The sequence below is a fragment of the Macaca nemestrina genome, chromosome 18 (genome assembly GCF_043159975.1).
Source record: "Macaca nemestrina isolate mMacNem1 chromosome 18, mMacNem.hap1, whole genome shotgun sequence".
NCBI classification, from domain to species: Eukaryota; Metazoa; Chordata; class Mammalia; order Primates; family Cercopithecidae; genus Macaca; species Macaca nemestrina.
In genome coordinates, this window is record NC_092142.1 from 87,996,317 (window position 1) to 88,104,184 (window position 107,868).

General features: G+C 56.3%; 2 protein-coding genes across 10 annotated transcripts; both read left to right on the top strand.

Moving 5' to 3' along the window:
• Positions 1-32,194: 32,194 nt before the first annotated feature.
• LOC105488855 (acyl-CoA synthetase family member 3) lies at positions 32,195-103,650 on the top strand. Of its 9 annotated transcripts, none has more exons than XM_024795061.2 (13): positions 32,216-32,343; positions 40,276-40,980; positions 42,350-42,505; positions 53,040-53,194; positions 55,289-55,437; positions 61,763-61,875; positions 74,969-75,095; positions 86,884-87,018; positions 87,542-87,653; positions 95,411-97,156; positions 97,327-97,503; positions 98,590-100,938; positions 103,222-103,650. In XM_024795061.2, exons 2-10 carry the CDS (start codon positions 40,300-40,302, stop codon positions 95,526-95,528), a joined length of 1,746 nt encoding a protein of 581 aa, XP_024650829.1. In that variant the 5' UTR covers positions 32,216-32,343; positions 40,276-40,299; the 3' UTR covers positions 95,529-97,156; positions 97,327-97,503; positions 98,590-100,938; positions 103,222-103,650. The 9 variants fall into 9 exon arrangements, with proteins under 9 accessions (XP_011751627.1, XP_024650833.1, XP_024650829.1 ...); XM_071085115.1 differs by having other exon boundaries at positions 98,590-100,306; XM_024795062.2 differs by having other exon boundaries at positions 98,590-98,944; positions 99,494-103,650.
• On the top strand, positions 57,652-61,121 carry LOC139359952 (hornerin-like). Its single transcript, XM_071085159.1, has 3 exons — positions 57,652-57,747; positions 58,480-60,400; positions 60,652-61,121. The coding sequence occupies exons 1-2, from the start codon at positions 57,652-57,654 to the stop codon at positions 59,140-59,142; spliced, it is 759 nt and encodes a 252-aa protein (XP_070941260.1). The 3' UTR covers positions 59,143-60,400; positions 60,652-61,121.
• Positions 103,651-107,868: the final 4,218 nt, after the last annotated feature.

Below are 107,868 nucleotides of genomic sequence, written 5' to 3' on the forward strand. Positions count from 1 at the left end.
GGAGCTAACACCCTCCAGGGCTGACCCCGAGACTCAGCCCTGAGATGCTCTCAACACCCTGGATACCCCAGAGCCACAGATTGCATGGCTGGGGCTCCTGGGGCCACCCTGCTCCCCAGAAGAACCTGGTCGTCTTCCCCGTGCCCTGCAGCAGGAACACACGGCCAGTGCCAACCCCCAGGGCATGGCTGGGAGCTGCAGGAGTGAACAGGGGAGCTCCTGCCTGTGGCATCTGCCCTGTGGCATCTGCCCTGTGGCTGTCACTCCCCTCGCCTGCTCCCAGCCCGTGTCTGACAGGTCCCCACCCTGTGCCCTGCACCATCCCACCCTCGAGGCCACACCCCCTCTGTGCCACCCAGGCTGCTCCTGGTCACAGCTTGCATTTAGGCTGCAACCTCTGACCTCAGGCCTCCGGGTCTTCCTCTACATTGGGCGTTCCCAGGCCCCAGGCTGGAGGAGGTTCTGGAAGGTATGGCCTAGCCCCAGGAGTGGGGAGATAAGGGGCCTGGGCTGCTCAGCTGACCTTGCGGCCTCGCCCACCTGGAACCCGGCCGCTGCTGCCTCCCTGGGTTCACTCTGTTCCACCACACGGGCCTTCTTGCTGCCCCTGGAATGTTCCAGGAGCTCCTCCACTGAGGCCCCAGCTGTTCCCTCAGCCTGGAGGCTCCTCCTGCAGGTCCTGGAGGTGGCTCTGGCCCGCTGTGGCTACCCAGCAGGACCTAAGGTCTGAGGCCCACTGTGACCGCTGCTGGTGACATGTGATGTGAGGTGCAGGAGCCGGGAGAAGGGCAAGCAAAGCCCGCCTCCCTCTGAACCCTCCTCCCTGTTCTCAGCTCGTCTAGAAGAGGAGGGAAGGCTCAGCGCGCAGCCACCCGGCGGGAATCAGCACAGACCTGCCAAGCACCCGCAAAGCACTGACCTTTCCTTTAACCTCCCGCGTGCCTGGGTGCGTCCTGCTGAAACGAAACGACGTGCAGCAGACCAGTGGGGAAGGGCAGATGTGAACCCGGGACAGTGAACCACCAGCGTGTCCAGCTGTGGGGCCGGGACCACTTCAGGACGTGATCAGATCAAGGGCAGGCAGGAGGGCCGGCCCCGCAGCCACAGTCTGACCACAGAGCGACACCGTGAGCTGGAGTGACCACTGGGGAGGGACGGAACCTGGAACCATCAGGGCGCGCCTGGCTTCCCCCAACCCTGTGTGGGCAGCTGCTGGTGTTCTGCCAGCCCCCACCCGGGCTCCCCCAGGCTCTACCCATCACCCCGACAGACGGACTGAGTCAGGGGACTCCCAGCGAGTCAGCACCCTGCTGCCAGCAGGTCGCACACCTCATCCATCACAGGGGACCGCTGGCAGGGTCTCAGGAACCCCGACACCTTCTGAGGCCTCTTGCGGTCAGCACCTCCCCAGCCAGGGCCTCCAGTTCCTCGAGCAGGTGTCACCAGGCTGCTCCCCCTGGAAGAGAGGCATCTCCTGATGGCTGCAGAAGGGGCCCCTCTCCTGGGCTCACGGCTCTGTGAGCCTCCCTACCCAGGCTCCTGCAGGGCACCTGGCCTCCTGGAGCTGGGGGCAGAGGCTGAGCCTGTCCTGCAGCTCTTGCTGGCCCTGCACATGCAGAGATGTGCAGACAACAGGCTCAGCTTCGCACGTCCATACCTAAGCTTCCTGAGCAGGATGTGAGGGCTCAGTGAACCCCCAGATTAAAACATCAGAGGCCGGGCGCGGTGGCTCAAGCCTGTAATCCCAGCACTTTGGGAGGCCGAGACGGGCGGATCACGAGGTCAGGAGATCGAGACCATCCTGGCTAACACGGTGAAACCCCGTCTCTACTAAGAAATACAAAAAAAACTAGCCGGGCGAGGTGGCGGGCGCCTGTAGTCCCAGCTACTTGGGAGGCTGAGGCCGGAGAATGGCGTGAACCCGGGAGGCGGAGCTTGCAGTGAGCTGAGATCCGGCCACTGCACTCCAGCCTGGGCTACAGAGTGAGACTCCGTCTCAAAAAAAAAAAACAAAAAACAAACAAAAAAAAAACATCAGAGCCAGTGCCAGAGCCAAAGCCCCATCCCAGAGCAGGTTAAATGTCATGGTACAGCCATGTGCGGTGGCCAGGTCTGGGTGCCGGGCTGTGACGTTGTGTGCCTGCCTGGGTGTGTGCATGAGCACAGGTGGACTTCCAGTGTGTGCAGAGTCACATGCGGGTGTGCATCTGCCTGTGAATACATGGGAGAGCATGCCACCCGTGTGTGTGGGCCATCCACCAGGTGCATACACACCACGAGCCAGTGTGAGCGTGCAGGGCTGCGTGTGTGCCCAGGAGCCTCTGTGAATGTGCAGGAATGCAAGTGTGTCTAGGCGTGTGTGTCCACATGCACCTGTTTATGTGACTGTGCTGCACTAGGTGCTGGTGGGCGGGAACCCAAAACCTGCAACAGCCCTGCCTGGCAATGTTCGCCCATTTCTTTTTTTTTTTTTTTTTTTTTTGAGACGGAGTCTCGCTCTGTCGCCCAGGCTGGAGTGCAGTGGCGCGATCTTGGCTCACTGCAAGCTCCGCCTCCCGGGTTCCCGCCATTCTCCTGCCTCAGCCTCCCGAGTAGCTGGGACTACAGGCGCCCGCCACCTCGCCCGGCTAATTTTTTTGTATTTTTTTAGTAGAGACAGGGTTTCACCGTGTTAGCCAGGATGGTCTCGATCTCCTGACCTCGTGATCCACCCGTCTCGGCCTCCCAAAGTGCTGGGATTACAGGCTTGAGCCACCGCGCCCGGCCATGTTCGCCCATTTCTGTGGTGTAAACTCTCCCATCAACTTCAAGCTACGACGTGATGTCACTTAATTATGGTGTGATGTCACTGAATTATGATGTAATGTCACTCAATCATGGTGTGATGTCAATCATGGTGTGATGTCACTGAAATATGATGTGATGTCACTCAATCATGGTGTGATGTCACTGAATTACGATGTGATGTCACTCAATCATGGTGTGATGTCACTGAATTATGATGTAATGTCACTCAATCATGGCGTGATGTCACTCAATCATGGTGTGGTGTCACTGAATTATGATGTAATGTCACTTAATCATGGTGTGATGTCACTCAATCATGGTGTGATGTCACTGAATTGCGATGTGATGTCACTCAATCATGGTGTGATGTCACTGAATTATGATGCAATGTCACTCAATCATGGTGTGATGGCACTCAATCATGGTGTGATGTCACTGAATTATGATGCAATGTCACTCAATCATGGTGTGATGGCACTCAATCATGGTGTGATGTCACTGAATTATGATGCAATGTCACTCAATCATGGTGTGGTGTCACTGAATTATGATGTAATGTCACTTAATCATGGTGTGATGTCACTCAATCATGGTGTGATGTCACTGAATTGCGATGTGATGTCACTCAATCATGGTGTGATGTCACTGAATTATGATGCAATGTCACTCAATCATGGTGTGATGTCACTGAATTACGATGTGATGTCACTTGATTAAGATGTGATGTCACCCAATTATGATATAATGTCACTCACTTTGGAGCGGGGAAGAGGGGAGCCCTGTTGGCTCCACATCTGGTTTAGGCAGATCCAGCACCACTGGCCATGTGCACCTGCCTGCGCGTGTGTGTGACAGCATGAGTGTGATTATCTTTTTTTTTTTTTTTTTGAGACAGAGTCTCGCTCTGTCGCCCAGGCTGGAGTGCAGTGGCCGGATCTCAGCTCACTGCAAGCTCCGCCTCCCGGGTTTACACCATTCTCCTGCCTCAGCCTCCCAAGTAGCTGGGACTATAGGCGCCCGCCACCTCGCCCGGCTAGTTTTTTTGTTTGTTTGTTTGTTGTTTTTTGGTTTTTTTTTTTTAGACGCAGTCTCACTCTGTCGCCCAGGCTGGAGTGCAGTGGCCGGATCTCGGCTCACTGCAAGCTCTGCCTCCCAGGTTCATGCCATTCTCCTGCCTTAGCCTCCCAAGTAGCTGGGACTACAGGCGCCTGCCACCTCCCCCGGCTAGTTTTTTTGTTTGTTTGTTTGTTGTTTTTTGGTTTTTTTTTTTTTAGACGCAGTCTCACTCTGTCACCCAGGCTGGAGTGCAGTGGCCGGATCTCGGCACACTGCAAGCTCTGCCTCCCAGGTTCATGCCATTCTCCTGCCTCAGCCTCCCGAGTAGCTGGGACTACAGGCGCCTGCCACCTCCCCCGGCTAGTTTTTTTGTATTTTTAGTAGAGACAGGGTTTCACCGTGTTAGCCAGGATGGTCTCAATCTCCTGACCTCGTGATCCGCCCGTCTCGGCCTCCCAAAGTGCTGGGATTACAGGCGTGAGCCACCGTGCCTGGCCAAGTGTGATTGTCTTGCCTTGAGTCCCTGCATGGCTCTGCGTGTCACTGTGGGCCTGGTGTGTGCGTCTCTGTGTGTGCCACACTCAGAGCTGGTCCCCCTCAGCTCCGTTGAGCCTCAGTGTCAGCCCCCAGGTGAGCCCTGGGGACCAGCAAATGGGTTCCTCCTGCTGGGAACTACCTGGTCGCCCCGCCCTGCTCCTCTGCACAGCCATGGAGCCAGCATCACTGCAGAGCCAGGGTCCCACGGCCCGCCCTGCAGACCCTCCCGGTGGCTGACAGTTAAGATCAGAGGGAGGCAGGGAGGGCAGGCAGGTGGGTGAGGCAGGGCACCCAGGTCAGCCCCGATAGCCGGCCTCGTTGGCAGGCACCTTCCTATCTTCCGCCGGAAGCGGGCCAGGCTCAGCAAGAGAATTCTCGGGCAATCGTGGGGGCCTGGCTGCCTCAGCCCTTGGCTACACTGACAGCACTTTCCCAGCCATGCCCAATGATGCTGGGGGCAGCCATCTAGAGCCTCGGGTTTGCAGTGGCACCCCCGAACACCTTGGATTCTACCCCATGAGGACAGCCTGTGCCTCAGAGCGGCCACCATTCCTGCCTTAATTTGCTCAGGACCTGGGACCAACAGCAAGGTCAGGACGTCCTCACGGGCCTGTGGGGCCAGCCCGCCCTGGGTTGTCTGCTCTTGCTACCTCCCTGCAGGACTGGGATTGGCTGTCCCACCTCACGCAGGCCCAGGGGGCAGAAGTCCCTTGTCCAAGGTCGTGCACCAAGGCCTGGATTATCATCTCGGGTTCCCTCCACCAACCCCGGCTGTCCTCGAGGTCACCAGCCCCAGCGCCCACAGAGCACTCAGCAGTGCCAGCCCGAGAGAGAGTGGGCAAAGCCAGGTGGACGCTGGAGTCCCTGTCCTCCTTCCTGTCCTCCTCCTCCTCCCAAGTGAACGCGGGAGCCCCTGCCCTCCTCCCTGTCCTCCTTCTCCTAGGTGGACACGGGATCCCCTGTCCTCCTTCCTGTCGTCCTCCTCCCAGGTGGACATGGGAGCCCCTGTCCTCCTTCCTACCCTCCTCCCAGGTGGACTTGTGAGCCCCTGCCCTCCTCCCTGTCCTCCTCCTCCCAAGTGGACATGGGAGCCCCTGTCCTCCTTCCTACCCTCCTCCCAGGTGGACTTGTGAGCCCCTGCCCTCCTCCCTGTCCTCCTCCTCCCAAGTGGACACGGGAGCCCCTGTCCTTCCTGTCCTGCTCTCCTCTCCTTGAGACATCTGCAGGACAGGTGCAGGGTGGAGGGAGGGTGCCCGCCAGGCCACTTGCTCAGCCTTGAGCTGGGGTATGAGGAGGGCATTAATGACAGGCAGAGAGGCGTGTGCCCAGCAGGGCCCTGCTGAGTCAGGATGGGAGAAGAGGGGAGGGGCCGAGCTCCTTCCATCCTGGGACACCTCCCACCACCTCCTCCTGGACAGCTGCAGGACCTGGGCCTCTGGGAGCCTCCTTAGCGGGAGCCCAGGCCAGTCTGAGATGGTGCAGTCTGCGCTGGGCTCTCCTGCCCCACCAGCCCTTCCTGTCTGTCTCCTTCGCCAGGGCCTGGAGCCTCAAGCTTGGGCTCAGTGGCCATTGGCAACCCAAGCTGCCACCAAGCCCAAGCTGCTTCCAGTTCCACACACAGCAGAGGTGGCTCACGCCACAATTTCCCTGAACAGTGCAGACGCTGCTGTAAGGAAACACTGAGGGATCGAGAGCCGCTGGTTTCCTCCGCAGTTAACCAGCGAACCACTCGGTACAGGCAGCAGGAGGGTCCCCACTGCCAGGCGGGGGTGACAGGAGAGCCCAGTTAGCTTTAACCCTGGCTAACCACTGCCAGAGAGGTGCCAGGGCTGGGCTGGCCTGACTTGGGGGGTAGGGAGACTGTTGTGTCCGGCATCACCCCAGAGATGACCTGGACTGTCAAGGCTGTACACCGATGGGGGTAGCCCCTCCCTGCCCCTGGGACCCAGGCCTTTGGCAAAGGTGGCCAAACCTTGCCTCCAGCCTCAGCCTCCCTGGGCAGCTCGGCCTCCACAGCAGGAAGACCATGGGAGAGTGGCCGAGGGGGTGCTGTTAGGGTGGTGGCAGGATGGTGGATACAGGTCCCACCCTTGACCTTCTGCCCTTCGGTGGATGGATGAAGAAAGCTTGGCACACCCACGATGGAGTACTATGCAGCCCTCAAAAAGGAGCAACGCCATGGGCGAGCCTGGAGGATGTCACGCAAGTAAAATCAGCTGGGTGTGGAGACACACACTACCCATCTTACAAATGTGTGGAATCTAAAAATGCCAATCCCCCGTAGACGCTAAGAGTAAAGTGGTTGTTGCCTGGAGCTTGGGGTTAACCATTAGGATTGAGGAGATAAAAGAAAATAAATAAAATAAAATTTGTAAGGAAAGGCAAACAACCTAGAATACTTAAAACAATCACTGGGTGTGGTGGCTCACGCCTGTAATCCCAGCACTTTGGGAGGCTGAGGCAGGTGGATCACGAGGTCAGGAGATTGAGACCAGCCTGGCCAACAGAGTGAAACCCCATCTCTACTAAAAATACAAAAATTAGCCAAGCGTGGTGGTTGTGCCTGTAATCCCAGCTACTCGGGAGACTGAGGCAGGAGAATCACTTGAACCTGGGAGGCAGAGATTGTAGCGAGCCAAGATCGTGCCACCGCACTCCAGCCTGGGTGACAGAGCGGGACTCCACCTCAAACAAACGAACGAAACCAAATCCTGAAACAAGGGAGAAAAAAGTGGAGGCGTCACTCTAGCTGGCGTGGGTATTAAAGCCTCATCCATCGTGACAGAGTTGAGAAAGTGACGTGTGTGCAGCAGGGTAGACTCCCGAACCAACAGAACAGAACAGAAAACCCAGAAAGTGACCACCACAAACATGCCCACCTGATTTTTGACAAAGGCATACAAACAATTCAGTGGAGGAAGAGCAGCTTTTCAACAAATGGTGCTGGAAGAATCAGACATCTATCGGCCAAAAAAAAAAAAAAAAAAAGGAACTTTGACCTAAGTCTCATAACTTAAACAAAAATTAACTCAGAACGTACCCAGAGTAGGCAAACCCATAGGGACAGAAAGCAGATCTGAGGCTGCCGGGGGGAAATCCGTGTACGTTTTTGCTCTTGCCAGTGACACGTGTGCTCCCGTCATCTTAGGGCGACGATTGTTTGGTGTTGCTCTGTGTGTGCTGTTTTCTAACCCTTGGTAGGTGTGGCACATGTCACACCATTTTTCACTAGTAGCTAAAGAGAGATTCATCCTGTTTTAATTTTCTAGTACTTGCCTTATTTTTCTCTGACCACATGTGTGAGGAACCATGTCCCTGTGTGTGAGGACTTACGAGGAGCCTCTGCCTCCCCGTCACTGCCCTCCCAGGGATACTTATTTTTGTTGGCATGTGGAGAAAATGAAGACTCGTTACTGGGTGCAGTGGTGCACGGCTGTGGGACGGCAAGGCAGGAGGATTGCTTGAGCCCAGGAGTTTGAGACCAGCCTGGGCAATATGGTGAGACCCCATCTCTACTAAAAATACAAAAAAAATAGCCAGGCATGGTGGTGCACGTCAGTAGTCCCAGCAATGCGGGAGACTGAGGCGTGAGAATCACTGGAGCCCAGGAGGTAGAGGCTGCAGTGAGCCGAGATTGCACCACCGCATTCCAGCCTGGGCGACAGAGCGAGACCCTGTCTCAAAAAAAGAAAATGAAGACTCAGCTGATGGATTGATTTGGGTTTGCATATGAAGTTTTCTTTTGGAATTCTTGGTGGGATTTGCACCCTGTTCCTTAGCCATGTCACAGTGATTACTGGGATTTGGGATCTTAGCCTGGCCGTCACGCGGATTCTTTCCTGCTCCCTCCTGTGATTTAAGGAAAGGCTCAGGCGCCTTCCCATGGCCTTTTAGAACTCTGTATGCGTGCGTTCAAGCAACCCCAGCCGAGCCTCAGGCAGACACAGGCCTGGTCCGTGCAGGTTAAATCTACAGGATGAAATCCAAGCTCCACATCCATCCGCACACGTCCCCCTGTCCTGCACCTCAGCCCAGCAGGGCGGCCCCGCCACGGGCCTTGGGGTCTTTCCTTCTTCCTGGGGCTCTCCCCTCCTCCTGCAAATCCCCCTCCTCCTTCAGAAGCAGCCCCCAGGTGTGGACACAGCACGATGCCGAGGATGCCTCTGAGCGCCCACCTTCTTCCGAGACGGACGGGGCACGCAGTGGACACTGGAAGCATCTGAACTGGTGTGCAGCCCTGATTTCCCGTGGGCTCCACGCTTTCCCGTGGGCTCCGCCCTTTCCCGAAGGCTCGGAGCTTTCCCGCTGGGCTCCTTGCTTTCCTGTAGGCTCCACGCTTTCCCATGGGCTCCTCTCTTTCCCGGTGGGGTCCACGCTTTCCTGGTGGGCTCTGCCCTTTCCCGTAGGCTCCGAGCTTTCCCGCTGACTCCGTGCTTGCTCCCAGGACCAGTAGTCACCGTCCCTCCATGTGCTCACCTCCACCGGGCACTGGCTCCTGCCTGATTTATGATCTTCCCCGCCCTGGTCTCAGCTGCCCCAGGGGCGCTGGCCCCGTCTTCACTTCACACCCCCAAACGAAGTACAGGAGCCACCTGTGGAGAAGTTTTAAGAGGAGAAAAAATACCTTGACGTAAAATTATGAAGAAGTAAAATAGCAGCTGGGAGCAGCTCCCCAACCCAATCCCCGGCTTCCTCGGACCAGTGGCCAAGACCTGGCCACACGGGCCAGCAGCCTCTTGCCAGGGCCCTGGGCTAACAGCAGAGGCCACCTGCACCCAGGAAGTTTCGCAGAGATTTTCAAGGTCTGGCTACCGAAAGGGCGAAGGGATGCTGGGCTCTGGGGGAAACGCTGACCTCCAGCCTCACCCCACGGTGAGGAGTGTGAAGCTCCAGGGTGGGTGGGGAGATTCCTTGCAAAGGTGGCCCCGTCCCTGCACCCCTCACCCGTGCCCACACAGGGGCCCTGCTGCTCCCCCACAAGGAGTGGGAACCTTGCAGTTTTGTGGGAGAGATTGCGCACCAACTCCAGCTTAGGCCTTTAGGGGCTCGCCGGGGCTCTCCAAAGCTTCGATCGCCACGGAGATAGCCGGATCGGCAGAGCAGGGGGAGCCCGTGAGGGCACGGCTGGAGCGAGGCAGGGCAGGAGGTGGGGGGTGAAGCCCGGGGCCCAGGCTCGGCGGGGTGATGGGAATGAGGCAACCCGGCCCAAGGACCCCAAGCTGATGGAGACCCACGGACAAGGGGAGGTTGAGGAGCTGCGGGGTCTCCTAGTGGGGGTGGAGGTCTGGGACCACCCAGCCTCAAAGAGGCCGTGAGAATCATAGGAGTGTGTGAGACACCCCACAGTTAAGGGGCATGAAGGGGACCAGGCACGGTCTCAGAGCCCAGAGCACAGAGGGTGGGAAGGACGGGGTGTGGACAAGGATGGGGTCTGACAAGAGGAGGGTGACAAAGTGGGGCGGCCATGGTGGCAGGAAGGCTGCAGTGGGAGGGGAGGGAGTGAGGTCGGTGGGAGCTGGGGAGAGGGAGGGGCGGGAGGGCTTGGGGGGGCTCCTGAAGGTACTCATGGAGGCCTACAGAGAAGCCAAACAATGCTGGGTTTTGGGTGCCCCCACAGAAACACAGGCTCAAAAGGAAACGGGGAGCCCTGCTCTACCTGGGCCCCACCCTCAAGGGTGGCTGGATGAGTGTGTCTGGAGCTTAGGGTGGCGGTCACGCTCCAGGCCCATCGTGGGCGGGGGATGCTGGGCCCGGGAAAGCAGCTAGAGCCTGTGGTCACCTTTGACCCCTGCGGCCTGGCCGCTCCTGACAGCATGAGTTGATCTAAGGACAAAACCAGGACCCCTGGCTTGGAGGGACAGTCCCACATACCCTTGGCCCCAGGCTGGTGCACATGCCACCGGGGCCACCCCCACCTGCCCTCCACCACCGGCACCCTGCTCTCTACCCTCCCAGGCCAGTGCACGTGCCTCCTGGGCCAGCGCCCCCTTCCTCCCCTGGCACTTTACTTTCTAGCCTCGCTCTTCTTCCCATGTCTCCTGCTCTGGTCCTGGAGCCGGAAGTCAGGGCTCTGTGCAGATGAGCTCGGGGCAACCCAGGCCCTGCAAACCCTGCCAGGCTTCTGAGCAGCTGCTGACCTGCCCTGCTCCCCTGGAGCCTCACGCCTGCCTGGGGGGCAAGAAGCCTAAGTCCAGCCCCCTTCCACAGGGTCCCTTTAGCCTCTGGGGACACATGGGGGTGGGGTCCAGGTCCCCCGGCCCAAGGGCTGGAGATGCCAGGGGCTCTTCGATTGCAGGAAGGGAGCCCCAGCCAAGTAAGGGAAGGCCAAAGGGGCATGAGGAGGCTCGAGGGTGTCTGCCTGGTGCGGGGTCCCCACCCTGCTCCTCAGGCCGGGCTGTGCGCCCCCCTCTTCTGGACTCTGCCCACTGGGCTGCCCAAGGGCCTGGTGCACTCCGCCTTATCCAGCCTGCCAAGGCTGCCAAGACCCAACCCTGGTTGTGGGGCTGGAGCGTCCTTTGTACGGTGGCTCCGCCTCCTGCATCGTGGAGACGGAAGCCGTCTCCGAAGGCTTCCGCACTGGGGCCCTCTTTGCAGGGGAGTCTACTGGCCCTGACTTGTCTTGGGGTGCTGGAGTGTCCCGGGAGGCCCAAGCAAGAACAGGCTGAGAAAAGGGGGCACAGGTGGCCACGGTCCCAGGTGTGGTTCAGCCACGCCAGGCCAGAGAAGGAGAAAGGGAGACTGGGCGGGGAGGGCCCGGCCCCTGGGAGTTTCCCAGCCACTGGGGGCCCCGGAAACGTGGGCTGGCCTTCTGCTGAGCGCGTGACCATCCCCACCCTGGCCATCCGCTGGGCTGGCTGGGCCACATAACCCAGGAGCACTCATGGCTTCCAGGAAAAGAGGTTGTCCAAGAACCCCGACTCTGACCCAGGGGCATGGTTGGCTCAGGGAGTGACCTGTGGGGAGGGGCACAGAGGAGCCTCGCCGGGCCTCAGCCTGGGTCTTGCCTCTGGGCTGCCGGAGGTGGGGAGCCTCGGCCGTGTTCTTGGCTCCACACAGTCCCTGCCACACCAGATCAGCCCTGGCTTGGTTCTCCATGCCGCGTCCTGCAGGGGAGGGGTGGGGAATGGCCAATGGCTGGTGTTCAGGGTGCCCCGTGGGATGGCATGTCCCCTCGGCTATCAGGGAGTCCTGTTAGACTAGGCTTTTAACCAGGACCTGGGCAGGGGAGCATCACAGTGCTGAGGCCCAAGACTGCTGCCCACCGGCTGCCTGGGTTCCTCTCTGAATCTCGGTCTGCTCGTCAGCCAGGCGGGAACAGCTGCTCACTCCTGTTCCTTCCCTGTCAGGTGTGTGAGACGTGTCTCCTTTCTCTCCGCCAAGAGTGAACGCCCTTTGACAAGGCCTTGCGGTGGTTCGGGGAGAGACGTCCATGAGGCAAGTGTATCCTGCGAGCCTGGCCCATCACCCGACCTCTAGGCTTCACAAACTTCAGATCTGAGCAACACGCAGTTTTGACCCTGTGGCTCCCTCTCCAAGTGACTTCTCCGGGTCCCGCAGAGCAGGCCCAGCAGATCCCAGGCCAACCTGCGAGGACCCCGGCCTCCCACCCACAGGAGGGTTTTCCTGTGGTCCTAAGCGGCCTCCTTCCAGCACGGCAGGGAGACCTGGGCCTGCAGGGACTTGCCTGGAGAGCCCGGGGCCACCAGGGCCGTCCTGCGATGGACATAGCCTCAGGCCTGGCTCCAGCTTCTAGCAGAGCTCTGCCTCTCACCACCCACCATGGCCTGGAAGGCACATTCTGAGGCGTCGCTTGCTCTGCACATCATAACCCTGCTCTGTCTGGTGGCCCGAGGAGGGTGTCACAGACCAGGGACTGGTTTAGAGCTCCCGGGGGCCCAGTCCACCACCCACGGCGTGTGGCGAGGAGGCTCAGAGGGCTGCGCAGTGTCCTCCATTCTGGGGGTCTGTCCTTGGGGCTCAGCGGCACCCCAGGCCGTGAGAGCAGAGGCGCTGTCCCCAGCCATCCCCCGATGCCAGAAGCTGGGCCCTCGCCAGGCTCCTTGGACTCTGAGGGGCTCAGGCTGCCAGAGGCCGCCCTGCCCAGCTGCCCCGAACGGAAGTGTGCAGTGTGTGGGCGTTGGAACATTCCACCCACCATGCCTGCTGCCACCCACCCCGGGGACTGGGAAGTGAAATTTCTTGGTCTGTGCCGGGCGTGGCAGGTGAGGGCCGTGTGGGCACACCAGGCAAATTTCTCAAGGGTGGCATGGGAACCCGTCTTCTTCCAGGCGGTGGTGTCCAAGGTGGTGGTGGTGTCCAGGCACCTGGGGTGGGTGCTGACTGTCCACAGCAGAGGAGAGATGGGCTAGACCCCAGGGGGTGAGGGAGACCACCACCCTATCCACAGGCTGCCTGCCCACAGGGAGGAAGCGACTCTGCGGCCAATCAGAGGGAGCGTTGATTCTGCGGCCAATCAGAGGGAGCGTTGGGCCGGCCCAAGGGATGGGTTTCCACGTGGGCTTCTGCGTCTTTCCTCCCCCGAGGCCTCTCGGGGACGTGGCTGCTCTAGGTGGGGTCTGGTGACCAGGGCCCCTGTTCTCAGCCCTCAGCGAGTCTTCCCTCAGCACCCTGAGAGGCAGCTGTCCTTTTTACTAACCCCTCCTCTTTTCAGGAGAGGAAACTGAGGCCCAGAGGCAGGGCCAGCTGTGTCATCTGTAGGGCCCATAGAAAATGAAAATGTGCGGGCACGTGGTGGAGCGTCTGTCATCCCAGCACCTCAGGAGGCCGAGGCGGGAGGATCACGAGGTCAGAAGTTCAAGACCAGTCTGGGCAACATAGTGAAACCCCATCTCTAATAAAAATACAAAAATAAAAAGTAAAAATAGCCAGGCGTGGTGGAGCCTCTGTAATCCCAGCTACTCGGGAGGCGGAGGTGGGAGAATCGCTTGAGCCTGGGGGTCGGAGGTTGCAGTGAGCCAAGATCATGCCATTGCACTCCAGCCTGAGTGACACAGTGAGATCCTGTCTCAAACAAACAAAAAAAAGAAGACAATGAGAACGTGTGCCCTTCTTTAAGAAGTATTAAGCATTTCAGGATGGTGGCAGCAGAGCATTGGCTCAGCAGGGGCCCCGCACGCAGTTTCGGGAGGGTAGTGAGCACGCGTGGCTTGCAGGGAGAGGGAGAGCTGGGTCCAGAGGGGCCACAGTGGAGGCAAGAAGGGGATGGAGTGAGGGGGGCCCTGGATCCAAGAGCTTGGTGGCCTCCACTGCCTCGGTCTGTGGTCTGCACAAAGGGCTCAAGTCAGACGCGCCCAGGAATCTGGGTCAAACACAGTGACGGGTTTCCGTCCACGGGACTCGTCCAAACACATGACAGACCCCCAAGGGGATGGGAGGGGAGGTTACAGCGTTCGGTGTTCCCCAAACTGCCCGACATGGAACGCTGTTTTTCTTGGGACTTCTCCCAGGGCTGGCGGTCTGTGAAACGCACGTTGGGAAGGAGAGTTAAGGCCTCGGCCCCAGTGCAGCTGAGGGACTAAGCGCCATGGTGTCCTGACTGAGCAGCCGGGCAGGCCTTCCGGACACCGGTGCAAAGCAGCAGCCCCCGCCCTGTTCTCTCCGAGTGCTCCGGTCAGCCGCATTCAGCGTTGGGTGGTCCCTCCTGGTCCCTCTGATCCTGGCTGGACGGGCTGTGAGCCGTGTCCCTCCTGGTCCCTCTGATCCTGGCTGGACGGGCTGTGAGCTGTGTCCCTCCTGGTCCCTCTGATCCTGGCTGGACGGGCTGTGAGCCGTGTCCCTCCTGGTCCCTCTGATCCTGGCTGGAGGCTGTGAGCCACATCCCTCCTGGTCCCTCTGATCCTGGCTGGACGGGCCATGAGCCGTGTCCCTCCTGGTCCCCCGACCCTGGCTGGACGGGCGGAGAGCCAGTTTCCCCGTCAGCTGGAAGTTCCTCCGGAATTGCCTCTCCAGGCCTGCCTTTCGGGGAACCACTTGCATCTGGCTTCTGCCTCTGCAGGCGACTGTGGATTGCTGTCCCCGCCCACCTAAGCCCCTGTGTCGTTTTCTCTCGAGGTACTTGTCACTCAGGTGAGCAGGAAATGTTTGTGGAACTCACCATGAATCCGGGAGGGGAGGTGGTGGGGAGGCCAGGAGCGGGTGCCCTTCTCCCACTACATGCAGTGTGGACACAGACCTGCTGCCTCATCGCCACCTTCCAGAAACATTTGCAGAGCCATGTTATGTGGCTGCCCGAGTTCTGGACGGACACACCAGGAGCAGAGGCTGGCCCTTTCCCGATGAGTGCTTGCTGTGTGGCCCTGGGCAAGCTGCTAGACCTCTCTGAGCTTCAGTGTCCCCTTCTGTAGAGTGGAGGTAACACAGCCAGTGAGGACACGGAGAAATAGTGGCCCAGGGAGGCTCATTTACTGAGAATTGTTTCTAGTTTTTTGCAGTGGGGTCACCTGGTGAGTGTTGTGGCTAAAACAAGATGTCGGGAAGGTAAGAGCCACTTTTCCCAGGGGCTGGCTGGGCCAGACCTGTGACACCACAGCAGTGCCACACCCTGCAACCTCGCTGCCCAGTGGTACCCATCCCCGTGTGTGTCACGTCTGTGCACCAACTCACATGTCCTGTTCCCAGACTCTTGCTTGCAAAATGTATTGCCCAGAGCAGTCGGGCCCGGTGCCAGCAGCCCTGCCCCTAATCTACCTGCCTGGGGGGCCTGAGGGAGCCACCTCCTCCCCAGGGCTGGAGGCTGGACTTCAGCAGGGTGCACTGCAGCCCTTACCCCCTTTTCCCTGCTGTGCTGTCAGGACCCCTTCCCACAGGAGCCACTGGCCCAGGCTTTGGCTAGTCATGACAGTTCCCCAGTGCCAGGCACCACAGGAGGCCCTGAGAAGGGTCAGTGGCCCCTGTCTCAACTCAGCTCACTCAGGGGCCCTGGGAAGCTGGGGGAGGTTCTGGAGCCAATCTCCAGCCAGACCCATCCCAACAGCACGCATGCGGCTCCCCAGGGGCTCTGCCTCATGCGTGGAAGTGAAAATTGCTGATGGGGGACGCAAGTGGGTCCCACAAGAAGAGAGTCAGGAAGAGACACGGAGTCTGGCCACAGGTGGTTCTGGGCATTCTCCAAGCTCCTCCACTGACTGCTGTGAGGCCTTGGCAGAATCCTGCATTACCCAAGCCTGTTTCCCCGTCTGTAAAATAGGGATAAGAATACTTCCACCCCCCAGGTCCTTGAGGAGACAAAATGAGGTGACACTCTGTGCATGTTCCTGGCACAAAGAAGTGACTACCCACGTGCACTGTCATATCAGGGGCACAGGTTAGCCACGTTCATCCTCAAAGGTATCTGGGAGTGGAAGCATTGTTACCTCCACTCACAGAGGAGGTGAGGTACTGAGAGGTTCACTAGCCCACCTGAAGCCATGCAGCTAGTAGAGAAGGAGCCGGAAGTTCAACCGCAATGGTGATGGTGATGATGGTGGTGGTGAAGATGATGGTGATGGCGATGATGGTGATGGTGATGGTGACAGTGATTATGATGATGGCAATGATTATGGTGGTGATGGTGATAATGGTGATGATGATGGTGATGATGGTGATGAGGTGATGATGGTGATAATGATGGTGATGGTGATGGTGATGATGATGGTGATGATGGTGATGATGATGATGGTGGTGGTGATGATGGTGATGATGGTGGTAATGGTGATGATGATGATGGTGCTGATGATGATGGGGATGGTGATAGTGATTATGATGATGGCAATGATTATGGTGGTGATGGTGATGATGGTGATGATGATGGTGATGGTGATGGTGATGATGGTGGTGGTGAAGATGATGGTGATGGCGATGATGGTGATGGTGATGGTGACAGTGATTATGATGATGGCAATGATTATGGTGGTGATGGTGATAATGGTGATGATGATGGTGATAATGGTGATGATGATGGTGATGATGGTGATGAGGTGATGATGGTGATAATGATGGTGATGGTGATGATGATGGTGATGATGATGATGGTGGTGGTGATGATGGTGATGATGGTGGTAATGGTGATGATGATGATGATGGTGCTGATGATGATGGGGATGGTGATAGTGATTATGATGATGGCAATGATTATGGTGGTGATGGTGATGATGGTGATGATGATGGTGATGGTGATGATGGTGGTGGTGATGGTGATGATGGTGGTGATGATGATGATGGTGGTGATGATGGTGATGATGGTGGTGATGGTGGTGATGGTGGTGATGGTGATGATGGTGGTGATGGGGATGATGGGGATGATGGTGGGGATGGTGATGATGGTGGTGATGGTGATGATGGTGGTGGTGATGATGATGATGGTGATAATGGTGATGATGATGGTGGTGATGATGGTGGGGATGGTGATAGTGATTATGATGATGGCAATAATTATGGTGGTGATGGTGATGATGGTGGTGATGATGGTGATGATGATGGTGGTGGTGATAGTGATGATGGTGGTGATGATGATGATGATGGTGGTGGTGATGATGCTGATGATGGTGGTGATGGTGGTGATGGTGATGATGGTGGTGATGGGGATGATGGGGATGATGGGGATGATGGTGATGATGGTGGTGATGGTGATGATGGTGGTAATGGTGATGATGATGATGATGGTGATGATGATGATGATGGTGATAATGGTGGTGATGATGGTGAGGATGGTGATAGTGATTATGATGATGGCAATAATTATGGTGGTGATGGTGATGGTGGTGGTGGTGATAATGATGGCAATGATATGGTGATGATGATGGTGGTGATAGTGATGGTGATGATTGTGGTGGCATTGTTCTTGGCAGTTTATACATATGAACTCATTTAATTCTCACAATAAGCCAATGACCATGTCTATTTTGCGTGTGAGGACAGTGAAGCAGAGAGAGTAACTCGCTTAAGACCCCACAGCCAGTAAGTGGCAGAGCACGGACTTGGGGCTACACATTCTGGTTGGAGCCCGTGTCCAGAGCCCATGTCCAGAGCCCATGTCCACAGCCCATGTCCAGAGCCCATGTCCAGAGCCCATGTCCAGAGCTGCTTCACTGTCCTGTCCCATGAAGCCATGCTGCTTCACAAAGTATCTCATGAAATTGGGGGAAGAGGCTGAGTTCAGAGCACAGGGTGTGACCCCACTGGGAGGAGCTGGAATTGTAAAGGAGGTGCAGTGGACTGAATGTTTCTGTCCTCCCCAAATTCATATATTGAAATCTTTATCCCGGCTGGGTGCAGTGGCTCATGCCTGTAATCCCAGCACTTTGGGAGGCCGAGACGGGCGGATCATGAGGTCAGGAGATAGAGACCATCCTGGCTAACACGGTGAAACCCCGTCTCTAGTAAAAATACAAAAAATTAGCCAGGCATGGTGGTGGGTGCCTGTAGTCCCAGCTACTTGGGAGACTGAGGCAGGAGAATGGCATGAACCCAGAAGGCGGAGCTTCCAGTGAGCCGAGATCGCACCACTGTACTCCAGCCTGGGCGACAGAGCAAGACTGTGCCTCAAAAAAAAAAAAAAAAAAAAAAAAAAAGAAAGAGCCGGGCGCGGTGGCTCAAGCCTGTAATCCCAGCACTTTGGGAGGCCGAGACGGGCGGATCACGAGGTCAGGAGATCGAGACCATCCTGGCTGACACGGTGAAACCCTGTCTCTACTTTAAAAATACAAAAAACTAGCCAGGCGAGGTGGCGGGCGCCTGTAGTCCCAGCTACTCGGGAGGCTGAGGCAGGAGAATGGCGTGAACCCGGGAGGCGGAGCTTGCAGTGAGCTGAGATCCGGCCACTGCACTCCAGCCTGGGCGGCAGAGCGAGACTCCGTCTCAAAAAAAAAAAAAAAAAGAAAGAAAGAAAGAAAAAAAGAAATCGTTATTCCTAGAGTGATGGTATTAGGTGGGGCCTTTGGTGATTAAGTCATGAGGGTGGACCCTCATGAATCAGACTGCTCCCCTCATGAATGGGAACCCAGAGAGCTACCAGCCCTCTTTTTGTCATGTGAGGACACAGTGAGAAGCCGGCCATCTGCAGCTTGGAAATGGGTCCTCACCAGAATCCAACCACGCCAGCACCTTGATCTTGGACTCCAGCCTCCAGAACTGTGAGAGAGAAAGGTCTGTTGTGTATAAGCCCTCAAGCCCGTGGTCCTTTCTTATAGCAGCCCGAGCTGTCTGATGCAGGAGGTGAGATTTAAGCTGTACCTTGAAGGACATCTATAAGTGGGCCAGGGTGGGAGGGTCTGCCCGGGAATGGAGCAAGGTCTCAGGGGGTGACTCTCACCAACTGGAATCTGGCTCTGGGGAGTGTGAACTCCAGCTGCAGTGGGTCCTGCCTGTAGCCTATGTCTGCCAGCCACACATCCCACCCACCAGCCACACATCCCACCCACCAGCCACACATCCCACCCACCAGATAGGCTGTCTCCCCATGAGGGCAGTTTGGGGGTGTCTTTGCCCGGACCCCTCCCTGTCTATCATGAGTTTGTCCCCCAGGCCGAGCAGAGCCACATGTGGCCCCGATGGGCCAAAGTCTACAGGATTCAAGCAGGGACAGCCGGGCACCCTAGGGGTTCTGCTGGCTGGTGAGAGGGAAGCCCTCCAAGGTATGCCAGGGCCCCTTGGTGCAGCAAGGGGCACGGCCCTCACCCCCACCCCTGACCGCCCCCCCAACTGCCACCCTTACCCCCCGCTGCCACCCTCACCCCTGCTGCCCTCACCCCCTGCCACTGCCCTCACTCCTCATTGCTCTCACTCACCGCCGCCCTCACCCCCTACTGCCATCACTCCCCACTGCCACCCTCACCCCCCACCGCCACCCTCACTCCCCGCTGCCACCCTTACCCCTTAATGCCACCCTCACCCTCCCCACTGCCCTCACCCCCTGCTGCCCTCGCCCCCCACCAGCACCCTTGCCTCGCCTGCTCCCTCTGCCTCAAAGCAGAAAAATTCTGGCCTTGGGGTAAAAGCCTGGATTGGAGCTATGTTGCCCACCGCTCTGCCTCAGTTTGCTTTTCTGGATAACGTGCTGGCTGCCTGCTGTGGCACCAGTGGCTGCCCACCTAACATCACATCTCTTCTCCTCCACCACCGGAGTCCAGTCTGCCCTGCTGGGGTACCAGCCCAGCTCGGAGGCAAACCTACCTGGTCTCGGGGGCTGTGACTGAGGGGTGTGGCCGAGGCTTCGGGTGTCCACTGGGAGCTTCCGCAGGGGAACTGGCCTGGTAGGAACGGCTGCTCTGGGGAAGGCAGAACCATCGGGAACCAGCCTCGGGGCTGCAGGCTTCCAGGCCAGCGCTCACTCTGGGCAGAGCCACCACCACATTGCTTAGTTGTCCCCACAAATGGGCAAATGGGACAGGAATCAGGTCACCTGTTGTCCTCCAGGAAATGCTCCTGGAGGTCAGGTGAGCCGGGCGAGCACTGGGTCCTCCGGGAAATGCTCCTGGAGGTCAGGTGAGCCAGGCGAGCACTGGGTCCTCCGGGAAATGCTCCTGGAGGTCAGGTGAGCCGGGCGAGCACTGGGTCCTCCGGGAAATGCTCCTGGAGGTCAGGTGAGCCGGGCGAGCACTGGGTCCTCCGGGAAATGCTCCTGGAGGTCAGGTGAGCCGGGCGAGCACTGGGTCCTCCGGGAAATGCTCCTGGAGGTCAGGTGAGCCGGGCGAGCACTGGGTCCTCCGGGAAATGCTCCTGGAGGTCAGGTGAGCCGGGCGAGCACTGGGTCCTCCGGGAAATGCTCCTGGAGGTCAGGTGAGCCGGGCGAGCACTGGGTCCTCCGGGAAATGCTCCTGGAGGTCAGGTGAGCCGGGCGAGCACTGGGTCCTCCGGGAAATGCTCCTGGAGGTCAGGTGAGCCGGGCGAGCACTGGGTCCTCCGGGAAATGCTCCTGGAGGTCAGGTGAGCCGGGCGAGCACTGGGTCCTCCGGGAAATGCTCCTGGAGGTCAGGTGAGCCGGGCGAGCACTGGGTCCTCCGGGAAATGCTCCTGGAGGTCAGGTGAGCCGGGCGAGCACTGGGTCCTCCGGGAAATGCTCCTGGAGGTCAGGTGAGCCGGGCGAGCACTGGGTCCTCCGGGAAATGCTCCTGGAGGTCAGGTGAGCCGGGCGAGCACTGGGTCCTCCGGGAAATGCTCCTGGAGGTCAGGTGAGCCGGGCGAGCACTGGGTCCTCCGGGAAATGCTCCTGGAGGTCAGGTGAGCCGGGCGAGCACTGGGTCCTCCGGGAAATGCTCCTGGAGGTCAGGTGAGCCGGGCGAGCACTGGGTCCAGCTGCTCTCCCCAGCTTCTCTTCTCCTGTTGGCGAACCCAGCATCCGAGAGAAACAGAGGAAAGACAGACACGGCGTTGGCCACGTAGGGCTTGCATCTCCCGACCTTCTCATTTGATCCTCCCACCCTATTCGGTTGGTGCCAGCATTCATCCCATCTTACAGAGGAGTAAACTCAGCTTCAGGGAGGCCAGGGGCCTTCCTGGAGATCACAGAGCAGGTGGTGGAACCCAGGCCTCAATACCTGTCTCCCCTCCACACCTCTGCCACTCCCTCCCGGTTCCTTTCCCAACTCTGGACCCCACGGGTGTCCTGGGCTCTGCTGCATGGTTCCTGGCTCCGCTCCCTTCCCGCCTCCGAGGCCAGCGGGGGAAAGTGCTCCCAGCTGGGGTCCCCAAACCCTGACCTGCCCATTCCACTTTCCTCAGCTGTAAAGCAGGGAAGTCAGGGTCCCTCTTTATGGGCTTGTGGAGTTGAATGGGATTATGTTGTGTAAATCCCTAAGCCCAGCGCTGGCTCAGAATAAGACCTCAGTTCCGGGTTTTTTTTTTTTTTTTGAAACGGAGTCTCGCTCTGTTGCCCAGGCTGGAGTGCAATGGCGTAATCTCAGCTCACTGCAAACTCCGCCTCCTGGGTTCACGCCATTCTCCTGCCTCAGCCTCCCGAGTAGCTGGGACTACAGGCGCCGCCACCACGCCCGGCTAATTTTTTTTTTTGTATGTTTAGTAGAGACAGGGTTTCACCATGTTAGCCAGGATGGTCTCCATCTCCTGACCTCGTGATCCACCTGCCTCGGCCTCCCAAAGTGCTGGGATTACAGGCGTGAGCCCCCGCGCCCGGCCTGAAATAGTTTTTAAAGGAGGAAGAGGAAAGGAAACACTGCAGGTGACCACGTGAGCTTGGCTCCTCTCAGCTGGACTCTTGTCCCTGTTCCCTAAACAAACCAAGAGGAAGTCGCCTTCCAGCAGATGCTTGTCATGGAGAAGAACAAGATGACTCTCCATGGGCCAAGCCTAATCATCGTGCCACCAGCTGCTACTGTCTAATACCAGGCACAGGGCACCCCCACGGCCTCTCCTGGCCTCCTGCCTTTCAGGAGACTTGCTGGCAGGAGTGTCTGTGCAGGTGGGAATGTGCCTTCAGGCACGTTCCCAGCACCAGGGTACAGGTGGGAGGAGAAATATGTGCCATGTGGTGATAAGCACGAGAGTGCTGCAGAGCGCACGGCCAGGACTTCAGACACGAGCGCTTCTTCCCTCGTACTCTGTGGTCTGCAAAGGCGGGAGGTGCTGGGGGCTGGCTGGCTCCTCGGGGACATTGGGGAGCCGTATAGGAAGGGACACCGAGGCACCGAGGGCCCAGCAGTACCTGGGGAGGGGACACAAGGACGGCCGTGCTGCACACAGACTGGCTGGCTCCACGCCCACTCTGGAATGGCGGGGACGAGACGCCCAGCGGTCGTTTTGATTGAATCCAGATGCCCCTCGTACTCCAGACAAATATGCTCTAGGGAGCATTTAAATAAAAACACAAGAATCAGAGGTGTTCCCAGGGCCTGGTTTCATGGGGAGCCAGGGAGAGGGAGGAGCGGCCCCTGTCCCCGCACCAATGGCAGGTGGCCCAGTCCTGGGCCAGGCCCAGCTCCCCTCCACCCACCAGCCACCTGGCCATCTGCTGGGGCCCCCCACGAGGCCATGAATCTCCCTGAATCTGTTTCCCCACCATGTCACTGGGCACCCAGGAGAGCTGCACCTGCAAGTGACCAGGTGCTTGGCCCAGGGGTGGGTGCTGGTGGGTAAGAGTGGTCCCCGTCACTATCATAGATGATAATTGACGTCTGTCACGCCAGGAGCCTGGGCCGGGCGACCTGGCACCAGATCTTCATTTCCTCTCCTGGAAGTGGAGGCCCTGAGGCTTCTGAGCTCACAGGACTGCTGGGAGGACGAGTAAGAAAAGCAGGTGAAGCACAGAGCCCAAGGCTCTGTGTGGCGCCCCCAGTCAGCTGAAGTTGTGGCCCTCACCACAGCCTCCACCCCACACCAGGTCTGCCCATGGTGGCTTTCGACAGGTGTCCTTCCGGCCTCAGGGGTTCCTGCAGCAGGAGGTGAGGTGCAGGACAATGCTGGCACAGGCTGGCTCAGAGGCACAGCAGAGCCGGGTCCTGCAGGGCCAGGGGCATCGGGAGTGGCCTCCCCTGGCTGTCAAGATGTCAGGCAGCTGCCTTTGTGCAGGACCCTTTTTTTTTTTTTTTTTTTTTGAGACGGAGTCTCGCTCTGTTGCCCGGGCTGGAGTGCAGTGGCGGGATCTCGGCTCACTGCAAGCTCCACCTCCCAGGTTCACGCCATTCTCCTGCCTCAGCCTCCCGAGTAGCTGGGACTACAGGCGCCCGCCACCACGCCCGGCTAGTTTTTTTGTATTTTTAGTAGAGACGGGGTTTCACCGTGTTAGCCAGGATGGTCTCGATCTCCTGACCTTGTGATCCGACCGCCTCAGCCTCCCAAAGTGCTGGGAATACAGGCGTGAGCCACCGCGCCCGGCCTGTGCAGGACACTTATCTGAAGTGCTGTGGCCCGGAGGAATCTCTTGCATAGTTCCATTTTCTTTTTTGAGACAGTCTCACTCTGTCGCCCTGGCTTCAGTGCAGTGGCACAATCTCAGCTCGCTACAGCCTCTGTCTCCTGGGCTTAAGCAATCCTCCCACCTCAGCCTTCTGAGTAGCTGGTACTACAGGTGGGCACCACCACGCCCAGCTAATTTTTAAATTTTTTTATAGGGACGGGGTCTTGACCGGGACCAACCCAGGCTGGTCTCGAACTCCTGGGCTCAAGCAATCCTCTTGCCTCAGCCTCCCGAAGTGCCGGGATAACAGGCGTGAGCCGCTGTACCCAGCCTCTCGCGTGGTTCTTCTCACGGGCACACCCCGCGCGTGCGGGCCCCTCCTTCATGGCCTCCAGCTCCTGTTTAGTGAGGGTGTGACACACTGAGAACTTTCACATGGGTGGTGACGGGACTGAATCGAGTTGCAGGATGCCAGCAGGTGTGAGAGTTGCTGCTGTGGAGAACGGCGGCACCATTTCCACGCCCACGTGTGGCGCTTGGTCATGGCGCATGCGGGAAACAACTACACCCGCCAATTTCCCTCCCAGAAAACCTACATTTTTCTTCCCAAGACAGACCCTGTATGCTCACAGCACCCTGTTGCTGCCTTTCCTGAGTGGTGTGTGTGCAGGAATCCGCACTGCAGCCACGTCGCAGGGAGCAGGGGCCACAGCCTTGGAAGTCAGCACAGTCAGCGAAATTCTGCAGGGAGCTGGAACTGACACGGCCCAGTCATGTCATGGATGTGCCATGTAATGAACAACTCAAGCATGCACCAGTCATGTGTGGACCTGTCACGTGAACCTGTCACATGTGAACCTGTCACATGTGGACCTGTCACTTGTGGGCCTGTCATGTGTGGACCTGTCATGCATGCCCCAGTCAAGTGTGGACCTGTCACATGTGAACCTGTCATGTGTGGACCTGTCATGTGTGGACCAGGCTGAAGGCAGGATGCCTCAGCCAATCCCATGCCTGGGCAGGGCGGGGGATGCCTCTGCATTTTCTGAGCCCCAGGTACCTGCAGTGCTGCTGAGTGGCCCTCACAGACCCAGGCCAGCCCCTCCTCCCAGGCAGGCAGCTGGAGCTGCAGGGGAGGGTGTCACGGCCAGCGCAAGAGGCCTCATCCCTGCTACTGGGCACCTGCCCTCGCTGTGTCCAGCCCAGGTCACTGAGTGCGTAAACGCACCTCACGTCTGCGTCGAGAAGGCGTGACCAGTGCCTGCTGAACAAAGAAGGTCTGGCCCAGTGTGGCTGCAGCCAGGAGACCAAGGAGACCAGTGAGAGCACTGCCCTTGCACTGACGCTCTTGCTAGGCTCATTGTTGTGCTGGGCCCAGATGAGCAAAAGACAGGCCTCCAACCTGGGCACCTTGCAACAACTCTGCACCCTTGATCGAAATGCAATGTCTGCGGCTGACGGCCACGTGACTGCAGCCGTCCTCCCGGCTGCCGATTAATTTTACCTTTTGTGCTGCCAGCTGCACGGGCTCACAGTGAGAGCTGAGTTCATGCACGCGAGTGCGAGGGTGTGTGTTCATGTGTGCACATGTGTGACTGTGTGAGGGTGTATATGTGTGTGTGCATACCTCGTGTATGTGCATGCATGTGAGTGTGTGCACTGTGAGCACATCTGTGAATGTATGTTGGTGTGTCTACATAAGCGTGTGTATACATGTGTGTACATGTGGCATGTGTGACTGTCAGCAGATGCGTGAGTGCATGTGAGTGTCTGCATGTGTTAGTGTGTGGCTTTGCCCATTGTGAGCATGTGTACTCATGTGTACACAGGTGTGTGAACACAGGCATACAAGTGTATATGGTGTGCGTTCACTGTGCCTGTGAATGTGTGTGTGTGTTTATGTGTGTGTGGGCATGTGGCTGTGCGCACACGTGTCTGTCCACTGTGTCTGTGTGTGCTCATGCATGTCTGTGTGTGGGCATGTGGTGTCATATGTGGATGTGTGAGTGTGTGCACGTGTGGAATATGGGTGTCTGGCTATATCCGTGTGTGAGTGTTTGCATGCGTCTGTGTGTGAGCCTTTGATTGTGTGGACATGTGCACACTCACACAAGCACAGGTGTGGACCGTGGCCCCGGGGCCTCTGCTTGTGCTACCTGTGAGCAGGGGGAGACATCCTGAGGAGCCTCCACTCCCAGCCCAGCCCCTGGAGGGACACCCACAGCCCAGGTCTCCAAGGTCCGGACAAGCTGTCGGCCAACTCAGTCCCCAAAGCAAAGCTCCAGTTGGCAATTGAGGAGCCCAGAGTGACTTGTCTGGGGTCTGGCGGCCGGGAGAGGAAGGCCCAGGAAACCCGGGAGACCCCACGGGGAGCCCAGCCTCCTGTCGGCCAAGGAACAGCAGAAACAGGATGGAGCCCACAGGGGCTCCCACCTACTATCCCCGTCACTTGTCACCAATAATAACGTCCATGCTTGCCAATAAACTACGTTTAAAAATTACAAAATTCAACATTGCCCTTGTGTGGCATCACTTGGCTTCCCTGGGGTTCTCCAGGAGGAGAGAGGCCCCAGGACTCGGTGACGTTGAGATGGGCGCCCCCAGTGTGTCTGCACATCCCGCAGGACGTCCTGGAGCCTCCATCAGCACCACTCATTCACGGAGTCAGGCTCAGGCCCCGGACCCCAGGCAAGGCAGCCAGAAATGACTCTGTAGGTGGCCCCCGTGCAGCCAGCCCAGCTCCTGCCTTGAGGACGCATCGCAGGGCTGGGCCCAGGTGGTTGCTGGGCTGCAATCCCAGGCCCCACCTTCATCACTGTGACCACAGCACCTCTTGGATCCTCATCTGGAAATTGAAAGAGGGTGCAGCCATTGGCAAGACCACTGTGGGGGTGGGAGCTCTATAAGCTACACTCATTGTCGGGGGGCCTCTATAAGCTACACCCAGCAAACTCCATTGTCGGGGGGCCTCCATAAACTGCCCCCGGCAAACTCCAGGGCTCGCCTCAGGTCGGATCGAGCCCCCTCTGGGCCTTCACTGAAATCTCCAGCATTTTCAGAGATCCCAGGAGCCCTGGATGAAAAGAAGACTGGCACGCTTGGTAGGAAGGACCCTCCCCTGATTCTGGAACAGAAAAGGCACAACCCCTCCTGAAGGCTGGCACCTGCCCCTGGGGCTCTTCTGGCTACCCCGCAGCAGGGTGAGCCCAGAAGGTGAGCCTTCAGCAGGGTGAGCTCAGAAGGTGAGCGCTGAGGCCAAGGTTGTCAGGAAGGGAGGGGCAACTTGGTCAACACTGCCAGGAAGCTCCAACGGCATCTCCAAGGGCATGAAGGTCTGAAAAACAAACAGGAAAATGCAGACATCCCTGCTTAGCCAGGGTTTCCTTTTTTCTTTTTTTTTGAGATGGAGTCTTGCTCTGTTGCCCAGGTTGGAGTGTAATGGTGCAGTCTCGGCCTCCTGGGTTCAAGTCATTCTCCTGCCTCAGCCTCCCGAGCAGCTGGGATCACAGGCGTACACCACCATGCCCAGCTAATTTTTTTTTTACTTTTAGTAGAGATGGCGTTTCTCCACGTTGGCCAGGCTGGTTTTGAACTCCTGACCTCAGGTGATCCACCTGCCTTGGCCTCCCACAGTGCTGGGATGATAGGCATGAGCCACTGTGCCCGGCCCAGGATTTCCCTTTTCCTGCAGTTTCAGTTATCCATGGTCAACAGAGCTCCAAAATTATTAAATGGAAAATTCTAAAACTAAACAATTCGTAAGTTTTAAATTGTACACGGCTTGACGAACTCTGACGCCCCCGCCCTGTCCACCGGGAACGGGATCCTCCGTTTGTCCAGTAGATTCACATAGTGGACGCTCTGCACCCGTGAGTCCCCCAGGAGCTGCCTCTGCTGTCAGATCAAAAACACATAGGACCTGTGGGGTTTAGGCATCCCCAGGGGTCTGGGGACGTGAACCCCTTGTATAAGAGATGGCTGTGTGGTTTTTCTCCTCCCTAGTGTCATTTTTATGTTATTTTTATGTTATGTTTATTTTTTATGTTATTTTGTGTTATTTTATTTATTTATTTAATTTTTTTTTTGAGACAGAGTCTCGCTCTGTCGCCCAGGCTGGAGTGCAGTGGCCGGATCTCAGCTCACTGCAAGCTCCGCCTCCCGGGTTTAGCCATTCTCCTGCCTCAGCCTCCCGAGTAGCTGGGACTACAGGCGCCCGCCACTTCGCCCGGCTAGTTTTTTGTATTTTTTAGTAGAGACGGGGTTTCACCGTGTTAGCCAGGATGGTCTCGATCTCCTGACCTCGTGATCCACCCATCTCGGCCTCCCAAAGTGCTGGGATTACAGGCTTGAGCCACCGCGCCCGGCCTATTTTGTGTTATTTTTAAAAAGCCACCTGGTTTTATTTCCAGGGCTTCACGTCACTCCACCAAATGGATTCTGTCCCCCTCAGTGGCTCAGTCCTGTCGTCTGGGCTCCCAGCCCCGGGAACCTAGGACCTGTGGAAACCCAGCCTCCCCTGGGGGTGGCTCCTCCTGGACCCGTGGCCGGGGCACCCCGAGAATGTTCTGTGGTGAGATGGTTTCAAGGCCTGCCCGCTTGTGGGCCCACCCCACCCCCCATTTTCACCCTGTTTTCATCTTCATCCTCACCACCTTGCTCCCCCAAAGCCCTAAATCTGTCCCATCCGGGCCCTGGACTCTGGCTCCTAAAATGCCACCACTGCAGCCAGATAGGCCAGGTGCTCCCCGGTGCCCCTCCTCCACCCTTCCGCGGAGCCCGGCAATGCCCGTGTGGGAGATTCAGGCAATGACCGTGCGGGAGATCTGTGCCAGCTACAGGACGTCTGGGAGGTGGTGCAAAAACCCAACAGGGCCAAGCGCAGAGGGACGTGCGTGTGACTTCCTCAGGCCAGCGGGCCTGTCTGCTGGAATACAGCGCGACTTCGCAGGAACTCCATTAGCTGGGGGCGTCTGTGTTTTCTGCTGTTCAAGGCCAGGCGTTCCCTGGCTCACGTGGGGCCTCACCATGTCCCAGGGTTCTCTCCCGTGGGAGCTGTTGCAGCTCGGACACGGGCGTCCAGCCTCTGGGTTTCTCAGAATCTCTGGGTCCCTCCTGCTGGTGGCACCAGCTGGCTCACTCTCTGGGGTCAAAACAGAGGCTTGGAGACCCGCAAACTATGCGGCCAACAGGACCTTGGCCCACACACCCACAGACAACGCTGGGTCTGCCCTGATTTGGCACAAACCGTGGGGACAGGCCACTGCTCTGATGGTGCAGGTGGTGCCTCGGGCCTGGCGCTGAGTGATGAGAGGACCCTGCGGGGCTCAGGGCTGCTGGAGAAGGCAGAGGGAGGAGGGAGGCCTGAGGAGGAGGAGTGTGGCAGGAGGAGGGAGGATCTGGAAAGGTTTCCAGGCTCCAGGAAAAGCGTCCCCGCCACAGGTCCCAGAAGGCGGCAGCCAGGCCTCCCCTCGCAGCTGCTGTGCAGAGCTGGCAGCTGTGCCCACCGCTCCACATGTAGAAGCCAGACCCTGGGAGCCGGGCCTGTGCCAAGCCAGGGTCAGCTGCCGGCACACGTGTTTGGCACTTGGACAGCTTCGCCCGGTGAGGCCTGTGTGTCTCTTCCTTGTGGGGAAAGCGTGTCATGTCCAGGGCTGAGGTCACTACGTGCCCGTGCCTGGCGTTCCTTCCACCTGGGCCTGCCCCCATCGTGCCCATGTCCAACGCGTGGCCCCAGCAGTCAGCTTTGGTGACATCACCTTCTGGGAGGGAGGTCGGCCTCAGGGCCAATGGCCCAGGGCTTGTGTGTATGACTCTGGGTGTGTGTGCAATGGACTCAGCATCTAAGCTATGTTTAGGTCCTCTGGAGGCTCCTGCAAACTTTAAGGGCCTGCCCAGAACTCTTTCCAAGCCCAGGTGGGGCAAATGCTTCCAGGTCAAATGCCAAAATTCCCATCCCCGTGACATGGGCCTTAGGCAGTAAAGGAAGAAGCAGGGGTGGAAGGGAGTGCAAAGATGCACATGAACATCGTGACCTGCACAAATACACGCCATGCTCACGGACATGCACACACGTGTCAGGGAGCACGACTGGGGCAAGGCAAGCGTTCTGGGTGGTTTGGGGGCTTGACTGTTTATGTTTATCTGGGGTTTTCCATCTGTCTTCTTTACGGTGAGTATATTACTTGTAATAATTTAAAGTTTTAAAAATGCAATTGTCCAAAATGAGGACTGTGGAGGAGCAGGTGGGAGGGCAGCCTCCTGCCCATGGAGCACTGGCTGGGATCCAGCCTCCTAGGGACGAGGGAAAATGAAGCCACAAGGAACTTCTCTGGGCTTTGGGGGATCAGCAGCTGTTTTCTGGCCCCATGGGGCACAGATGTGGTCAGAGGAGCACACGGGCGAGGCGCAGATGTGGTCAGAGGGGCCACATGGTGAGGTGTGAACATGGCCAGTGGATGGGGGCCTTGGCGTGAGCTCCTGGAGTTAGGGGGCTTCAGTTGGACCCCACTTACTTTCACAGCAAGCCCCTGGGCACTGGAAGGTGTGCTCCCTACCCATGACTTTGAGTGGCCCGATGTGCAGAGCCTGGTCTCCTCCAGAGGGTGCCCTCTGCCCTCCTGCCGGCCCTTCGCTATCTCTGCCACTGACCCTTCTTTTCTTTTTTGAGACGGAGTCTTGCTCTGTCGCCCAGGCTGGAGTACAGTGGCGCTATCTCGGCTCACTACAAGCTCCGCCTCCCGGGTTCATGCCATTCTCCTGGCTCAGCCTCCCATATAGCTGGGACTACAGGCACCTGCCACCTCACCCGGCTAATTTTTGGTACTTTCAGTAGAGACGGGGTTTCACTGTGTTAGCCAGGATGGTCTCAATCTCCTGACCTCGTGATCCGCCCGTCTTGGCCTCCCAAAGTGCTGGGACTACAGGCTTGAGCCACCGTGCCTCCGGTGGAACGTTCTTTCTCAGGGTATCTCGCCCCCCGCCCCCCTTTATGTTACTGGAACGTTCTTTCTCAGGGTATCTCGACCCCCGCCCCCATTTATGTTACTGGAATGTTCTTTTTCGGGACATCTTGCCCCCCCGGTCCCCCCTTTATGTTACCGGAACGCTCTTTCTTGGGGCATCTCGCTCTGGACTCACGGGGGCTGTCGCTTCTCTTGTTTCTCTGAGGGTATTAACAGGGGGTGGTTTGGGGATCTCTTCACTCTGCACAGCCTGGCTCTCTGCAGTTGTTCTGCGGGTTTTCAGCCCCATCTCTCTGGCTGGAAGCTGTCCTCCAATGTCTGCTAATTCCTGACTGCTCCTGCTTCCCACCTGCCACTATGATGCTGACCAGAGCCGAGGCACGGCTGGGACCCCGCTCATAGGATGACTGGGCCATTTCTCGGAGACTGCACCCTCCCCCACTGCCACCCTCACAGAGCCACGGCCAAGGACCATGGGAGGTGTCACCCTGACCCAAGTCCTGTCCCCAGGTGGGCGACCCGGCCTGAGCTCTGCAACTTCCCAGGGACAGAAATTTGCGCACACACAGCCTGGGGCTGAATCCCGATGTTAGACGCCCTCCTTACTCTTCCTACTGCCCTCGTTGGAAACACCATTCAGCCTGCTGAGTCCTGGAAGCAGACAGAATTCTGACACCAGATCAAGTCCGTCCCAGTGGCAGAGGATTGGACTTGCTTTTTCTGTATGATACCTAGCAGGGTGGCAACCAGAGGCACTAGAAGTTTGGGTTTGTTCTCCCACACTCTGTATTACAAACTTCCCCCAGATCCAGCTCCTTCCTCCCAGGAAAACCACCCTCGGGCTTCTGAAATGCCCTTTCCTGAGCTTTCCAAGGACACAGCTGCTGCCCCAACAATCATCACCAGAGAGGAAGATGGACAGAGAAAATAATATACTTACAGAAAAACAGTGTGCAAGGTTCTGCAGATAATTTTTTATTTTTATTTTTATTTATTTTTTGAGACAGTCTCACTCTGTTGCCCAGGCTGGAGTGCAGTGGTGTAATCTCAGCTTACTGCAATCTCCACCTCCTCCCAGGCTCAAGAGATTCTCCTGCCTCGGCCTTCCAAGTAACTGGGATTCCAGGCGCCCATCACCAAGCCCAGCTAATTTCTGTAGTTTTAGGAGAGACAGGGTTTCACCATGTTGGTCAGGCTGGTCTTGAACTCCTGACCTCGTGATCTGCCCACCTCAGCCTCCCAAAGTGCTGGGATTACAGGCGTGAGCCACCACACCCGGACGGTTCTGCAGATAATTTGTACTACTGTTTGCCAGTACATGTCTTTGTGTTATTTGTATTTATTTTAGGGGAAAAAAAACCCTCACATTTCAGCCAACTGGACTTTGTGTCTGGCTTTAAATGTTTCCCGCCACTGCCCTCCAACAGTCTAGCTTCATATCCGTGTCCTGATTCCCAAGTCCCTTCGAGGAGAGATTCTCAAATGCGGTCCGTTTAAAATCACCCAAGAAATACAAAAATTAGGCAGGCATGATGGCGGGCGCCTGTAGTCCCAGCGACTCGGGAGGCTGAGGCAGGAGAATCACTTGAACCTGGGAGGCGGAGGTTGCGGTGAGCCGAGATCGCACCACTGCACTCCAGCCTTGGGTGACAGAGCGAGACTCCATCTCAAAATAATAATAATAATAATAATAATAATAATAATAATAATAATAAATAAGGCAGGAGCTCGGCGCGCAGACCCCCAGCCCCAGAGCCCAGGGACCCCCTTTTGGGAGGACGGGGCGAGGCCCAGCAATCCGCGTTCGGAGCGGTCCCGCGCGGCGTTCTGATCGGGGCAGCCTGGGGCTGGCGGAGACCACGGCGCCTGCCTCGGCCACGGTTCACGAAAATCCCGCGGCCCCGACCCGGCCACAACGGGACAGGTGGGAGAGGGGAACGCGCGCGCCCGGAACCCGCCGCCACGGGGACGCGCCGGGGGGACGCGCTTGGGCGACGGACGCGCCGCGCCGGGGACGCTGTTGGGCGCCGGAAGCGGTTCCGGCCCGACTCACGACCGGGGAGGACCCGGCCCGACTCCGGCGCGCGCGCGGCGGAGGACGAGGAAGAGCTGGGGCGAGGCAGATCTTGCCCCGCGACCGCGGCCGTCTTGTAGGTGCGGGCGGCGGGGCCCACGGGACCGAGGCGGGGTCGGCCGGGCGCAGAGCTCTTGGGGGCGCGGGTTCCGGCGCCCGCACCTGGGCCGCAGCTGGGCTTGAGCCGTGGCCCGTGGCGCGGCCGCTTCCCCGCGAGCCGCCTGGGGCCGGGCGTCGGCCTTCCCGGGCCGCCGAGCCTCTAGTGTCCGGTGGGGAGCGGGGCCCCCCGCGCGGGGTCGGGGGAGAGAAGCCGTGCTGACGCCGGGCCCGGTGAGACGGTCGAGCCGGCGGGGTCCGTGTGCAGGCATCCTCAGAGTACCGTGTTCGGTTGTGTCTGGAATACGTTCACTTCCGTTTCTCATTGGGCCTCAGAAGTCACCCTTGAAGTACTCTCCGTTTGAGTTGTTTGCTGCGTGCACCTTGCTGGGCGCGTGGGGCACAGCTTCATAGCCGGCCTGGCTCCTGAGGGCAGGTAGATCCGTGAGCAAACGATGGCGACGTGCGGCCGTGAAGTATTTGGAAGGCCCTGCAGGGGAACCCATTCCCTGGAGAGAGGGAAGGTTTACAGGGCTGAGGCCGGTGCGGTCAGGAGTTGATGTTGCCGTCCTAAGTCTAAATTCCAGCAGGCAGGCCAGGTGCAGTGGCTTCTGGCTGCAATCCCAGCCCTCTGGGCAGCAAAGTCAGGAGGATCACTTCTGGCCGGGAGTTCAAGACCAGCCTGGGCAACATGGTGAGAACCCTGTCTCTACAAAAAATGTAAAAATTAGCCGGGTGTGGTGGTGTACACCTGCAGTTCCAGCTACTCAGGAGGCTGAGGCAGGAGGATCACTCGAGCCCAGGAATCGGAGGCTGCAGTGACCCACGACAGTACCATTGCACTCCAGCGTGGGCGGTAGAGCAAGACACGGTCTCAATAAATAATAAAACTAAAAAAGACGAGGTGATATTTGAACTGGGCTTGGAAGAATGTTTAGGAATTTGCCAGAAAGGGAACGCGTTTAGAGAGGGGAACACGAATTGTTGTTGCTTTCCCAGCCTGCGAGGACAGACATTCGTGATAGGGCCCAGGGCTGAGACCTTGTTGAGGAGGGGGTTCACATGGTGGGCCCAGGAGCACAGGTGTTCAGGTGTTACTACCGCTGGACCCTGGGAGCTTCCTGGCGTGAAGCCTGGCTCAGGCCAGTGTTCTTTCTGCAGGTGTTTGGGGACATAAGATGAGGCTTCCCTTGCTCTCACTCCTTTGGCTCTGAACCGTCCTCTCAAGGCAGACACAAATGGTAGATTAAACTGTGGGCTTGGGATTGTTGCGTCACCTTTCCAGATGGCATTTTTTAAATAATATTTTTCTTCCTAAAATCGATATGAGTTTCAAGTGTATTTTTCCCTTTTGGTTTTTTTGATTTGAATGTCCTGTTCATGAATGCAATGTGAATGTCTGCTACTTAAAAATGTAATTTTGAAAACAACCCCCCAAACCACAGGCGTGATGCTGAAATGCATCCTGCCCTGCAGGCCAAGCACAGCCCTCCCCTGCCCCACACCCTCCCCTGCCCCACACCCTCCCCTGCCCCACACCGTCATCGGGGCAGCCACAGGAGGAAGTGCTGGCATCCACTTCAAACACAAGGTCTGGGGTGGGGGGCCAGGTGTGGTGGTGAACAGGTCAGGTGCCACTTTATTCATGTTGAAACCAGCCCCTTCATTTGAATGCCGGTGTCGTTCTGATCTAGTAATTTTTGTTGTGAGGCTCCATGGGGAGCACCCTGCTGAGCATGGTGCTGCCACTTGTCTTCTGCCTGGCCTGTGCCGGACCATTCGTACATTCTCACGTGGAGCCTGTGAGGCAGATCTTGTTACTGTCCCATCTTAGTGGTGGGAAGTGAAGGGCTAGGCCAGTGAGGAAATGAGGACAAAGAGAACGGCCATTCAAGTCGAAGCGTGTGGCAACTCTAAACTCTGCTGTTAACCAGCACTCTGGTGAAGACGGAAACGATGCCTCCCGCTGGCGCTGCATGTGTGTTCCCGAAAAGCCCCAGTGCCTGAGTGGTCTGATCTCAGAACCTGATGGCTAGAATACCGAGAGGGCCTGCCTCCCTCCGCGAGGGCTGGAGAGCAGCTGTGTTCAGTGGCTCAGTGGTTCCAGCACGCCTTCACCAAGGAGGCTGTCCTGGCTCATGCACCTTTCTCAGCTTCTGACTAGAGTCCTCTCCCAGCCACGTGGTGATGCGGCTGACCTCGGGTTTTCAGGGTGCCACGTAGCAGGGGTGTGAAGCTGGCTGATGAGGGTGGAGACCCCTGGCTGAGCTCCCTTCGTTTGGTGGGCAGTGTCCCTCCAACACTTCGGTCCTGGTGGTGATGGGGAGCCCCACGGTAGAAGGGGTCCCGGTGGTTGAAAGGTGGGGTTCTCTCTGAGGGAGCTGCGGTGCCTCTGGACCGGGAGGTGTGCAGGAACACCGCTCATGGCCATCTGCCCTGAGTAGACTCTGTCTGCTTGTTCAAGGCAGGACTCTGATCCGATGACTGAGGATTTGACCTCTGTGCTGAAAAGAATTGATGATTGAGTGCTTGTTGGTGTCAAGCCTGAGGGACTTAAACGCTGGTTTGATGGGGCTGGTTCCGTTTTCCACATGCTTGGTGGGAGAATAAATCAGCACCTCGTTGGAGGGGACTTTGTCAGTATTTCTCAAAATTAAAGATGACCCAGCAATGTCACTTCCTAGCATCTGTGCCCTAGACACCCCGAGTGAACGCAGCCGTAGGTGCCAGGACTCTCCCCTTCCCCCGGCAGACGCTGGCTGGGCCGGGCCCTTCTCAGCCTCCGTAGGAAGCTTCCCCACCAGGCCCTCCTCTGTCCCTCCTGCCCGTGGCCTCTCCTCATAGCACATGGGCTCTGTGGGAGCTGGGACCATCTCACATGGGGCCAGTCATGTCTGTCACCTCCCAGGGGTTGGTGGCAGGAGTGCCCAGCCACAGGCAGGGCTCTGGATTCCGCCCAGGAGAACAGCAGTTTCTTCTCAGCCAGCACTTTGAGTTTGCCCAGCCCAGCTGTGCACATCTGCATCGCCAGCTCTGCTGACCTCTGGGTTTTGTGGGGAATCCACTCTGACTCTTGCATGGCTTCACGCTGCAGGGTGACCCAGGAATTTGTAAAAATGCCAAAGTGGGGGCTGTGCTCTGGTGGTGTGTGCTCAGCGTGTGGTTAGCGTGCTCTGGTGGTGTGTGCTGTGTGTGCTCAGCGTGTGGTTAGCGTGCTCTGGTGGTGTGTGCTGTGTGTGCCCAGCGTGTGGTTAGCGTGCTCTGGTGGTGTGTGCTGTGTGTGCCCAGTGTGTGGTTAGCGTGCTCTGGTGGTGTGTGCTGTGTATGCTCAGCGTGTGGTTAGCGTGTGCACAGCACAAGCATGAACTCGCTTTGTCGGAACTCGGTTCTTTGTGGTCTGCAGAAACCTTTCTGAGCAGCAGCTTTAGTTAGAGGAAAGCTGTCATCCCCCTTTCACGTGCTTCTGTCATATTGAGAAACAGCTACAGACAATGACAGGCATCTTCTATATCCACTCGTGAGTATCGCCGGCCGCCCTAGTGCTCCACTCCTTGGCACCCCAGAAAGCACCGTCCCCTGCACCACGCACCCCAGACACTCCCTGTGGCTCTCGGCAGCGGAATTCTGGCCTCGGGGCTGTGACCCAGAACACCCAGTGCCTGGTTGGTTTTCTGTGTGTGGATTCTCCTTGTTTCCGTGCCTTCACACCTGTAAAGCGGTGCAGGATTGGTTGGAAGTGAGGAAGGAAGCGTGGTGAGGCCGCCCTGGTTTGCTGCTTTCTGAAGCTGGCACAGCCCACGTGCTGATCTTGTGTCTTGTGTCTGGTCAAGCCCAGTTGTTTCCTTGACATTCTCTGGGTTTCTCTATGGTAGCAGAGTGCGGGTGTGTGGGCGGACCAGCCATGGCCCTGCCTCTGAACAGATGTGGAGGGCAGAACATGGGTGCCTCACGTCAGGAGATGATGTGGCCTACAGGGCTGACCGTTTGGCAGAATTCAGAGAAGACTCACACAGGACGTCCAGGCAGCCCAAGGAGCCGTGCTGCCCTGCATGGCTCGTTTTCCTCTGGCCTGGGCCAGAGGCAGGAGGTCCCTCTGCTGGCTGGGACAGGGGCTTCATTAAGAGCCCCAGGCTAGCAGAGGAGGCAGACACCCAAATCAAACAAGCAGAAACCAAGGGCAGTAGTTGAGGGTCTCAAGCACAAAACATACTTTGGTTCTGACAGTTTTCACTGTCATGAGATTTGTTTTGTTAGGTGACGATGAAGTGTTGTATACGGTTTCAGACTAAGAGCAGAGAATAAAACTGTTTAGTACAAACCGCAGGCAGTGACACGGTAGCTTTCCCCTCGCTAGTTAACGAAAGAGCTGTGCTGGAGAGAGCGAGCCTGCGGAACGTGGGCGCAGATCCCGCAGAGGGGACGTGGTGTGCGGGAGGAGACGCGACAGGGTCGTGGGGTCACTGCTGCCCCTTGGTTTTATTTTATAATGTTGTCTTTAGCTCGGAAATGAACATGCTTCCCTTCCCCCATTGAGTGTTGAGTGTTGTGCCTGTGAGAAGCGTTAGACACACAGCCTGGGTCCTCAGCACAGATGCCCGTTGGCAGGTGTCCTCGCCGGCCTTCCGGGTTACAGCGCCAGTCCTGGTGCCCGCCCCAGGAGGAGGAGCATGGGCAGGCCTTCGCCTTGTCGTGCCCCTCCACCTGCTGAAGCAGCTGTGCCTGCTGCTCTTGTGAACTGCGAGCTTTCCCTTACCTCTCTCTGGCTCGGGAGCTGGGTGACTTTGAACTTGGCCTCCTTTGCTTTTCTGTGTGTGAACAAGTGGTTGCCTTGTTTGTTTACTGAACAGAGTGTGGTTGAGGCAAAATGCTGAGATGAAACCTAATCTAATATATGTGTGTTAGATGGTAGCATCATTGTCAAAATAATACTCATTCAGAGTCCCTGAGAACCACATGGACAACTTGACTACGCATGGGCCACAGGCCTGGGACGCTGTCAGAGGCCCCTGAGTACCCAGTGGGTGCTTCCCCCAGGAAGGGAGGCAGACCAGCCTATTCTTACTTCAGAGGCTGAGGTAGGGACAGCGCAGTACCTGAAGGAGCTATGAAGCTGGGGGCTTGAAACCAGAGTGAGTGACTGTTGTTCACCCCAGCAGGCCGCATCAGCGCAGGGAAGGAAACATAGTCAGTTCTGCTGGTCATAAAGAGTCTGAGAAAGCAGATTGTCCCGTGCCCTCGTGAGTTGAGCAAAGCTTCGATTATAAAAGGCCAGGGATGCAGGAGCCTTGTGGAAAGTGCCACCCCTTCTCCTCGCTCTGGAATGCGGGGGCTCTGCCCTGGCCTGTGTCCACGTCCTGGGGCGGTGTCCCGTGGGCAGTGTCCTCTGGCTGCACAATGCATGTTGCAGAGTTGGACCAGCCCTCACGCGTCAGGAGCGTTGTGCCCTGGCTTGTTCTCGGTCTCCTTTCTCTGAATGAAGAATTCCAGCGGACAGCGGGCCCGCACAGCTCCTCCCAGCGAGCCCTTGCTTCCTGCTGATTTATTAGTCATTTAGTAAAGTTTTTTGGGGGAAAGGGGAGAATTATAGTTCAACCTAAAACACATTCTCTAGCCCTGTGAATTGCCTGGTTTAAAGCTTGGCTTGGCTGGGCGCAGTGGCTCACGCCTGTAATTTCAACACTTTGGGAGGCCGAGGTGAGTGGATCACCGGAGGTTGGGAGTTGGAGACCAGTCTGGTCAACACGGTGAACCCCTCATTTCTACTAACAATACAAAAATTAACCAGGCATGGTGGCACGCACCTATAATCCCAGCTATTCAGGAGGCTGAGGCAGGAGAATCACTTGAACCCAGGAGACAGAGGTTGCAGTGAGCCCAGATCATGCCATTGCACTCCAGCCTGGGTGACAGACCAAGACTGCATCATAGATAGATAGGTAGGTAGGTAGGTAGGTGAGCCCAGATCATGCCATTGCACTCCAGCCTGGGTGACAGACCAAGACTGCATCATAGATAGATAGGTAGGTAGGTAGGTAGGTGAGCCCAGATCATGCCATTGCACTCCAGCCTGGGTGACAGACCAAGACTGCATCATAGATAGATAGATAGGTAGGTAGGTAGGTAGGTAGGTAGGTAGGTAGGTAGATAGAGTGAGACTCCATCTCAGATAGATAGGAAAGAGAGAAAGAAAACATAGTGAGAGAGAGAAAGAAAAGAAAAGAAGGAAAAAAGCATGGTTTACACCTACCATAACCCCAGGACTTTGGACCAGGCTGGGCAACACAGTGAGACCTTGTCTCTACCAAAAAAAAAAAAAAAAAAAAAAAAGCTGGGTGTGGTATCACATGCCTGTGGGCCCAGCTACTCGAGAGGCTGAGGGTGGAGGATGGCTTGAGCCCAGGAAGTCGAGACTACAGTGAGCCATGATTGCATCACTACACCAGCTTGGGCAACACAGCAAGACCCTGTCTCCAAAAAAAAAAAAAAAAAAAAAAAAAACCTTGGCACCTCACCACATTTCCACTGTGCTCCTGTGTGGGAAGGGTCTGAGAGAGGCAGCACTGTGTCTGCCCCGGGGGCGGGGTCTCCAGGCCATGCCTGTTGTGAGCGGGAACAGTGTCTGCCCCAGGGGCGAGGTCTCCAGGCCATGCCTGTTGTGAGCGGGAACAGTGTCTGCCCCGGGGGCGAGGTCTCCAGGCCATGCCTGTTGTGAGTGGGAACAGTGTCTGCCCCGGGGGCGAGGTCTCCAGGCCATGCCTGTTGTGAGCAGAGGCTGTGTCTGCCCCGGGGGCGAGGTCTCCAGGCCATGCCTGTTGTGAGCAGAGGCTGTGTCTGCCCCGGGGGCGAGGTCTCCAGGCCATGCCTGTTGTGAGCGGGGGGCCGTGTCTGCCTCAAGGGCGGGGTCTCCAGGCCATGCCTGTTGTGAGCAGAGGCCATGTCTGCCCCAGGGGCGAGGTCTCCAGGCCATGCCTGTTGTGAGCGGGGGGGCCGTGTCTGCCTCAAGGGCGGGGTCTCCAGGCCATGCCTGTTGTGAGCAGAGGCCATGTCTGCCCCAGGGGCGAGGTCTCCAGGCCATGCCTGTTGTGAGCAGGGGCCGTGTCTGCCCCAGGGGTGGGGTCTCCAGGCCATGCCTGTTGTGAGCAGGGACAGTGTCTGCCCCGGGGGCGAGGTCTCCAGGCCATGCCTGTTGTGAGCAGGGACAGTGTCTGCCCCGGGGGCGAGGTCTCCAGGCCATGCCTGTTGTGAGCAGGGACAGTGTCTGCCCCGGGGGTGAGGTCTCCAGGCCATGCCTCTTGTGAGCAGGGACAGTGTCTGCCCCGGGGGCGAGGTCTCCAGGCCATGCCTGTTGTGAGCGGGGGCCGTGTCTGCCCCGGGGGTGGGGTCTCCAGGCCATGCCTATTGTGAGCGGGGACAGTGTCTGCCCCGGGGGCGAGGTCTCCAGGCCATGCCTGTTGTGAGCGGGGACAGTGTCTGCCCCGGGGGCGAGGTCTCCAGGCCATGCCTGTTGTGAGCAGGGGCCGTACTGAGCTCTTCTCCACACTTCCTCCTCTCATGGGTGGTTTTCCAGGCTCAAGATTCTAAAACCCATTATTCAGATGTACCTTAAGTGTATTGAATTTTATATGCTTCTCCTTGAAATAAACTTACCTAGTTTATTTCATTGTTCAGAATCTTGTGTGATTTGGGAATCCTTAAACTAGTGAAGTGAAATAGAAAGCTGAGATGCTGGGCGCGTACGGAATGTTCCAGTGGCGTGGGCGAGGAAGGCTGGATGCGACCTGTCTGATGTGCTGCCTCCTGACTGAAGGTGCAGCAGGCGTACCTGGCTGGGTACTGGGAGGTGTTTTAGATCCTGTCGTGGCTACGTTCGGATGGGACGGTTGGGCACTCACGTGCTGTGCCTTGCCTTTCTCCAGGTTGGCCCCAGGAGGCTCCCGGGAATGCCTGTCCGTGCGATGCTGCCCCATGTGATGCTCACCTTCTGGCGCCTGGGCTGTGCCTCGGCCTCCTGCCGGCTGGCTCCAGTGAGACACAGAGGAAGTGGCCTTCTCCACACAGCCCCAGTGGCCCGCTCGGACAGGAGCGCCCCTGTGTTCACCCGCGCCCTGGCCTTTGGGGACAGAACCGCCCTGGTTGACCAGCATGGCCACCACACGTACAGGGAGCTTTATTCCCGCAGCCTTCGCCTGTCCCAGGAGATCTGCAGACTCCGCGGGTGTGTCGGCGGGGACCTCCGGGGGGAGAGGGTCTCCTTCCTGTGCGCTAACGACGCCTCCTACGTGGTGGCCCAGTGGGCCTCGTGGATGAGCGGCGGTGTGGCAGTCCCCCTCTACAGGAAGCACCCCGCCGCCCAGCTGGAGTATGTCATCTGCGACTCCCAGAGCTCTGTGGTCCTTGCCGGCCAGGAGTACCTGGAGCTCCTGAGCCCGGTGGTCAGGAAGCTGGGGGTCCCGCTGCTGCCGCTCATGCCAGCCGTCTACACTGGAGCAGTAGAGGAACCAGCAGAGGTCCCCGTCCCAGAGCAGGGGTGGAGGGACCAGGGCGCCATGATCATCTACACCAGTGGGACCACAGGGAGGCCCAAGGGCGTGCTGAGCACGCACCGAAACATCAGGGCTGTGGTGAGTGCCGCCCCTCGCCGCGATGGCACCGGTCACGGCACGGCACTCCGGGTGGGCTCCGGGCCCCTCGCCGCGATGGCACCGGTCACGGCACGGCACTCCGGGTGGGCTCCGGGCCCCTCGCTGCGATGGCATCGGTCATGGCGCGGCACTCTGGGTGGGCTCCGGGCCAGAAGCACATCTGTTCATTTGCTTCTCTGTGGAGTCGTTCACGGTTGTCACCGTCCTGCAAACCCGTGTGAGATACACGGACGCAGGCCTGCAGGGTGTAGCCACTGGCCACGCAGGACGGCTCAGGCAGGGGCGAAGCCTTCAGGTGTAGAGGGATCGAGGGGCCGCCGAGTGACCCCGCCAGGACCACGTGGCATGAGGTCAGAAGGGGCCACTCACTGCCTGTGATGCTGAGGGGCTTTTCTGAGGCCAGCCACATGTTAGGATGCCTGGTCGGGACCCCACGTACACCTGTGTCTTACTCGTTATTTTTGTGTCCTGTGACCTCAGTCATATCTTCACAGAACTCTCCACTTACTTGTCATTTGTATAGTGTCATAAAGTTTCCTATGCGGTTGAAGCAATAAAGTAAAAATGAAAGCCGAAAGCCACGAAGGGGAAGGCAGGAAGTGGACCCCACGGAGTCGTGGGTTGATGGAGGCACCATGAACACGCTGCAGGCTAGGCCCTGCGTGGCCTGCGCCGTCACTCCTGGAAGCAGCGCGCCTGTCGGGAGGGATGGGCTCCTCTGTCCTTGCTGAGGGGAGTGGCACTCACACGTGCTTGTCCCTGGAGCCTGTGCAGGCAGCAGGCAGTGTCCTCCGTGAGACTGGACGGTGGATTCAGTGGGCCGTGCCTCACGCAGCTTCTCAGTAAGAGCTGAGGATGCGCTCAGGAGCCTGGCCCTGGGTTCTGTCCTGGCTGAGCAGGTAACAATAATTCACAAATCGGCAGAGCTCTGCAAGGGCAGTGCTGTCAGCTGAGCCAGTGGTTGGGCTAGGAGTCTATTCCAGCCTGAATGGCGCTGGATCCCTGAGTCCAGGCTTGGGCAGGGGCGGAGCTGGGGATGGCGATGCTGAGTCACAGCTCTGTCTGCCTGGTGTCTGCAGAGCCACTCCCCCACTGTCTAAATTCCCTAAAGCCCCTGGCTGTGTGTGGTGCTGTCCTCTGTCCCCAGGGTAAGTGAGTGACCCAGCAGATCTGCTGTGGTTTCGTCATCATCTTGAGAGGCTGCTAGAGGGGAGCAACAAAGAGCCAGCCTTCTTCCCCTGCCTCAGCTGAGAGGCCCAGAGCTCCTGTCCCTGAGCCCCAGGTCTGTGTATGCTGCTGCGGACCACAGTCTCGTTCCTGCTCTCAGCTGCGCTCTTGTCCCCTGCAGGTGACCGGGCTGGTCCGCAAGTGGGCATGGACCAAAGACGACGTGATCCTCCACGTGCTTCCACTGCACCACGTCCACGGTGTGGTCAATGCGCTGCTCTGTCCTCTCTGGGTGGGAGCCACCTGTGTGATGATGCCTGAATTCAGCGCCCAGCAGGTGAGTCAGGGTCAGGGCTCCTGGCCGCACCCTCAGACCAGCTGCCTTTCCCTGGTTGGGGTCAGGGCTTCTGGCCACACCCTCAGACCAGGTGCCTTTCCCTGGTGTGCAGTCGCCCCATCCACAGGGGACACGCCAATGCCGAGACCCTGGGTAGCATGGAACCCTGTACTTACAATGCTTTTTGCTATACATACGCACCTATGATAATGCTGAATCAGTAAGTCAGGCACAGTAAGAGATTAACAGTAACAGAACAGTTATAACCACGTACTGTAATAAAGTTATGGGAAAGTGCTCTCCTCTCTCCAGAATACGTTCCGGCACCGTGCTCGTCTGTTGCGAGACTGCAGTGGGCCGCACGTCACTGAAACCGTGAATAGTGAGACTGTGGATGGGCTCCTGGGGCTGCGGCAGACGCTCACACACTTGGTTTAAAATACTGCGAGTTTGTTCTGACATGCTTGGAGGCCAGGATTCTGAGATGAGTCTTGCGGAGCTGACGCTGGGTATGGTGGGGCTGCTCCGACAGGAGGCTCCAGGACAAAGTCCGTTCCTGCGTCTTCCAGCTTCTAGAGGCCACTTGTGCCCTTGGCTCCAGCTGCTTCATGTCCGGCTCTGCTTCTGTAGGCACACGGCCTCCTTCTCTCCATAGTCAGGGCTCCTTCGGCTTCTCTATGTACAGCCTATGCGGATATTCCAAGATAATCTCCCATCCTGAGGTCCTTCGCTTCACCCACCTGCAGTTCCCACCACTGCGTGAGGTGACACATTCGGGGTACAGGGTGCAGGGCGTGGCCCCTTGAGCTATGATGTGGCCACTGTGGCAGCTCTTGGTTACTCCAGAGTACTGGCCCGGCTGGAGAGCTGCTGGCTGGGAGGGTGACTTTGGAGTATTGGCCCAGCTGGAGGGCTGCTGCAGAGTCTCTGTTTCCCCCCTCTGCGTCGCTTCCTCTGTAGTGTCTCCCTTGGAGCAGGCAGGGAGGGGAGGACGTGGCACTGGCCACACAGCCCTGGGGTGGAAGTAGTCGTCGCCAAGCTGCCACGCGCAGCCTTGCCTGTGCAGAGCTGTCTCCAGGGCAGATGAGGATGCTGCTTTAGAGGGAGAGGACCTGGGCTCGAGGTGGGACCCTGTGTGCAGCATCAGGCCTCTCCTGTCAGTTGGGGATGGTGGTGGCTTTTAGGAGTTGCTGTGGCCCTGTGTGCATTCCAGCTGACTGCAGGCGAGAGCCACTCACCAGGCTGCAGAGGGCATGAGGGGCACAGGAAGGACGAAGTGTGCGTATGTCACAGGTGTAGTGAAGCGGAGCCCTCCGGTGAGGCCACGGATGTTTTCCAACCTCTGCCCATATAATGAATACGCCTTTTATTCACAGGAAAAAAAGTTTAAAAAGTGAATGTAGGGAAAAGCCCTTAGGATTTGGGTCGTATCATGATCGTTCTCAGCACAGAAGAGCCCATCTCTGAGGCCAGATGCCTGGGGTTGGGCTCCTGGTCTGTGCAGGGCTGTCCTGCAGGGCAGACGTCCCGGCCAGCAGAGGCACAGTCCTAAAGCCCAGAGCACAGCAGCCACTAGTGGCTGGTCCCACACTCACTGCTCTTGCCAGGACTCTTCCTGTCTGAAGTCTTTCCGGCCCCCTTGAAAGCTGTGTGGAACTCTGAGGCCTCTGACCCGGAGCTCAGGACTCAAACCCTAGTCCGGTGTGAATTTCTCCAGGAAGGGGGCCCTGTGAGCGGTCGGCCCCGCCCACCTCGCTTCTGCTTCTGCTGCAGCTGAGAGGCCCCGCCCACCTCCCCTCTGCTGCAACTGAGAGGCCCCGCCCACCTCCCCTCTGCTGCAGCTGAGGCCCCGCCCACCTCCCCTCTGCTGCAGCTGAGAGGCCCCGCCCACCTCCCTTCTGCTGCTTCTACTGCAGCTGAGAGGCCCCGCCCACCTCCCCTCTGCTGCTTCTGCTGCGGCTGAGAGGCCCCGCCCACCTCACCATTGCCTCTGAGACAGCTGGGAGGCCCCGCCCACCTCCCCTCTGCTGCTTCTGCTGCAGCTGAGAGACCCCGCACACGTCCCCTCTGCTGCTTCCGCTGCAGCTGAGAGGCCCCGCCCACCTCCCCTCTGCTGCTTCTGCTGCAGCTGAGGCCCCGCCCACCTCCCCATTGCCTCTGAGACAGCTGGGAGGCCCCGCCCACCTGCTGCTTCTGCTGCAGCTGAGAGGCCCCGCCCACCTCCCCATTGCTTCTGAGGCAGCTGGGAGGCCCCACCCACCTCCCCATTGCTTCTGAGGCAGCTGGGAGGCCCCGCCCACCTCTTGCTGCTGCCACTGAGGCCCGTCCTCTTCACTGTGGGGCCCCCGACCCCACACAGTGGCTGGAGGTGGAGAGAAGGCCTCTCATCTGGCCCTCCACCTCTCTGACCTTTAGTCTCATCCCCGGAAAATAAGGGGTCCTGGCCACATAAGCCCGAGGGGCGTGTAGGAGGGTCTGGCCTGGTCTGGAGCCTGGCTCACAGTGGGCACAAACTTCAAAAAGAGAAGGGGGCTCTTCTCCAGCCTCCACTGGAGGGAAGGTCTCGAAAGAGAAGCCAGTATGTAGAACAGCTTTCTAAGAGCAAGTGAGCCAGTTTCTTCACAGATGATAACACTGGGCTTTAGAGAACGACCTCTTTAAAATCTAGCAGTTACTGCCGTGCCAACGAGAGGTGGCTGCCAACACACTTGCGTCATTAGCCGTGAGCTCCCTCCACTGCTTGCCAGGGCGCCTGTAGCCACAGAGCCTCCCGAGGGCCCCGTCACCAGGGTCACCTCCTGAAGAGCCTCCCCAGGACCCCGTCTCCCTGACACGCTCCACATTCTTGTTGGCTTCAGACCTTATTTTTCATGGACATCTCAGCACTGACCACAGCTGCGACACAGCACTCTGGTTAAGATGGCAGACACTGAGGTTGCCTCATCTGTGTGGTCCATCCTGGAGACGTCTGCCTGGCGCTCTGCTCCAGACCTGTCCTGGCTCCCCCGGTAGGGATCTGGCTTAGTGGCCCGACCCTCCCTATGGCTGTCTCTGGGGTGCGCCCTAAATGGACACAGCTGTCCTTGGTGAACACAAAGGTGGTTTGGTTGCAGTGAGTTCCCTGTGTGTGTGGGTGGTGCAGCGCCTGGTGTGTAGGGACCTTCGGTGCCTTTGCTGTGTCTCTGGGGGCTCCTCTGGGGCTGTTCCCTCCTCTCCACCTTGAGCCCCCTCCTTTCCTTTGGCTGTCAGCTCTGTCGAGGGTGTCACAGCTCTGTCGAGGGTGTCGGTTTCTGTGCCTGTGACTGGGCCTCCTCAACCTGCCCCACCTCAGCCCCTGCTCCTTGGCAGCCTGGCCCTGAACCTCTGTTGGGGGCTGCCCGGGCGCTGACGGTGGCTGGTCTGCCATGGTCACTTGGGCAGAGGCAGCAACGGCCTTTGTCGTGGACCATGCCAGGGTGAGATGCAGCTGCAGGGGCAGAGGCAGAGCATCTCCCAGGGAGCCAAGGGCAGGTTGGTTCCGTCCTCCCCAGTAAAGAGTGTGTTACTCTCAGGGTGAGAGGCAGGTGGGTGCAGGTGCTGGCACAGACCAGCTGTCAAGGATCTGGACTTTCTCAGCTTGCTTCTTCTCTAGCACTGTGTGAATGACACCACCTGGCTCTTTCTGGTGCCCACACACAGCTTGGGAGCTGCTGCTGTGGCGTCTCTGCCCGGGGCATCAGCCATGGGGGTCCCTGCCCTGGGGTCTGTGTCACAAGGGCGTCTGCCCAGGGATCTCTGCTCTGAGAGTGTCTGCTCTGGGGTCTCTGCTCTGAGAGTGTCTGCCCTGGGGTCTCTGCCTGGGCATCTGCTGTCATATTCCGGACACTGCAGACTGGCTCATTAATGGACACGGGAAAGCCTCAGACCTTCAGTGGACACAGGAAAACCTCAGACCTTTAATGGACACGGGAAAGCCTCAGACCTGCACTGTTTTTGACGCTTACTTCAGATTTTTCTCTAAACTATGCTGTGAAAACTTAATTTTTTTTTTTTTTTTTTTTTTTTTTTTTTTGAGATGGAGTCTCGCACTGTCAGCCAGGCTGGAGTGCAGTGGTGCGATCTTGGCTCACTGCAACCTCTGCCTCCTGGGTTCAAGCAATTCTCCTGCCTCAGCCTCTTGAGTAGCTGGGATTACAGGTGCCCGCCACCACAGCCAGCTAATTTTTTGTATTTTTAGTAGAGACAGGTTTTCACTATGTTGGCCAGGCTGGTCTAGAACTCCTGACCTCGTGATCCGCCTGTCTCAGCCTCCCAAAGTGCTGGGATTACAGGCGTGAGCCACTATGCCCAGCCAAAAATTTAATATTTAAACAAATTCGATGCTGTGGCTACAAAAGATTGCAGCTCTTTTCCATCAATTCCCAAGTTTCAGGGTTTCTGACTTTAGAAATTTCTATGTGTAAAATCCAGCTGTCAGCGTTATTGAATATTGGGGTTCTGTCTAAGATTGTATTGAAGAATGTGTAGGATACAAGTGTGGGGTGACCAGACACCTGCGGTGGTATCGGACAATCTTAGACGCGGTGTCTTCAAGTCATCCTGCATAGAGGGCTGTGGGTGTCAGTGCCTGCAGGTGACGGATGGGGTTGGGGGACAGGAGGAGGATGCCGGAAGATGGATGTGCAGCCACAGCCTCTAGAGATCAAAGTCGCCAGAGGCTCAGATCAGTCACTTGTCTCCGACAGCGCTGCCCTGGCCGACATCCTCAGGATCGCAGCATGGACTCAGGAGGGCAGGGCAGCAAATCAGGGCGGCTGGGGGTGACTCCTCGGAGCAGCCTGCGTGGGAACTGCCATCTGGCGGGGTCTGTGCTGTGGCAGCTCGGGTTAGAGCAACAGGCCTGCTCCTGCCGCCTCAGAAGCACTTGCTAGTTAGTCAAACGTTAAGGCGCCCTTCAGGGGCCTCCAGGTCCTACAGGTCTTGGAAGTGTGGCAACACATTGGGATGTGCTGGAGGAAGGAGGTCGCGCTCGGCTCTCAGTGCCCTTCTTTAGGGCGGCAGCTGCCGTCTGAAGATTTGGATGACTTCCAAGAAATGCCATCCTTTGTGTCTTTCACCTCTGTGCCTGCTCCCCGCCCCTCAGCCTTGTCCCGCTGTGTGTGTGCTCTCCCCTCCTCAGCACCATCCTATTACACGCGTGCTCTCCCCGCCTCAGCGCTGTCCCTCTACACGTGTGCTCCGTTTTCCGTGCCTCAGTGTCACGTTTGTGTTCTGGTTCACTGTACTGTTTGACAGTTGATCTGTGTGTTGCATCAAATGCAGTTTGTTCTTTTTGCATTGCCGTGTTGTATTTCATAGTGTGCAGAAGCCACAGTATGCTTATCCATTCTGCTCTTGAAAGATTTGGGATTGTTTTCAGTTTGTGGCTATTAGAAGTCACGGTTGCTATGAACATTCTCACACAGATGTCCCTGTGGACATTTCTCTTGGATCTGCACCTCCTGGTGCCGGCTCACAGGCTAGACATATGTTTCATTTGAGTGGAAACTGCGGAAGAGTTCTCAAACGTGGCTGCATGTTTCATCCACCCCCAGCCCCATTCTTCTGGTACCAATTTACTGTATTAGTCCATGTGCACGCTGCTGATAAAGACATACCCAAGACTGGGAAGAAAAAGAGGTTTAATTGGACTCACAGTTCCACATGGCTGGGGAGGCCTCAGAATCATGGCGGAAGGCAAAAGGCACTTCTTACATGGCGGCAGCAAGATAAAATGAGGAAGAAACAAAAGCAGAAACCTTGATAAACCCATCAGATCTTGTGAGACTTATTCACTATCATGAGAATAGCACAGGAAAGACCGGCCCCCATAATTCAATTACCTCCCCCTGGGTGCCTCCCACGACATGTGGGAATTCTGGGAGAAACAGTTCAAGCTGAGATTTGGGTGGGGACACAGTCAAACCATATCAGGAGTCCTTAAATTTGTTAAATTACCCACGCGTCTCCTCTTCTGGTACCTTCATTTGTCCCTGCAGAGGTTCTCCAGGAAGGACCATGCTTCCCCGTAGCTCATTTCCCTTCAGCCTGGAGAACTTCTTTTCAGTAGTTCTTGTAGTGCAGCTTTGCTGACATATCCCTCAATTTTGTTTCACTGAAAATGTTTTTATTTTCAAAAACAGTTCTATCGAGATACAATTCACACACCGTAAAATTCACTATTGTGAATTATGAATTATGTAGCCATTCCCTCAAACCAGTGTCCATTTCCCCCCAATTCCCAGCCCCTGGCAACCGTGAATCTGCTTTCTGCCTCTAGACTTTCCTTGTTTTAGATGGCAGTGTGTGCAAATGGGTTGCGTCACACTCAGTCTTTTATTCCAGCTTCTTTCACTTGCAGGATGGTTCTGAGTTTCGTCCATATTCTATTGTGTGCATTAGTAGCTTGTTCCTGAGTAGTACTTCATCGTGTGGACTCATCCATTCACCATCTGATGGGCATTTGGAATGTTTCAGTTTGGGGCTATGATGAATAATGCTGCTGTGAACATTTACATATAAATCTCTGTAGACACGCTTTCACTGATCTTACATAGACACAGAGGGATAGAATTGATGGGTTGTATGGTGACTTTCTGTTTAATGTTTTTTTTTTTTTTTTGAGACGAAGTCTCGCTCTGTCACCCAGGCTGGAGTGCAGTGGCTGGATCTCAGCTCACTGCAAGCTCCGCCTCCCGGGTTCCCGCCATTCTCCTGGCTCAGCCTCCCGAGTAGCTGGGACTACAGGCGCTGCCACCTTGCCCAGCTAGTTTTTTGTATTTTTTAGTAGAGACGGGGTTTCACCATGTTAGCCAGGGTGGTCTCAGTCTCCTGACCTCGTGATCCTCCTGTCTCAGCCTCCCAAAGTGCTGGGATTACAGGCTTGAGCCACCGTGCCCGGCCTCTGTTTAATGTTTTAAGAAACTGGCAAACTGGCTGGGCATGGTGGCTCACACCTGAAATCCCAGCCCTTTGGGAGGCTGAGGCAGGTGGATCCCTTGAGGTCAGGAGTTCGAGACCAGCCTGACCAACACGGTGAAACTGTCTGTACTAAAAATACAAAATTAGCCGGGCACAGTGGTTCACACCTGTAATCCCAGCTAGTCAAGAGGCTGAGGTAGGAGAATCGCTCGAACCCAGGGGGCGGCAATTGCAGTGAGCCAAGATCGCACCACTGCACTCCAGCCTGGGTAACAGCAAGACTCTGTCTCAAAAAAAAAAAAAAAAAAAGAAAGAAAGACAAGAAACTGGCGAACTGTTTTCCAAAACGGCTGTGTTGCTGTATGTTCTCACCAGCAGCGTATGAGAGTTTTCATTTCTTTACGTCCTGCCAGCACTTGTCACTGGCTTCAGTTTGTGTTTCCCTAATGACTACTGATGTTGAGCTTTTTTTTTTTCTTTTTTTTTGAGACTGAGTCTCGCTCTGTCTCTCAGGCTGGAGTGCAGTGACTCAGTCTCGGCTCACTGCAATCTCCACCTCCTGGGTTCAAGCACTTCTCCTGCCTCAGCCATCTCAGCAACTGGGATTACAGGTTCACAGCTCCAGGCCCAGCTAATTTTTTGTGTTTTTATAGAGATGGGGTGTCACCATGTTGGCCAGGCTGGTCTTGAACTCCTGACCTCAACTAATCTGCCTGCCTCAGCCTCCCAAAGTGCTGTGATTATAGGTGTGAGCCACCACACCCTGCCAGATGTTGAACATTTTTTATGTTTATTTTTACTTTTTTCCTTTTGAATTATTTTTGTAGAGACAGAGCCTCCCTATGTTGCCCAGGCTGGTCTCACACTCCTGAGCTCAAGGGATCCTCCCACCTCAGCCTCCCAAAGTGCCGGGATTACAGGCGTGAGCGCCGCGCCCAGTGCTGTTTTTTATGTTCTTGTTTGCATCCATATGTAATCTTTGGTGAACTGTCTAATGAAATCTTTTGACCATTTTTAAATCGGGCTATTTGTCTTCTTATTGAGTTGTAAGAGTTCTCTGTGTATTCTGGATACAAGTCTCTTTTCAGATGTATGGTTTGCAAATATTCCCTTTAACTGCAGCTTGTCTTTTTATTTTCTTAATGTGTCTTTTGAAGAACACATTAATTTTGATGAAATTCATTTTATAAAAAATTTTTAAAAATAAATTCATTTTATCAATTTTTAAACTTTATAGATTGTGCTGTATCTCATCAGAGAAGTCTTTGCCAAACCACAGGTCATGTCATGAAGATATTCCCTTTCGTTTTTTCTTAGAAGTTTTCTAATTTTAGCTCATACATAGAGGTTTCTGACCCACTTTGGGTTAAGTTTGCATATGGTGTGAGGTAGGGTCTAGGATTCACCTTCTTCGTGGAGATATTCAGTGTGTCGTTGCCATTTGTGAGAAAGATTTGTCCTTTTGTCCTTTCCCCCGTTGGGGACTTGGCTTCTTTGCCAAGAATCACGTGACCAGATATCTGTGTGTTGGTTTGTTTCTGGACTCTCAAGTGTGTTCTGTGGGTCTCTTGTCTGATCTTACACAGCATCACACTGTGTTCATTACTTCTGGTTTATGTCAGTTTTGGAGTTGGGAACCGTGTGTTCTCACCTTTAATCTGCCTTTTGAAATTTATTTTGGATCTTCTGGGTCCTTTGCCTTTTCATGTAAAACGTAGGATAAGTGTATCAATTTCTGCAAAATGAAGCTTACTGGAATTTTGGGAAGATTGCTTTGAAGCTGGAGCTCAGTGTGGGAAGAACTGCCGTCTTCACAATGTGGAGTGTTCCCGTCCACGAGCGTGTCCTCTCTCTGCCTGCTTGTCTGTTCCCCCACCCTCCCTCGATGGCAGTGTTGTGGGCGCTGCTCCGCGGGTGCTGCCGTCTCCCGCACTCTGGTCGCCTGTGTCTTTGCTTTGCCGTCTGCACATCAGTGTAGATCACGCCCGTTGACTGTGTCTGACTTTTTTCCTCTTTTTTTTTTTTTGGAGATGGAGTCTCGCTCTGTCACCCAGGCTGGAGTGCAGTGGCGCGATCTCGGCTCACTGCAAGCTCCGCCTCCCGGGTTCACGCCATTCTCCTGCCTCAGCCTCCCGAGTAGCTGGGACTACAGGCGCCCACAACCACACCCGGCTAATTTTTTGTATTTTTAGTAGAGACGGGGTTTCACCGTGGTCTCGATCTCCTGACCTTGTGATCCGCCCGCCTCGGCCTCCCAAAGTGCTGGGATTACAGGCGTGAGCCACCGCGCCCGGCGACTTTTTTCCTCTTTTCTGCTGTGTCTTGTTTGTTATTTGGTCTATTGAATGAATTCATTTCAGATCTCATGTTTTTCAGTTTTACAATTTTTTGCAGTTCCACTTCTCTTTGCAATTCTCCATTTTCCCCACGTTGTTCATCTTTTCTTCTAAATTCCTTAATCTGCTTGTTGCAGTTATTTGAAGGGCTTTGTCTGGTGGTCCTGATATTTGGATTTCCTGAGACTTCTTCAATTTGGGGTCACATCTTTGTTTCCTTACATGCTTTGTAACTTTGAAGAGTCCAATCTTTGTCTTTGAAAGAATTATACTATTTCTTCTCTGGAGATTCCTGCCTTTCTCTGCCAGGCAGCTGTGGTGAGGTACTCATCACTGCCAGAGTCCAGTGAGGAGATGAGATGGGCTAGGGCTGGACTGTGGCATCAGCATCCATCGACCCCAGTTTCAATGCCCTGTGGGCAAGATCTGTCCTGTATGTCATGAGCCTCCCTTAGGTGCTGACCCCACAGCACGAAGAGTGCCCTCCGCCACACCGTTCGGGGCTCCGTGTGGAACACTGGGGGTAGAGAGGGCCATGGAACGAGCGTGGCTCACCAGGTCTTCCTGAAGCTTTATGGGCAACGTGAGAAACCACTAACAATTGAGGAACTTAAAACGTACTTATATGTGAGCAAGAAATGTTTATTATGGAGTAAAATATAAAATTCACATGACTCTTTTAAATAAAAGACTTCACCGTTCACTAGTCACTGCATGCCTTTGCATACTGGGAAGTGTGCTGACTTCAGGTCTGCGGGCGGGCGGCCGCCGGGGCCTCCTGTCAGCTTCCCCAAGGTGCACATCCGCCCTCCTCTGTGTACCTGGAAGAGCCTGGCCACTCACGTCTGTCCAGGCTGCAGATCCCGAAGGCCTTTCCCAGCTCTACTCATGATTGCTCCTCCCCCCACAGGCCAAATGCAGTTGTCCCGCGCAACATGGCTTCTGTGGAAAGGGATCAGAGTCTGAGGCACCCCTTTTAGACGGGAGGCACTGCAGACTCTTGAATGTAAACCATGAGAACGTGAGAACTCTGTGCCTGGAGCCAGGAGCCTCTGCCACAGCCTCAGTGCCTGCTCATCTTCCTACCGAGCGCTTCCTTTCCTCCGCCGCAGGTCTCTGCCTGCTCATCCTCCTACCGAGCGCTTCCTTTCCTCCGCCGCAGGTCTCTGCCTGCTCATCTTCCTACCGAGCGCTTCCTTTCCTCCGCCGCAGGTCTCTGCCTGCTCATCCTCCTACCGAGCGTTTCCTTTCCTCCGTAGGTTTGGGAAAAGTTCTTAAGTTCTGAAACGCCGCGGATCAGTGTCTTCATGGCAGTGCCTACAATATACACCAAGCTGATGGAGTACTATGACAGGCATTTTACCCAGCCGCACGCCCAGGATTTCTTGCGTGCAGTTTGTGAAGAAAAAATTAGGTAAGTGAAGAGTCCACTTTCCCGTTCAGAAAGTCTTAAAGATCAACAGATGCCACTTATTTCTAATAAATCACTTCTACTAAGTCCTGGGAAGCACGGCTTTCCATTTCCTTTCGATGTTCCCTCGCTCTCTCCCCATCCCTCTCTCCCTGTCTCTCTTTCTCTCCCCATCTCTCTCTCTCTCTGCCCGTCTGTATGTATATCTATAATCTCATCCACGTCGATAGCTGCTTGGATTCTGTATCGCTCTCTCTGTCATTCTCTGTCTCTCTATCTCTCTCTGTCTCTCTTTGTCTTTCTCTGTCTCTATCTCTCCATCTATCTCTCTGTCTTCTGTCTCTCCTGTCTGTCTCTCCGTCTGTCTCTCTGTCTTCTCTCTATATCACTCCTGTCTCTCCATCTGTCTCTCTCTCTCCATCTCTCTTTGTCTCCATCTATCTGTCTTCTCTCTTTCCGGTCCGTCTCTCTCTCTGTCATGGAGTCTGAAGGACAAGGGTGAGGACGCTAAGCTGACTCGCTCACTCATGCCTCGTCTGCCCACATGTCCCACGGCTCCTGCCTCTACTATGCAATGCCTTCGTGGGCAGCCCTGTGACGCCTCCTGCCTGGGGCATGTTCTGCTGCTCTTCCTCTCAGCCCTGCTCCTCCCCTCCCAGCTCCCTGGATAAACCCCTCCCTCCCAGGACGAGCTGGTCTTTTGGGCCACTCAGGGGCGTGTTTGCTTTGCACTCCTGCATGAACCTGCAGGCGTGGGAACGTTTCTTTTCTCTCGTGGCTGTTGGAGTGCGGTTCACTAACTGGAAATGCACACGCGTGGCTCAGTGAGTCTTCACACGCATCCCAGGCCCTCATCTCCAGCAGAGTCGTGGGTGGGGTACTTTTTCTTTTTGTGAGAGGGAGGGGTGGTGTGGCGGGCGCACTGCAGGAACTGAAGGCTTGACTGTCATCCAGTTTCCAGTGGGTTGTGTGCGTGTCTGTGGCTGCCGCGCACTCCTCCCAGTCCCCAGGAAGTGCACAGGGAAGCGGCACCTTCGTTCCTGGAGAGAATTCCGGGTTGTGCAAGGCACATGTCTGATCCCACTTTGCTCTCTCTGCCGTTCCTTTGCCCCTTTTTTGTGAGGCCACCGGAGCCCATGGTTTTGCTGCTGCTACTGCTGAGATGCCTTGGGGCTGGGAAGACCCCGAGCTGAGCAAGATGAGCAGCATGTTTTACCAAATCTAAGGAACAGAGGGCAAGAACGAGGTCAGTGAAGGAGAGGATCAGGTGATTTCCGGGATGACGGAGACAGTGAGACCTCAGCCATCTGGATCTCCCAGCGAGGGTCCTGTCAGTGGTGCCTCCTCGTAAAGCAGGGGCAGCAGCAGGGACCACTCTGCTTAAACCGCAAACAAAAGCACCTTCCCTACTGCCCGTGAGGCTGCAGGAAATGCTGTGTGAGCAGCGCGGGCACTCAGGGTTCTCAGGACCCGTGTTCTCCTGCCAAGCCTGAGCCAAGCATGTGAGCCAAGACGGTTCTGTGGGCGGTTCTGAGCCCCTTGGGTGTGCCCGGCCCCACCCCTTGGGTGCTGCAGCCATTCATCCATGTCCACGTTCTCCTGTGGAGCCCTGCAAGCTGAGCTGGCTCTAGTCCCCAGATGTGCCTGGCTGCGGCCCACAGCACCGTGGCTGTTCATCTGTGATCAGCTGTGTGGTGAGCAGCTGCACGGTCACTGTTGTTCTTGAGCGTGGTTGTGAACAGCGCAGGAACTTTGCAGGGGACACCACGGACCCTAAGCACATTGTTTACCCTCATTAGCTGTTGGACCTGCTTCCTTCTAAAATAAACCCAACAAATCATTTTCAAAAAACAAAGTAACGCCCTAGTGCAGACTGCAGCATCGGTCCCAGGTGTCGCACGGTGGTGACAGACCCACGCCTGGGGCTCCTGCTCTCGTGAAGGAGCTGCCGCCTTTGCACACGAGGGCCGCGTCCCGAGGGGCTAAACCTGCCACCTTTGCACGCGAGGGCCGCGTCCTGAGGGGCTAAACCTGCCACCTTTGCATGCGAGGGCCACGTCCCGAGGGGCTAAACCTGCCTTTGATTGTGCCACGTAGGCTCATGGTCTCAGGTTCAGCTGCCCTGCCCATCCCGGTGCTGGAGAAGTGGAAGAACATCACGGGCCACACCCTGTTGGAGCGGTATGGCATGACTGAGATCGGCATGGCTCTGTCCGGGCCCCTGACCGCCACAGGACGCCTGCCAGGTACGAGCATTTCCCACAGCTGTGTTCCTCTCCCACTTTGCCCTGAGCCCCCCAAGGTGGGCCAGTCTCGAACCACCCACATTTGGAATGAAAGGCGGCGTGAAGGATGCTGCCCTGTGGGACAGGCCACCAGGCCAGGAGAGCACTCAGGCTGCACGGTGACCTGTCCCCTCTGGGCCAATCAGCCTTCTCCCAAGTCTCAGTCAGGGGTGGGTGGGGGGTGTCTGTGCTGGCCCCTGGCTGGATGACTGGGGAGACAATGGGAAGAGCAGCAACACCTGGAACACAGGCATCGGTGCACGTCTCAGAGGAAGGCCGGGGGCCATGCTGCTGGCTCCAGACCACATCTGTGGTGGGAGCCTCCATCTGTCTGGAGTCTGGGTGCCACACAGCGCCAGCAGCAGTGCCAGGGCAGGTGGGTGTGGTGGGCAGGGTGGGATGAGTCAGGCACCTGTCTTCCTTCTCTAGACGTGGGCTCCTGGTACTGGGCCCCTCTTGTCCAGCCCTCCCTAACACATCCCATTCTGACTTTCATCTGACCCAAGCCTTCGAGCCCCAGGTCCTCCACAGGGACTTCTGGGAGCGGAGCCCACTGCTGGGGGGCCGCCCTGCTTGTTTCTGTGTGGCCCGTTCAGTCTGTCCAGAGCGGAAGAGAGAGCTCAGTGCAGACGTAAAAGTGAGACCATCCCGCACGTCTGTCTGTGCAGCTGCTTACCTGCGACACAGTAAAATTCACCCCTCTGGTGTGCAGCTCTGAGAGTCTTAAGAAACATCATCACAGTCAAGATACAGGTAGAGAAGGGTTCCTCACCTCAGAAACTTCCTTCCTAGTGCTTAGCACCCCCTCCACCCCCGAGTCCCAGCCCCTCGTTCCTGTTTCTCTTCCTGTGGTGTTGCTTCTTCTGGGAGGTCACGTGGCTGAATCCTGCAGGACGTGGCCTCTGAGCCTGTCTGCTTCCGCCCACAGTCGCCTGTGCTGTGTGCATCAGAGTCTGCGCCTTTCACTGCTGAGTGGCATCCATGGTGCTTCTGCCCGCAGTCGCCTGTGCTGTGTGCATCAGGGTTTGCGCCTTTCACTGCTGAGTGGCATCGTCGCGTGGATGTGCCACCACTTGTGACCCTGTTTTAAGCAATGACACGTAAGATGTTATAAACATTTGTGTGCAGATTTCTGTGTGAACGTGGGTTTTTATTTCACTTGGGCAGATACCTAGGAGAGAGATTGCTGTGTTGTCTGAAGCTGCCGAGCTGTTCCCCAGGGCGGCTGCGCCCTCCCCTTGCCCCTGCGATGGGCGGGAGGTCAGGAGCACCCGTGCTCCAGTGGGCGGTGGGGGTGTCTTGTTGCATTCATGATTCTCTCATGACGGTGGCGTTGAGCACCTCTTCCTGTTCTTGTCATTCCATTTTCAATTGGGGCATTTGTTTTCTTGAGTTTTGAGAGCTTTTTAAAATTCTGGATGCAAGTGTCAGCCGTGTGATTTTAAATATCGTCTTCTAGCTTGTGGTTGGTCTTCCCATTCACCTAACAGCATCTTTAAAATCAGGAGTTTTAGATTTTGGCCCAGTTTATCAATTTGTTTTACGAATTGTCTATATGAGGTCCTATCTAATAAATCCTTGCCTAGCCCAAAGTCACAGAGAATAGTTTCAGCTCTTACATTTAGGACGGTAATCCACTTTGAGTTCATTTTTATACTCAGTGCAAGATACGGGCCACAGATACTCAGTGCAAGATACGGGTCACAGTTCCTCTTTGGTGTGGACGTCTAGCTTTTGAGCACTGTTTGTTGAAAAGACTCCTTTCTCCATGGAACGGGTGATCTTTGTTGAAAGTCCGTTGACTCCTCAGGGGCCGGCTCCTGGACTCTGCTCTGTCCCGTTGCTCTTCCCACGTGCCCTTTGGCTCATTCCATGCCTGCCTGATTCCTGGGCTCTAGGGGAAGCCTGGACATGGGGGTCCAGGCCCAGGCGGGGACCAGCTGGTGCCAGGCAGCGATATGGTGCTGGGGCCTGCAGGGTGAGTGTGAGGGCTGCTGGCTGCTGGCTGGGAGGAGGAGAGGCTGTAGGCTTAGGGCCCTTTGCTGGGCCTGGGGAGCCGTGGGGGCTGCTGGGAGCCGTGGGGGCTGCTGGGAGCCGTGGGGGCTGCTGGGTGTGTTCTGAGTGTAAAGGGAGGTTTCTGTTTGCCTGGGTCATTGTGAGCAGAATGACAGGGCCATGACAGTGAGATCCTCGGCTGCCGTGCAGAGCTGCCAGCGGGGTGGCCACATGGAGTGCAGAGCCTGCTGCGACAGGGCCCAGGGTAGTGGGCAGGTGGGGGCGTGTTGTGAAAAGAAGTCAATGCGAGTGGTGAGAAATAGATCCTAGTCTCAGACCCCAGGAAACCACCATCAGTGCCGGTGGCCCCTGCCATGGGCCGGCTCGTGCTTTAGTCTCAGACCCCAGGAAGCCACCATCAGTGGCGGTGGCCCCTGCCGTGGGCCGGCTCGTGCTTTAGTCTCAGACCCCAGGAAACCATCAGTTTGGTGCTGGTGGCCCCTGCCCTGGGCTGACTCACACATCCCCACGGTGGCTATGGCACCAACTCTTTCTTTGGTGGCTAGAGCTCCCTGGTGGAAATAAGATGGGGACCTTGAAATCAAATGTGAGCAGTCCCTCGAGTCTCTGTCCTCATCTTCATCCTTAGTAGGATGTGCTGGTTTTATCCAGTGCCACCGGCCACAGTCACCACGTAATATGGACAGAATGAACAGAGCTCAGCTCGCTGAGGGCTGCAGGCTGCAGGCAAGTGAGAACTGAAAGGGTAACGGGCTCCAGGCTTTGTCCTCTCTTTGTTCCAGACGTGTGAGCAGGACAGGTTCTGTGTATTCAGAATCTGTCTACACAGAGAGTTTGCAGTTGACGATGACTGTTTACATAGAATTGCTTTGTGGGCGTCCTCATTTGATCTTCTCAAAACAGCCCCTGCTGTGGGGTCATTTTTTCCATTCACACACAAGAACCCATGGAGCCTGCCAGGGGTCATGCGGCTAGTGAGTGACGCAGACACACACACACACACACACACTTCCCAGGCAGTCACGCTGCCAGGAGCACGGTGGCCTCTTCAATGGTTTCAGGAGCAGCCCAGGGACCGCTGTCCACACCGAGGGTGCCAGGAGCAGCCCAGGGACCGCTGTCCACACCGAGGGTGCCAGGAGCAGCCCAGGGACCGCTGTCCACACCGAGGGTGTCAATAGCAGCCCAGGGACCACTGACCACACCGAGGGCGTCAGGAGCAGCCCAGGGACCGCTGACCACACCGAGGGCGTCAGGAGCAGCCCAGGGACCGCTGTCCACACCGAGGGTGTCAATAGCAGCCCAGGGACCGCTGACCACACCGAGGGCATCAGGAGCAGCCCAGGGACCGCTGACCACACCAAGGGCGTCAGGAGCAGCCCAGGGACCGCTGTCCACACCGAGGGTGTCAATAGCAGCCCAGGGACCGCTGACCACACCGAGGGCATCAGGAGCAGCCCAGGGACCGCTGACCACACCGAGGGCGTCAGGAGCAGCCCAGGGACCGCTGTCCATCACCGAGGGCATCAGCAGCAGACAGGAACCCAGAGGCCTGGGGGAGGCTCACCCTCCCCGCACTGGAATCAGAACTCCCAGGCGAACAGGAAGGAGCCCCAGACAGATGGTATGGGGAGAGGGGTCCCCGGTTGAGAAAGGGGATCCAGAGACCCTGAAGCTTCAGGGTCATTGGGCAAGAAATGCGAGAGCACCAGTCCCCGAGTCTTCAGCTACCGACTGCAGGTTTCCTCAGGTGCCAAAGACAAAGCCTGGGCGCTGGGGACATTCCCTCTTCTCTAAAACAGAATCAAGTATCTGATTTTGTCCTTGCCTCTAAATCACCAGCAGTGTCAGTTCTTTGGTTTGGGAAAAAAGTAAAGTCGCCTCAGCATTAAATCCAACAGGCCCCACAGAAACTCCAAAATGCAGCCTCCTGAGCCGTGTTTCCGGAGGACACAGTGGAGAAGAGTATTCCTCACTCTCAGGCTCTAACCCCCACCCCGGTGGCCGTGGCTTTGGCACTCGAGTTGGCTCCAGCGGCAGGCTCTGGGCTCGCTTGGCCTCACTGCGCAGTGCCCCCTCCGTGCTTGGGGGAGAGAGAGAAGCCGGGTGGAGGGTGAGCTCTGTCGCAGTTACGGTTACGGCGGGCATGCCCTGTGCGGTTCCTGTGGAGGGAGATGAATAATTCATGGCCGACGACTGCTGGGCCTAATCACACTCTAATTGGAGGTTGAGTTCAGAGGCGCTCACAGCTCCTGGGCCGCTCTGTGGTGTTGACAGGGGGCTCCAGGACCTCACTGGTGGTTTCCCTTCCCTGGGTCCCAGGCACGCAGAGCACCAGGGCGTCCCAGACACCAGGACAGGGGCCGCAGGCCAGTCAGAGTTATCAGGGAGGGGCTGGCTGACAGAGATTTTAGAGGTGGGCCGTGGCAGGAAGGCAGTGCCCCCCACCTGCCTGCGGCCGCGCCCATCCACATTGGCCCTTGCAGGGCCGGCCTTTGTTCACTCCCTTGAGCTCTCACATCTACACCGTCACATGCCCGGGGCACAGTGAACGGCACCTGGAGGGCGGGGGCCCCTCCCTCAATATCTCATGAATGGCACCTGGAGTGTGGGGGCCCCCCTCAGTCTCTCACGGGCAGTGCCACTGCTCATCTTCTGCAGAATCCCGACACCATCCCGGAGCCTCTTCAGCCTCTGCAGACGGTGTGGGCACGGCCTCCCCACCTGCGGCCCCGCCCCAACGCCAACTGTGCCATGTCCTGGCGCTGCATCCCCACCCCAGTGGAGGCGTCCCCACCCCAGTAGAGGCATCACCAGGAAGAGGCGAGAGGCCGCCTGTGTTATTCCTGTTCCTGTGAAACGCCCAGAACAGAAAACCCACGGACGCGGACAGCTGACGTGGGGCCAGGTCTGGGGAGGGAGGGTGTGGCGGTCGTGGGCCATGCGGGAGTTCTGACTGGTGCGAGCAGGGGGCTGTGCAGTGTGCGCGGAACACCGCCATGCCGCGCACTGTGAAATGGCAAGTCGTGTTACGCGGGTTTCACCTCCATTTTAAAATCTTCAGAAGCAAAACATAAAGGAGGAGAAAGAATGGGAGAAAGGGGGCTGAAGCCGGCCCTGCCACACCCCCCCATGGTGGTGACACGGTTTTCTGACCAGAGTGGAGATTCGGGACGTCTGCACACCTGGAACCACAGACAACTCCCTAGGTGACGCTCTGTGCACCACGCTAGCCCGGCTTTGCCTGCGGGACCAGCAAGAGCGAGCCAGGCACCAACAGCCCTTCACCAAGTGTCTGGAGGCCGGGACGGCCCGTGGATTACAGAGTTCGCTGCACTGACCCTCGATGTTGACCTTGAAGTGCCTCAGATCTCAGCGTGGACTCTCACACGTGATAAGCGTTCAGGCACTTCCCTGACGCAGGCCAGGGCAAAGGCTTCACACCCCGGGGTAGACGGGAAGTCCCACCTCTGCTCTGCCCCCAGGTCGCGCCCATGCTGATGCCACATCGCCAGGGCCGCGCTCCATGAGCAGCCTCTGCCGTCCCACCAGCACCCTAAACCACAGGCAGAGCGAGGCTGCGGCAGCCTGTGTGGGCCAGTGGGACACGTCTCGCCGCCTGGGCTCTGCCCCCACCTTGGCCAGTGTAAGGTCTGATTTTAGCCACGTTGGAACTGTGCAGGGGGGGTGGATACACTGAGCAAATAATGGGTGTCTAATAAATGAGCTACTACAAAGTGTGGCCCCCTGCCATGCAGAGTTCAGGACAGCCCTTCCTGGAGATACAGGGCAGGTCCTGCCTTAGCCCGCCCGTGTCCCAGGCACGCACAGGTCCCCTCATCATGGACAGCCCCAGGGCCGTCAGGGCGAGGCGCCAGTGCTCCCTGGCCAGCAAGTATATAAAAGTGGAAATGACACCAGAGTCCATGGGCAGCTGTGAGGCTTCGGGAGATAACTGGGAAAGTGATATCTGAAGGGCCTGGGGCAGGGCAGGCGCAGTGTGCCACGTGAGCGTCTGCTGTGCTGCCTGGCCATCGCTGTGGCATCGACTGGGCCTGAGCACACCGTGCTCGCCAGCCACATATTGTGTGGTTCTTCACCCGCTGGTTCCTAGGCCATGTTCTCTCGGGGCCACAGGGCACATCTCTCCCTCCACACAGACTCCTGCACGTGGCACACAGGAGCCCAGTGGAATCCGAGCGCAGGGCGCACTTCTCTCCTCCAGGCTCCTCACTCCAGCCTCCCTTTCAGTGTTTCTCTTCTCTTGTAGGTTCTGTGGGGACCCCGCTGCCCGGAGTACAGGTGCGCATTATCTCAGAAAAGCCACAAAAGGAAGGCTGCTCCTACACTGTCCACGCAGAGGGAGACGAGAGGGGGACCAAGGTAAGCCACTCTGCTCTCGGCAGGCTGGTGGCCGTGTGTCCAGACTGGGCTCCCCCCAGGGTGGTTACACTGGTGTGTCTTTCCGCTAGGGGCAGCCTCCCCTCCATGCAGGGGACTGGCCTCCTGGACATTGCAGGTGCCGGCTGGTGTCCTGGGCCCTGCCTGCTGCGGGTTCGTCTGTGCGCTCACAGAGCAGTGGGCAGAGGGAGCCCAGGGCAGAACACCAAAGGGACTCACACCCAGACACACAGCTCCTCCCAGGGGCCCCGTCCATGGGGACAGGCTGATGTGGACCACGATGGCCTTGGCTGAGGGGAAGAGAGAAAGCAGCAGAGGCCATTGTCGTTGATGGGAGTCTGGTTAGAAATATGAACTGGCCTGACCCTGGCACCCATCCTGAGGGGACGCTGACCCCAGGCCCCCAGAGTAGGTGTGGGGAGATTCACAGAGCCCTGCACGCTGAGGTGGGCGCCCATGCAGTACTCTGTGGTGGCCTCCTCATCTAGTACATTATTCTAAAACTGACAAGGGTGAACGAGAAGAAAGGACATTGTCTCATTTCTGTGAGGATTTTAACGTGAGAATCTGCTCGTCACAAGTGAATTCACGTCACAGAGAAAGTTCTAGGGATTATGGGGAAGTGGAATCTTGATTTAAAAGGAAATTTTTTTCTCTAAAGCCAGTATCCACACCTGATACCACACATGATTGACTGTTGCCCTGAGGTTTTCAAAGATTGAGGGATCCTGAGTCTCATCTCAGCACATTTCCTTCTCTGTGGCGCCGTCTCAGCCCTCACGGGGCATGACTGAGCTCCCCACACAGAGGCTGAGGGGCTGTGCATCCTGTTCTCATGAGGGAACAGCCACACGCCCTCCCTGGACCTTGCTTTCCACACCTGACCACGTGAGGGTTGGAGCGATGGTCGTGGTTGGACGTTTTACTCCAGCAAACAAGTAGGACGTGGGTGGCTTTCAGTGTCATTAAATGACACTGAAAGGTGCAGTGGCCGCACCTTGTGTGGAGGGCCGCACGGTGTGTCCTGCCTGGTCTGGGCCACCAGCAGTGGGCTGTTATCCCCTGTGGCCCCCACTGTGGCCCCCATAGAGCCGTGGGGCACCTTCCTGAAACCCACCTGGGTGGCTGCCCCTTGCTGGATACCCGCCTCCCCTGCCCTCTGTAGGGCAGCCTCAGGCCCCAGCCCGTGCTGTTGTCCTGACACCCCTCTCCTAGGATTCATGCCTCTGCCCTGCTAGTACTAGGCTGCTGGCCACACCCCGCATATCGGGTTCCTGAATACACCTGCCCTTCCTGGCTCTCAACTCTGTGCCCTGTGGTACCGCTGCCCCCACCTCAAAGACCCCCCAGCTCAGCCAGTCCAGCCCTGTCTGCAGGGACGGGGCTCAGTCTGTGCCTGGGTTGGGGACACCATCTAGTCAGGAATGTCCCAGCAGAGAGCAGAGCATGAGTGGCGTGTGGAGGAGTGAGACGCCCCGTGGCTGTGCAGCCCTCTCCAGGTGTCAGTCAGCTGACGCTTCTGCCTCTCAGCACCTGCTCTGCCAGAAATGGCAGAGATGTTGCCACGGAAAGGGGCGGAGCGGGGGTGGGGAGCGTTTCTGTCTTAAATTAAAACAAAACTTAACAGCTTCACACCTGCATTGGCTGCGGCGTCACCTGACTGCTCCTGCCCGAGTTTCTTTAATTGTTTCTGTCTGCAGCTTTCTTCCCTGAAACAGGCTTGAAATAGAAGCAGCAGACTCAGCTACCTGGGCACCCTGACAGAGATGCCGCGCAGTGGCCTCTGCGACAGGCGTGCAGGGATACCCTGCAAGGTGAAGCCGCACAGATGCTCTGGGGCTGCTTAAATCTTAGCGTACGGGGGGTTTGCATCTGCTGGCAGCAGGCCCTGGAACATTTCCTGTTCAGCCAAGGAGTCCGTGCAGCAGGCGGGGTACAGCTGCCCTGCAGGGCCTGGCTCCACCAGGGGCCGAGACCCTTACTGGGGAGGAGCACAGCCTGAGGGCCTCAGGGTTTGTGCCCTCTGACACCTGAGATTCAGGGTTCCCGGAGGGATGGGTGGGCGCCCCAGGACGACCAGGTGACAGCATGGGCGCTGTGAACTCTGAAAAGCCCCAGCATCAGGATCCTGCTGCTCTCTCCTGGGGGCTCATGCGAAGCAACTCCCCACCCCATGCTCACACTTACTATTTTCATCTGAGCCCCACACAGTGGCCCTTCTCTCCACAGCATCCCAAAGCCCAAGGGTGCCCCCAGTGCTGCGGTCCCAGATCCACATGGCTCAGGTGAGGCTGTGGCGGTCAGCTGGGCCGTCCAATCCACTCTTGTCTGGGCCAAGGTGTGGGTCCCAGCTGGCATCGCTCCCCAGAAGGGCTCCCTCAGGACCAGTTTGTCTCTAGTCATGAGAACAGCTGTCCTTAGGCCTCTGGGATGACTCATGACTCTTTCTGGGCAGCTTGGTGTCATATTTGTTAGGAAACAAAGTACCCGCAGGAAGGAATGTGCCGTGTGGGGATGGGAGAACACCTTTCCAGGATCATCCCCGGGTCCAGAGTATCTGGACCCTCCCCAGCTGGCAGCTGGCCTGCCAGACCCAGGGCTCAGCCCCCTCCATCACCTTGTCGAGTGGCTGGCTCGTAGCACTCCCTCATGTCCTGTGATGTATCACAGGTATCACACATGCAGTGAACACATGGGTATCACACATACACGCAGTATGCACACAGGTACCACACACATGCAGTGTACACACAGGTATCACACACATGCAGTGCATACACGGGTATCACACGCAGTATGCACATGGGTATCACACATGCAGCACGCACACGGGTATCACTGCGCGCACAGGTATCACACATACACAGTGTGTGCACAGCTATTCCACACGTAGATACACACAGAAAAAACCTGAAGGAAACACCAAAAGTCAAAATGGCTAAGCTCCAGGCTGAACTGTCTGACAGTGTCATAGGACGTGAGGTGCATGTGCACACTGTGTGTATTGGTGTATGATACCCGTGTGCACACTGCATGTGTGTGTGATACCCGTGTGCACACTGCGTATGCGTGTGATACCTGTGCGTGCACTGTGTGATATCCATGCGCACACTGCATGTATGTGTGATACCTGTGTGTGCACCGCATGTGTGTGATACCCATGTGCACACTGCATGTATGTGTGATACCCATGTGCACACTGCGCATATGTATGTGATGCCTGTGCATGTAGTGTGTGTGTGTGATACCTGTGTACGCACTGAGCATGTGTTATCTGTGCACGCTGCATGTGTGTGTTACTTGTGTGCGCACTGTGTCTATATATGTGAGATACTCATGCGCACACTGCATGTGTGAGATACCCATGCATGCACTGCGTGTTACCCATGCGCGCACTGTGTGTATGTGTGTGATACCCGTGCATGCACTGCGTGTTACCCATGCACGCACTGTGTGTGTGTGATACCCGTGCATGCACTGCGTGTGTATGTGATACCCATGCGCGCACTGCATGTGTGTGTGACATTTGTTGAAAGCCTACTCTTTCTGCATTACATTGCCATTGCCCCTTTGCTAAAAAATAATTGGACATATTTGAGACGGTGTACATATAGGTTATCTGTTCTGTTCCCTTGATCTATGTCTATGTTTCCATTCTTTTGCTAACACCACATTGTCTTGACTATTGTGGTTTTATAGTAGGTCTTAACAATTGTTATGTGATTTCACCAGCTTAATTCTTCTTTTTCAGAGTTGTTTCAGTGCACATATTAATTTTAGAATTAGCTTGTCTAGCCAGGTGTGGTGGTTTACTCCTGTAATCCCAACACTTTGATAGGCCAAGGTGGGCAGATCACCTGAGGTCAGGAGTTCGAGACCAGCCTGACCAATATGAAACCCCATCTCTACTAAAAATACAAGAATTAGCCAGGCATGGTTGTGGGTGCTTGTAATCCCAGCTACTCGGGAGGCTGAGGCAAGAGAATCACTTGAAACTGGAAAGTGGAGTTTGCAGTTAGCCAAGATGACACCACTGCACTCCAGCCTGGACAATAAGATCAAAACTCCATCTCAAAAAAAAAAATAAATAAAGGATTAGCTCATCTATATCTACAAAAAGTCCTTTTGAGATCTTGATTGGAAAGCCAGGTGTGGTAGCTCATGCCTGTAATCCCAGCATTTTGGGAGGCCAAGGCAGGCAAATCAACGTGAGACCAGGAGCTCAAGACCAGCCCAGCCAATGTGGTGAAACCCTGTCTCTTCTGAAAATACGAAAAATTAGCCAGGTGTGGTGGCACATGCCTGTAATCCCAGCTACTCAGGAGGCTGAGGCACAAGAATTGTTTGAGCCTGGGAGGTTTAAGTGAGCCAGGATTGTGCCACTGCACTCCAGCCTGGACAACAGAGCGAGACTGTCTAAAAAAAAAAAAGAGAGAGAGAGATGTTGATTGGAATTTAGCCATTCTGATAGGGGAGATCACTTTGGGGAGAATTAACAATTACTATGCTGTCTTCCAATCCATGAACATGGTATGTCTCTCCACTTAGATACATGAACATGGTATGTCTCTCCACTTAGATCCGTGAACATGGTATGTCTCTCCACTTACTTAGATCCATGAACATGGTATGTCTCTCCACTTACTTAGATCCGTGAACATGGTATGTCTCTCCACTTACTTAGATCCGTGAACATGGTATGTCTCTCCACTTACTTAGATCCGTGAACATGGTATGTCTCTCCATTTACTTAGATCCGTGAACATGGTATGTCTCTCCATTTACTTAGATCTACTTTGGTTTCTTTTTTTTTTTTTTTTTTTTTTGAGACAGAGTCTAGCTCTGTCGCCCAGGCTGGAGTGCAGTGGCCGGATCTCAGCTCACTGCAAGCTCCACCTCCCGGGTTTACGCCATTCTCCTGCCTCAGCCTCCCACGCATCTGGGACTACAGGCGCCCGCCACCTCGCCCGGCTAGTTTTTTGTATTTTTTAGTAGAGACGGGGTTTCACTGTGTTAGCCAGGATGGTCTCGATCTCCTGCCCTCGTGATCCGCCTGTCTCGGCCTCCCAAAGTGCTGGGATTACAGGCTTGAGCCACCGCGCCCGGCCTACTTTGGTTTCTTTTGTGTTGTATTCAGCATATAGATGCTGTACTTGTGTTAGATTTATACGTAAACGTTTCTTCTTTTCTTTACTCCTCTTTCTATTCCTTCTCCTCCTTTTCCTCTCCTTTTTAAACTATTGTAAGTATGGCAGGTGGGTGGCCGGGAGAGGGTTGTTTGTTTTTTGAGACAGAGTCTTGCCCTGTCGCCCAGGCCGGAGTGTAGTGGTGGAATCTCAACTCACTGCAGTCTCTACTTCCTGGGTCCAAGTGATTCTCATGCCTCAGCCTCCCAGGTAGCTGGGTTTACAGATGTGTACCACATCTGGCTAATTTTTGTATTTTTAATAGAGGCAGGGTTTCACCATGTTGGCCAGGCTGGTCTCAAACTCCTGGCCTCAAGTGATCTACCTGCCTCGACCTCCCAAGGTGCTGAGATTACAGGTGTGAGCCACTGTGCACGGTCAGGTTTTTGTTGCTGTTGTTAGTTTGCAATTGTTCATTGCCAGTAGGTAGAAATAGAATTGATTTTTTTGTGTTAGCCTCAAATACTTTAGTTGTTACCTTGCTGAATTAACTTACTAGTTTTAGGAGATTTTTGTAGACCTCTTAGGAATTTCTACAAATACAATCATGTTCTCTGCAAATACGAACAGTTTTATTTCTTTCTTTCCAATCTGTATGACCAAAGCCCTGACTAGGACTTCCATGTGATATTGAACAGCAGCAGGCAGAGTGGACCTTCTTATTTCTGATCTTAGGGAAAGGATCCAGTCTTTCAGCAAGTGTGTTAGTTACTGGCTTTTGCAGATTCCATTCTATCTACAATATGCTGAGAGTTTTTATCACTATATGTATGTTGAATGTTTTCAAAAAACTTTTTCTGTATTGATTGATTTTTCTTTATTAGGCTGTTAATATGGTAGATTACGTCGAACCAAGCTTTCCTTCCCAGGACAAACCCCACTTGGTCCTGGTGGGTCATTTTTTTAATATGTAGTACTGGATTTGATTTGCTAGCGTATTGCTGAGTATTTTTGCGTCTCTATTCGTGATAAATTTTGGTCTGTAGTTTCCCATTTTTATACTTGGGTTGTGTTTGAGGGTGATGCTGGCCTCATTAAATGAGTTGAGAAGTGTTCCCTCCTTCTCTATTTTTTTCTGGAAGAGATTGCGTAGAATTGGTATTAATTCTTCTTTCAATGTTGGTGGAATTCACCAATGAAATCATCTGGGCCTAGAGGTTTTCTTTTCTATTATTACTTTGTGTGGGGGGGACAAGGTCTCGTTCTGTCATGCAGGCTGGAGTGCAGTGGTACGATCATAGCTCACTGGAGCCTTGAACTCCTGGGCTCAAGTGATCCTCCTGCCTCAGCCTCCCAAGTAGCTGGGACCACAGGCATGTGCCACCATGCCCAGCTAATTTTTTTTTTTAATTTTTGTAGAGTTGGGGTCTCGCTGTATTGCCCAGGCTGATCTTGAACTCCTGGCCTCAAGTGACTCTCCCTCCTCACCTCCCAAAGTTCAGGGATTACAGGTGTGAGCCACTGTGCCCTACCAATATTTCTTTTTTGAAAGAAAAAGAACTATGAATTCAATTTCTTCAGTGCTTATAGGACTGTTCAGGTTATCTGTTGCATCTTGGGTGACTTTTGGTACATAGAATGTTTGAGGAATTGGTTCATTTAATCTGTTAAATTTCTTTGTGTAGAGTTTCCCTTCAGGCCATGAAACCATTAAAAGGTTAATAAGGGAATTCCCATCTTAACCTTTTCGTGGTTTCAGGGCCTGGGTTATAAATGGCCCCGTTCCTCATGTTGGTCATTGGTGTCTTCTGTTTCTTTTTTCTTTGTTATCCTTGTTGGAGGTTTATCTGTTTTATGGCTCTTTTTTCAAAGAAGTCACTTTTGGATACATTGATTTTTCTTTATTTTTCTGTTTTTAATTTCACCAATTTTGTTCTTGTTTTCTTCTACTTGCCTCTGGCTTTTCTCTTTTTCTAGTTGCTTAAGGTAAGGCTTTAGATTATTGATTTGAGACCTTTCCTCTTTATAAGGTGTACATTTAATGATATACGTTGCCCTTAAGCATTGCTTTAGCTGCATCCCCAAGTTTTTATATGTGTGTATATATATATGTAGTTGTTGTTTTGAGACAGAGTTTCACTCTTGTTGCCCAGGCTGGAGTGCAATGGCACGATCTTGGCTCACTGCAACCTCCACCTCCCAGGTTCAACCAATTCTCCTGCCTCAGCCTCCCGAGTAGCTGGGAGTACAGGTATGCACCACCATGCCCAGCTAATTTTTTGTTTTTAGTAGAGACGGGGTTTCACCATGTTGGTCAGGTTGATCTCGAACTCCTGACCTCAAGTGTTCTGCCCGCCTCGGCTTCCCAAAGTGCTGGGATTACAGGCGTGAGCCACCACACCCGGCCTAAATTTTGATATATTTTTATTTTCATTTAGTTCAGGATATTTTTAATGTTCCTTAAGACTTCCTCTTTGCAAGCCTGTAATCCCAGCACTTTGGGAGGCCGAGACGGGCGGATCACGAGGTCAGGAGGTCGAGACCATCCTGGCTAACCCGGTGAAACCCCGTCTCTACTAAAAAGTACAAAAAACCAGCCGGGCGAGGTGGCCGGCGCCTGTAGTCCCAGCTACTCGGGAGGCTGAGGCAGGAGAATGGCGTAAACCCGGGAGGCAGAGCTTGTAGTGAGCTGAGATCCAGCCACTGCACTCCAGCCTGGGCGACAGAGCGAGACCCCGTCTCAAAAAAAAAAAAAAAAAGACTTCCTCTTTGGCTTGCAGATTATTTAGAAGTACAGCATATATTTTTGAAATATTTGGATATTTTTCCATTATCTTTCTATTATTGACTTCTAGTTTAAGTCCATTGCAGTCAAAAGACATGCTTGGTATATGTCAATTCTTTTAAATTTGTTAAGTTGTGTTTTATGGCCCACAATGTGGTTTCTTTTCAAGAATGTTCTGGTGTACTTGAAAAGAGTATATATTCTGCCCAGGCGCCATGGCTCATACCTGTAACCCCAACACTTTGGGAGGCCAAGGCAGGAGAATCACTGCCCAGGAGTTTGAGCCCAGCCTGAGCAACATAGTGAGACCCCATCTCTACAAAAAGTTAAAAAAAAAAAATTAGCTGGGCATGGTGTTACATGCCTTTTGTCCCAGCTACTCAGGAGGCCGAGGTGGGAGGATCACCTGAACCTGGGAGTTTGAGGCTGCAGTGAGCTCTGGATTGTGCCACTGCACTCCAGCCTGGGTGACCGAGCGAGAGTGTGTGTCCTGCTTGTTTTAGTAAATGTCTGTTCTGTAAATTAGGTGAAGATGTTTGATCTTGGTGTTCAGTTCTTCTATATCCTTGCTGGTTTTCTCACCACTTGTTCTGTTACTAAAGAAGGGATTGAATTTTCCATCTATAACTGCCTGTTTCCACTTTCAGTTTTTGCTTCATATATTTTGAAAGTCTGTTGTTTAGTACATTCACATTTATAATGATTGTGTCTTATTGGTGAATTGACTCTTATTAACATTTAATGCTCTGGTAATACTCTTTGCTCTTAAGTTTAGTTTGATATTAATATAGCTATTTTAATTTCTTTTGATTGGCGTTTGCATGTATGATTGTATTTGAGGGAAGTTTCTTATGGACAGCATGCAGTTGGATTATGTGTGTTTACTCCAGCCTGACAAGCTTTGTAATTGGTATGTTTAGACCATTTACATTTAATGTAATTATTGATATGCTTGAATTTAAGTCTACCATTTTACTATTTGTTTACTCTTGTTCCTTGAGGGTTTTATTGCTTAACTTTACTGCCTTCTTTGAGGTTATTTTTTCGTATTCCATTTTAATTTGTCTCAAGTTTTTTAGTGTAAATGTCTTTGCATAGTTTTTTCAGTAATAGTTCCAGAGACTACAATGTACATACTTCCTTTTTACAGTCTCCTTAGAGTCAACATTTCAACACTTCCAGAAGAATGTAGAGCCACATCCCTGCCTCCATGTCGGTTCCTTACCCTCTGCCGTTAGGGCGTGGTTAGCGTAATACCTGTATTTGTTGTCAACTCCATTAGACAAAATGGTAATTTTTGCTTTCAACAGTCAAAAATATTTTAGAGAACTTCAGAAGAAAGGAACTCAACTTCATTCATCCAACTGTTGGCCGCTTCTGTTCCTTTTCCTGTATTCCCAGTGTACCAAGTCTCCTTCTGATACCAGTTTCTTTCTGTCTGAAGGACATTCTACAGGAATTATTTTAGATCAGATCTGATTGCAACAAATTATCTTATTTTTCTTCATCTAAGAATGTCTTTATTTTATTTTCCTTCCTGAAGGATATTTTCATTGGATTAGGAATTCTGGGTTGACAATTATTTTCTTTTAGCACTTTAAAAATATGATTCTTGCCTGGATGTGGTGGCTCATGCCTGGAATCCCAGCACTTTGGGAGGCCAAGAGGGGTGGATCATCTGAGGTCAAGAATTTGAGCTGGGCACGGTGGCTCATGCCTGTAATCTCTGCACTTTGGGAGGCCAAGGCGGGCAGATCATGAGGTCAGGAGATCGAGACCACGGTGAAACCCCGTCTCTACTGAAAAAAAAATACAAAAAATTAGCCGGACCTGGTGGTGGGCATCTGTAGTCCCAGCTACTGGGGAGGCTGAGGCAGGAGAATGGCATGAACCTGGGAGGCGGAGCTTGCAGTGAGCCAAGATTGCACCACTGCACTCCAGCCTGGGCGACAGAGCAAGACTCTGTCTCAAAAAAAAAAAAAACAAATAGAATTTGAGACCAGCCTGGCCCATATAGGGAAATCCCATCTCTACTAATACAAAAATTAGCCAGGCGTGGTGGTGCACACCTGTAATCCCAGCTACTTGGGAGGCTGAGGCAGGAGAATTGTTTTAACCTGGGAGGTGGAGCTTGCAGTGAGCCGAGGTCATGCCATTGCACTCCAGCCTGGATGACAGAGTGTGACTCTGTCTCAAAAATAATAATAATAATAATAATAATAATAATAATACAACTCCACTTCTTTCTGGCCTCCATTGTTTCCGTGGAGAAATCAGTGGTCGTGGGAACCCTTGTTCCTCTCTGTGTGTCAGTGATTGGATTATGATATGTCTGGGCTTGGACATCTTTTGGTTTGTCTTGTCTGTGATTCTCTCAGCTTCTTTAATTTATAGGCTTATGTTTTCACCAAATTTTGAGTTTTTAGCCAAATTTTATCAAACGTCTTTCTGCACCTAAGTCTTTTCTTCTGTCACTGCAGTAACATGAACGTTGTTAGCCCTTTGTGTGTTTTGTGTTTACTTTTCCTGGCTATTTTTCTTTCTGTTCAGATTTTGGGTCATTTCTGTTGCTCTTTCTTCAAGTTGTCAGATTCATTTCTTCATCGTCCTTCTGCTCTTGAGCCAATCCGTGACATTTTTTTTTCTGTATTTTTCACTTTTAAAATTTTCGTTTGATTCTGCTTTATATCTGTTATTTCTTTGTTGAGACTTTCTGTTTTTCCATTTATTTCCAAGTGTTTGCCCTTTCTTTTTTATTTGTTCTTTTTTTAATTTTTTATTATTTATTCATTTATTTTTGAGACAGGGTCTCACTCTGTCAGCCAGGCTGGAGTGCAGTGCTGCAGTCTCAGCTCACTGCAACCTCCACTTCAAGTGATCCTCCCACCTCCGCCTCCCAAGTAGCTGGGACTACAGGCACGCACCACCACACCTTGCTAATTTTTGTCTTTTTTGTAGAGACAGGGTTTTGCCATGTTGCCCAGGCTGTTCTCAAACACCTGAGCTCAAGCAGTCTGCCCTCCTCAGCCTTCCAAGCTCGAGCAGTCTGCCCGCCTCAGCCTTCCAAAGTGTGCCCTTATGTTTTGGAGCATTTTTATAATAGTGCTTTAAAGTCTTTTTCAGATAATTCCAATAACTATGTCATCTCAGTGCTGTCGTATTCTTTTTCTGTATGAGTTGCTATTTTTCTCGTTTTTTCCTGTGTTGAGTAACTTTGTATTGTACCCTGGACATTTTTTTTTTTTTTTTTTTTTTTGAGATGGAGTCTCGCGCTGTGTCACCCAGGCTGGAGTGCAGTGGCGCGATCTCGGCTCACTGCAAGCTCCGCCTCCCAGGTTCACGCCATTCTCCTGCCTCAGCCTCCGAGTAGCTGGGACTACAGGCGCCCGCCACCATGCCCGGCTAGTTTTTTGTATTTTTAGTAGAGACGGGGTTTCACCATGTTAGCCAGGATGGTCTCGATCTCCTGACCTCGTGATCCACCCGCCTCGGCCTCCCAAAGTGCTGGGATTACAGGCTTGAGCCACCGCGCCCAGCCTAACCCTGGACATTTTTAATGTTAGGGATGAGATTCTTGGTCTTGTTGACATTCTATAAAGATGTTGAAGTGTTTGTTTTACTGTAACCTAGTTGGCTTAACTCTGCAAAGTCTGACCTTCTTTCCCTGGGATTGGTCTCAATGTCATTTTATTTTTAGGGCCTTTGCCTTGCTGTCTGTACATGTCCCACAAGCATACTGACCAGTGGCCAGTCTGACCATGGCAGTGGAGCAGATAAAGGACAGCAGTGAAAACATTTACCGAATCAGACAAAGTCCGTGGTTTCATTTGAAAAAACAAACGCAAGGCTCTGAGCAGCAGGAGTTAGGCCGGGCACTGTGCGGACAGCCCTGTCACCATGGGGGGCAGATGTTCCACCCCTGTGGGTGGCGTCAGCCCCTCCTGGAGGAGCCCAGGCTGGCAGGTTGGCAGCAGGACGACGCACTGGGCGGAGTCTGCCGTGGGGCAGTGTTGGCCCCAGGACGTGTCAGCGTCCTTTCTCCACGTCAGATAAATAGGTTCTCCTCTTTCGCTGTCTACTTCCCTGGCCCCTGGTTTTTTGAAGTCCATTCCAGATGGCAGGTGATGAGCCTCGGTGAGACTCTGTACACATCCCTTGACCTCCTGGGTCACAGCCAGACACTTTCACAGCCCTGCAGAGGGCACTGCCCACTTTCACAGTTGAGAAGGGTGAGGGTCGTGGAGCTGGCAGCTGCTCACCTGAAGCCCCTGCTCCTTCTCTGCCCTCCCCAGACCCTCCTGACCTATGAGCCGAGGGCTCGGCCGGTGTCTTCACAGACCCGCCATGTCCGGGGCCTCCCACGTGCTCACGCCATCTGCTCCTGGTGCTGCTGGGACCCCCAGCCCAGGCTCACATAACCCAGCCTCCCTCCCGCCCTCTCCACGGTCACAGTAGAAGAACGGTGAGGCTGTGCTTCCTGGGGCCACGGCAGTGCCCGCGTGCGTAATGGGCCTCCAGGAAGCCCCCACCCTCGGGTCCCACCTTCCCTTCCCACGGAGTCTTCCCTCTTGTGATTGGTCACTCAGCCCTGTGGAGGGCACAGCCGGCTCCGAGCTGCCACAGCCCCTGCAGGCGAGGTGTGGACAGATGCCCGCTGCTGTGTTCCCTGGTTTGAGAAACACCCCGAAGGTGGGATTTGGGCACAGGTTTTAGATGTGGACAGGCTGCCTGGATCCAGCTCAGGCCCTGAGTGCTGAGGCCTGGGCCGGTTATGCTTGAGTCTAGAGGATGGGGTAGGAGCACCTGCTTCTGTGGCTGTTCTGGGAGGAATGAAAGGACACCCAGCTCCTGGCCAGGGCACCAGGGCCCACAAAGGACAGCGGGGACACCCAGCTCCCGGCCAGGGCACCAGGGCCCACAGAGGACAGCGGGGACACCCAGCTCCCGGCCGGGGCACCAGGGCCCGCAGAGGACAGTGGGAACGCTTAGCTCAGCATGGTTGGCTTCCACCTGCCGAAACCTGCCTTTTCCAAACATTCCAACAAAGTGCTCAGTTTCAGAAAGCACGCGGCCCTGGGTGGGCTGGAAGCGGCCCACAAAGTGAAAGGGCCAATCCCAAGAGGGTGTGCCCGGCTCTGACCTCCATCTTCTTCATCCTCCACAGGTGACCCCAGGGCTTGAAGAGAAGGAGGGGGAGCTGCTGGTGAGGGGACCGTCTGTGTTTCGAGAGTACTGGAATAAACCAGAAGAAACTAAAAGTGCATTCACCCTGGATGGCTGGTTTAAGACAGGTAGGACCCAGCCCCGTGGGAGTGGAGAAGACCCCGAGGGGAACAGGCAAGAACTCAACTCGCTGCCCAGGTTGAGTGACACCGAGACTGGGAATTCCCAGAATTTTCAGCCAAAGGCGGAAGATGGGGTGGGGTGGGGCTGGGGGCTGCTGTTACGGTGCTGCCTCCTGAGCACCCAGCCTCCCCACCGGCCTCTAGAGCAGGCTCCTTGGCGCTGTCCCTGAGTGCCAGGGGCCCCGGTGCCCCGTGACAAGGCTTCCACGCTGTCCTCAGCACGACAGCCGCTCTGGCACGCACGTACCCTGACCACAGACACTGGGCCCCACGCAGCCTGTCCTGGTGGCCCCTGCTGCCCCTCGTGGGCTGGGGCACCCTCCACCTCCGAGGTGCACCCCTGCACCCTGCACCCTGCACCCAGAGACCTCACCACGCCCATGCTCAGCCACACTTGTGCCCTCCACATCCTTCTCCCCCCCGGGGTCAGAAGTCAGTGGCCACAGTGTGGTTGGTTTGCAGTATGGCTGTTCGTTTACTGTTCCACAAATCAGCACATTTTCTCTGCCTGCCAGAACAGGCCTGTGGGTGAGCGGGAACCTGCCTGCCTGACTGAGGTGGCCCAGGAAGCCTGTGGCGGTCAGGAGAGACGGCAGCACCCCTGGAGCCTACTGGCAGCTACCACTGCCACCCTCCTGCTCTCCCTGAGCCTGCCCTGAGCCGCTGCTGCCTGGCCCCTCCTTTGTGAGAAGCTGGCTTGGTCCCAGGATCCCGCGTCCCGCCCCATGGGGCATATTTGGACGGTGGATATTTGGACATTTGGATAGTGGGCATATGTTGATGGACATCTGGATAGTGGACATATGTGGATGGACATTTGGATAGTGGACGTATGTGGATGTGTTACTAAGGGGTCCTTGCTCCCAGAGCTCCCATGATGGTGGCGGGCCGCTTCCAAGATGGTGGCAAGCCTCGTGTTCTCTGACCTGGGGTTCTTGGCCTCACGGATTCCAAGGAATGGAATCTTGGGCCATGCGGTGAGTGTCATAGCTCTATTAGAAGCTGTGGGTCATGGAAGAGAACTGTGGAACCCAGTGACTAGTGTTCAGCTCGATTAGGACGAACCTGGGCACTTAGCCGTGCAGGAACAGTGGCGAGCCTTTAGCCCGATCAGGAGCGGCAATGGGCGCCTCGCTGGATCAGGAGCACAGCGGACACCCTGCCGGATCCGGAGGGATAGAAGTCAGCGGCGGGTCTGTGACGGCGGCCGGCAGCAGTGGTGGATGGCAAGCGAAAGCTCAGCTCGAGCCATAATAAACACGGACCAGAAGAGAGCGCAGTTGCAAGATTTAATGGAGTGAAAACAGAGCTCCCATACCAACGGAGGGGACCCAAAGAGGGTAGCCGTTTGGGCTCCAATGCCTGGGTTTATATCCCGACCATTGTCCCTCCCACTGCGCTCTCAGGCGATAGATGATTGGCTATTTCTTTACCTCCTGTTTTAGCCTAATTAGCATTTTAGTGAGCTCTCTTTACTACCTGACTGGTCGGTGTGAGCAAGCCCCATGCTTAAAGGCGGACGCGGTCACCTTCCCAGCTTGGCTTAGGCATTCTTAGTTGGCCCAGGAAATCCAGCTGGTCCTCTCAGATGGACATTTGGATGGTGGACGTATGTGGATGGATATTTGGATAGTGGACGCGCGTGGGTGGACGTTCGGAGAGCGGACCGCGTGGGTGGGCGTTTGGAGAGTGGGACCCCGGTGGGTGTGGCTGCATGTACTCACTGTGGTGTGTTTATCCTGAAGATGTGCGCGCTGCTCCTGACCCCTAGGCAGTGAGATTGTGGTGGTTTTTCTTTTCTTTTCTTTTCTTTTTTTTGGCCTGTCTATATTTTATGCTGAACATCATTATTTTATAATAACCTTTAAGTAATATTTTCCAAAAAGAGAGGCCCATTATCACGCATCAGAATCTGTTGACCCGAAATCAGAAACACGTCTGCCCCATGCCTTTCCACAGGGAGCAGAGCTGGGGGATGCAGCGTGCAGGCGGGACGGGCTCCTTGAGGGGTGCTGGAAGGGGCCATGTTGGCCCGCAGCCTCGCCGCCTCATGGCCTGATCCTGTGGGTCCCAGAGGCCCTGGAGCATGTGCTGCTGTGAGGCGGGTGTGCTAGGTGTGTGGTCATTCCGCACGTTTGCAAAGCGAAGGTTCCATGAGCTCCTAGAGCAGAGGCCAGTGCCCCACGCAGCGTCTCACAGGCTTCCCAAGGCATCCTGGGAGGCACCTCCATGGGCCGGACATCAGCAGAGGACCCAGGGCTGGGGCCCTAGAAGCCTCTCTGCGACAGGACATGGTCAGCACATCAAACACTCCCAGTTTATCTTTTTTATACATCCCCATTAGTGCACACTGAGCTGCGGGAACAAGCCTGTCCATGACTTCCCTTCAAGTGCAGAATTACAGGAACCTGACTAGAGCGGGTCCTGCTCGGAGCCTCCCTCCAGCACCCTCTGAATGCCCCGACCCCAACCTGACTCATGCTGCAGTTCTTTTATTTCCTTATTTGTGTATGTATTTATTTATTTATTTTTGAGATGGAGTCTTGCTCTGTCGCCCAGGCTGGAGCGCAGTGGTGCGATCTCGGCTCACTGCAACCTCCGCCTCCCGGGTTTAAGTGATTCTCCTGCCTCAGCCTCCCAAGTAGCTGGGATTACAGGCACCCGCCACCAAGCCAGCTAATTTTTGTATTTTTAGTACAGATGGGTTTCACCATGTTGGCCAGGCTGGTCTCAAACTCCTGACCTCAGGTGATCCACCCGCCTCAGCCTCCCAAAGTGCTGGGATTACAGGTGTGAGCTACCGCTCCTGATCAGTTCTTTTATTTTTAAATTCAGATAAAAAGCTGAAGGTGTTTTTTCTTTGAAAGCACAGGAACCACAGCCCTGTGGATTTTGCGAGTCGCGGGGCTCCCTGAGCCGTGGGAGGGCAGCCGTGTGAGATGTGGGGCTGTGAGTGCGGAAACACTCGTAGTCACCAGTGCCGATGCGTATTTCAGCCGGGGCGGAATTGCATGCATTAATTATTGTAAAGAGATGTCTTTAGGAGAAAATGATTTTGAAATTCAGTTTAATTTCATTGTAACGTGCTGCAAACAGGAAGGGAGTATGTGTGTTTAATTGGCTCTCGGGGGTAAGGCCTGGAAGCCGCATGCCTTTGTCACAGGCCATTAGCGATGCCGCCTGCATAATGAGAGCCTGCAATCAGCTCACAGCTGCCGCCCCTGCCGGGAGAGCATGATATTAAATAGAAATCAGGAGAAATTAAACTTAACCCTTTCCCTGGCCAGCCCCTCCTGCCACACAGATTCTGGCATAAGCTGGCGGGCACAGGGAATGGCCGGGGATGGCTGGACACAGCCGAGGATGGCCAGGATGGCCGAGGCCGGCCTACAGCTCCTCAGCAGTCTCCTCCAGGTCAGGATGAGAGGAGAGGTTGCCAGCTTTGATGCCGGCCGCTCCTGCCCCCTGACCTGCCTCCGTGCCTACAGCCTGCTTGTGCCTCAAGATCACACAGGGGGTTTGCGAGGCCAGGGGTCTCTGCCGCTGCTCCAGGAGATGTCAAAGGTCTGTCTCAAGTAACCGCTCTGACAACCAAAATGATCTCTCCAGATGCTCTGACTCCACGTGCCCTCGCTCAAAGACACGTAGGCACATTTGCCGCCTGGGCGAGTAGAAGGTGACACGGAGGTGGGCAGCTCTGCTGGGCAGGTGCGGGAGCAGCAGCAGCCCCTCCTGGGGGTATCTGGGGATCAGGAGAGGGGCGGTGGGGCAGGCCGGAGTCCCTGCAGGGGTGAATGGGGTCTTAGGCTCCAGCCGGGAGAGGAAACCTGTTGAAGGAGCTCCTTAGAGAAGAGCCAGGGATCTCGGGGAGGACCACCAGGAGCTTGCGGGGAAGAATTGAGGGGAAGAGCCCCAGGTCCCGGGAGGACCACCAGGAGCTCACAGGGAAGGATGGGGAGAGGCGAGTGGCTGGAGAACCCCCAGACTGAGAAGTCCTGCTTAGGGAGGGAGAAGAGAGCTGGGCCCGAGTGGCCCCATCCCCCAAGGTTGAGCATCAGCCCAGTCACCTGGGCCCTCCACGTGGTCACAGGCACCACCGCTGGGCACTAGCCTAGTTGTCACCCTGTCTGAAGCATGTTAGGGGCAGCAGCAAGGGCCCACTGCTTCCAGGGCCCGGCTGGGGCTCCATGCGTCCCTGGGCATCCCCAGAACCTTCTGTGTCTCAGCCGTTGGGTGCTTACATCTGGGCCAGTGGCAAAGGGTTAAAGAGACCTTGTGATTTAGTTGGGACTCATTGGCCTCAAGAAGCAGAAAATCAGAGGGACAGCAGCCCCAGCCACCACGGTTTCCCCTGTGGAGCCAGAGCTCCCCGGCAGGCACTGTGGAGGCCACGTGGGGACTGGCAGTGCCATGGTCCTGGCCCACGGCCTAGCAGCCTCCCACAGCCTCCCACTGTGGGCACGAGGTGGACGCTGAGCCCCCAGGCCTGATGGCACATTTGAAGTCAGATGGGGACACCTGGGCTGTTCCTGCAGCTGTCCCCTCGTCCAGAGGAGGGACCTTCTCAGAAGCCCTAGGGCCTTTGTCTCATGGACTAAAACTCTCTCCTGGCCATCCTGCCTTCACAGGACACTGGGCACCTCTGTGGGGCAAGGGAAGGAACACAGGCATCCTGGTGGGGCCCCAAGACCCAACCAAGGCTCGTCTGGCTGGTGCCAGCCCCTGCGCCAAGGGTGCCGACCAAGGTCAGAGCCGATTGTGGGGATGACAGGTGCCGAAATGGCCATGCCCGCCCCAGCCCCTTCCATCCAGCAGAGGGACCTCGCTGGGCCTCCCGCACTCGGCCGGCTGTGCTGTGAAGCCCCCTCTTCCCTTCTCAGAGCCATCCATCCACGCGACAGCTCCTGAGAGGGACCCTGTTTTGCTGCCTGCAGGTGCCAAGCTGACTGACGGGCCATGCTGAGGAGGGGTGGCCCCAGCCCTCCTGCAAGATGCCCTTCAGTGCAGCCTGCAGGGCCACCAGGCCCACGAGACGGGCATGGCCTTCAGATGTATCTTAGCCTGGGTTCCCTAGAAACACACGCGGACTCTGGGCAGAGGGTGAGTGTTTTGACGTTTTTTTTTAAAGCCAAAGTTACACACCCGTGGCTTAAAGACCCAAATGGTTTTAGCAGTTTGGGAAGAACCACAGCCGTGCCCCTTCCCCAGACTCACCAGCTGCTGCTTCTGTGCAGTCTCTGCATCCTGAGGGCTGCCAGCGCCGCCACCTCTGGACTCCTTTTTACTGCTGTGACTTGACTCCCGCAGAGGAGGCCCCTCCTCGGGCGTGGCCCGGCTCAGGCCCTACAGCATCTGCACTGTTGAGACCATGGAGTCGCCGATGAGAACTGAGCCCAGGAGACACTGAGATTTTTCCTCTTTGTTTGTTTTCCAGAGTCAGGAAAGTCTTGGTTTTCTTGGTCTTCTGCTGCCAATTCCTGGTGGGCTGGGCTGGTCTCCCCACGGCGCCTCCTTCCCCGTCACCACCACCCCTTCCCTCCTGGCGAGTGAGGACTTCCGCTCCCAGCCCACAGCATCCTCCTCTTCTCACTTCCGCCCCCAGCTTTGGGGACTGCTTTCCCTGGGGCTTCGTGAGGCGGGGTGTGCAGGGTCAATACTCGGAGACCCGCGTGTCTCTCGGTGACTTCGTTCTGCCCTCAGCCGTGGTTGCTGGTTTGGCTGGGTATAGGTTCTGGGTTAGAAGTCAGTTCTGTGCCATTTTCTGGCCTTCAGATTTGCTGGTGCCCCAGCCGTGCTGAATCCTGGCACTTGGTGACTCCCTCTTTTCTTTTTTTTGAGACAGAGTCTCGCTCTGTTGCCAGGCTGGAGTGCGGTGGCGCCATCTCGGCTCACTGCAACCTCTGCCTCCCAGGTTCAAGCAATTCTCCTGCTTCAGCCTCCCAAGAGTAGTTTGGATTACAGGCACCCGCCACCATGCCTGGCTAATTTTTGTATTTTTAGTAAAGACGGGGTTTCACCATGTTGGCCAGATGGTCTCAATCTCCTGATCTCGTGATCTCCCCACCTCGGCCTGCCAAAGTGCCGGAATTACAGGCGTGAGCCACTGCGCCCAGCCATGACCACCTCTTTTTAATGTACAGGGTCTCCTCTGTCCCCAGACCCCTGAGCCCAGGTCGAGGAGTCACCAGGTGAGGACTGACCAAGGTCAGGGAGCCGCCGGGTGAGCGCTGAGCCCAGGTCAGGGAGCTGGGTCTCAGGCCATCTCTGGGACTCCCTCTGCCTTCAAGAAGCCTCTCCCACGCTTGGCCCAGAGGAGACCTGGCTGGCACTGGGGTCCAGGTGCAGAAGCCTCCAGTGTCCACAGCCACCTGAGCTTCCAGCACCTTCCCTCCTGCTGGGCGGTGGCCTCTGCCTGGCCGCGATGGAGGCCGCCTGCCCTGCTGCCCCTCTGAGCCTCAGTCTGTCCTCCCTGCAGCCACCTCCCCTAGCCGGGTGCCCAGGGGCAACCAACTGGTGGTACCTTTCATGTAACTTGGTTTCCAGCTGCCTCTGCACACACATGGAGCACCTGTTCCAGCTGCCTCTCTCTCTACACACACGAGCACCTGTTCCAGCTGCTTCTCTCTCTACACACACGAGCACCTGTTCCAGCTGCCTCTCTCTACACACACGAGCACCTGTTCCAGCTGCCTCTCTCTACACACACGAGCACCTGTTCCAGCTGCCTCTCTCTACACACACGAGCACCTGTTCCAGCTGCCTCTCTCTCTGCACACACGAGCACCTGTTCCAGCTGCCTCTCTCTCTACACACACGAGCACCTGTTCCAGCTGCCTCTCTCTCTGCACACACGAGCACCTGTTCCAGCTGCCTCTCTCTCTACACACACGAGCACCTGTTCCAGCTGCTTCTCTCTCTACACACACGAGCACCTGTTCCAGCTGCCTCTCTCTACACACACACGGGCACCTGTTCCAGCTGCCTCTCTCTCTACACACACGAGCACCTGTTCCAGCTGCCTCTCTCTCTGCACACACGAGCACCTGTTCCAGCTGCCTCTCTCTACACACACGAGCACCTGTTCCAGCTGCCTCTCTCTACACACACGAGCACCTGTTCCAGCTGCCTCTCTCTCTACACACACGGGGCACCTGTTCCAGCTGCCTCTCTCTCTACACACACGGGGCACCTGTTCCAGCTGCCTCTCTCTCTACACACACGGGGCACCTGTTCCAGCTGCCTCTCTCTCTACACACACGGGGCACCTGTTCCAGCTGCCTCTCTCTCTACACACACGAGCACCTGTTCCAGCTGCTTCTCTCTCTGCACACACGAGCACCTGTTCCAGCTGCTTCTCTCTACACACACAGGGGCACCTGTTCCAGCTGCCTCTCTCTCTGCACACACGAGCACCTGTTCCAGCTGCCTCTCCCTCTACACACACGAGCACCTGTTCCAGCTGCCTCTCTCTCTACACACACGAGCACCTGTTCCAGCTGCCTCTCTCTACACACACAGGGGCACCTGTTCCAGGCTTGGAGGCCAGGGACTCGGGGGCAGAGGTCTCAGGGCAGGGGCTTGGGCTTCCCTCGGCGCTTTCCTCAATGACCAGGGGCCAAGCTTCACATTCTGTTGCTGGCATCAGTGCCATTTGGGAGCAAAAGTCCGACAGACTAGTTCTGGGCCTCTCTTCACCCTGTTTCCTGGGATCGGGCTTTGGGGGCTGGTGTCACTCCAGATCCAGGCTCAGGAACCGGATCTGCACAGCAGAACAGGCGTTGTTCTTATCTTGCGTGCTGGTCAGGCCACCCCCCCGGCCGGGAGTGCTTCCTCCAAGGCCCACAGACAAGGTCTCGCTGGGGGACTGGGGACTGCAGCACCTCTCTCCACCCACACTTCCAGAGAATTCAAATCTTGAGTATTGGGAGATTTATTTTCAATTACAGTGGAAGGCAGAGACATGAAATAGCACCGAATTCAAAGCAGCTCATAAATCCAGGTAATAGGAGTTTATTGATTGCTACATTGTATCTGTCAGAACAAAACTCCTTTAATGCACACATCAGGCCGAGGAGATACACAGCCCATTGGCAGCCAACTCCAATTCCAGAATCAATGCATTTTGATAAATAGGTTGTTATAAAAAGTAAAGGTTATTTAACTTGTTTGACGTGCATTTCACAATGATTGCGAGTTGCCCTGGAGCCTCTGAACCTTCTGAGTCGCCCTCGCTGCCGCAGGACCTCCTCCCGCGGTGTCCGACCCACTCTTGCTTGACTGAGACTTTGTTTAAACCCTGGCTCCGATGCCCCTGAGCCCTTGATAGCAGCGTCCCAGACTGGAAGAACAAAACCAGCCACTCTTCCCCTTGGCAAAGGCACAGCAAGGCGGGTGAGGCGGGCGCTGGACAGTCTGGGAATGGGCAGGGAGGTGTGACCCTCGGAGCTGAGGTTGCTCCGCACTGGGAGAAACTCGAACAAAGCCTGACACGTTCCAAAGGGCAAGCTCAGGGCTAAGAGGGAAGCAGCGGGGCAGCCCCTTTGGGTGGCGGTGCCCAGGCCTTGCGGACAAGACACTGGCCAGGGGAGGTGGACCAGGGGCACCAGGGCAGAGGGGCCCTGTGTGTGCAGCAGGAGGGACCCTGAAGGGCCCCGGCCTAGAGGGGGCCTTTGCAAGGAGGATTGCCAGGAACGTCCAGGCCAAGGCATCCGGGCAAAGGCGGCCGGGCCCAAGAGACGCACGTGTGACTTGGGCTTTCTTCTGTGGGCGGTGGGAAGTCTCCCTACACCCAGAAGGAGCTCCAGGCAGCAGTGAGGATGGGGATTCCGGGCTGGAGGGTGGAGCTGGGGGTGCTGGCTGGGCTGACAGCAGCACCACCCTCTGATGCCCGGGGTGGGACGGACACACGACTGCCACCATCCACTGAGGGTCCCCGCACGCCAAGCACGCGCTCTGAGCACTGAGGGTCCCCGCATGCCACACATGCGTTCTGAGCACAAAAGCACCTTTCAGAATCCTCCCCGAGACAGGTATCTGTCACAGAGAGACAGGTCTCAGTCCTGCACTGATTGGCTCCGCCCAGTGCTGCTGGGGGAGTCTCAGACACAGCCTTTTTCCGACAGGTGTAGCTGCCACTTTCTCCAGCACAGAAGCCTGGGGCCCTGAGAATGGCACCATGCTGCACGCTGACCCTTGGGGTTCTTCCCTCCGCATGGCTCAGTGGAAACCCTGCATGCAGCACAGCGGGCAGGCTGGGGCCTGTGACGACCCTGGGATTGGAGGCCAGGCAGGGCTTCACTGAGAAGCGGGGATCTGGGGCCTGGCGCCCAGGGAATGGACAACTCCGCAAGCTGCCCCCACCAGTCCTTCCTGAGCACTGGCTTCAGGAGAAGCATCTCAGGGCAGAGGCAGCCAGGCCCAGGCAGGGAGTGACCCCTGAACAAGGCCTGCAGCAGGGTCTCGGGGCCTGACTGTGCCAGAAACAGCCCTGAGCCAGAAAGGATGGGCAGATGCTGACTGCCACCACTCCTGGGATATCTCAGCACCAGGGCTTCGACCCCTGGGGATACACACCCATGCCTGCAAACACACCCACACCTGCAGACACGCCCACGCCTGCAGAGACACCCACGCCTGCAGACACGCCCACGCCTGCAGACACACCCACGCCTGCAGACACACCCACGCCTGCACACACCCCCGCGCCTGCAGAGACACCCACGCCTGCACACACACCCGCGCCTGCACACACACCCGCGCCTGCACACACACCCGCGCCTGCACACACCCGCGCCTGCACACACCCGCGCCTGCACACACACACACGCCTGCACAACCCACGCCTGCGCACACACCCGCGCCTGCACACACCCGCGCCTGCACACACCCACGCCTGCACACACACCCGCGCCTGCACACACACCCACACCTGCACACACCCACGCCTGCACACACACCCACGCCTGCACACACCCGCGCCTGCACACACACCCGCGCCTGCACACACCCGCGCCTGCACACACACACACGCCTGCACACACCCGCGCCTGCACACACCCGCGCCTGCACACACACCCACGCCTGCACACACCCGCGCCTGCACACACACCCACGCCTGCACACACCCACGCCTGCACACACACACACGCCTGCACACACCCACGCCTGCGCACACACACACGCCTGCGCACACACACACGCCTGCGCACACACCCACACCTGCACACACCCGCGCCTGCAAAGACACCCACGCCTGCACACACACCCACGCCTGCACACACACCCGCGCCTGCGCACACACCCACGCCTGCGCACACACCCACGCCTGCACACACACCCATGCCTGCACACACACCCACGCCTGCAGAGACACCCACGCCTGCACACACACCCACGCCTGCACACACACCCGCACCTGCACACACACCCACGCCTGTACACACACCCGCGCCTGCAGAGACACCCACGCCTGCACACACACCCGCGCCTGCACACACACCCGCGCCTGTACACACACCCGCGCCTGGACACACACCCGCGCCTGCACACACACCCGCGCCTGCGCACACACCCGCGCCTGCGCACACACCCACGCCTGCACACACACCCGCGCCTGCACACACACCCGCGCCTGGACACACACCCGCACCTGCACACACACCCGCGCCTGCACACACACCCGCGCCTGCGCACACACCCGCGCCTGCGCACACACCCACGCCTGCACACACACCCATGCCTGCATACACACTCGCGGGCATGCACACCATGGGCCCATTCGTCATGAGACATCTTCGGGCTGGGAGTGCAGGTTCTGAGGCTGCAGCCTGCTCTCCTGGACTTCTCACCCTCAGTGGCTGGTGGTGTCTGTGTTGAGCTACTCGAGAAAGAAAGAAATGGGGGAAGCTCAGTGCCCACAGGAGGGCTCCAGGAAGGAAAGTGTGGGGCAGCCCCGGCCATTGTTCTAGGACCAGCATGGTCAGGTGCGGAGGGCAAAAGACAGGCACCAGCAGGAGGTTCCAGGCACCCAGGAAAGGCCCTGTCCTCAGCCACCAGTGGCGCCTCTCCCATCCAGAGGGGCTAGATAGTCACTGCTGGACTCCACCGTGGTGGATGTTGTAAGGTGTCTGGTTCACTTGTCTTATGAATATTTGGTCTGGATTCTCTTGTGGGCCTGAGAGACGGCAGGACAGGGCCTGGTGGGTCTTGGCGCCTCCCCGAGAGCCTACCTGCGTGAGGGGCGCTGCAGTCCCAGGGGTGCCGTCTGGGGCCTTTGCAGCGGCAGCAGCACAGCCAGGAGGCCCAGCACACCCTGGCATCCATCCTGAGGGAGGGTCAAAGCATCAGACCCTGTGCTTGTTGCTTAGAAAAGGCCATGTGTCCCACCATGACCAGTGGTTATCAATCACTGTGACAGAAACAGGTCCTGAGCCGGCTTACTAATGCAGACCATGGGCCCAGCAGGGCTCCTGGCACCTCTGGGTCCTTGCAGGCTCTGGGCCCACTGCTGACCTGACCTGGAGGAACTGCATACAGCTGAGCGTGGGGATGGGACCCCACCTCATGGGCACAGTCCCACCTTGGGATGCGCGTCACGACCACCAGGGATGTGGGCTTACCTGGCATAGCTGCTTCCGCATTGGAGTTGCCACAGGGTAGTAACCAGAGCCCCCTTTCCTCAGAAGACACCGTGGTGTTTAAGGACGTCCAGTTAACCAGAGCCCCCTTTCCTCAGGGGACACCGTGGTGTTTAAGGACGGCCAGTACTGGATACGAGGCCGGACCTCAGTGGACATCATCAAGACTGGAGGCTACAAGGTCAGCGCCCTGGAGGTGGAGTGGCACCTGCTGGCCCACCCCAGCATCACAGGTGTGTGGCTGGACTTGCGCCAGGGAAGCCAGGCGAGACGGGTGCTGCCTTCCATGTTTGAGTTTTAGACGATCACGGATGAGGCGACGCTGTCCCAGCTGCCTGCAGGAGTCCCTGTGACACTCACCTCTGCTCCCTGCCCTGGCCAGGGCACATGGGGCTAGTGGGGGTGCAGCCTGCTCAGTGTTGGAGCCACTGACCCCATGCCCACTGGAGCTCCCAGGCCTGACTGGGCGCAGCTCCCATCTGCATGATGCCTGTGCAGGGAGAGTGCAGAGAGCCAAGGGGTGGGAAGGCAGAGCCCCTGTGAGTGCCCAGCCACCAGATCCACCGTGGGGAGCCCATCCTTACTCCCTCCCCACAGGACCAGCCAGCACCAGGATGGGTGATCGGAGTGGGGCCTCCCCAAGGACAGGCTCCAGGGCTGGGCCAGACTGCGCGCTTCCTGTGCGTCCAGGCACTCTCCGGCCTGTGAGAGTCACTGAGGCATTCCCATGTCCTCAAACTGTTCTTCTGTCCACAGATGTGGCGGTGATTGGAGTTCCGGATATGACATGGGGCCAGCGGGTCACTGCTGTGGTGACCCTCCGAGAAGGACATTCACTGTCCCACAGGGAGCTCAAAGAGTGGGCCAGGTAGGGCTGGGCGGGGTGGGCAGGGGGTACTCATGGGGTCTTGGGGCCCGGGGGTGAGGGCCACCCTAGGTCTTGGCATCGTCCATCGTAGAGGTGGAGGTGAGGGATCAAGAAAGACCAGCAGTGAGGGTCCTTAGAGACCTGAAGGCCACACACAGGGGGCAGAGATGAGGGCAGGGGGCAGGAGCCGTGCTCAGATTTGACTTGGTGGCAACATTCCGAGGGGGCAGAAACTCACATTCCTGGGACAGGGCCCTGTGAGGCCTGTGGTGGGTTCCGTCCTAGTCCCAGGAGAGATCCCGAATGAGCCAGGCCAGGCCCATGCAGGAGGTGCATGGAGCTGAGATCCAGGGTTGACACCACCTGACCGCACACACTGGGCCCTTCCCCACCAGGCCACGGGCAGCCTGTCCACTCGCTGCCCCAAAGCCAGTGCTGGGCCCCAGAAGAACCGCAAGGCCCACCCATTCTCCGCTGGCACCTGCACGGCCTCTCCCTCTCCTGCCCTGGGGGTTGGTCTTCAAGGTGCCTCACACACCTCCAGTCAGTTCCATGGAGACCCCAGCACCATCCCCTCACTCATTTCACTTTCCCCTCACACCCAGGGCAGGGCCCGTTCCTCAACAGCGGCCACCACCCAGTCTGTAAACTCACCTGCGTTTTTTGTTTTGCCTTTACCTTACCCAGAACCTTTCCCCAAGGGCTTTCTCTCACCTGTCTCACACCTGGTGGTTTCTGATGCATGGGATCCACAGACCCTTCCCCTTTGCCAGCAGCGCTGGTGGTCACACCCAGGGCTGAACCTAAGCTGTGGCCTCGTCAAAGGCCGTCAGGACAGAACCAGGCTGAGCTCAGAAAGGAAGCTTTTAGTTTCACCTACAGCAAATTCTTTTTTTTTTTTTTTTAATTTATAAAGAAAGGTGGTATAATTGGCTCATGGTTCCACAGGCTGTACGGGAAGCATGGCTGGGGAGCCTCAGGAAACTTACAGTCATGGCGGAAGGCAAAGGGGAAGCAGGCACATCCTACATGGCTGGAGCAGGAGAGAATAAGCGAGGGAGAAGGGAGGGTCCACAGAGTGAGCAAAGGAGGAGGGAGGGGCCACAGGGCAAGCGAGTAGGGAGTGAGGAGCCACAGAACGAGGGGGGAAGGAGGGGCCACAGAGCGAGGGGGGAGGGAGGGGCCACAGACCGGGGGGGAGGGAGGGGCCACAGAGTGAGGGGGGAGGGAGGGGCCACAGAGCGAGGGGGGAGGGAGGGGTCACAGAGTGAGGGAGAGGGGAGGGGCCACGCACTCTCAAATACCCAGTTCTTGTGAGAACTCACTCACTATCACGAGAACAGCAAGGGGAAAATCCACCCCTGTGATCCAGTCACCTCCCACCAGGTCCCTCTTCCAACAGTGGGGATCACAATTCAACAGGAGATTTGGGTGGGGACGCAAATCCAAATCTTCCCTGGCCCCTCCCAAATCTTATGTCCTTTTTACATTGCAAAATACAATCCTACCTTCCCAACAGTCCCCCAAGTCTTAACTCATTGCAGCATTAATTTAGAAGTCCACAGTCCAAAGTCTCGTCTGAGACAAGGCAAGTTCTTTTCACCTATGAGCCTGTAAAACCAAAGACAAGTTGCTTCCCAGATACAGTGGGAGTGCAGGCATTGGGTAAATACACCAGTGCCAAAAGAGAGACGTCAGCCAAAACAAAGGAACTGTGAGCCCCAGGCAGGTCCAAAACCTAGCAAGGCAGTCACCGAATCGTTTTTTGTTTTTTTCTTTTTTGGTTTTTTTTTTTTTTTTTTTGATGCGGGGTCTTGCTCTGATGCCCAGGCTGGAGTCCAGTGGCGTGATATCAGCTTACTATAGCCTCTGCCTGCAAGCAATTCTCCTACCTCAGCCTCCCCAAGTAGCTGGAACTATAGGCATGCACCACCACACCCAGATAATTTTTGTATTTTTTAGTAGAGATAGGATTTTGCCATGTTGTCAAGGGTGCTCTCGAACTCCTGACCTTAAGTGATCCACCTGCCTCAGATTCCCAAAATGCTGGAATTACAGGCGTGAGCAACCCCATCCGGCCCAATAAATCTTAAAGCCCCAAAATCTCCTTAGACCCATGTCTCACATCCAGGCTACACCGATGCAAGGAGGTGGCTCCCAAGGCCATGGGTATCCACCCCTGTGCCTCTGCAGGGTACAGCCACCATGCTGCTTTCATGGGCTGCTGTTGTGTGCCTGCAACTTTTCTAGGTGCCCCACATGGTGCAAGCTGTCGGTGGGTCATTCTGGGGTCTGGAGGACAGTGGCCCTCTTCTCACAGCTGCAGTAGCCAGGGCCCCGGTGGGGACTCTGTGTGGGGGCTCCAGCCCCATCTTTCTCTTCTTCACTGCCCTGGAGCAGTGGCCTGAGCTGTATCTGGAGCCCTTTTAGCCCCAGAGCAATAGGGATGCAGGGGCCAGTGTCCCTCAGAGCAGTGGCCCACAGAACCATTCTTCCCTCCAAGGCCTCTAGGCCTGTGATGGGAGGGGCTTCCATGAAGGTCTCTGACATGCCTGGAGATATTTTCTTCATTGTCTTGGCAGTTAACATTCGGCTCCTCTTTACTTACTCACATTTTTGCAGCCGCCTTGAATTCCTCCCCAGAAAATTGGGGGGTTTTTTTTCTACCACATGGTCAGGCTGCAAATTTTTCGAACTTTTATGCTCTGCTTCCCTTTTAAATCTAAGTTCCAGTTTTAGGTCATCTCTTTGCTCATGCTTAACAAAAGCGATCTTTGCTCCAGTTCCCAATAAGTTCCTCATCTCCATCTGAGTCTACCTCAGCCTGGACTTCATTGTCCGTATCACTATTAGCATTTTGGTCACAACAATTTAACAAGTTTCTAGGAAGTTCCAAACTTTCCCTCATCTTCCTGTCTTCTTCTGAGCTCTCCAAATCATTCCAACCTCTGCCTGTTACTCAGTTCCAAAGCTGCTTCCACATTTTCAGCTGTCTTAACAGCAATTCCTCACTTCCCAGTACCAATTTTCTGTATTAGTCCAGTCTCACATTGCTATAAATGATGCTGGATATTTCTCAGCCACTTTGCCAGCAGGGGACCTCCATGGCCGGTAATGCCCCCAACCCGGGCCTGCCACAGAGGCACCCACCCACTCAACCAACTGGGCGATGCTTGGCTTATGCACTGGCTCAGCCTACCTGTGTTATAGCTTATACCTGCATTCATTGGTTCCCAAGTTCGTGTCCCATGTCCAAGAAGAATGAGGTTACACTGACAATTCAAAGCGTGAGGAGAGTGGAGAAGAATTTTATTGAGCAATGAAATAGCTCTCAGTGGAGAGGGGATGCAAGGGTGCTCAACCACCTAGAGTTGGGTGTGGCTGGGTCCAGGGCTTTTTTGGGCACAGAATGGGGAGGGGCAAGCTGTAGGTAGCGCTGGAAAAGGTAACCTTTGGTTGGCTAAAAAGCATTATTCAGAAAGAACCAGTCAGAAAGAGTGGGCAAACAGGAATAGAAATTCTCACTCCGGGCTGCCGGTTTCAGGCTGTGTTTTGGCTTGAAGGTGGGATTTCACTGGGGACCCAGCCCTGTCTATCTGGGCATTTGACTGCTTCCTGTTGCTATCATAAGGAACTACCTGAGAAGGTAATTTATAAAGAAAAGAGGTTTAATTGGCTCGCAGTTCCACAGGCTGTAAGGAAGCATGGCTGGGGAGGCCTCAGGAAACTTACAGTCATGGCAGAAGGGGAAGGGGAGGCAGCATGTCCCACATGGTGGAGGAGGAGGAAGAGCTCACCTACCGCAAATTATTTAAGACCAAGCATTTGTCTCTGTTCTGTTCCTTCTCTGGACGCACCCTCCCTGCCTCCACCCTGACTTGCCTTCTCCTGAGCACTGAAGGTATTTTTGGCTCGTCTGTTGTGATTCCACAGACAACAGGAACGCTTGCTTCATCAGGGCAGCATCAGGGCACCACACATGCCTGGGTTTGCACAACACAGCTGGAGCACTGCCGCTCAGCAGCGGCTGCTGCTTTCATTAAACAGTTACCTTGAGAAGAAAAGATAGGTGTCGGGTGCTGAGAGAGTGCTAGAGAGTTTCAGGGTCCGAGTTTGCAGGAACCGAAGTCCCGATGCTCCTCAGCCCTTGGCTTTCCTCAGACAGGGCTGCCCTCTGCTCAGGGACACCAGGCCGCTCGCTCCTGCTCTGTGCATCTCTCTGAAGTCAGGCTCCTCATCCAGCATCGTTTGGGCTATGACAGTGGCTGTGAGAAGACCCTGAGACAGGAAGCTGTGTGCAGGGCACTTGAGGGCCCGCTGGTGAGAAGCCGCCTGTGAGGGGCAGGACCGGGCAGGGAAGGCCACCAGCCATGCAGTCACAGCCCAGGACTCCGTCAGTCCTGCGGGAGCCCTGGAGCCAGGCCCTTGCTCTCCAGGCCACTTGCTGTACTTGGCCCACAGCTACCTCCCCTGCAGCCCTGAGTCGTCCTTGCTGTGCCTGGCTTAGGCTGACACTGCAGTGCTTGTCCATTCACCATGAAAGAAAAAAGAACAGGAAGGGAGGCAGGAGGAAGTAAATTAGAGGATTAATTCAAACATTCCAACTGTCTAATGGGAGTTCCAAAAAGAAGATATTCAGGGAAGAAATTAACAGTCAAATTTCCCCAAACCAAAGGTCATGAGTTTTCAGATTGAAAGAAGACCCGAGGAAAGAAGAGAGAAAACAGCATTGTAAATATCAGGAAGGAAGCAAAACCTCAGCTCAGGCCTGCGGTCTCTGCTGGGCAGTGTGGCGGCATGGAAGGCTGCAGGCTGCTTAATCCAGTGAAGCCAGCAGGTCAGACGAAACGGATAACTTCCTTAAAAGACACAAATTTCCAAGACTGACGCAAACACCAAAGCAGACTGAACAGTTCTGAGTTCTCAATTTAAAACTGCAAAGCAAATACCAGGCCCAAAAAGTTTCACTGGTAAATTCTCTCAAACGTTGAAGGCAAAAAATAAAACCAGACGCAACAAAATAAGTCTCTGACGAAACAGCAGAGAGGAACAATTCCTAACTCCCTTTATGGGACCAGCACTACCCTGAAATCCAAACCGTGCAAGAAAACGAGAGAACAGTGTTCCCGATGGGCAGACACACAAAATCCTTAACAAACCATTAGCCAGTTAAATCCAATTAATGCACAAAAAGACAACACGTCATGATCAAGCAGCATTTAAGCCAGGAATAGAGGGTTACTTTCATTTTCAAAAATCAGTCCATGTAATTCACCTTTATTTTAAGACAGACTCTCGCTCTGTCACCCAGGCTGGAGTGCAGTGGCGCAATCTCCACTCACTGCAGACTTTGCCTCTGGGGTTCAAGCGATTCTCCCGCCTCAGCCTCCTGAGCAGCTGGGATTACAGGTGTGCGCCACCATGCACAGCCAATTTTTGTATTTTTAGTAGAGATGGGGTTTCGCCATGTTGGCCAGGCTGGTCTCAAACTCCCGACCTCAAGTGATTCACCCGCCTCAGCCTCCCAAAGTCCTGGGATTACAAGTGTGAGCCACTGGTAATTCACCATATTTACAGAATGAAGAAAAATCATATTATTTCAATAGATACAGAAAAAGCATTTGCAAATGCCAAAGCCCTTTTATAACAAAAACTCTTCACAAACTAGGAGAAGGAAAATACCTGAACCTGATGAGGGAGCTTCTGAAAAGCCACCAGGTGACATCCTGCTCAATGGCGAGCTGCTGGGCGTTTTCCTCCTGTGACCAGGAAGGGGCGTCCGCCCTCGCCACTGCCAGCCAGTCTCATTCAACACAGAGTTTGTCCGCTCTTAGAAGTCAAGACATTGGTTACACGTGGAGGCTGGGAGTGGCTCAGACAGGCAGAGGGGCTTCTGGGAACCCGGCCATGTTCCCTTTCAGTCTGGGCGCTACTTAGATGGGGGCAGTTGCTTCAGTAAAACTTTAGAAATTCCTACACAGGCCAGGCGCGGTGCTCACACCTGTAATCCCAGCACTTTGGGATGCCGAGGCGGGCAGATCACCTGAGGTCAGGAGTTGGAGACCATCCTGCCCAACATGTTGAAACCCTGTCTCTATTAAAAATACTAAAAAGACAAAAATTAGCCAGGCGTGCTGGCGGGCGCCTGTAATCCCAGCTACTCAGGAGGCTGAGGCAGGAGAATCACTTGAACCCAGGAAGCGGAGGTGCAGTGAGCCGAGATTGCACCACTGCAGTCCAGCCTGGGGGACAAGAGCAAGACTCTGTCTCAAAACAAAAAAAATTCTACACATCCCTCACCACACTGTACACAGGACAGCTGGGTGTAAATTACACCTCCATTTAAATACCTATAATAGTTTTATATAACTATAAAATATGTACATGCCAAAATAAATTTGATAGGAAAATTGGAGCCGGGCGTGGTGACACATGTCTGTAGCACTTTGGGAGGATCCTCTGAGCCCAGGAAGTCCAGGCTTTGGTGAGCTGTGACTGCACCACTGCACTCCGGCCCAGGCAACAGTGAGATCCTGTCCCAGAGAGAAAAGAGAAAAAAAGAAAAAAGCAATTTGGAAATGTGGAGGTCGAGGTTGACAGCGACACCAACGTCAAACCACTTGCCCCTGGGGAGGGAGGGACTGGGCTGGGCCGACTCGCACCTCCGCCCCGAGAGGCCTACGGGCAGGGGCAGGTGGGCAGGGGTCTGTGCTGGGTCTCTGGCCACGTCTGGATGGCAGGCGATGCTTTATCCACAAAAAGCGTCAAGAAACCACGACACTTGGTTTCTGGACTTTTCCGCTGGACAGTAACCTGAACAATCGCCGTCAAGTTCGTTTCTGACACGTCTCAGTGTCAGCCTGGACGCCCTGAACCAGCCCTTCCTGCAACTGGAGTGTGGCCGCTGCCTTCAGGGTATTGCTGGGTGGGCGGAGGCCACACAGCTGTCCCCCCCTTTTGGGGGTTAATCTCATTCCTTCCTTCCTTTCCTTCTTTCTTTAATGGTGAACGGAGGAGCACCGAGCACCACTGCAGTCTCAGCTTCCGATCCCAGCGCCTTGTCCCTGCCCACTGCCCTCGGCTGCTCATCTGCATTGGCACCGCCCTGGCCCCACCCACCTGCATCAGCCCCGCCCACTGCCCTGGCACCACCCACCGAGTTCTGGCCATGGGCACAGGGGACCCTGAGTGGAGGTGTCAAGCCTTAGGGGCTGTCCCTGCTGTGTGGGGGTCTGTGAGGCCTCTTGCCATGCGGGCTTGTGTCTGCAGGACTGTGGGGCATTTGTTCCCATCTCAAATACCCCATGCAGGGCAGGCTGCCCCTGCCCCACCTGCCCACCCACTCCCCAGCCCCTTCCACGTGCCTCCTCTGGAAGGGGAACCGGCCACAGAATGACATGGGGCGTTCCAGCTCCAGTGCGGGGTCTTGGAATGCCTGGCCCAGTGTGGGGGTCCCTCTGCCCTACAGGCCACTCTGTGCAGGCCTGTCCTCGGGTGCCCTCGCCCAAGGCCTGCATGCACCATGACTTCTGTGGTACCAGTGATAATTGCATGCTGGGCACCTCCTGCAGTCACCACCCTGGGCTGCTAGGGCAGAGACAGCTGCGGTTGCCCAGGACGCATGCCAGGCCTCAGGATGGCCGAGGCGCCTGGCCAGGCTGCAGCGTCCAAGGGGCACCTGTCCACACTGCTGGGCACCTGAGCTATCGCTGGGCAGTGTTGGGACAACGCATCTCAGGCTGTGCTTGTCTCTGCAGAGATGTCCTGGCCCCGTACGCCGTGCCCTCGGAGCTCGTGCTGGTGGAGGAGATCCCGCGGAACCAGATGGGCAAGATTGACAAGAAGGCACTCATCAGACGCTTCCACCCCTCGTGACCCGCGCACCAGGGGCTGGGCACTTGGACTGCGGGTCTGGCGGGGAGCAGCAGACGTCTCCCTCACACCGAGCACCGCGGGGGCCTGTCTGAGACCTGGCCTCCCTTAAGCCTGAATGCCCCAAATCAGGTCACGTAGAACAAAAACTGGGATGAAATCACCACATGAGGTCCCCAACCTTGGGCCAGTTGTTGCAGCTCAAGGAGACCGTCCCTGATGTCACCTCTGCCTGGTCACCGCCGACCTCGCAGCCCGCCCCACGTGCCCATGTCTGCCTGGTCACCACCGACCTCGCGGCCAGCCCCACGTGCTCAGGCACCTCCCGCCCCACAGTGCCCTGCAGTTACCAGGCTCTCCAGGGTGGGTCCCGGAGGTGTCCCCCAAAAAAGAAATAAAGACTCCACTGGAGGAACGAGGGCCGTCCCACACTGTGCCCAGGCCTGTGACTGCGGCAGACTCATCCGCCCGTGCCTGTGCCTCACCCGTGAGCCAGTGTCTCCCAGTCCACATAGGTCTGGGCAGCTGCCCGGAGGGCCTCCTGGGAGGAGCTGAGGGTTCACAAACCTCCCAAAACCAGCCCTGTCCCATGGATCCTGGGCATCTCCTGGTGCCACTCTCGGAGGAGGGCAGCTCCCGCTGTGGGGACACTTGCCACCCTGCTCACTACTGTGTGTCCATCAGCGTGTGTCACAGAAAGTGTGTGGACGGACGGCCGTGGAGCGGCTCTGCTGTGACCCTGCCTCACCCCCCATCGCACAGACCTTCCGGGTCATCTCCACACCGGCCCCTCAGCCAGTGAACCCTCCCTCCCATCACCGTCTCTACCCAGACCCCCACCTGCCCCATGGCCCCCGTCTCATGTCTGTGGCTCGCCAGCTTTTCCCCAGACCCAGGTCCAGAGCCCACAGGCGTGGCCGATGCAGAAACCTCAGGAACGTGTGCTGTCAGTGTTGGGCGCACCCACGTCGCATTTACTTAGCAGGGTCAATTCAGATGCACGGGGGCCACATGCAGAATCCAGAAGTTTCTGGACAATTTTCAGAAGAACAGGCTGCCTCTTCCCCACAGCCTCTGGGAAGTAACAGTCAGCCCAGCAATGTCTGGCCTCAACTTACCCAGAACATTCTGCCCCTGGAAAGCATGTCTGAAAGGGTGGCCAGAAGCGAGTGTGCCAGGCAGGAGACCAGCCCCATCTCAGGCTCACGTGCCTTGGGCAGGAGACCAGCCCCATCTCAGGCTCACGTGCCCAGGCAGGAGGCCAGCCCCATCTCAGGCTCACATGCCTTGGGCAGGAGACCAGCCCCATCTCAGGCTCACGTGCCCGGGCAGGAGGCCAGTGCCATCTCGGGCTCACGTGCCTCCGGGACAGGTGGACGTGTCCTGGGGCCCTTGCCCACTTAAGCATGTTGCCCACCAAGCTTGTCTGAGGCATCCCAGACAGCGGCATTCCAGCCCTGTTTTCCAGGACGGGTGGGCACCCCAGTCCACAGCCCTGTCCCACCCGAACTCCTGCCTCACCGTGTGGCCTTGTGCATCCCCTTGGCCTGACCCTGGGAACAGTCAAAGCAAGCGGCCCTGCCCTCCCGCCGGAGGCCTGGACTCAAGGGAACAGCACTCAGAGACCACAGGTCAGACGTTTGTGTCTAGGCCTTGCTAGTAGCTAAGGAAATGTCTTCTGTTGGGGAAAGGGTCAAATTTAACATAGCAAGATTTTTACTTAATTCCACTAATTTTACATTTGCATCTCTCTCCTTTAATCCTGAAACTTGATTCCATAATCATTTGCTTTATCCAATAGTATAGATCATATGCTTTCAAAATAATGAGGATGACTTTCTCCTGACAATACCACGAGCTACAGAAAGCCTGGAGCTCGCTGACCAGCTTGTTGACCAGAATATGGTGCTCCAAGGATGTGCGGTTGAATGCCGTGTTCTAAAGTCACGAGTGACTCTCCAGCCGGTTCCTGTGCCAGGTCGGTCGGCCTTCGTGCACACAGTCTGCCAGCACCCATCCAGGCCGTTTCCCCTCCGCTCCACCAGCCGAGAAGAAGCTCATCCTTCGTGCACACAGTCTGCCAGCATCCAGCCAGCCCCCGTTTCCCCTCCGCTCCACCAGCCGAGAACAAGCTCATCCTGGAGGGAACTCATCCGCTCCTCCCTCCCCATTAAAGCCCAGTTTATTCCCCGTCTTGGTCTCTGGTGCTGACCTGGCCTCTGGAGACACAGGCAGGGGGCCCTGTTTGCCAAGTCACCGTGACTGAGCCCCACAAGGATACCTAAGTTGCACATGGCTGGCAGCACCTGCCCCGCACACCCTGCCCCTTGCTGGGCGGCCCACGCCACACAAGTTAGACCCAGGAGCAGGTGCCCTGGGAGCAGGGCTGCCACCCGCCAGGTCCAAAGCCGCCTCTGCGTGCCTGCTGCCTTTGACCTCCTGGGGAGGCTGGCTTGAATCTGAAAAGTCAGCCAGCTCTGACCCCAGCCAGACACGGAGGTGCTGCCAGGAGCTGCTCCCAGGCGAGTGGCCCAGCTTCTCTCAGGCACCAGGGGATGGCGGGACTCCTGGTGACCAGCTGGTCCCCAAAGCTGTGGCACCATGCCTGCTGCTGCCAGCAAAGTCCCACATGCAGCCTGTGGTAGCTGCCACCCTGTCCTTCCTGCCCCTCCCTCATCAGGGGCCAGGGTGAAACCCCTGCCACCCTCTGCCTTCCCTCCACCTGCGGCTTCCCGGGCAGGGAGACCATGGGCCCAGCTCCTGCTTCCTCCATTCATTCCACAGATAGGGCCCGGGCCAGCAGCCCAGGCATTAGGCTGGTGGGTCCACTGAGGCGTAGACGCCCCCCGGGACAGGACAGGCCTGAGGCAGCTGAGCAGTGCCAAGCCGGGCCCATGTTCCCGCCCAGCAGCGGCCCTTGAGGCTGCCTTCCTCCCAGGTGTCCAGGCCCAACACAGAAGGCCTGAGCCTGCTCTGCCTCAGTTTCCCTACTCTGTAAACTGAGGCTGCTGCTCTCTCTGGGCCCTTCTGGCCCTGACCAAGGAGTGGGGCTTTGTTCCCTCAGAAGTCCTGTCCATGGGGACTGGCTACACACATGCCCCACACCGCCCTTCCACCTGGACTCTGGCCCGGTGGCACCAGGGTTGGGAGCAGGAGCCTTAGGACACATGCAGCGCCAGGCACAGCATGGAGCGAGACAGTGGGCGGCGTGGTAAGTGCTGTGGGCACCACTGACCTGGAGGAGCCATGACTCCCAGACCCTCGTGTCAAAGCTTCTGGCCTCGTTTGCTGGGAGGCTGGGAGGAGGCCCTCGTGCAGAACAGCAGCTTGTTGCCGGCCTTGGTGAGAAGGTGGTGAGTGCGCCGGCCACTGAGTTAACCGTCAGTAACGGGATGTGTGCAGATGGGCGTGGACCACAGGTATGTATGTCTCACACACACGCCTGCATGTATCATATGTACGTGTGTCTCACACATGCACCTGCATACCCCACAGGTATGTCTGTCTCACACACACGCCTGCACATATCACATGTATGTATCTCACACGTCTGCATACACCACATGTATGTCTCACATGCCTGCATATATCACATGTATGTGTCTCACACACGCCTGCATGTCACATGTATGTGTCTCTCACACACACGCCTGCATACATACATGCACATGGACACCTATGTGCACACCAGTCCCTCCCTCCCTCCCCCGTCCTCATCTTCAGGCTCAGCCGGGCCTGTGATCACTGTCGCCCGAGGCAGCTGCACTGGGGCCCCGGCTCCCCTCACACTGTGTCTGATCAGGTTGGGACTCACTCGGCTGCTCTCACCGCGAGGTCCTTGGTGCGGCTGCTCTTGGTGGCCCTTCTAGAGCCTTCCTGAGTGAGAGGACGCCCACTCCTCCCAGGCCCACAGAGCCTGCCTCCACGGGCCCTGGGGGCCGATTCTGTCCCCTCCTCCCTGGCCACAGAGCAGTCAGTGCAGCCGCTCTCCTGCCTGGAAGCGTAAAGTGGACCCTGTGTGAAAACATGGACGACGTGGAGAATGAGCAGCTCACCAAATGGATCAATACGAACGATCACACCCACGTGCATCTCCTCCGCAGCCACAGGAGAGACCAGGTCACTGGAGGATAAACATCCGTGACTGCACCTCCTGATCCATCACCCACGACGGCCACGGCATCCCCTGCCAGCCGCCGGCACAGCCACGAGCACAGCCATGGGCACGGCTTGGGAGCATGTGGTTGTCACAGGATGGACGACCATGGATCTGCCTCTCTCTGAGCAGAAAGCAGGTCCCCACAGGCGGGTGCGGGGAAGGGGCGGGTCCCGGGTCCGACAGGCACCCCCTGAGCACCAGCCCCTCTGAGGGTGGCCGGAGGGCGCTGCCGCAGGTCCCCACACACCCAGCGCACACTGTCCCACACACTGGAGGCACCTGCCAGGTTCTGACACCCTTCAAGTGCCTTCCCAGGGTTCTCGCACCCGCTGAAGTCAGCGCGCTCAGCCTGCTTTGCACATGAGCAGCTGAGGCAGGTGAGTTGAGGGCAGGGGTGTGACTCACAGGCTTGGGGCCAAAGCCCAAGGTCGTCTCCTCTGGCCTGCAAGCTCAGGCTCACACGGGGAGCAGCCAGGCTGGACTGGGTGCAGCTTACGGACATAGCACGAGCTGTGGGCGTCGGCCGCGGCTCCTCCATGCAACGCTGACACTGCTGTCTGCAGATCGCACCTGGTCAGGAGGGAATGGCCCAGGCAGGTGGGCAAGGCCATGGCTCGGCCAGGTAAGGCTGGGAGGGCCCAGGATGGATGTGCATTGAGCCAGGCAGGAGATCTGGAGAGGTGGAGGGATGGGGAGGGAGCGCCATGCAGAGGCCGCTCGGTCCTCAGGAGCTAAGCCTCACCCTGGGAGTCTCAAGGAGGGTGTCCCCTGGCCTTAGCCAGCAGCCAGGGCCAGCATGTGATCTGTGGCAGCCGGTCTCGGGGTGGCCTCGTTCGCAGTCTTGCTGGATGGAGACCCCCAGCTCCTAGGGCAAGCGCAGGCGGGGCAGGGCCGTCCCGGTCAGCTGACAGGAACTGAGCTGAGAAGGCTGCAAGCCGCCGAGTCGCCCTAACAGCAGGGTGGTCCTGCGGGCAGTACTGAGCCCGCCCTGCTGGGCACCCCACAGCCCCTGCAGCTCCCCAGCTGCCACTGAGTCCCGATGCCCTGTGAGGAGGCTCCCACCTGTGAGCGGCAGAATGACGGCCCCAAAGACCCCCGCTTCCTCACCCTGGGACCTGTGAGTTCACACAGCAGTGGGGACCTGCAGCTGTGGACGGTCCATCAGCTCCCTCAACAGGGAGGCTGCCCTGGGTGACCCGCGAGGGCACAGGGTACCCCCATCCTGCTAAGTGGAAGAGGGAAGCTGTGGCAGAGGTGAGCGTGAGGGGACTGGCCGGCCACTGCTGGCTTTGTGAGGGGCCCCCAGCCAAGGAAACGCCTCCGGAAGCCCAAAGAGGCGGAAAATGGATTTTCCCAGGAGCCTGCGAAGGAACCTTGGTGTTGGTGGAATCGGATGTGAGAGGACACGCGGGCGACCTGTCTTGGGTCACGCTGGTTCCCAGTCCCCACACCAGCCTGCCTGGGCGGGAACCCTAAGATTAAGGGAGGGGCCAGCGCCGGGCTCTCCTGGAAACCGGCCCGGGTGCCTCGGTCCCTGCGTCAGTGTGGGGTGTTGGTGGCCGCCCTGCTGGCTCTAGGCACTCCCTCCGCCTTCCTGCCGCGTGGCTGGTCCTCCCTGGGCTGGGCTGAGGCACCCTCCATGCCCACCCGTCACACCGGGCAAGAGCTGGGGACGTGAAGCCAGGCCCACGAGGACTTGGAGGCGGAGGGGTCTCCAGGGCAGGACAGGGCAGGGCCAGTTCCCTGGGGCCATCTGCTGTGTCCAGGAGCCCGGTGCTGCCACTGGCCTTGCCCCAGGGTCCAGCTCTGCCTTTCATCCCCTCATCCCCTCAGCACCTCCCCCTACCTTCCCTCCATGTGTCCCAAGCTATGGCAAGTCCTCAAGCTGGGACGGCTGGCACCAGCTCTGCCCCCAACAGGTCACTCGGCGGCTCAGAGCCCATGTCCTCATTGGTGACACAGGAACAAGGTGCAGTCATGCAAGGGCATGAGAGGGTCCCGTGGAAGGCATGTTCCAGAAGGTTCCTAGCCCAGCTCCAGGGATGGGGAGGGAGCACCACGCAGAGGCCGCTCAGCATGAGAGGCTCAGCAGAGGGGTCCCCTCAGTCCCTGACCAGTGGGCTCCCCAGGGCCCTGTCCAGGCTGGGACGGGTGGAGCTTGGTGCCTGCAGGCCAGTGAGCGCATCCTCAGAACCCAGGGTGCTCCCAGGCTGGCCCAGGGCCTTAGGAGCACAGCGTGGGCACAGGACCCCAAGCTGTGCCAGCCAGGCCCTGACCGTCCTGGGCCGGCCGCTGCCTCCGTTCTGTGTCCACCCCTGTGCGATTCGGCCTCTCTGGTGGCGCCCATCCCAGCTTCGTTCCCCTGTGGGCCCTGCCCCCATCTCCCTGGGACACAGGGGTGCGTGTGAGCCCACATCAGCAAGCGTGTGTGCAGCCGTCACATACACATAGATACACATGGGTGCACCTGCACACCCTGGCATCGCAGAGGAGGGAGACGCCACACCCTCAGTCCTCTCTGTGCCCACCCAGGCAGCCCATAGTCATTGGCTCGCAGGGCATGCCCCCCATTGACAGTCTGACCAGACACAACCATTCAGTTACTGTAACCACGGAGTCATCAGTCTCCTTCATTACCACCTGCCAGCCCTGCCCTGCCGCGCAGCGAAGCCCATTAAGACAGCGGCAACGCCAGCAGCACGTGGTGCCTTTAATGCATCAGCCGCGTCCCGATATTCCCATCCCGATGGGGAAGAGCCGCGTCTTAGCTAGAAAAAAGACGACACCCCACACCAGCTGAATGGGCTGCCCGCTGGGCACACACACACACGCTGACGGGTGTGCACATATGCTCACAGCACACACAAACAACACAGATCTGGCCTCAGAGCCACACTCCAGGTGCGGCCGCCCTGGGCCCAGCATCTGTGACAGCCACAGCAGGATCAGAGCAGCCTCAAGGGCCGGTCGGGAGCCGGCAGAGCTGGCCCCAGGCTGAGCTTGGGGAGGTGGGCCCAGGCCCGGGACCCACGCTTTCTAATCGGCGGGCGGAGTCCACGCAGCTCCTCCCCGTCTTCACGGAAGCCCACGGGTCCCCCTCCCTCTTCTGCTGTCCCCAGGATAGTGAAATCTACTAATGTGGATTAAGAACATTTTTTAAATAAAAAAACATTTTAAATATTGAGGACAGAAGACAGAAGATTACGGCCAACCAACCCCATGCACTTCCTGGCCCAGGTTCATGGAGTCTGAGCCCTCTGGCCTCCTAAGCCTCTGGGCTCTGTTACCAGGTGGACGCCTTCCCCAGCCCCGATGCCTGAGTGATGTCGTGGGTTTAGGTTTCAGTACTGTCATGTGTGGCCCACAGAGCGCAGGCTCCTCCGTGAGGACGTTTTTGGCTCATGTAGGGCTTTGCTGTCCCCTGTGTTGACTGCCTTGCTCTGGTTGTCCTCAGGTCACTCTGTGGGGCGTGCACTGACCCCAGCCATTGGACCCTCCCCTCCAAGAGCAAAGCTGCAAGTGCAGCCTCTTTTGCAGGGTGGAAGAATTTCTCCAGGAGATATTCCTGCGAGCGGAATCACTGGATCGTAGGCCCAGATGTCTCCCACTTCCTCGATTTTGCCTGATGCCTTCCAAGGAGGCTGTGCACAGCGGGTGTGAGACACCCCATCTCACCAACGGGCCAACATCCCAATGGGAGACATTGAGTTTTCACCACGGTGCTGAGTGTGATGTGGAATCTTCTTATTGTAATTTGCATTTCCCTGATTACGAGTTAGGTGGAACATCTCGAATATGTTTCTGGGCCATTTGATTTTCCTGCAAGTCGCCTGTTTCAGTTCTTTGCCCATTTCCTGTTGGGCTGCTGGGTATTTTTCGTGATTATACATTGGTTACGTGAGTGGCCTTTGGCTTCATTTGTTAAAGCATGTGCAGAATTGTTAAATTTTAATGTATTCAAATGCATTAATCTCTTCTTTCTTATAGTTTGAGTTTTTTGGGGTCTTGTCCTTAAAAACCCTTTCTTACTCAAAGCTCTTCAATATGTTTTCACATATGCTCTTCTAAAAGTTACAAAGCTTTGCTTTTCTCACTGAAGCCATTAATTCATTGGAAATGCATTTGTGTGTGGTGGGAAGTACAGCCCTGATTTTTCCCATGTGGAATTACTGATTTTCCCAGCACCGCTCACGGAGCCACCCACCTCTCCCCACCACAGGTGGGACTACAGGTATGAGTGCCACTGCCCCTGTGGCCCCGGCGCTCCCTGCTCCAGACTCTGCCTGGCCCAAAACCCTGTCTCCAGGCTGCACTGGGCTCCATCCCACCTCCCGTAGCTTCCCCCAAGGCCTGGATGTTCGGCAGGAGGGGGCACCCACTCCTGCCTCCTCCACAGCACGGTCTGAGCTGTTCCCGGCCATTTACTCTCTCTTTTTTTGTTTTTGTTTGTTTGTTTGTTTGTTTTGAGACTGAGTCTTGCTGTCGCCCAGGCCAGAGTGCGGTGACACCATCTCGGCTCACTGCAACCTCCACCTCCCCAGTTCAGGCAATCCTCCTGCCTCAGCTTCCTGAGTAGCTGGGACCACAGGCGTGTGCCACCATGCCTGGCTAATTTTCTTTTCTTTTTCTTTTTTTTTTCTTTTTTTTTTTTTTTTTGAGACGGAGTCTCGCTCTGTCGCCCAGGCTGGAGTGCAGTGGTGCGATCTCGGCTCACTGCAAGCTCCGCCTCCCGGGTTCACGCCATTCTCCTGCCTCAGCCTCCCGAGTAGCTGGGACTACAGGCGCCCGCCACCACGCCCAGCTAGCTTTTTTTTGTATTTTTAGTAGAGACAGGGTTTCACCGTGTTAGCCAGGATGGTCTCGATCTCCCGACCTCGTGATCCGCCCGCCTCGGCCTCCCAAAGTGCTGGGATTACAGGCGTGAGCCACCGCACCCGGCTCCCAACTAATTTTCTTTTCTTTTTTTTTTTTTTTTTTTTTTTTGAGAGGGAGTCTCTCTCTGTCCCCCTTGCTGGAGTGCAGTGGCCGGATCTCAGCTCACTGCAAGCTCCGCCTTCCGGGTTCAGGCCATTCTCTTGCCTCAGCCTCCCGAGTAGCTGGGACTACAGGCGCCTGCCACCTCGCCCGGCTAGTTTTTTTGTATTTTTTAGTAGAGACGGGGTTTCACTGTGTTAGCCAGGATGGTCTCGATCTCCTGACCTCGTGATCCACCCGTCTCGGCCTCCCAAAGTGCTGGGATTACAGGCTTGAGCCACCGCGCCCGGCCTAATTTTCTTTAAAAAATGTTGTAGCAATGTAGCCCGGGCTCAAGCCATCCTCCCACCTCAGCCTGCCACACAGCTGGGACCACAGACACGTGCCACCGCCGCACCCAGCTGGCCTTTAATGTTTTTAAATGCTATAAGATCTGCAGGGGTTTTTTCCAACCAAGTTTATAGCTTTTCACCCCATGGATCCCCCAAGGCCATGACAGGCAGTGACCTCCTCCGGGCACCCGCAGAGTCCTCCCCGCCATCTTGGGAGGGGAGGCTTTCCGATTTCAGTTTTGTTTGTTTACTAGGCTTTGTTTTATAGTCATTAGTTAAATTTACTAACATTTTTCAACTTCTTGTCTCAAGGGACTTCATTTTAAGTGCCTCAGTATCTTTTTTCTTTTCTTTCTTTCTTTCTTTTGGTTTTTCTTTTTTTTTTTTTGACGGAGTTTCACTCTTGTTGCCCAGGCTGGAGTGCAATGGTGTGATCTCGGCTCACCACAGTCTCTGCCTCCTGGGTTCAAGCGATTCTCCTGCCTCAGCCCGCCGAGTAGCTGGGATTACAGGCGTGCACCACCACACCCGGCTAATTTTTTGTATTTTTTTTATTAGAGATGGGGTTTCTCCATGTTGGTCAGGATGGTCTTGAACTCCCGATGTCAGGTGATCCGCCTGCCTCGGCCTCCCACAGTGTTAGGAATACAGGCGTGAGCCACCACGCCCGGCCAACAGTATCTTTTAGTTGTTGCCTTAGTCAGTGTCTGTGTGTGTGATGAGCTCTCACAGCGTTTGTGTTATGAAAAGTCTGTATTTGGCCGAGGCGGGCAGATCACCTGAGGTCAGGAGTTCGAGACCATCCTGGCCAACATGGCAAAACCGCCGTCTCTACTAAAAATTCGAAAAAAAAATTAGCTGGGCGTGGTGGTGGGCACCTGTAATCCCAGCTACTCGGGAGGCTGCAGCAGGAGAATCCGGGAGGCGGAGGTTGTGGTGAGCTGAGATCACACACTGCACTCCAGCCTGGGCAACGAAGAGTGACTTCGTCTCAAACAAAAGAAAAAAAAGAGAGAGAGAGAGAGAGAGGCGCCGGCCCCAGGACAGGTGTGCATCTGGCCCAACATTCAGAGAGAGATCCAGGTTGAGGCTGGAAGAGTGAGGGCCTCTGCAGGGAGTGAGACGGCCAGAAGCTGCTGTCAGGGAGCCTGGCTCTATGTTCAGGCCCAGCCTCTCGGACAGCCCCGTGTCCAGCCGGGTCTCCTGCCTGATGCCAACGCCCTGGACGTTATCCAGCTGCTCCTGGACTTGTGGCCGCTACCCAGACTTGAGTCCCGCCTGGGGCATGGCTGCTCAGCCTGGAATCCTGGCCCTGGGGGAGGCTTCGGATCTGTCCGACGGTTTTTGAGCCGTCCTGGGTGCAGGCCTCTTTCTGGGCCTCCCCTGGTCCACGTCCACTCTGGGGAAAAAGGATAACAGGAATGGCTGGGTCCCGGAGCCCTGATCCCCGTAGCTTCCCCAAGATGGCCCAGCCTTTCTTCCCAGCGTGGTGGCCGCAGAGCCCTGCCTGTGGGCCAGGCCTGGAGGGTCACCGGAGGGCTTGCTGGACAGCCCCTTTCCCATCAGCAGCTGGAGACGGAGATTAAACGTGGGGAGACCCACGGCATCAGCTAAATTGATTCTATTACAGCGACTGATTTAATCTGAATGGTCATGACTGTGATTTATGTGGCTGCTTGGGATTCTTTGCTCCCAAATTTATCTCCCGTCCACTTGATATTGATTGAAAGATGATGGAGGAGGTGGGGAGGGGTGGGGCTGCCTGGGCTGACTCAGTGACCCCTAACCCCTCCCTCTCTGCCCTGATTGCAGGGGTGCCAAGCACAGCTGTGCTGGGAAGAGCAGGGAGGCAGTGGAGAGGACTCGGTGCCCTCAGTGTCCAGCACATGCTCCCTGACCTCTGCCCTCCCTCCCACCCAGCTCTGGCCCAGAAGCGCCTGCTGCCAGGCGGCCCATCCTTCCAGAAGCTTCTGGATGCTGGGACCATCCTCTCCTGGCTGGTGCCCCCAAAGGGCAGGGTGTGGAATGACCCAGGGCAATGCTGGGCTCTTCCGATGATGAGACTGGAAGCTCAAAGGGCCTCTCTGAGAACTGGGGGCCTTATCCCAAGTTTCTTCATGTCCGGGAATCAGAACTGAAGAGTTGCTAACTCCTGAGGCAGCCCTGCCCTCCACGCAGGAGATGGGATGGTAGGAACAGTAAGATGGTGGTCAGGAGCCACCCACCCGGCCTCCTCCAGTCTGGGCACCACCCAGCTCCAAAAGCCAGGCTAGGTGGCCAGGGGCTGCCACTGCCCCATGGCACAGGCCACCTTCGGGGACATTGGGGATGAGACAGAGACCTGGAGTGCAGGCCAGGCAGCAGCCCCCTGGGCTACAGATGCAGCCAGAGTCCCTCTAACTCCCATCCCTACCCCGTACCCTTCTCCCTACCCAGGAGCTCCTGTCCTTGCAAAGGGCAGCACCCCTGCCCACCCTCCCTGGGCAGCCCACAGCTCTTACTGCCCTGTCCTGGGTGGTCAGTGCCTGTGGCTGAGTGGGGAGGACGGGTTTTGGGGGGCCTGCTCCATGTTGCCCATGCCCACCCCTACCACGGGCCCAGTGTGCTCAAGAGGACCCCATCACACGACCTTCCTTCCAGGGCCCCAGAGCACACGGGGCCCCTCCTCCCCTCTGCGGCCCCTTCCTGCTCCCTCTTCCCCCCTCCTCCACCCTCCCTCCTGTCACAGTGTTGGGTTATGGGGATGAAGGACAGAGACAGAGGCCTGGGGCACTGAGGAAGGGACAGAGGCACCCACGCAGCGGGGGAGAGGTCAGACGTCGGGAACTGGGTAGAGATGGACCTGCCATGGGTGGCATTTGCTGGGGACAGAGACACC

Excerpts from the sequence above, each read along its gene's own strand:
- LOC105488855 (XM_011753325.3), top strand. The coding sequence starts at position 40,300 with ATGCCTGTCCGTGCGATGCTGCCCCATGTGATGCTCACCTTCTGGCGC. Across the intron at positions 75,096-86,883 it reads GGATGGCTGGTTTAAGACAG|GGGACACCGTGGTGTTTAAG; the intron begins GTAGGACCCAGC and ends CCCTTTCCTCAG. Across the intron at positions 87,654-91,814 it reads GAGCTCAAAGAGTGGGCCAG|ACAGGGCTGCCCTCTGCTCA; the intron begins GTAGGGCTGGGC and ends GGCTTTCCTCAG.
- LOC139359952 (XM_071085159.1), top strand. The coding sequence starts at position 57,652 with ATGACAGTGAGATCCTCGGCTGCCGTGCAGAGCTGCCAGCGGGGTGGC. Across the intron at positions 57,748-58,479 it reads GGGCCCAGGGTAGTGGGCAG|ACACACACACACACACACAC; the intron begins GTGGGGGCGTGT and ends TGAGTGACGCAG.